Genomic DNA, 144,179 nt, shown 5'->3' on the forward strand with positions numbered 1-144,179 from the left:
TGGTGAGATAATAATCCACAGAAAAAAACGGAACACCTTCAACGACTATTGATAGGAGATTCATAATCACAAGAGACCTACATTAGTATGTTCTGCCGAAACGATTAGCATATCAGTCATCTCGGTTCAGCATGTGTCCTGTTGCCTAATAGGCATAGGCCTCCCTGGGCCTTGATAACTTGCTCCAAGCTTGAAGGCATCGACGTGTATAAGCCACGAGTGGCGCCCTGTGGTATAGCCACCCATACTGCATTCACCTGGTTCCGAAGTTCATCTGAATAGTTCGCTCTGACTCACAGCGCTGCACCCGTCGTTTCAGCAGATCCTAGATATTTTCGATTGGTGACATGTCTGCTGATCTGGCGGACCAGGGCAAAAGGCTTACATCCTGTGACACCAGAAAGGTCCGTGTTCGTGCAGCAATATGTGGTCATGCTCTGTCGTGCTGAAAAATGGCGTCTCGGGTGTTTTGCAGAAATGGTATTTCTACAAGTCTGGATGTCATTTACGTGTGATGTCTTTAGGTTAGTTAGGTTTAAGTAGTTCTAAGTTCTAGGGGACTGATGACCATAGATGTTAAGTACCATAGTGCTCAGAGCCATTTGAACCATTTGAATCATTCACGTACGTCACATTGGTCCTCACTGCTCACTGTTCCCTGGACAAGCGCCAACTGCGATTTGTGGCTGTACCCAATAGCACCCCACAATATAAGGCCTTGAACTGTCGCTGTGTGTCTTGTGCGAATGCAGTCACTGTGATGCCGCTACCTCTGTCTCTGGCGAACCAAAATGCGGCCATCATTTTCAAACAAACAGGACCAGGATTCGTCCGAAAACCATATCTGTTGCAATTCCTGTCTCCAGTGACATCGTACCATACACCGTTGCGGGTCTTGCGTGTTTATTCACATTCTTAATGGCGGAGAAGTGGACGACGCCTTAATAAAGGGCGACGGACAGTCACCCCTAATAGTGTACGATGTGTTATACTGTTCCACTGTTGGGCTAGACCCAAGGAAGCAGATCTGTCCTGCAGTGCCATACGGGTGTTGACCTTGTCATAAAGTAGTCTGTGTGGTGCGGCCTGTCCCATTTCGTCGCGTTCTACGGCCTTCCGTGGACCATTCTGCATACACCCGATGCACTGCCGAAACACTTAGTCCCATCGAGCAGCTGTTTCGGGGATGGACGCGTCATATTCCCTCATGCCAATAACGCGGCCGCTTTCAAACTTACTGGTTTGACGGTACGGTTCGTGCATACGTCTGCGAGGCATTCTGTACGTCTGCTCAAGGCACACTGATGCGTTACGTTCGGTGTACAGCGACAACGAGAGCGCCAAGCACATTTTACCTGTAGGTGGTGCTGCTCCGCGGTACTGTATTGACCTTGAACCTGCCGGATGACGTGATTCAAATGCTAATCTTTTGTGCAGAAAATACTGTAATGATGAGGACGAACGAGTAGTGGCCAGTGTTGACTGGTGGCCAATGCTAAATAGAACCATATAAATCAGAGCTGGTTTGTCAGGAACGTCGATTAGGTGCTGGCTGCATGGTCTGGATCTGCAACGACTAAAATATTTAGAAGTCGTTGGTAAAAAATAGTACATATTGTACTTAACTGGTTGTAAAGGATTCTTCATGGCTGCATACCTATAATTATAAACAGAAATCTATTGAGGCCTCACTTAGATCACACGTTACTAGGGGCCTTGTTAGAGGTTGCTGCCTATCAGCTGAAGGCCATGCTACTTTACTACTTGACGTCCCAAGCAAGAGTGGACGAGAGCTCGCTGGAAACTTGATACAAGCAGCGGAGCAGCGCTAGGGGCGCTGGTCGCAACTCGCGGGTCCTACGATACTATTACGGCCGGCGGTTCATAACTGCAACCCCTAATAAGTGCGGTATCGAACGTTGATACCACACATACTAATGTACATGACCTGCAAATATGAACTCCCTGGCTCAAGTGTTCAACGTCTTCTGTTTTTTTCTGAATATGGCTGTATGAATAGCATATTATGGTACACTGTGTGCTTATACGCTCGGTGTTCGTTAGTTCGTTAGCCGGAAAGATATGTGACTATTCTAGCACGTAATCGAAACAATTAACAAAAGTACACAAAGAAATATTCGAGTTGTTTAATAAAAGATCTGACCAATATCTCGGATCACAGAAGTAACAAAAGAAAGAAAAAAAGAAAGAAACGTACGAGCGAGGTGGTGCAGTGGTTAGCACCCTGGACTGGCACTCGGGTGGATTGTTCAAACCTGCGTCTGGGCATCTTGATTAAGGGCATGGCTGACTTCCTTCCCCACCCGTCGCTAATCCGATGGGACTGATGACCTCGCTGCTTCGTCCCCTCTTACCCCGCTACCGCTAAATTAAGAAGACAGAGGCGTGTAGAGCACATGAAGAACACTTTGGAGCTATCCGGTCTTTTCCCTTTTTCAATAAAGAGAGTTCAGTAGAATTACAACCATATTTCCAATCAATAGTTTCTATTACTTAGGTAGTCACGAATTCAGCGGTAGTAGGCATGGGCCCATAAACCAGTTAATTAAAAATGTAATGAAGTTAGTCTGCCTATTTGTGCACTGAAATCAACTTGCCCTGGCCAACTGAAATTACTGACATGGTGCCTGTGTAGAGGACTATCGAACGCTGGGGATGGAGTAGTTTTCAAGATCATCTAATAATTAATTAATAAAACACACAAGAACACGAAAATCGGCGGAATGTCCGGGATCGTGAAACTTCCTGGCAGATTAAAACTTGTGCCGGGCCGAGAATCGAATTCGGAACCAGAGTTCGAGTCTCGGTACGGAACAAGTTTTAATCTGCCAGGAAGTTTCATAACAGCGCACACTCCGCTGTAGAGTGAAAATTGCATTCTGGTCCGGGATCGTAATTATAAACTCCAAGTCTCAGCCATTCTGGCCTGTACAAAACTGGCACAGACACAGGTTCATCAACCTGAGCATTGGAAGGGTTAACTGCCCCTGGGCCGAAAGTAGCAAGAACGGTTTGCATCGCTACCCCGAGTCAAGTTGGCTACAGGGACTTTTCCCTGTCGGAAAAAGAACTCTCTTGTGCTGCGTCCGTGACTGATAAAGTACTGAGGGACGCTTTTTAAGTCCCATTTTGTTGCATTCATTAGTCGGCTTCACTTCGTGACTAGTAGACCTAGTATCATTTACGATTCGATATTGGAGTGCTTGCGTTATTCTGAATGACGATACAAAGTTCCTTTGGACATGCGTACACGTCCAACAATATTCGCAGCGTAATTGAGAATAACACAGGAACTTCAATATCGAATTTATCCGCCGACACTGGGTAAGCAACTTTCAAGTAAAATGTCTCACCTGTGCAGGAATGCCCATAGTGGATGTAGGAGTACAGGCTGTAGACGCATGGTTAGCGACATATGGAAGTTTGGGTCTGGCCGCGACTCGTGCACGGATAGCCGAGTGGTGAGGTGACCGCTAGCGTTAAGTGGGAAATTCGGGTTCGAGTCTCGGCCCTGCCAAAAATATTATTGCTGTCATTCCATTCCTTCGCTGATGGTTACCCATATTCGCAACTGCGAATACGTTTAATGTCAGTCTTCTTGAATCAAGATGTTTCACGGTGGAATGGAATGGTCGCGGCAACATTAAGATGCATATATGCGATTGGCACCATTAGCAGGCAGCATTACAGTCCCAGTTATATTTGAGGGTTAAGCTTCGTCGCGCTGCTCCTGTTAGGTGTGTGAGGTCATATTATTGGGTTGGTGCTTAAGTCCGTAGCGTTTTTCCTTAAGTTTAATAAACACGAAAAATACACATAACCGAGAATTTCGTCATAAATAATACATTCCCCTTAACTATTTATTACAACCTGCCAAGGCTGGGGTAGCTTTTCGATTCAGCGACTGTAGACATCACGTGGTTTTGAGAGGAAGAACTCGTCGAGCGATGTTCGGAGAGCATTTCCATCCACAAATAAAGTCCCTTAAAGGTTGTTCGATACAGAGCGGAAAAGGTGAAAATCTGAGGCCACATGATCAGCTGAATAAGGTGAGTGCGTAATGACGTACCAGCCCAAGTCCTGTATAGCGTTTTTTGTGATTCAAGCAGAATACGGGGGGGCGGGGGTCTTTATCGGAGAGTAGCTTCACTTCATGTAGTCTTCCTCGTCGTCGTTTTTGAATTCTGTCTGCAAGACGTCTCATTTGTTGACGATACATGTTAGCATTGACGGTTTCACCTGGAGGAGGTGTTTCTTAGCAAACCACGTCGTGGCAGTTTCACCAGAGGCGTAACATAATTTTTCGTGGATACTCGTAGTTTTTTGTGCCGAGAGTTGCTGCTTTATTTGGGCTCATCCATTCCATAAAAACACCGTTTCTCGTCACCAACGACGATAGACTGTAGGAGTGATTGGTGTTGTTCAAGAGCTAGTTGATAACGACCAAGCATATATGCATGGACTATATGGCCACCCGCCAATTGTTGGGGTTCCGGCTTAGTGCAGGCAGTACACATAACCACGATTTTCGAACCTTCCCCACTGCATACAAATGTCACGCGATGGTGGAATGAACACAGTATGTGCCATTTTTCAAGTACACTAACGTGTATCAATGTGGATTAATTAGTTTAAACGACCTTCATCAGATTAGGAAGGTACTCGCAAACGTGGAGAATCACTAATGCGAAAACGATACTCCTTAAAACGAGAAAAAGTTTTTCTTGACACCTCGCAAGTGTTTCTGGCTGCCTCTCCTACTGTCTATTGGACTCAAACAGATGAATTTGTTCGAAATGTTCCGATTCCTCCACTTCGCACTCCAGTTTTAGCGTCCATAGCTGCACTCACTATATCCAAACGACTAAATGACGACACTTAATCGCATATCAACGGTGAACTACGAACAAGAAATTACAATTGATAAATAAACCCTTAGTAACTGGAATACGAACATGCAAAATAAAAACGCCACGAGGTTAACGCACCCACCTAACACGTGACTCCTTGTGGCTAACTGTTTTTATTTATGTTTCTTAGGTTCATTTCTGTTTTTCTGATTATCACTTTAATCTCTTGACAGTTATCGCAGTTTCGCTTTTGGTTCTGTGTCTTTCTACGTACATATAGCTTGGCCGCTTGACCTACAGCAAGTAGATGGCTAGCTATATAGTCCATAATTGTAGGCTGGCTAAATTCCGTTTTCTCGCAATATGACTGCTTCGTAATTATTCCAGAATGAGATTTTCACTCTGCAGCGGAGTGTGCGCTGATATGAAACACCCTGGCAGATTAGAACTGAGTGCCGGACCGAGACTCGAACTCGGGACCTTTGCCTTTCGCTGGTAAATGCTCTACCAACTGAGCTACCCAAGCATGACTCACACCCAGTCCTCACAGCTCCACTTCTGCCAGTACCTCGTCTACTACCTTCCAGACTTTACAGAAGCACTCCTGCGAGCGTTGCAGAACTAGCACTCCTGAAAGAAACGATATTGTGAAGACATGGCTTAGCCACAACCTCAGGGATGTGTCCAGAATGAGATTTTCACCCTGCAGCGGAGTGTGAGCTGATATGAAACTTCCTGGCATAATAAAAATGTGTGTGCCGGACCGGGGCGTGAGTCGTTCTTGGGTAGCTCAGTTGGTAGAACATTTAGGCAAAGGTCCCGAGTTCGAGTCTCGGTCCGGCTCACAGTTTTAAACTGCCAGGAAGTTTCACATCGGCTTCGTAATTATTGTTTGTATGCTGAGTATATCTGCTTAAATTACAGATCTCTTTCTGTTACTGAGCTGTAGTTCTGACACTATTTCCTTACTCAATTCATCTATCTCGGAAAAACAGTTCCTTGCCGCATGTAGTCTAGATTGATGACTCAATGGTCCAGGGAGTAGCAGATTAGCACGTGGGTAGTTATTATCTGCTGTTAGAGGAGAAGATGATAGGCATAATCTGTCATTTACTCCCCGACTAGCATCTAAAAACCCACGAATCCGATCTACAGACTTGGCGAGCTTGACAGAACGGTTCGTCTTTAGCCCAACTTGGCCGAGCCTTTATCGGTGACGTGTTTCCTGCTAGCCACTTCAAATATTATGTGCGGAGAGCGTTTTTGTTTTATATCCTTTGAAGACGATGGGGAGGACATCAATTTTCGGTCCTTGCCTGCTGCAACAGAGTAGCCGTGAGGGAACGTTTACGAAGCCGGACGGGTGGCTTCCTGGATAGTAAGGGGGAGAGGACGGAACAGATACTCCGCACGACGCGCCTTCCTACCCCATCCCTTACGGACAAAGCGATGTCTTTGGTGAGTGAAGCGGCACAGCGGCTCAGCCGCAGCCAACCATCCCAGATGTCTGCAAGCCGAGGGCGCGCGATGTGCCGTTTCATTGGCTAGAACGAGCACACTCCCCAGCTGTGAGATCCACGCAGCCACTGCCACCGCCGACAGTAACAATATGCACCATAGCTGTCGTTGAGAAAACCAACGAACAGTCGTCGACAACACCGGATGCAGATGAAGAACAATAGGCGAGTACCATTTGCAATACTAGCGATGTGCGATCTGCACTTGGCCAATTAATGGCAGCGATACAAGTGCACAGTGTTAACTTCATAACCAAAAAGGGAGAGTTATCAGTAAGATTAGAAGCACAAGCATTTCAGACTGCAATTTCAATTACTGCTTTGGTTGGGGATGTGCAAATAAGTTAAATTAAGTTCTGAATTTATGTAAGAAAATTGAACCGTTCGGAATCCGTTTTCGGCGGCCCTTCAGCCCCACCTTAACGACGTTTTCAGCAAGTTAGAAGCTCAGGCAGGGAGAGGTATTATGAGAAGTTAGTTTCAGAGGCCCTGTTAACATTGGCGTTAAATTGGGTTAGTAGCCGAGTAAATGGTGACTATAGCAAGTTAGGTAGAATGACAGAATATCACAATAGAGTCAGTGAGTGAGGAAGTGGGTGAAACGAGAACTGTTATTTATGGGTACACTGAGTTGCGCGCTATAGAAACGAGGACTGACGTAACGGAAGGGCGGTTAGAAGAGCTTAAAGCAGGAGTCGCTCAAGGTGCGCTGTGCAGTATGTAAAATTGGAGAAGAAAGTAAGTAATAAGTTAATTTACATGGTTTTAAGTGTCACAGCCGACTGGCAAGCGAATCAACTCTGTGTGGTTCACATTACTCTTCGTTAGAGGCACAGGCCTCTTTCTGGGAAGTCAATTCAAGCCCTGTACAATTACATGTGTGGTGTCTCACATGTAACTGTATACAGATGCCTCGACGAGCATACGACTATTTCACTGCGGATGCATATTATCATGCATCATCTTATATGGTACAGCAAGGCTGTGAGCAGTGATGAAACTGGGTCACGTCATTGGCGAGCAGCACTTGGAAATTTGAGGCGGCTCGGAAGAGTGACCAGGTGGCCCAGGTGGTTAAGGCAACCATTTTACAGAAGCAGAGCATCCGGGTGCGCGTTCCGGTAAGGTCATGAACTTTTATGTGCAGCTGCTGAATTATTTCAGAAGCCAAAGGCACTACGTCACACAAATTTTCCTTTACTAACTCCCTGTGTTAGACGCTGTTCACTCACCAAACACTGCCACATTTGAACATAGTTTTCTCTTAGCTTATGGCCCCTGAAGCTGAAAGAGCAAACACAGTGGATTCGTTTATTCGTCATACAGGGTTGGGACGATTGCGGTTGGCATGAATTACAGCATTTGATCCGCGAGGAAACGTCCCATTTCCGCGTAGTATCCGACTACCATCCTTGACAGCCGACCGTAGCGTTTATTCCATCAAACAGCGAATGATTTAGTGCGATGTATTCTCAAATTATCCGGTTGTTCTTGACAAAATTTCAGCGATTGGTACAACACTGCCCACATTAGTCCCTGACAATCGGTGACATTGTTTGGTCACCGCCTGACCTCCGCTGCAAGTATCTGGTGACAGATAACAGGAAGGCACAGAGCGAACGTAGCACAGTTGAACTGAGACTTTCGCTCCCAGTTCCGGAGCAAGGTGAGTCAGCACAGAATCACAGACTCTTTAATGATTGGCCTGGCGTACAGTTCGAGTGGTGGGACTCAGGTAATTCGTCTGGTGTGAAGTATAGGCAGTTCGTCACCTGTACCCACCAAAAGAACCCGAGGAGATGATGCGTATGATTTACCAGAGGGTTCCTCAGTGGGGACTGTGGCAGTTGCTGACCATCGTCATTATTACCATAGAATAATCAATAGAAATCTTCACTATATCGACGATTTTCAGTAGGACAGGAACCGCCGTAATCTTTTGGGCCACACTGAAAATGCACATATCCGAAAGACGATCGTAAGTGATATATTCGACTAACAATGAAGTTCCAGTGCTAGAATTCATGCAGTAGGAACTGAAGTGGTGAGGCAGTATGCAATGTTGCGTACTTAAATGGTTCGTCTGCATTAGGCAGTACCACATGTCACTGACCTGATAAGCACTCGAAAGACTTCACACAAGTACACAAAAGAAATACTGGAACTACTTAATGAAAGGTATGACAGATATCTTGGACACAGAAGTAACAAGAAAACTTTGAGAGCACCAATTTTCAAAAACCAGAAATGGCACAAAGACACTTAGTACAGACAGCTAAGTTAAAAAGAGTACCGGCAAACTCGAGACTTCTAGGAGATGTATAGAGCCTATGGAGAAGCCTAGGTAGGTATCCAATACAACCCCATTACAAAGAATGAGATATGAATACAATAACAATCACGGTTCCTATCACTGATTTTTAATGCTTAAGTAATCCCTAGTTCATTGGTAGCAGGTACAGGCCGAAAGTCAATGAAGTTAATATGCCTACCTTTGCATGAAAATCGAACCACCAGCTGAAATCATCAACAGCTTGTCTGAGTAGAGGACTGTCGAATAGTTGGGGCGGTGCAATATTTTTGATCGCCAGTAACTTAATTCAAAAAATACACGAGATGGTAATAACCCGCAGAAGTTCTAAGACCGTTAGTTTCAAATTCAAAATAGAACATCGCCGGCGCCTTGTAGGACTGACCCCGCCTTTGTTTGGAGAAATGGCGCCGCCTTAGTGTGCCACTCGCATGGTGTCATCAAGACACTGTGTGACGTTTCCTCCTTTTTAACCCATCAGTTCCATATCTGCATGACAATCATAAGGTCACAGTCAACGTGAGCAGTAGTATTGCAGAATTCTTTTCCTTACTTGGTGGACCTGGCCGTGGTAGTTAGCGGAAAAGCAGCGTTAGAGGAACTGGGAGACAATCTTCAGAGTAGTTCTGAAAGTTGCCTCTCTGTCAGTCAAGTGTCGCTGACTGTGGCGTCAAAGTAAAAAAAAAAAATCGCTATGCACTAGTAATTACTCCATACACTCGATTGCAACGCGCATGTACTTATTCCAGATGGCTGTTAGCAGATTGTACTCACACTTACCTATCACACTCTAAGTATTCAAAATACATTGGTAGACAAGTACTAAAATGTTTTCCATGAGTAATGAAAAATATTTCAAACATTTAAGTGAGGTTGGGACGGTGATTACTATAATGACTTACTTAAAGTAAAGACTCATATATTAGCATCACTGAACATTTATTATTCAGTAGTAGTATATCTTTATAGGATTCACTTGTTGTTAAATAAATAAACCAAGGATACCATTCGTTTTTATTGAGAAAAGTTACGAATTGTTTACAAGCTGCAACTGAAAGGCTATTTTCGTTTTGAACTAATAAATATCTATTATTATTTTGTATAAACACCTTGAGTCTAGCATTGCACTCTGATCGTCTTTTTTTCTTTTTTGTCAGTTGAAAAGCTTTCATTTCAGCATAATCTGTCTGGATTACCAGATGCTCTCTGTAGACGATCTTTATGCCCCTAAACTTTGTTTCATACCATCGTTCGAAACGCGCCTTCTTCATCCTGTAGAACCATCTGACGACACTCCATGCACGTGCCATTACGTTTTGTACTAGAAACGTAGGTAAAGTTTAGTGTTCAGTACCTGTCGCGAAAATCGTTTCCGCCCGACCGCCGTGTCATCCTCTGCCTATGGCATCATTGGATGCGGTACAGAGGGACTTGTGGTCAGCACATTGCTCTCGGTCGTTATAGGTTTTGTTGCCCTTGGGGCCGCTACAAATCGGTGGAGCTACTTTTCATTTCGCGAAGGTGACAGAAACAATCCTCCCACCAAGAAAAGTTCCTTGGAGTAACAGCAGTCGAACCCGAATCTCCCGCATGGCAGTCGGACGTACTCACCTCTCACCGACGTCGGCCGATGTTGTTATACATTAGGGGGCGAGAAACTTTAAAAACTTACTTATTGTAACACTACGTACATTCGCTGCTTGTACTCACTGCGTCACTAATAAACAAAAATTTACGTCACTGTTATGACGTCAGTAAAAAGTACAACCTGACATCTGGTAAACGTTTCTCCGTTATCGAAACGTCAGACGATCTTCTTATGTACAGCCACCAATGAAATGAAACTTCCGAATAAGAAAACTGCAGCTGAACCTGTCTTTATCATAGAGAATAAAGATCAAGTGAATCCTACATGTTCTGTGCAGTTGCACTGAAAAACTAACAGTTTATATCCTGCGACTGACAAGATTTACTCTATAAAAAAGTAGCCGAAAATTCAGGAGATATACGACAGTGTCGCAGAGGAATGGACTGGCCAAGGTGGTGAAAAACTAGGGTGGCGAATCGGCTCGTAGCTTAAAACGGTCCGCCTCCAGTTCCGGCGGCGGAGGAGAGCTCGCTCTCGTTTCACGCTGTCGACGTCCGCCGGTGCGTTTCCCCCCGGAGGGCGCCAGGATGCAGTTTATCACCCCGTGGCAGCCACGCGGCGTTCCGGCCAGGCGCAGTACCGCAGTCCCGCAACGCAGCTCCGAACCGAGCCCAGCCACTCTGCGCTCGGTCAGCTGCGCCATTCTCAGGGAACCGTACTGCAAATACAGGGCTGTCAAGGACCTGGAACACTGTGTAAACAGCAACTACGTCTATACTCCGAAAGTAACGTATGTCTCGTATCACTCTCTCCTCACCCCTTTTTCATTTAAACATGCACAATCAAATGCACAAATTATTGCTACGCAGCAGAATAATTACTGAACACGTTCCAATTTTTCTACAACTTTCTGCCAGGCGACCATGGAGCAGGAATGTCTAGCCAGGCTTGCGTTCCAGTCGGAATGTTAGCAAGGCATACTACCAATGTCAGAAACGTCAGAGCATGACACCAGAATTTTCACACGACCTCAGAGCAAAGAAGGCAGGAACGCAAACATTTCAGTGCTATATAACAAGTCAGTGAAAAGCGCGCAGCCGGCCGGAGTGGCCGAGCGGCTCTAGGCGCTACAAATGGCTCTGAGCACCATGGGACTTAACATCTATGGTCATCAGTCCCCTAGAACTTAGAACTACTCAAACCTAACTAACCTAAGGACAGCACACAACACCCAGCCATCACGAGGCAGAGAAAATCCCTGACCCCGCCTGGAATCGAACCCGGGAACCCGGGCGTGGGAAGCGAGAACGCTACCGCACGACCACGAGATGCGGGCTAGGCGCTACAGTCTGGAACCGCTCGACCGCTACGGTCGCAAGTTCGAATCCTGCCTCGGGTATGGATGTGTGTGATGTCCATGGGTTAGTTAAGTTTAAGTAGTTCTAAGTTCTAGGGGACTAATGACCTCATATGTTAAATCCCATAGTGCTCAGAGCCATTTGAACCACTTGAAAAGCGCGGAGTTACTATTGGTATTGTCTAGAAGGCTATTCATATACAACATGAACAGCAATGGTCCCAACATGCTGGGGAACACCCAAAGTTACTTCTTCGTCTGCCGATGACTCTCCTTCCAAGAGAGCATATTCAGTCGAGTCACAAATTTCGCTTCAGACTCCATAAGATTGTACCTTCGATAAAACGTTTGGATGTGGTATTGAGCTATATGTTTTTGGAGTACTGCATCTGCCTAACTGCCTTGATCCACGACATTCAGTACGTCATCTGAGAAAAGTGCAAGTCGGGTTTCACATCTTCGAAGTTTTCGGAAGACACGTAGATTGCCATGCAGGAGTTCGTTCTGTTAGAGATACCTGATTACGTTTGTACTGAGAATACGTTCTAATATTCTACTGTAAGTGTGTGTCAATGATATTGGGTGATAGTTATGTGGATCCCTTCTGCTACCCTTCTTATAGAGGAGTATGACCAGTGCTTACTTCCATCTCATAGACACAGTTTCTCGAAGGATCTACAGTAGATTACAGTTAGAAATGTGGTTAATTCAGTCTTAAATTCGCTACTGAATCTGACAGAGATTCCAACGGACTCTCGAATTTTCAGTTTTAACGTATTCAGATGTTTCTCAAAATCTCTGATACTGCTCAATAGCTTTCAGAGTGAGTATTTAGTGCAGGCAACACACACGTACTTGCGTTACGCAATGTGTGTCTGGTTTCTGTGTATCACAAATGTCTGGACTTGACAGAGTTAGCGGAAACGCATTACACTGCTCTCCATGCATCCACCTACCACAGTTTGCTGTCATGTGCGATTACATATTCCGTGTACTTCGGAGATTTTTGAGTATCTTGCCAAAGTGGTGGCTCTGAGATATCAGTTTCCATAGTTCAGTTTAGGTGTTTCGGATACTTTTGAACGTGATGGCAATTTACGCATAATTTTGACACTGGCGACAAATTACACGTATTCAGATGTTTTGGATAATTTTGAACATAAAGTTACTTTAAGCAATTTTAGATCGTTCGGATGCTTTTGAACATGGCCCTAATTTATGTAAAATTTAGATTGTTCGGGTAGCTATGAACATGACGACAATTCAAGCGAAATACCGATCATGTGAATATATTTGAATATGACACCAAATTACACAAATTGAGATGGTTTGGATACTCTCGAACATGGCGCAAATTTCAGGCCATTCGGATAGTTTTGAACAAGGTACTAGTTCACAAAAAGTTCAGATCTCTCGGGCAGTTTTAACATGGCAATAATTTACACAAAATTCCAGTCGTTTGGATAACTTTTGAACAACGCACAAAATTTAGACCATCTGGATATTTTTCAACACAGTGTCAATTTACACAATGTTCATATCGTTTGGATACTTTTTAATATGATGCAAAATTCATATCATTCGGATACTTTTGAGCATGGCGTCAATATACGCAAAATTCGGATCGCTCAGTTTCTTTTCAACATGGCGCAAAATTAAAATTGTTTGAATAGTTTTGAACATGATCCAAGATTCATATCATGTGAATACTGTAAGTTAAACCTTTCACATAATTTTGATAAATTACTCGGATTCTTTTGAACTTCGAGCAGTGTGCTCCGCCTGTTTCGTTTTGATACGTGGAATAATTCTGGGTGTGATTAGTTGTTTTATTTTAGTGGCTGGTAAAGTTTTCAAATTTCCCACCAGCACAATCTTGCATTTTTGGTTTCCTGCCAACGTCATTTGCGTTCTGACATGTTGGATTGTGACGTATCCCCCTGACCCAGCATCTATGCAATTCGTAGATATTGGTAAAACTGCGTTGACTATGTTATGAGGCTGCGACGTATAGACCCTAACCCAGCGCTGACGGGCGTGCCGGGCAGTACTTTGCTGTACTCCTCTCACATATTGAAAAATATATTTTGGCATATTTTACATGAACCTTTCTCTAAATCGACAACCACTGCATTAATTATTGATTTCGTTATGATCGAAGGACACTTGATTTCTGTTAGTAATTTACAGAAGTGATATTTCAAACTGCTCATCAAAAAGTGCACATATTTGTCTGCTTTAGGTTCTTCCATAATTTAATGAAAATGCTTCTATTCCGATATATTTAGTAAACTAACACATGTCATATTTGTATACCTGTAACTTTCAGTGATCTTAGTAATTCTTGAAGTTATCTCATCGACTTCTTGTGACATATCTCACATGAAAAGAAGCTGTGCTTTGTTAAACCACTTTCCAGTATCGAATAAAATAACAAGTTTACTCTTATCACCTTTCTGTACGCAGCATTGAGTACAATATACTGTCACTCAGCAGTAATTTTACGGCACCGCCATTATTAAAACTGTCCGCTTGTATACGACGGGAGGAGAGAAAGAATTTATTGCTGTTTTGTTTTATACGTGCTCGGTCCAGTAAAGACCGCATAGCAGTACCGACTCATACATTGTTGGGCAATAAACACAAAGGCATGTTTTTGTGAATTTACTGTCAGAATAACTGTGTACAGAATGGCCTTTTTCTGCATGCGTAAATTAATTATATGCTTCATGAAATCCAAATAATACCTTTTGTAACAAAACCTGCAATAATGGGTACATCGAAAAATAAATTACATTTCAATTCACTTTCGTTTATTAAAATAGCGTTTCCAAACAGAATTAAAGCAAAGTAAGAAATGTAGAAAATTTACAGAGTTAACAAACGCAGGATCAGTTGAAACGTTCTCATGCTAATTCAGCTCTTACGTGTGGATTAGGTCTATAACTTCTATCTTGTAAATGCTTTGGTTATGCCACAACAAGTGTTGTAGATGGTAGTTCAGATAAGCTAACAAGTTTAAAAGAATGGAGTTGTGCTGAGAGACTGTTTTCGAACGAAATGATGAAACATTATTGCCCTAAAACTTTGGCTTTCCTATCCGTATTGATCTTACTGTCAGTGATGGGGTGTACTATGTCTGTAAGAGAAGAGAATTTACTTCTTCATTTTTCTCTGCCTATCTGACTGTCTTTCCTTCTTTAGCATTTTTATCCAGATGCATAAATGTACAGACATATCGTTTTAACTCTGTGGTACTGCATTTCAAGTAAATCAATTACTTCATTAATTAACGTCTCTTTTTTATAAGACAGTGGTGTCACTACTGCCATATGTCCTCCTACGCAAGAAAAAGCGGTGGAGTAGCTTCCACACATCTACACAATCCCATCCCACCATCACATCATTACCCTATTCACCGAAATGTCGCCCAACCGCTTTCTTTACGGCCAGCCCCACATACCTTGCCACAATCTTGCCATTCTCATCCCACTTCTGCTGACCAAGTAAACACTGTGAAGTATCTATTCTGTACACGTTGTGTTATGTAGTTCTGTTCCTAAAAAAATATAATTCTAACAATATTTTCTCTGACGCATCAGTACCTACAGTAGCTGTTCGCCGTACACAACTGTAGTCAGACAAATACCTTACTCTGAAAAGCGAATGCCTGTCTTGTCTCGCAAAGGCGAACGGGTAACCCAGCCGCAATGGAAACGGTCCTTTTCAAAGCAGCCAGTGTTATTACATCTCAATGTGAGCATAAAAGTGATCGCAGAAAATATTTTCGCGAGAAGCCACAACAGCTTGATGGTAATATTGTTAATTCTACTGACAATGACAGCAAGAAAGGTGTGATAGTGTCGAGAGAGAAGGCGACGGGAGGTGAAGCAAATGCTTACAAGCGGAAGTTAAGTAATTCAGTTGTGTGCCGATTATAGAGAGAGGTATGGTGCCCAGCAGAGAAGCATTAACATATCTACCCCAAAGGAGAATAATTAAAACGAACACACTAAATATGTCGTTGAACATACAGATAAATGTGTTATTAGAAAGCAATTTCTGCGATATTATTAACAATACGAGGAAACAGTATATTTACAGTTCTTCCAGGCTAGCAAAAAAACTCTGAGAAAAACTGTTCCTTCTCTGAGTCTGGATTTTAAAAAGTGGCCGAAAGAGAAAAAAATTACACGAGAGAATGCTTCCAGGAAGAGCACATATCATTAGAATTTTTACGAAAACGTGAAGCGTCAGAATCAATGTGGGCACTGGTTCACATAGTCAAACTACGGATTCAGTCCTGTATTGCGCAGATTTGGGAAGGTGACAGTGTGCGAGGGGTTTTGTCAGATAACAGTGGCAGCAAACGTTTCATTGTTGTGTATGCAGAGTTTCACTTCTTCTCTAAGACTACAACTGTAAAATCTCGTAGTATAATGTAGAAATGGGCAAACAAAGTAAATAAATAAATAATAAACTTATGTTGTGACAAGGAAAACTGAACTTTTGGCAATAATTAAGGAATATCCACCTCTGTTTTATATTGTTGACAGGATGTTCCAACAAAATAATTTCTGTCCTATTACCGACATCTGACATTAAGTCCTGCACAATTACTCTGCAGTTTTACAAAGAGTAAGCACAGTAGTCAAACATCTCATGCCCTAACCTGAAAAAATTCCAGGTGATGCTTTAAACGCTAACAAACAGAAATCTTGTGTCATCCGGCCATTTAGAAGCTTTTCGACATAACGCTAATTTGGCGACTTGCGCTCATTTTTCCTTCTATCACATATTCAGCATGCCTTACACGGCTGACCGAGCCCCTTTCCAGATATTTCCACCAGCGAAAAATCTGGGGCTGCCTTCAGATGTCCCACATGGAATTGTAACGTTGCTACTCCAACACGTTAACCATTGTTTTTATTTGAGCCTTCATACCACCTCTTCTAGTCCGACCTTTCGCTTTCCATTTATGCCTCCATTGGAGAGATTCTACACTGTAGTTTCCAACAAAAAGATCCCGAAATGTGCTATCAGTGCTGTTCCTTTGAATTATCTCATTTGCTTTTGAAATGACTCGAAGAAAGAAAAGGAGAGCGTAAATAATACCTTCTGAAGTGGAGAAAAATTGGAGGGAAAGAAAATGTATAATTAATGACCCATTAAAGAGTTGAGTGCTGCAAGTGTACTTGTTGATAGAAAGTTTAAAAGAGGAATTGCTTCAGACATAAAAGGAATGGGAACTATAAATGATAAGTGAGACGTCTAGCGCATGTACAACTCTCAAATATCACTTTTTGCGTTTTTTGGGTGTTAACCTGAAATACCATTTGTGGTGTGCGTAGTGTAAAACCTTCAGTACACACACCATCAGATTATTTGACTTGTCGCTCTAACGAAGTAGGCGAGTGTCAGCAATATTTCTCGTGGTCTTATCGTGGCGTGTTTATCTTCTGCTGTTAGGTCAGAAGATAGAAATGCCTCTTGCACGCTTAGAGTAGCAGATTGACGGTGACCAGCTTTAAACAGAACATGATTAATTTTCACACACATTTATTAAAATAATGAAAATCATAGATATTACGTAACTTGATTCTGGATGCTGTTTACAATTGATAATCTGAAGTTCCTTCGGTCTTGGTACGTTAATCTTATTCTCACATATCCCTGATACTTGACAAAGACCGAGCGAGGTGACGCAGTGGTTAGAGCACTGGACTCGCATTCGGGAGGACGCCGGTTCAATCCCGTCTCCAGCCATCCTGATTTAGGTTTTCCGTGATTTCCCTAAATCGTTTCAGGCAAATGCCGGGATGGTTCCTTTGAAAGGGCACGGCCGATTTCCTTCCCAATCCTTCCCTAAACCGAGCTTGCGCTTCGTCTCTAATGACCTCGTTGTCGGCGGGACGTTAAACACTAACCACCACCACCACCACCACCACCACCACTTGACAAAGTGTCTATTCATTTATCTTCATGGCTATGTACAGGAATATGATAATCTTACTAGGCGCAGACTGAAACTTGACTATAGACTACTGCAGACTGATGCAGACTGACTAATTGGAGGTTTTTACACTCGTTATAATACCTCTAACGTTCATGTATCACTGCACGAGAGTGATCCGCGAGAAGAAAAGGTTCTACGTTAGCAACAATCTCATTGGCTGCGTTACATATTAATACGAGGATAGCCGGAAGCAGAATTTGTTCCGTCTCTAAGACAGCGCCATCTCGTAGTGCGGAGACGGACGAGCGCTGCGCCTGTGCTGTTGCGCTTAGCGGGGCGCGCTCTAGTGGGAAAGTTGTGTACACGCTGACTACGCGGAACTACAGGGTGTTTCAAAAATGACCGGTATATTTGAAACGGCAATAAAAACTAAACGAGCAGCGATAGAAATACACCGTTTGTTGCAATATGCTTGGGACAACAGTACATTTTCAGGCAGACAAACTTTCGAAATTACAGTAGTTACAATTTTCAACAACAGATGGCGCTGCGGTCTGGGAAACTCTATAGTACGATATTTTTCACATATCCACCATGCGTAGCAATAATATGGCGTAGTCTCTGATTGAAATTACCCGACACCTTTGACAACGTGTCTGGCGGAATGGCTTCACATGCAGATGAGATGTACTGCTTCAGCTGTTCAATTGTTTCTGGATTCTGGCGGTACACCTGGTCTTTCAAGTGTCCCCACAGAAAGAAGTCACAGGGGTTCATGTCTGGCGAATAGGGAGGCCAATCCACGCCGCCTCCTGTATGTTTCGGATAGCCCAAAGCAATCACACGATCATCGAAATATTCATTCAGGAAATTAAAGACGTCGGCCGTGCTATGTGGCCGGGCACCATCTTGCATAAACCACGAGGTGTTCGCAGTGTCGTCTAAGGCAGTTTGTACCGCCACAAATTCACGAAGAATGTCCACATAGCGTGATGCAGTAATCGTTTCGGGTCTGAAAAATGGGCCAATGATTCCTTTGGAAGAAATGGCGGCCCAGACCAGTACTTTTTGAGGATGCAGGGACGATGGGACTGCAACATGGAGCTTTTCGGTTCCCCATATGCGCCAGTTCTGTTTATTGACGAAGCCGTCCAGGTAAAAATTAGCTTCGTCAGTAAACCAAATGCTGCCCACATGCATATCGCCGTCATCAATCCTGTGCACTATATCGTTAGCGAATGTCTCTCGTGCAGCAATGGTAGCGGCGCTGAGGGGTTGCCGCGTTTGAATTTTGTATGGATAGAGGTGTAAACTCTGGCGCATGAGACGATACGTGGACGTTGGCGTCATTTGGACCGCAGCTGCAACACGGCGAACGGAAACCCGAGGCCGCTGTTGGATCACCTGCTGCACTAGCTGCGCGTTGCCCTCTGTAGTTGCCGTACGCAGTCGCCCTACCTTTCCAGCACGTTCATCCGTCACGTTCCCAGTCCGTTGAAATTTTTCAAACAGATCCTTTATTGTATCGCTTTTCGGTCCTTTGGTTACATTAAACCTCCGTTGAAAACTTCGTCTTGTTGCAACAACACTGTGTTCTAGGCGGTGGAATTACTACACCAGAAAAATCATCTGTTCTAAGGAATAAACCATGTTGTCTACAGCACACTTGCACGTTGTGAACAGCACACGCTTACAGCAGAGAGACGACGTACAGAATGGCACACCCACAGACCGCATTGTCTTCTATATCTTTCACATCACTTGCAGCGCCATCTGTTGTTGAAAATTGTAACTACTGTAATTTCGAAAGTTTGTCCGCCTGAAAATGTACTGTTGTCCCAAGCATATTACAACAAACGGTGTATTTCTATCGCTGCTCGTTTAGATTTCATTGCCGTTTCAAATATACCGGTCATTTTTTAAACACCCTGTATGTACACAACACCATTCAAAGTTGAGTGACCATTATATATGTATTAAAAGTGAAACTCTATTTTAGAAATTATTTGAAGGAATGTTTCTTTATTATGATTACATTGGTATTTGTTTTGTCTTTGGTCCTATATGGCGGTGTACATGTATGGTTTATATTTTATTCCCAATTTCGGATTTGTCGGTATTTTACGTCTCCTTCATTAGGTGGCCCGAGACATCTCTGATTGTTATTTCATAATGTCTAAACTACATACGATATGTTGACACTAATTAACCGTATTAACGTTCTCACTTTCGCATCCGAAAAATCTTGAATGTCTAAGTAAATCAGCTTTTTGTTCGATATGTCTCGTGAGTCCTCAAGTAGTATGTCTGCACGTTTGCAACACGTCCATTTCCAAACATCCATCGTTTTCAAACATCCAAGCATTGTGTACATGGTAGCATATGTCATATGGCAATGTTGACAGTATGGTTTCTGTTCTAAGTGGATCCTGTGCCGTCGCTCCGCTGTGGGTAAAGGATCTTTGTGAAGACGTATACATGAGACTGTACATCTGAAGTTATGCAATGGTCAGAGAGAATCTTTCGTGTACTCTTTTAATGCGAATCCAGTATTTTAAATTGAAAGAGCTCTGTCACTCATTTATCTGACCGTAAAATTTAGTTAACACCGCATGTACAGCGATTGCTTCCAGTTTCCGTTATCTCCGTAATAATATAAACATATTTAATAGAGGAAATATCCCCTCGTATTTGCCTATGTGGCTTACTTTTTTCAGACATGCCCTATTATTCCTTGAAGAGTTTCTGTATAGCGACAGGATATGTTTCTCACAAGGAGTGGTTGATTTGTCTACCCTTCCTTCATTGAGAGCGTTAATTGTTCCCTGGAGAGACAAAGGAGCATCCATCTCCATTGAAATCATCCGACATAACATTTTATTCTGGCAATAAATTAAATTTTAAGTGGAAGTATCACGCCTTGGACATTGCGTAACTGTTCACATATTTAACATGTAATTTTGTGTCTTGTAAATTTTACTGGAGATGTATCATGGCTCCTACTATCCCCTGCACAATTTCTTTTGTGTTCTCGTACAGGAATTTATTAGACTGTTTTCTAAGCAGAATCCCAAGTGCTTTTACCTCGTCACATTCCTCGAAGTGATGAGTGCGTGCTGCCTAGGAAAATGTGACCAGTGTAGTTTGCTTTTCCTCATGTTAATAGCTTTTCCACGCACTAAAACGAAAGTATGCCAAACATGGTTTCTTCGTATGTCTACAGTGTTGTTTCTCACAATTATGTACTGGGATATTAGAGTGAAGCATCACTTCTTTCAAAATTTCATGGCTCACTTTGTTAAACACATTCTCGAAATCAGTACTGAGAAAGCTATTGCTTTATTGTTGACTAGATGGGTACCTGTCATTGAACGGATATATTTTCCAGTTTTCTGTCAGTCCCCTGTACATCTCCTTCTCCACTCACTCTCTTTCCATCTCCTTCTGCCCTGCTCCATGTCCATCTGCTCCTCCCCACTCTATCTGCCCAACTGTTCTGACGCGTTTTGCTCCGGTATTTGATTAAAGTAGTAGAATTTGTAAAAAAAAAAAAAGTCAACTTGTCAATTGAATTTAATTTCTCTCCCACTAACCAATGGAGCGACGATCATTGATGGTGGCTGCTCACATTCTTCCTACTGCACGTCATACTCACCTGAAAATAGTCCAATGATTTCAGAATAAAAGTTTTTACCATTTATGACCCCACTTCTGTTGGGCCTGTATGTGAAAGAAGCGAGAGCAGTGATTCGCAGTTCGGAGGCAACTGCCGAAACATACATAATTTGTGCTCGCTCAAAATAATCGCAAGCCACTGTTAAACGATACACAATTAATGTCAGGGACGTCCTTTGCTTACAGAAAAATAAAATCAGTGGTAGAACACGAATTGCATTCGGCACATTGTGTCTTTCTGCCATGACCTGCTGTGCTCTGGTTCCAGCTAACTTTCCTGAGACAAATATTACAAAATCGTGTTTCATGTACAACTCAATCATTCCGGGCAGAACTTTTAGTTATAAATTACAAAAAAATGCAATCCGTTTTCAACATATTTCATTATAAACCAAATCTATATGTACTACAGAGACACACAATATACGTCTGCTCAGTTGTATGAAGTCATGACAAATTAGAACGCTCAGTTCACTGAAGGGAGCCGTGCTCCTCGATATTTCGAAAACATATGAAAATACAACTCCTCCGATTCGTTTCAGCCACCGGCTGATTTTTGTGCTATCGTTGATCATAATTCACAATTCATTCACGGTTTATTACATTTTTCAAATACAACTCGAATTACTCGCGTAAGAAATTACTTTTATATATATATGTGAAAATGGATGACGTTCTTCGAGTAATGCCTCTACGCTCCCTAGCAGACTTGAAGCTATTGTGCTTTCAAACAGCCTTCTAGGCTTCGGTGAAACTTTAGGAAATGTTGATTAAACTGAGTTCAATTTAGAAAAATATCTTTTGATTGCAATGATGGATTATTTGTTTTGCCTGGTACGCATACTTTTCAATATTTGGTATTGCTTTTACACACAAATTAAATTACAAGTACTTTTATACATGTGAAAAGTGAAAACTGTAATTTACAAAGACGTAGATATAGTCTGATTTTATAGGTTGATACATATTGAATTATTGACAAATAAACAAATCTTCGTTGCTTAATTTATCTTAAGGAGTTCTTTCATTTGAAATTTTCAGTAGTTCCCTGAATTTTTTTTTTGCTTTATGGAAATTTACACTGTTGTGAATGATCTTTCCTTTATGCGATGCTATGAAAACTCATTGGAACAATACGGGAGACGGATTTACAATGACCTAGCGATATAAAGTTATTTCTTGCGGGTTTGTTATTGTTTTGACGCTCGGCTTCGATCGGTGTGGGCGTAGCGCGGTGGACTGGTCACGCCAGCACGTAATCGTATCAGCTCTCGTAGGGCACATTGACAACTGACTACCGTGGCTATTCACCCATGCTGCAGTAGTGTTGCGAACACCCTCCATCGACGTCCGAGTTCGATTATGGAAAGATCAAACAGCAGTATCAGTTGTATGACAATGGTGGTAAAGCATTCAACTGGCAACACAAGTATCGTTGTCGAATTGTTTATTGACCTAAAATGTGTTCACAGTTAGTTAATGTGATCATCTAGGTGTAAGATCTGGTGTACACAGATTCAAAGTTCGTTCATGTCCGTGGCTTCACAAACCATATCATTCAGAATAAATCAGTTCATTTTGATGTGACAGCAGTTCGTTCTATAATGTTTTCAGTTCAAAATAAACTAATATCTGCGTGCTCACAAGCGTTTTGTTCTATATGCATTGTCACCCGAGTACAGAAATCTGGTCTGAGTGCAAACAGGCACTTAACACTGCACTCTGACCATCAGTTCATGCAGCACAGTCGAGTGTTGTCGGCTGCAGTTTTCACCGGTGATATCTCACGGCTTTACTACGTGTGCGCTGGGCCGAGCACTGTAGAATCTGTGTACACTTTTACAGCATCCCGCCGAGTCACAGAATACTGTGTTTACGAGTTAATAACTTGTTTCTACCAGTCACAGCTGGGAGCAAATTTTACTGTACACAGTCACATTTTATGGTTTCGCTACTCTCATTTCTTTCGCTTCTGTGACACAGCTTCTCGTATTAAAACGTCTTTGGCTGTCCGTTCACTTTCTGAAAGTTACATTTTCGATTTACATTTTCTATGTATTTACACACTACAGTTTGACTTTTGTGAGGAACTGCTACTGTTTTTGTTATTGAACAATATCAGGGTACAGTTCAATTAAGAAGTATTTCTTGCTTCTAGGACAGTTGGGATATAATTTGTTTCTTTCAATGCGGATACTTAAATGGGCCTATTTATAGCTCTCCAAGTACGGATCATTTCAGTCACATAGTTTTATCTTATCCCGATACTCTACGCGCTAGAATTATTTTTATGGGCAAGGTTAGAAGACCAGTTTCTAAAGATCCGCCGAAAGCGTTATACAAGTGCTCCTAAGATTTCGAGACAGAAAAATCTAAATAATAAAATGGCGGCAAAACCGAATAATACGAACTGTAATGGATGGGTATGAAACACTCTGTCCATCGCGATCTTAACTTTGGCGTAAGTAACCCATATCTCTCCTTTATCTACTATACCATGGATACACATATGTACAGATAAAAGTGCAATGAAATCGTAGAAGAGGGACAAGCCAAATCTTTTGTCTAACAGATATTTGTGAAAATCGACAAAACTTCATATCATATTCTCTAAAGTAAATAATAATTTGCTTTTGCTAGTGTCTGAAACTAATGCAAAAGTTTAAGTACCACTCTTTGCACCATCATTTGAACATGTTTTATCTGCACTTGGCTGACGACTTCAGATTTTCTACAGTGCATAGCACTACATCCTTGTACACTAAAAAAATTTTCAACATCTAATATGTTACGGGTCTTTAACACTTTGTTTTCATTAAAGCTCGTTGCTTAGATCAGCTTGAGTATTTTCATTACTCGGGTAGGATTGTCTCTGGGCTTGAAATGTACATTTGTATCCATTTTTTAGCCGTATCATCCTTCATGCAGAACTTTAACAGCTTTGAATGGACTGTCCGTTGTATAATAATGGCTATTTCCTGTTCTTACGTTGATGCAGAGATCGTTTGGGATGACGTTTAACTAGAATAAAATCTTCTACAAAGTATTTTTCAGTTTGATACGGCAGTTTTTTATAAACATTCCTTCTTGTTTGCACGAATGCATTTAATGAACTGACTCCATGATGTAGCTTTTCAGGAGAAGATGTACTGTTGTTTTGGTTTTGAGGAAGCGGATCTGCCCATTTTTTTCTTCTTTCTGTGTCCAATATAAGCTTGTCTGGAATGCAGTCTATGGAAAGGTGTGGCAAACCATACATGTTCTGTTCAAAGAGAGTGACAAATTCCAACCATCGGTATTGTCGATTAGACGTATATGTCCGTATAAACGGATAAAGTATTCGAAAAATACATGGAATGTAATTTGTTTGCTGATGAAAGAGGCATATTAAAATTAACCCTGTGAGAAAGTACGGCACGTTTTTCCAGAAATTTTGAGGCATTGTCAGACAACCTTGGGCGTTCTGAATCGTGGAAAATAATCTTCTTTCAACGTTTTTACAACAGACAATGTTTTTGCTGATTTTTCAATATATATGTGTACATGTTTTGTGAATAAATAGAGTACAGCCACAAGGTACTTGATAGCACCCCTGCTTTGAGGATATGGGCAGACCACGTCAATAGCTGTTATTACCCCAGGTTTGGTTGTCAGAAAGAAATATAGTGGTATCTTAGTAAACGAGTTTATTGACTTCGCTCTTTATCAGATGTAGTAAAGTCTTCACTACATCTGTGCAGATTTGGTGGATACTGTTTTCTGTTTACATTTCTCTAACCCAAGTGCGTGTACCAGATGAGTTATTCTTCATGGGATTGTGGTATAAAAACAGGCCACGATTCGGATTGGGCATTAATACCATGGAACGAAACACTATTGTATTATCTGTAAAAGTTCTCTATTTTGTGTTTGGGCAGATGCTGAATGGTCTGAATTACTCAAATATGCAGGGTGATACACATTATGATTATTTTTGTTCCTATGTGCAATCCCAGAACCACTTTGGTGACGATTTTGCACGTTGTCATTACTGTGGCCTGCAGGAGGCGTGGTACCTCCGCTGTTACCGGCATGCTTCAGTCAATTGTTGTGTTGACTTGCAGAATGCTGCCTGCCCCAACCACCGTTGTCATTCAGATGTTTTACATCTTCTTGAAATAAATCTAGAGACTGACACAAAATTTTCCACTGTCTCTTCTGGTGCATGGATGAGCTTATCTCGAATTCTAGTCGACAATTTGCTTTTTAGTATTCCAATTACATCTTTACGCTCTGTGGGATTAACCCAGTAGCTTGTTTTTACTATATTTTTGAAGTAATTTCAGAGACTCCATTGTTTTCGATTATAAGCCCCAGGATTTAATACTTCCCTCCTCAACGGGACGGAATATGAGATGACCAGTATCTGTTCAAGAAGGCCTGTTCAAATTATTCAAATCTTGGACTTTTATGTAGCTGCCCACACTGCGGATTGGCCTTGAATGATGGGTCTGCGTACTGAATCTTTTGTCTTTCATTCCCTTTGATGTAGCTGCCCACATTGCGGATTGGGCTTGAATGATAGGTCTGCGAACTGTATCTTTTTTCTTTCGCACCATGTCATAGGCAATATTCCTTTAAGACTGCGAATGAAATTTCCTGCTTTGGAAATTATTCTTATGTATATACTCGTATACTAGAAATTGCTGATGCTTCAGAAAACTCTCTTCTAGAAGTATGGCTGTCAGTTAGGGTGTAGCTGCTACACAATCATATCTGCATCCACCACATGCTCTACTGGCTCCTAAATCGTTCGAGATATGCTGGTTGTACGGTGGAACGTTTCCATACGTTTGCGTCATATGTGTGGACGTGAATGTTGTTACACGTGGCGTGCTTCTTATTTACTCAACATTTTGTTATAAGTCCTTTACATGGTTGTCAACCTCTTTGCGCCACTCAGGTAATTCTTCTGACAAAATTCGTCTTATTTGACCGATTTCTGCGTGAACACGGACACGGACGTTCCTGCGTCACGGCGGTATGAGTATACCAATACCGAAATCAGCAAGGAGTGTCAGCGCCCATAAACTTCGACCGGTCACGATGCTCAGTACTGACTACAAGATTTTTGCGCGAATGTTGGCGACAAGGCTTGAGACTAATATCCAGGTTATTACCACCAGAAGAAGGTTGTCTAGGGGTTCGGACCAACATCCATTCCATCCTAGGTGAACACCATGATGGCGTCCATATCAGTGGATTCTGATCGTGTCTTTGACGGGGTCAACCACGATTTCCTTGACTCGACCATACGACGCATGATACCCCAGGGTATCACTGCCGTCCTCATCCGCCTCCTATGCGGCGTTCCTTCGAAGGTGGGAGTCAAAGGCAGAGCTGTAGGGATGATACCTGTTGGGCTGGGTGTTTGTGTTGTCCTTATCATTTCATCATCATTCGTGAACGCGACGAGATTGGACCGAGTAAAGATTGGGACTTTGTGGGGGCGTTGATAACCCCCCTGTTAAGCGCCCCACAAACCAAACATCATCATCTCGATTCCTGTTTATAGCTCAGTTAGGCAAGGATGTCTTTTGTGGATAGTTCTGTTTGCAGTAGTGCTCAAACCATTGATGCAGAATCTTCAGCTGAGTCTTACAGCCGTCCGACTACGCGATTACCCTCACGTGTCGCGCATATGCCGACGACTTGATGGTACTCGTCCGATCGGGGAACCAAGTGCATAAGATGGTCACTGTTCTTACTACATACGGCGTGGCGGCGGGCAGCAGAGTCAACATGAATAAAAGGAAGATTATGTACATAGGACGGGGACTGAACGCTCTGCACAGTCCATCTACGGAGGTGGACATGATGTGATGCTTAGGAGTATTTTACACACGATCCCTACGGCAATCAGCTGCGGCTAGTTACCGGGACTGCTCCAGGACGGCCGACAGCACACACGCAACAATTCACTCCAAACCCACGACCTGCTCCAAAGGGTGGGATATACGAATGATCATCTTGCCTCCCGACTGGCACAAGTACTGCCAATGCCAGACAGTATTGTTGACAGGTAAATGGCGGCGTTTAGATACTATGTCAGCTAAGGGATATTGTTTAAGGTCTAATACGATACTTTACATTTCCCATACCATTCTGGAAGATTTATTCTCTCGAACGTGCGGAACAAGGTTCTTGCTCTATACCTGCATGCGACGTTACGGACCTGCAACCGACGGCAAGACGCCATCACATGGGCGATCCTTGATGTTCATCTTACATTGTCCATGTCCTAGCAGGTACAATATCGCCTTCAATTTCTCAAGTCGCACGATCCTTTGTTGATTTTAGTTAAGTTCAGTTGCAAATAACTTCTACGTGGAATCTCACAACTTGTGAGATATAACGATACTTGAGGTGTCATCGTGGCAGCAATGTTGTGGAGCTTAAACACCCAACGAGAGATTAGCGAGCTGTCCATACGACTTTCCTTACCGCAGCAGCGGTATACATGTACGAGGGCTATTCGGAAAGTAAGGAACGATAGGTTGCGAAATGGAAACCACAGTAAAAATCAAAACTGTTTTGTTTACAGCAGTTAGCTACAAATTATCTCCATAGTCGTCGATCCGAATTAGACGTTTGTCGTAGCGTTATACCAACTTTCCAACACCCTCGTTATAGAAGGCAGCCGCCAGTGCTTTCCACCAATTCTCTACGCTGGCCCACAGCTCGCTGTCTGTGCCAAAATGTTATCTTCATAGCCAGCGGTTCATGTTAGCAGAGATGAAACTCAGAGGGAGACAATTACGCGCTGCATTGTGGGTAATCAACCATTTCCAACTGATAACCACGCAGGAAAATCATCATTGTCCCTGCAGAGTGCGGCTGAGAATTTTCTTGAAGAAGAAACCGCACGACAGTTACGTAATGTCGGTTGCATAACTTCAGGCGAAATTTCTCGTAAGACCCTCGTACTTGGCGGGAGACACTATTGTTCTAGGTATCTTTATGAGCTCCCCGTGTGTTCAGAACTAAAAAGAACGACGTAACATGATCGACGGGCATACTAGAGACACTGCCCAACACACTTGAGCAAAACTTCATCGGATTTTCACTTTGGTTTCCATTTCGCGATCGATCGTTCCTTACTTTCCGAATAACCCTCGTATCAACCGCAAGGCAGTCACCCGCCGACGATTGCACGACATTCACATTGTAGATTTCCCACTCTGCCCTACACGCGGCATGCAGAACAACGACGAACAGTGTCTGCAGTGCGGTGATGCGAAGGATGTTCGGTGGTTGACACAAAGCGTCATGGCACTCCTCCGACGCACCGACGAATCCGCGATCACGACGGACGCTTTATTTCTCCCGGACGCGGTCTTTTTTCCCCTCACAAAGAACATCGGTAAACTGCTGGATTAGAGAACATGCATCGCACTAAGTACTCTCGCGGACCGTGATATCAGGCATGGACTATTGGCTGTATCCACTAGAACAACACATCTGACGTCACTACATACAAAACTCACTTTGCGAACTTTCTAAGCAGGATGTTTTATGACCCCCGTGGAGCGGTGAGGAGTCCCAGGTTTACATAGTTTACTGGACTACGATATTCCTCATAGTGAACTGACGAGGATGGCACTTCTGCCAGACACTTCTTTTTTTCCATTTTCATACGTAATTGTTTTCTTCTGGGGTATTAAAATGAAAATAAAAAAAGAATTTAAATAAGGATACAATTTTTTTTTCCGCTGCCTCTCCCCTATCCTGTCGGGGGTCGAGCACATTGCGGCCAGGCCTCCAAGCACGACCGCTGCTTCCTATGCCCCCCTTCTTACACCTGAAAAAAAATCACAGTAGTAATAAAAGAAAAAAAATGTAGGTGGCATGGCGGTCAGATGATGTGCCTAGTAAGTAGGAGACATGGGTTCCAATTCCGGTCCGCCACAAATTTTCAACTTTCTCCATTGATTTACATCAATGGTCACTCGCTGCCATTGTCTGATATTCCTTTGTGTTTTCTTTCTTCTCTCGCTCAATGGTAGAGACTTAATTTTTCATCGGAGTAAAATGTGTAGTCACTGGACCTAACAAAATTCTATTTCAGTGTGCCTGCTTGTAACTGAAACATTTTCGTTTTGAATATCCTCATTTCCTCCACTCTGCCATTGTTGTGACTGTGCCCTCTTGTAATGTTTTGTGGTTCCTGGCTGGATGAGAGTGGTATGATAGGTGAGTGACCGGTTTCCTCTCACTACAACACAAAATGCACACGTGGTTAAACCACCTGAACCAATTGAATACTTAACTTCAATGATGTCGAGTCTGAAGTTCTGTGGTTAACAGCAGTCAAATAACATGTACTAATTATTGAGTCTTATCCGTGTCCATATCATAACTGTATGCAAACGTGGCCTTATAGGTAGCCGCGCGCGGTAGCCGCGCGGGACTCAGGCGCCTTACCACGGTTCGCACGGCTCCCACATTCGGAGGTTCGAGTCCTTCCTCGGGCATGGGTATGCGTGTTGTCCTTAGCATACGTTTGTTTAAGTCAGATTAAGTAGTGTGAAAGTCTAGGGACCGATTACCTCAGCAGTTTGTCATATAAGAGCTTACCATCATCACCACCAACGCTCACAGGTAGTTATGGTGCTAGGCGAGGACTATCACTGTAGAAGACTAGAGCACAGTGCGACGTACTGTGGTGTAATGCGGACTGGGTCTTAATGCGACGTACTGCAATACTGAGATTGAGAGACAGACAGCTCGGTCGGCGGACGAGGCCTATATGCAAGCTGCCCCGGGGGTGGTATCGGAGTGCAGCCTGGGGGCATGTGTTGCTCTTCTCTCGTCACAGGAGCGGCTAGTTCAGCACCTGCTGCTATTCATTGTTTACTAGTGCTGGCCGGTGTGCTGGCGGAGGTGTACACCAGCACATTCGTCACTCCCCCCCCTACCCCTAAACGCCCCACCGTTGTTGTGTACTGGAGACCGGACGACCACGTGGGATAGGGGAGGGGACAGTTGGACCCAGAGATGAGCCGGGAGCCGTATCTATGGAGGGCGCAGTATTCCCGGCCGTACCCCACCATCTGGCTTGCAAGATCCTAGGAATTCCTCCAGAAAACACTACTGAGGATACACGTCGTGTCGTAATGGCGTCTCCTGGGACGATATCGGTGACGGAGACGGTAACGGTGACGGTAGAGGCGGGGGAGCGACGTCCATTGGCTCCTCCAGGGCCGCCATGGTGGCACAAGCGGGTGGTTGTGAAGGCCGCGTGGTCCCATGAGGCTGTCAATGTGGGGGAAGAAAAGCAGCACAGTCAAGGGGCAAACAACAAATGCGAATTTGATTCTGGTGACAGTGCTGCAAACCATCGGGACCTGCAATTGTATATGTATATGTGCCAATGTGTTTCTCGGTCTCATCTCGTTCCCAGCGCCGATGTCGGCCAAAAATCCTATAAAGAACAAAATCACGCGGTGCAAAGCGATACTTGCGGATCATCGGCGGCGCCCGGATGCTGCAGTGTGTGGAGCAATTGGAGTAGCGTGCGATGGCGGCAGCAATGCAGAAGTTCCGCCGCTGTTGCTCCGTCGCGTGGGTTCAAGCGATATGAGACGACAAAGAGTTGCAGCGCCTGATCCCGTATGTAGGAGATGCGAAACTTGACCATTTGTTGTTTGAAGGTGCGAACAATGCGTTCCGATTCTCCGTTGGACTGCGGGTGAAACGGAGCACTTGTTAGATGACGAATTCCATATTTTTCACAACTTAGTTCGAAGTCATGTGACGTGAATTGAGGTCCGTTGCCCGTAACAATGACTTCATCCTTCAATTGAAAAAACTAAGGACAACACTTGAATGGTGCTACGTGACGTGGTAGAGTTCATAGGCACCACAACTGGGAATTTCCTATAAGAGTCGGCTTGTGGCAGAGCGGAATGGTTTTCTGCGCATGCGCGGCACTATGAGGTCATCTACTCAATGTGAGCGTCCATGCCCTACCAAGTATAGTGTCGGCGCGCTAACGGTTTAGTGAGAACAGTTCCCCAGTATTCTTTGTGAAACAGCTGTAACACATCCTTTTGAATCTCTGTGGGAACGAGCATACGCGATTGTCCACTGTCACGTTGTACTAAGATCACACCGTGCTGAACTGAAAGGCTATACCGACGAGCAAAGTATCGGCGCACAACTGAGTTCTAAATACATTTCAATGAGCGAGGTCAAGACGTGCGAGTATAATCGAATAATATCTTCAGAACAGTGTCCGATTCCGTGGCCTATGCAATTTTTCTGTAATCAGTGGAAAAGATTGCATCAATTCAGAGTCCTACCTATCATTCTGGCCACACGGTGCGTCAGAGGAATCAAAATTTGAGTCGGGGCCGATCAGAAGCCGAGATAGGGTATCAGCATTGCCATGTTTTGCTGTAGATCTGTACACAATTACGTACTGTTAATGGAATAGAAGCAAAGCCCAACGTTGCAATTTTTTAGCAGTACTTGTAGCAAACTTCTTTGATGGATGAAAGAAAGACTGCAAAGGCTTATGATCGTCACTAAATAGAATTTGCGACCAAACAGATAGTGGTGGAATTTTGTCACACCATACACAATAGCTAGAGTTTCTTTTTCAATGTTGAATAATTGCACTGAGTGTAAGTTAATAACTTTGAGGCAAAAATAATTGTTCTGTCTTATGCACCAATCCTGTGCTAATGCACACCACTGATTCCGTAAGAGGACGCGTCGAATTGTAAAATCACTGTTTTCTCAGGATCAAAATGTACTAAACAGTTTTCATTGAGCAAGGGATTGTTTAGTTTCAGAATTGCGTCGTGACAATCTTTGGTCCACACGACAGGCACATTTTTCAGACACAAGCAATTCAATGGAGCCGCGATCTGTGAGGCATTCGGAACGAAACGAATGTTTATGTCAACTTGCCTAGCACTGAATGCAGTTCGTATACACTACGTTAACAAAATAATCCAGACACCCTCAGAAACATAGTTTTTTCTATTAGCTGCATTGTGCTGACACTTGCTGTCATGTACTCCATATCAGCGGCCTCAGTAGTCACTAGACATCATGAGAGAGCAGAATTGAGCGCTCTGCGGAACTCAGGGACTTCGAACGTGGTCCGGTGATTGGATGTCAGTTGTGTGATACGTCTATACGCGAGATTTCCACACTCCTGAACATCCCTAGTTCCACTGTTTCCGATGTGACAGTGAAGTGGAAACGTGAAGGGACACTTACAGCACAAATGCGTACAAACCGATAGAGGCCGCCGACAACTGAAGTCGGCCCTAATGTGTAATAAGCAGACCATCACGCAGAAATTCCAAGCATCAGGATCCACTGCAAGTGCTATGACAGTTGGGTGGGAGGTGAGAAAACTAGGATTTCACGGTCGAACGGCTGCTAATAAGCCAAACATCTCACCGGTAAATGCCAAACGACTCCTCGCTTGGTGTAAGGAGAGTAAATATTGGACGATTGAACAGTGGAAAAACATTGTGTGGACTGACGAATCACGGTACACAATGTGGCGAGCCGATGGCAGGCGGTGAACTTCGTCTGCCAGCGTGTGTAGTGCTAACACTATAATTCAGAGGCGGTGGTGTTACGGTTTGGTCTTGTTTCTCATGGAGGGGGCTTGCACACCTTGTTGTTTAGTGTGGTGCTATGACAACACAGGTCTTCATTTATGTTTTAAGCACCTTCTTGCTTCCCACTGTTGAAGAGCAATTCGAGGATGGCGATTGAATCGTTCAACACGTTCGAGCACCTGCTCATAATGCACGGCCTGTGGCGGAGTGATTACATAACATCTCTGTAATGGACTGGCCTGCACAGAGTGCTGACATGAATCCTATAGAACAACTTTAGGATGTTTTGGAAATCCGACTTAGTGCGAGGCCTCCCCGACCGACGTCGATACCTCTCCTCAGCGCAGCACTCCGTGAAGAAAGGGCTGCCATTCCCCAAGAAACCGTCCAGTACCTGATTGAACGTATGCCTACGAGAGTGGAAGCTGTCATCAAGGCTAAGGGTGTGCCCACACCATACTGATTTCCAGCATTACCGACGGTGGGTGCCACAAACTTGTCATTTGAAGCCAGGTGTCCAGATACTTTTATAAGGAACAGGTAGGTTATTGATTGCAAGCAAATGAGATTTGGGCAGGGGCGGGGGGGGGGGGGGGTTGCACACTCTGACTGTTTATTACATGACTTAAGTACTGTAGTTCTGTCTGAAAGATGTCCCGCTTTTGAGACGTCACTTGAATCCTGCATCAGACAAGATTCGTAAAATAGTATGCAAAACGGTTAATGTGTTCCTCTAGCGTACAACCTGAGATGACAATATCGTCAAGGTAGTTCGAACAGAACGGTGCTTGAGCAGTCAGCAGTTCCAAATAACGTTGTATGAGGAGGCACTGCCGAAGGGCGAACCCAAATACTTCAACAGGTCTGAGTGTGTATTAACAACATACGCTTTCTGTGATTCTTCCTCTAGTTGTATTTGCAAATAAGCATCCCGCAAATTAATCTCAGAAAAGTAACGACGTGCACCTAACCTGTCCATAAGTTCGTCAGGGCTGGGCAATGGTTGTCATTTACTGTCTGTAGATTGACTGTAATTTTGATGTTAACAGAAATGCGAATCCGACATACAGGCTTGGACATCAAAACCAATGGACTTGTCCACTGACTGGCTAGTATTGGAGCAATCACGCCACTGTCTTGAAATTCCTTTAATTCACTGACTGCTTGGTCTCGCAAAGCAATGGGAACGGGCCGAGCTCAGAAAAACTTAGGCTGTGCATTGTTTTTCAGGGTAATGTGCGCTACAAAATTATTACCTTTGCCAAGTCCACCAGGAAAGATATCAGTAAATATCTTCAGCAACACTGTCTTTTGGATTAGAGGTAGTCACTGAAAGTACGTTATCTTGGATGCTAAGCCCAAACAGGCCCAACAAACCTAAGCCAAAAATATTTTTGCTGTTTCTTGATTGCAACGCAATAAACTTCAATGTCCTAGTTCAGATTTGCAAGTGGCAGGCAAACTGCACTGGCCTAGTACTGAGATTTCCTATCCGTTGTATGTAGTGAGGTGCGTGCCACATTTTGACAGGTGTGGTGACCCTAACCTTTCATACGTGGCACCATTAAGCAAAGATACAGAAGCACCTGTGTGTAATTGAAAGTCAACACGACAGCCAGCTAATTTTAGTGTTACAAAATGTTTGTTGGAATTGCGGCGCACTGCACTGCGGTGAGATGAGGGCACAACCTTACTCCAATGACTGCTGGAACCTGTAGTTGGTTTGGAAAACACTGCATTGACAGAATGTGCATAAGGTCTGTTGCAGCGTGAGCGGGCAAAATTGGCGATCTTTTGCCGTTGCAATCAAACTGCCTGGACATGGCCTTTCTTTCCACATGAGTAACATTTCACGTTGCGCGACGGCCAGTCTTGCCGCTTATGGCGAGCGAAACAGCTATCGCCAGCCTCACTAGTTTTACAGATCTGGCTACTTGCTTACTATGCTGTCTCCGCGTCAGTGTGCGCGCTCGTTGTGGCAGCTGAGTGGAGAGGTCGCTGGCGTTCGGTGACTCAACCCGACAATTCAGGACCTGACCAAATTTATCGGCAACTATGGCGCAGGGATGGAATTGTTAAATTTCCAACACTTGATGAAGCAAGAATCTGAGTACTAGAGAATCTGTTCTCTAATTCTACTATTATCGACATTTCATGTGATCGTATCACGGAGCATGATGTCACTATAAACGTTGCCACAACTACACTTGAATTTACACTTGCTAGTGAGACCCTAACGGTACGTCTGTTCCTTCTTTTTCGTAAGGCCAAAGAATTGAAATCTATCTGCCGCGACCTGAATCTGCTATTAGCAATACTGTTTTAAGGCACCTTCCACTGCATCGTAGGAGAATGTATCAGAAGGAAATTTGGAAATTTGTGGTAAGGTCATATGGGCCCAAACTACTGAGGTCATCGGTGCCTAAGCTCACACACTATTTAATCTAACTGAAACCAACTTACTGTAAGGGAAACACACACACCCATGCCCGAGGAATGACTCGAACCTCCGACTGGGTGAGCCGCTCGAAGCGAACCGTTACAAGCCGCCCGAGATCGCTCGGCTACCCCGTGCGGCGCCAGGAGATGAGGTAGGGAAGTGTTTTTGAATATAGCGAAACACAGGGATTCTCGCGACGGATATGAAATAATGAGATTTCACAGTACCTGGAAATCCATGGATTAGGCAGTGTGCCGGAACTGTGTGAGATGTTTGAGCCATTCCTCTTCTTTTTCATCGAAGAGCTGAAACGGTGCAATTTTGTGTGGTGGCACTACCTGGATCGGTTGGCTGCTCTGTTGGGCAACTGACGCAGCTTGAGCGGCAAGCAATTGCTGTACAGCAGACAGCAACGTGGCCATTTTCTGGTTCCGAAACTGAAAAATCTGATTTATATCCACAGTAGAAGCAGTCTGTGGCTGAGGCGCAGGGGCAGGGGCTGGTGGGGGTGAGATAGGCATTCCAACGCAACATATGAAAGGCAAATATAAAAGCAACATGCAAAGCCTCTGGAAAGAGAAATAGATTAGTTCTGCAGCTCTAATACATGCAACAGCAAGACCAAATTAGCAAATGGAAGCACTGTAACGGCAGCTCCCCTGCAACAACCTAGACCACATGAAAAGCATACAAAGCTTGTTGATCAGACTGGATGACGAGAGGGTGGTATGATAGGGTGGGTGGCCGGTTTCCTTTCACTCCTACGCAAAGTGCACACGTGGTTAAAATATCGTTTATGAATACTTAACTTCAGTGATGTCCAATCTGAACTTCTGTGGTCAGCAGCAGTCAAGTGATATGAACGAGGGTGGTTTCAAAGGTTCCCGGAAAGCAAAACAAAAAAAGTACTTACATCACTGAAACTTTTTTTAGTTTTCAATGTAGTCTGCTTGAAGATTAATGCACTTGGTCCAACGATAATCCAGTGCCTTGATACCATCTTGAAATTGAGTTTCCTACAATCCTGCTAAATAGTTGTCAACTCTAGCTATCAGTTATTCATTTGAAGTGAATCTTCGTCCACTAAGAAAAAATTCAATTTTTGGGAGGAGATGGAAGCTAGACGGAGTCACATCAGGTGAATAACGCGGGTGTGGCAACTTTTCCATGGCGACACCACATGTGTGCGCAGCGCATTGTCTTGGTGGAATATGACTTTCTTCCTAAATAAACTTTGCCTTTCTTCACGTATATTTAGTTTCAGTTTGTCCCGACGGTTGGCATTGTATTCTCCAGTAATTGTTGGCCCAGTAGGGAGATAATGTACAAATACAATCGCCTTCGTATCCTAGAACACTGATGACTTTCCCACCGAAGGAATTGCCTTTGCTTTCTTTGGTGGCTGAAAATCAGCATTTTTCTACTACTTTGACAGTTGTTTTGTCTATGGGGTATAGTAGCGCACGCAAGTTTAATCTGTGGTCACAAACCGGCGCAAAAAATCATATTCGTATGTCATAAAACCGGTCAAACATTGTTCCGATATGTCCCTTCTGATGCGTTTTTGATCCAGCGTCGAGTCGCGGCACCCATCATGCGGATAATCTTTTCATTTCTAATTCTTCTAATTCTTCAGCTGAAATCTGATATACCCCTTCAGATGACATCTGGCAAGCTTGAGCAGTTTCACGCACTTTTAGTCGGCGATCCTCCACGACCATTTTGTGCACTTTTGCAAAGATTCATGGAGCAGTCACACTTCTTGGTCGATCATTGCGCGGATCATCATCTAAGCTCTCCCAACCAAATTTAAATTCATTTGTCCACTTGGCAACAGTTGAATATGAAGGAGCAGAGTTCCCCAGTGTATTCTGGAAATCAGCATGAATGTCCTATGCTTTCACAGCTTTCTTTACGAAGTACTTAATCACTGCTCGACTCACGATTTTTTCCATCTTCGCAAGTCACTAAGCGGGAACAACGACAGAGCCAATTCACCGGCACAGCTCTCTTCCAGGAGCACTGAGGCGGCACGTATTTACAGGCAACAATCGAATGAATATCACGTGAATAACTCATTGCGCTGCCGCTGACCTATCGTGCTGATTCCGAGAACTTTTCGAATCACCCCCGTATTATTTCTTCAATCTTTCCGTGGTCACATCATAACTATACACAATGGCTAACGTTAACTCACAGCTAGCTAAGGTGCGAGGCGATGACTATCACTACGGAAGACTAGAGCACAGTGAGATGTATGGATGGGCAATGCTATCTGGGTTCCGATGAGATGTTATGTGTTACTGAGATTGGGGATTTGAGACAGCTCGGTCGGTGGTGGCGACCTACATGCACTCTGCCCAGGGAGTGTTCGGCGTGTGGCCTGGGGGCGTGTGTTCATCTTCTTTTGTCATAGCCCCTGCTATACACTGTCTCCTAATGCCGACCGGCGTGGTGGCGAAGACCTACGCCAGCACACTTTCTATTCGTGTAAGGCACTGTAATAAAATTCGGCCATATCTTATCGCTATCTATGGATTTGATACGATACATTTGTGCAAAAAGTGTAATACCTTCTGGCACTAGCTATTCCCACTATTAACTGTGATAGTTCGATCGTTTCTAGGTAACTGACGGAACGACCAGTCTCCTTCGCAAAAAAGAATGGTCTGATATGTCGCAACAACATCTTAAAGCTCGCTTAGTCTCCAACACCTTCGAAAATTTGGTATACCATACGCCACAATTTGCGCGTTGTGAGGAAGTAATGGTAATTTTCACTTGACCACCAAGGAGCACTGAGCGCTCTGTGTACAATGTGTTTCTCACATGTGTTTTGCGCATGGAATTACGCGCTACTGGCTTGCCTCCCGGAGCATGGTCACTCATTGTTGACTCCCATCATTTTCATGTACACTACAAAAAAATGCAACTATATAAAATATATATGATACATATGATACATAAATATAACTTTTCTGACATCCCAAACGGATCCCTTGTATATAAACAGCTTACTCTTTGTCGTAGAGACAGATTAGAATGCTGGAAACGTAGTAACAAATAAGGAAGTGTAAGACATATAAGTAATTACTGTGAAATGGTACTTTACAATATATTACAATTGTTAGAAATTAGCATTAAATTGTAAAAATAATCGCTACTGAAATGGTAGATAGCTTGGCTGTAGGAACGGCAGGTTGCTGAGCATTAAGAGTGTAATTATTTTCAACATATTTACTAGCGCCAGAGGCCACACTGAACGTATACAATGACGGACAACATCTGTTTGCCACAGAGCCATAATTTATCATAAACAATGACTAACAATTAAGTCCAGTTAACAGCTTGTTAAGTCAGGAATGCTACGAAGTACTGCCCTTTGAATATTTCAGATAATTCCCTTTCTTGATTTATTACATAGCAAAAGTTTTGAACTTCATAAACATAAAAGAAAGTCACCCCTTAAGCAATCAATATGTTTTAACAATTACTATGCCTACATGAAATTCAGTATTACAATAGGAACAGTATGAAAAATATATTCAGCTTACAAAAAAATCTTTCAAGACAGCAAAATACGTGACTTCTACGCACCTCTTAAAATAAATAAGGGAGAACTGGCAAATCAACAAGCATAAAAAATTATTCCAAGTAACTCCCAATGACATAATCAGAGCAAATAAAGGTGCTAAAACAAATAACTTATGCAACGCACAATAATAGGGTCGAGCTTGGGCCATGCCCCGAACGGTGGCTCCATTCAGTGCAGATTTTGTAACATACACATAGAATATACATCAAATTTACATACCAAATAAGTGGCAAAGGTATACGGACCTCCAACCACGACGGAGAAAATCAGAGCAGGCTACTGCGTCCGTTTGACCTTCGAGTTCTTAAGGTCAGCAGAACAAAATTTGCGTAACAGAACAAATAGCAGCATGCATGTGAGCCTTTTAATCCTGACTGAGATAATCAATGCCACTAACTGAGCACAACTGGTGTGAAAATACTTAACTTAACTGAGAATGAAAAACATTAAAGGTACCTAAACCCAGAAAATACATTCACCAATAGTGTGGATGAAAGCAAGTCATTATACATCACTGACGCAAGAAAAAGGATCCAAACCCTCTTAAAATTTAATTATTTTTGAAATTGGGCGCGTTCTTTCTACCAGAATGTTGATCCAAGTTAAGCAACTCGGCCAAAATAGTAGCACTAGTATAAGAAAGACCAGCTTTCGATAAGAATGACACACAAAACTGAGTAGCAATGGCACAGGGATTTTCACGAACAGCTGCCGACACTTTACCACACACAGGACTTGGTGCTTACCCTTTATTCCCGCATTGGGGCTGGGAAAGTTAGGGACGGTCTAAGTGGTCATGTCGACCTACCAGAGCTGTAAGAAACAGGCCTAGTCGCACTCCAAAGTACAATCCGCTACGGCAGTGGCAGAGAGAAGCGGCGACTCCTCAGTAAGCGTAGGAATGCTTTCCAAAGTAAACATCCATCATCTAAACGCGGCAAGTGGACTTTCACAGTTAGCGGGTTCAGGCCATTGTCCAGACAGACTCCTTCCCTGACGTGCTGTGTGTGTGCTGGAATCCCACCTGAGGTGCCACCTACTAAGACAACAGAGAAGCTGCAACTAGGTAAAGAAACCCAAAGAAATGAAAGAGTCGATATGAACACACATGTACGGCTTCTTGCATAGGGCTACAAAATAGCATCACAGAAAACTTTATTCACATCTGCATAAAATAGATTCATGGAAAAAGAACACGACATTTAATTTCTAAAGCAAAAAGATCAATAAATTAATTGAACGTGCAACGTCCCCGTAGAAAAATTATAAATAACTGTGCTGATAAACTTCTACGTTATTTGACAAAGAAACAGCTGAGTAAAACTAAACTTACTCAGACATTTCTCTCTTTACTTATTCTGATCATCAATAAACTGACACACAATAGTTTTAGCGCAACGCAGTCTGACATTCAATAATCACTACAAAGATTCTAACTACGGAAGGCACTAACTACTGATAGGCACAGTTAGCAAATGAAAGATTTTGATACAGAACAAACATTGTATTTACCTTAATAACGTTCAAAACTCATCATATATATATCATTTCATTATATACTGTCTTACAAATTTCCTCTTTCTGACGTACACAAATCCATAGCTTCCGCTCCCAAAACTTTGGAATCTCTGTCCCCACAGCCACCACTGCTGGCGGCTCACCTCCAACTGCCCAACACTACACGCTGATCACATCCACCTGCTCAACACTACAACAGTGAATATTCCAACAATGCCAACCAGCCACAGACTACACACAGCACAGTCAGTGTTTTTCATATAGAGCGCTACGTGGCGTTACCAGCATAAAAACCTAAACAGCCTACTTACAAACGGAATAATTATTTTTTAAGTACGAACTTAAGTTCATATTACCTCTCCACATATAAAACGCATATATATTGTTATTAATTTTTTATGATAATATACTCGATATTTTATTTGAAAAATTACTGTTAGTTTGTAATTGTCTATATTTCATTTTGCTCTGAAACTGTAGTGACACAAATGACGTAACAGAAAACTGTTACGGATGCATTGCGGACCTACGTGCAGTGTCATTACCTTCAGCTTGGAGAAAGTATGCTTAATTTCCCTTCAGAGACGTCAGGATGTCTGGGCATTGGACATGGTTCCCAACTACCGTTAAACTGAATTTCATTAGTAACATCTATGCCAACGAGCCAGTCAGGTTTGTTATTTCCAATTATGATGAAGTTATGAATAGCAGCTGCGCTGGAAATATCGTGATAAAAAATTAACTTGTGCCACGGTATATACAACGTGCTTCACTTCCTAAGTTTTCTATAGAGGCGGTGGATATGAATGAGTGCTGTATTCATCTGTACGTGTCTAGAACTCCCTTGAATTCGATCATTCATTTGCATATAACGGTTGATAATCATGAGATAAAGAAGTGTTTTTTCAAGTTCAGTGAATTTGATACTATACATGATGAGCCGTAACATTATGACTACCTGCTTAATAGCTTGTTTGTCCGTCTATGGAACGAAATACATTACTGATTCTGCGTATGACGGATCCGATACTTTATTGGTAGGTTTGTGGAGGTACGTGGGGTTAGATGTCTACGCACAGGTCATGTAATTGGCGTAAATAACGGGCAGCTGATTTGTGTACGCGGTGATTTCAACCCACAGAGACACAGATGGATTCCACCGGACATACGTCAGGCGAATATAGTCGTCAAGATATCAAGGTGAGTTCACTATAACGCTCGTCAAACCACTGCAGCACGTTTCTGGCTCCGAAACACTGGTGATTATGTTGCTGAAAGATGACATCACCATGGGGGGAGGCATCAAACTTGAAAGGATGATGGTGGTTTGCAGCTGTCCTCATGTCTTCGATTACTACCACAAGTCCAGTGAGAGAGCAGCATAATGCCTCCTGTAGCATATATTGCTCCCACCAGCCCACGTCCGGGACGCACAGCACATTTCGAGCTGCAGTTCACCTCGATGATGGTGTTTGTGGTAGACGACCATCGATCTAGTGTAGCAAAAATGTGATTCGCTACAAGAGCCGACACGTTTCCATTGATCGACGGTCGAGTCCCGATGGTTTGTGCCCTCTGAAATCGTAATTGTCGATGTCGTTGGGTCAACATGTGAAGACGTTTCAGTGTTCTGCTGTGGGGCTCCGTGTTCAACATGTACGCTGAACGGTGTCCTCCGAAACACATGTCCGTGCACCAGAATAATGCGCTTTCGGCACGACCTAACCTGCTTTATACAGCAGACAAGCCACCGAACCCCACGTTCTGTGAAGAGTCGTGGACGTCAAACCATTTAGCGCCTGGGGTTGGTTGAAATGTCCTTCGACCTCGTTCCGTAGATGCTCGCGACCGTTGCACATGAACATTCGACAATCTTCGCAGTTTTCGGGATAGTCTACTGGTTCAAATCCTTTTTGTAATAATAATCTGTCAGTTGATGAAGTCCCTTATTTCACTGGCTTTTCCGAATTTGCAACCCACACCTTAGCTAGGATGATCACTCATCCGTCTGTGCTGTCCTTACATACTTTTCATAGCGCGTCACGTATCTGCAACGTCACCAGGCAGTGGGCACTGAACAGTGATCATAATTATTTTGGCTTATCAGTGTATACTGGATACAGGAGCACGACACAAGTGGAAGTAATATTCTGTGTGCTGCAAAATTTCATTCTTACCGCATAATCATGTGTGACACTCAGTCGTAATTCTATTTCTCCTGTTTCACACTGCAATGACATAATATAAGTTCTTGGGTATAGTTTAGCAGAAAAAAATGGCTCTGAGCACTATGCGACTTAACATCTGAGGTCATCAGTCGCCTAGAACTTAGAACTAATTAAACCGAACTAACCTAAGGACATCACACACATCCATGCCCGAGGCACGATTCGAACCTGCGACCGTAGCGGTTGCTCGGTTCCAGAATGTAGCGCCCAGAACCGCACGGCCACTCCGGCCGGCTTTAGCAGAAAGCTATGCAAACATTTCGTTATGCTAAATTTCACCATGTTACATTTTCTTTGTTATTAGCCATTCTCCTTTGCAGAGTGTTTACATCTCATGTAAATATTTATAATGCCAACAATGAATCTAATGTTTAAGTAAAAGTGGCCCACGTGGGTGATAACCGTAAAATATCGAAAGTCTTTCGAGAGTATGCACAGCAATACAGAATGTTGTCTCACAAGGGGAGTGCCAGGGTTGGGAAATGAAGTTCGGAGTGGGACGGCGCATGTTTGCAGCACTACCCGGAAGTGTTACAATTCTCCAGCCATACAGCCAGATGGCCAGCCATTCACGAGAAAAACGCTCCGAAACTTTCAGTCCTACGGTATATAATACCCATGCGTCCGCTCACTGAACCGTATGGCGCGGTGGCCGATGCAATATTGGTAACAAATTGTGTTTCGTATTTTCAAAGTATCTACACTCCTGGAAATTGAAATAAGAACACCGTGAATTCATTGTCCCAGGAAGGGGAAACTTTATTGACACATTCCTGGGGTCAGATACATCACATGATCACACTGACAGAACCACAGGCACATAGACACAGGCAACAGAGCATGCACAATGTCGGCACTAGTACAGTGTATATCCACCTTTCGCAGCAATGCAGGCTGCTATTCTCCCATGGAGACGATCGTAGAGATGCTGGATGTAGTCCTGTGGAACGGCTTGCCATGCCATTTCCACCTGGCGCCTCAGTTGGACCAGTGTTCGTGCTGGACGTGCAGACCGCGTGAGACGACGCTTCATCCAGTCCCAAACATGCTCAATGGGGGACAGATCCGGAGATCTTGCTGGCCAGGGTAGTTGACTTACACCTTCTAGAGCACGTTGGGTGGCACGGGATACATGCGGACGTGCATTGTCCTGTTGGAACAGCAAGTTCCCTTGCCGGTCTAGGAATGGTAGAACGATGGGTTCGATGACGGTTTGGATGTACCGTGCACTATTCAGTGTCCCCTCGACGATCACCAGTGGTGTACGGCCAGTGTAGGAGATCGCTCCCCACACCATGATGCCGGGTGTTGGCCCTGTGTGCCTCGGTAGTATGCAGTCCTGATTGTGGCGCTCACCTGCACGGCGCCAAACACGCATACGACCATCATTGGCACCAAGGCAGAAGCGACTCTCATCGCTGAAGACGACACCTCTCCATTCGTCCCTCCATTCACGCCTGTCGCGACACCACTGGAGGCGGGCTGCACGATGTTGGGGCGTGAGCGGAAGACGGCCTAAAGGTGTGCGGGACCGTAGCCCAGCTTCATGGAGACGGTTGCGAATGGTCCTCGCCGATACCCCAGGAGCAACAGTGTCCCTAATTTGCTGGGAAGTGGCGGTGCGGTCCCCTACGGCACTGCGTAGGATCCTACGGTCTGGGCGTGCATCCGTGCGTCACTGCGGTCCGGTCCCAGGTCGACGGGCACGTGCACCTTCCGCCGACCACTGGCGACAACATCGATGTACTGTGGAGACCTCACGTCCCACGTGTTGAGAAATTCGGCGGTACGTCCACCCGGCCTCCCGCATGCCCACTATACGCCCTCGCTCAAAGTCCGTCAACTGCACATACGGTTCACGTCCACGCTGTCGCGGCATGCTACCAGTGTTAAAGACTGCGATGGAGCTCCGTATGCCACGGCAAACTGGCTGACACTGACGGCGGCGGTGCTCAAATGCTGCGCAGCTAGCGCCATTCGACGGCCAACACCGCGGTTCCTGGTGTGTCCGCTGTGCTGTGCGTGTGATCATTGCTTGTACAGCCCTCTCGCAGTGTCCGGAGCAAGTATGGTGGGTCTGACACACCGGTGTCAATGTGTTCTTTTTTCCATTTCCAGGAGTGTATTTGATTTTCCTTATTAAAAAAATACAATGACGTTCAAATTGAAAACTTTTGTTCTTTCAACGTTTTCTACGTTTCCAACCAAATTACTTTCTTCAAATATTCCTTCGTATTGTATATTGAAAACTGTGCGCATGGGAGAATAATATTCATATTGTGAAGACTATGAATAATGATATATTTATTCGCTGGATTCCGAAATTACACAAGAGCCAGAATGATATTTGTCGAAAGAAACACTCGAAACAAAAGATATTTGAACAATTTGCACATCGAATAAATGAAGATTTTTTTACACGAGCAGCGAGGTTTGAGGATATCTGTCGAAAAGCTGACCTCGTTAACATTTCTAAACATGTGTCTTTCTGCGAATAGTATTGACGCGAACCATGCGTATTGAATCATATCGTGAAAAAACGGGAGATGATAACTGATTGTGAACGATCGAGTGAATTTTAAGACAATCTTCTCTTTAATTAATCTCTCGTTCCTGTTCAATTAACGTGGCGCAGTTTTGCAGGCATTTAATGGAATTTTTCACCTGTCTGTAAAAATAACCATCACAGGGCTGCACTAGTGGTGTACACTTCGGTGGAATAACTTTGAGGCTACAGGTGGGACATTGTGCGTCGCCCTGGAAAATCTCGTCATACAGTTCTGGTTGTGTTTGCCCTCTCCAGGAGTCGACGATTAGGAGAAACCTTTTGTTCCCAATATAAGGCTTCAAAGATGTTTTAAGAAACACGTTGTACGTGTTTGTAGTCAGCTTTGCAGATTTTGATGACGTCACAATGACGTCCTAGTATGCTTTGGCGTATTCATCGATCGTCTTCTGGACTCGGGATCCCAATGCATCTGTTGTCTCCTGCAGGCATACGAAAATACTGGTCAGGACACGCCCAGAAAAAGCAATAGCATATTGTGCTGTATATGAATGCGTAACTTTCTTCATGTCCACTCTCTTCACAAGTGCGGTCTTGCTTCCTTTGTGGGTGAGAGTCCGGTTGAAAGTAAACTGGTACTAACATCCTGGAAGCAAGTGAAACAGCGCCGGCCGAAGTGGCCGAGCAGTTCTAGGTGCTTTAGTCTGGGATCGCGCGACCGCTACGGTCACAGGTTCGAATCCTGCATCGGGCATGGATATATGTGATGTCCTTAGGTTTGTCAGGTTTAAGTAGTTCTAAGTTCTAGGGGACTGATGACCTAAGATGTTAAGTCCCATAGTGCTCGGATCCATTTGAACCATTTGAACCAAATGAAACAGCACGATATTTAATGACCGAAACGATTGTACAATAACATGATTATATAAGAAAATTTTGAAATGGGTATTCGTTGTTTGGAATACCAATTATAGAATGTAATTTAATTTTGTGTCACATACGTCTTTGATCCGTGTTGATAATATAGTCCTTGTCAAAAGTGGGTATTAAATCTCGAGTTTGTAGCCGGAAAGTTTCTGCAACAGCCAAGGTTTATTTCAATGTCACTGTTTCCTTTCCTGGTACGAATTTTGTTACTTTCTGTTGAAGAATCATGTACCGTTGTTTAAGTCTTGCCACCCATCGACTAGAAGCATTAAATTCAAAGTTTTCATATTGTGCGGCCGCTGCCAAAGCCCATTGTTGCAGATTTCGAGTGGTAACTTGCTGGTAATTGTGCCTAGTGTCGACAAAACGATCGTAAGTCCACGAATCTATCGCTGTGTATTTGTCAAATGCAGGTCTACCCTTTTTAATTTCGTTTTTCCATCGTGATAAATATTCCTTTTTTTAAAACGATGACATCCTTTACTTCTCAGCGCCTGCAGACTCCACCGAGGATGTGCTTTCGGAATGTTGACGCATTGTATTCTGTATTCTAGCGGAATATACGTGGCTCTTTGAATTTTTATCCTGTGGGTTCATACTAGTCCGAAGAATCGTCTATTGTAACCTCTTAGAATTCTACATCTTCACCACCTTCATTCTCTCTTCATCAACCGCGATAGTGTTTTCACTCATGAAATCTATCACAGTGTTGTACAACTTCTGCGCCATCAGCATAGCTTCGTGTGCAATTAACGGCGAACCTTCTGACGCTAGTAAATCATTTTCAACCAGCAGTGCAATGAAATGGGTAACTGCATTTTTAATCAGGAACTTCGATTTCTCGCTGTGTAGAGAATAGTCGGTAATATCTTCTACAAGTCCCTCATAACTCGCGAGGTGTTCACGTCGAAGCATTGTAACCAAAAAACGTAAGCAACAGGAAAACGTTTCGCACACGTGTACTCGTTCCAAGCGCGCAAAAGCAACTGCTAGGTTCTTCTTCCGTTTGTAGTGCAGGGAGCGCGGATGCGCGGCTATCCCTTCGCTCTCAAAGTTTGTCAAATGCCCCATCGTGGGGACCCTCGTTTATATCGGTCTCATGACATTGAAGTCGATCGTCTAACATCTACATACATGCTCCGCAATCCACCATACAGTACGTGGCGGAGGGTACCTCGTACCACAACTAGCATCTTCTCTCCCTGTTCCACTCCGAAACAGAACAAGGGAAAAATGACTGCCTATATGCCTCTGTACGAGCCGTAATCTCTCTTATCTTTGTGGTCTTTCCGCGAAATATAAGTTGGCGGCAGTAAAATTGTACTGCAGTCAGTCTCAAATGCTGGATCTCTAAATCTCCTCAGTAGCGATTCACGAAAAGAACGCCTCCTTTCGTACAGAGACTCCCACCCGAGTTCTTCAAGCATTTCCATAACACTCGCGTGATGATCAAACCTACCAGTAACAGATCTAACAGCCCGCCTCGGAATTGCTTTTATGTCCTCCCTCAATCCCACCTGATAGGGATTCCAAACGCTCGAGCAGTACTCAAGAATAGATGGTATTAGTGTTCTATAAGCGCTCTCCTTTACAGATGAACCACATCTTCCCACAATTCTACCAATGAACCGAAGACGACTATCCGCTTTCCCAAAACTACCACTACATGCTTGTCCCACTTCATATCGCACTGCAATGTTACACCCAAATATTTAATCGACGCGACTGTGTCAAGCGCAACACTACTAATGGAGTATTCAAACATTACGGGATTCTTTTTCCTATTCATCTGCATTAATTTACACTTATCTATATTTAGAGTTAGCTGCCATTCTTTACACCAGTCACAAATCCTGTCCAAGTCATCTTGTATCCTCCTACAGTCACTCAACGACGACACCTTCCCGTACACCACAGCATCATCGGCAAGCAGCCATACATTCCTATCCGCCCTATCCACCCTCCTTAGTTAGGAGTCTGCAGTGGGCACCGAGTCAAACGCTTTCCGGAAGTCAAGGAATATGGCACCCGTCTGATACCCTTCATCCATGGTTCGCAAGATATCATGTGAAAAAAGGGCGAGTTGCGTTTCGCGGGAGCGGTGCTTTCTAAAGCCGTGCCGATGCATTGACACCAACTTCTCTCTCTCAAGGAAATTCATTATATTCGAAATGAGAATATGTTTGAGAATCCTGCAACAAACCGATGTTAAGGATATTGGTCTGTAATTTTGAGGATCCGTCCTTCTACCCTTCTTATATACAGGCGTCACCTGCGCTTTTTTCCAGTCGCTCGGGACTTTACGTTGGGCAAGAGATTAGCCATAAATGCAAGCTAAGTAAGGAGCCAATGCAGTAGAGTACTCTGTGTAAAACAGAATTGGGATGCAATCAGGACCTGGCGATTTATTTATTTTCAACCCATTCAGCTGATCCACAACCCCAGGGATGTCTATCGCTATGTCCTCCATTCGGGAATCTGTACGAGACTCCAACGTCGGTATGTTTGTACGATCCTCCTGCGTGAAAGATTTCTCAAATGCTGAAATTAAAATTTCAGCTTTCGTTTTGCTGTCTTCCTTTGCCAGGCCAGACTGATCAGTAAGTGACTGGATGGAAGCCTTCGACCTGCTTACCGATTTTACGTAAGACCTGAATTTCCTTGGGTTTTCAGCAAGATCTTCTGCTAAGGAATAATGTTGGTAGTGGTTGTATGCTTCGCGCATCGCTCTTTTTACAGCAGCACGAATCTCTACTAACTTTTGCCTGTCCTCATTCTCCTGATTTTTCTTGTACCGCGAGTGCAACTGTCTTTGCTTCCTGAGCATTCTCCGAATTGCGCTGTTAAACCAAGGTGGGTCTTTTCCGTCCGTAACCAACTTTTTCAAAAAAAAAATTGTTCAAATGGCTCTGAGCACTATGGGACTTAACGTCTACGGTCATCAGTCCCTTAGAACTTAGAACTACTTAAACTTAACTAACCTAAGGACATCACACAACACCCAGTCATCACGAGGCAGAGAAAAACCCGACCCCGCCGGGAATCGAACCCGGAGACCCGGGCGCGGGTAGCGAGAACGATACCGCACGACCACGAGCTGCGGACCCAACTTTTTCGGCACATACTTCTCCAATGCGTGATTTACAATGTGTTTAAAATTTGCCCATAGTTCTTCCACGTCCATCGTACCGGAAGTAAATGAAGTCGATTCATTTAGTAAGTGGGGTGCTAACAACTACTTATCTGCTCTTGCTAGTAAGAATACTGAACTAGTCGGATAGAAGACGTACGCTCCTGTCCGACGGATATTATGTATAGTATACAAGATAGAAATGAAATATTGTCAGTATACAATACGAACGAATATTTGAAGAAAACAATTTAGTTTGAAAAGTTGAATATGTTGAAAGAACAAATGTTTTCAATTTGAACGTCATTGTATTTTTTTTAAATAAGGAAAAGCAAATAGATACTTTGAAAATACGAAGCACGAATTGTTACCAATATAGCATCGGCCACTGCGCCATTCGGTTCAGTGAGCGGACGCATGGGTTTAGTATACTGTAGGACTGAAAGTTTCGGAGTGTTTTTCTCGTGAATGTCAGGCCATCTGGCCGTATGGTTGGGGCACTGTAACACTTTGGGGTAGTGCTGAAAATACGTGCCGTCCCACTCCGAACTTCATTTCCCAAACCTCGCACTCCCCTTGTCAGACTGTTGATGCCAGCCTTACTTTGTTGGTATGACTCATGCGAAATATACATCTAGTGACTTCCACATAGTATTCCACATATTCAATAAGTAAATTGTTCCAACTTCCCAGTGAAACTAAGAAAAGTGCACTCCTTCCTCTGCAGCAGCTGGATACAAAGGGAGTCCTTTTCCTGCCATTTTTTCCGCAGACCAACATCTTTGATTACATCATGGGAGGGACGACAGTGCCCTCTGGTAGCGGTACTGTGTACTTGGTCAGTTGGATTCTGGACCTCATGGTGAACACTCTGGGTGGAGCTACTGCCTATGACAACTCAATTTGTTTCAATAAGCAATTCATCCAATATACAGACTTACATCCATCCTATGCAGCAGCCCAGCACAGACTGAGTAATTTTCCCACCAATTACAGGGAAGATGTGATGGTTGGATAGTTTAGGCTAGTGGCGGTAGAGCAATTGACCTATTTTCCCACCAAAATTTGGACTTCCCACCATGACGTCATTGCGATGTTGTCACATCTACCGCCACCATCCTGAATCTGCCATCTTCAGTAGATTTGGCAACAATGCAAAGTGGCGTGACGTTGGCCTACTTCTGCACACAGCAATCACAGGTCCTATTCATACTAAAGACCATGGTAAGCTACGCAATACGGACAAACGAACTTCAATCGACACACGTTATGGAACTCTTCTGTAGACACAGAGGGAAACGCAAGAACTGTGCCTAATAATTCAGATTAATACGCAGTGATTCAAAATCTCAACTAATATTGCTTGTAAAGAATTATTAGTGTCTATTCACACTGAAATTAATGGACTTTGATCGCTCGTGAAGAAAGGAACTACAAATTACTTTTCTACTTTTTTGGCATTTCTTTCGATCATTTAAATGTATAATAGTAGCGTATCTCACCTAATGTATGTATACCAAAGAAATTCTCCACGGAAGTCGAGGTACTGAAGTACAGGATATGAAATGCACTAACAGACATTGGTTGTGGTTATTCCAGCATGAAAAAATGTACATCACTGTTGGTCTAGATCAAGTTCCCCCAACAGCACTTGAAAATTAAGTTACTTTTACAGCAATTTTCTCCTCTGGAACGGCTGAAACTGGTCACACTGACTTTTTGTTTTGCGGATGGGACACACACGTCTGTGTGTGTGTGTGTGTGTGTGTGTGTGTGTTTGTCTAACGCTCTCCAAAGTGGGGACGCCTCACAGAGTCGCCGGCGAACGAAGATACACACACACACAAACTCTCTCTCTTTCTCTCGCTGGACAATGACCCGGTGATTGTAGTGACTTTGTTCCTCTTTCCCGCTAATTAAGAAGCACTATCCTGATGTGCTGTAAGAGGCGCTGTTAATCAGGGGAGGTAGCTGCGTTATTACTTTAAAGGCCCCGAATTGCCAACGGTTTTACACCATTTTATTACGATTCACTGCACCGCACAAACCCGGTCTTGAGAGACCAGATGTGCAGAATCCAATTAATTTCGGCAGAAGTTGGATGTGTGTGGTTCCTTACGCGGCAGTTAATGGAGGTTACAGCCAGCCGATTCCGATGTTTGAAGCGCAGCAAACGAAATTGGAGGATTGCTCTAATGAACTCATTTGATAGGTATATCCCTTTAACGAGGGTCTGTGTGTATCGCTCTCCAAAGTAGGGACATCTCACAAAGTCGCCGACGAAGACACACACACAAGCGCGCTCTCTCTCTCTCTCTCTCTCTCTCTCTCTCTCTCTTTCTCTCCCTGACACACACACACACACACACACACACACACACACACACACACACACACACACACGCGCACGCACGCACACACAGACACACTCGAGTGCACACGACTCAGCACATTCACCCTTCTATGCTCAAAATTAAAATAGTTTGGAAAATAGATATAGAAGCATAAAAGCCTGATGAAATGCAAAGACGAAAACTGTATAACTGATACTGAAGCAAAATGGTTAATACAGATGAGACTGGTGAATATCTTACAGCACAGTGGAAACTGATGTCATGTCTGATATCTGGCGTCTGATTAACACATTAGCCATATTCATTTCTTTTTTAATTTTAACATGTGCTCAATGTGGATGTGTACAAGCCAGATTCTCGTGGTTTAGCACATTAGTTTAAGAATGAGAATCACAGAGTGGAAAGAAACTCACTGCAAGAACATCAAAATAAATATCAAACAGCTTAATATGTGAAGAGTACATGAATATTGACCATACTGTAAAAGAACCCGGAGGATTGTCTGTCGAGAATAATCATGATTTAAAGAACGAAGTGTCACACTTCAGAATCGGAGTGACAAGGAACCAGTAGTCTGAAACAAGCCAAACAGTAAGACACCCCATGCGTTTGTAATACTGAATTATGTAGGACACTGAAACAATCGTACATGGAATGCTGCAAGCTGCTTTTTTCATGTGCTGATAGCCTACAGAGGCTATTCATTTAGGAAAAGTTACACACTTCTGACAACAGGTGATGATCATTCTTTTAAATAAACACTCCACTGTTACTTTTTGTGGGAAAATTGATATTGCCAGTAGTTCGACGAATGACACTGGCTTACCTGAAACAAGGAGAAATAAAAAGTAATATGAGAAAATTGAACAAATATAATCACGCAGTAGAACAATGTCACAGTTCAAATAAAACTTCGACACACTGTTTCAATAATAGATTGTAGTTCTGGACTTTTAAGATTATTTAGTGAAGAGCAAACGATGTCCGTACTGATACTGAATACATTAATTATTTCCCATTTTTTCAAATGTCGTTATTATGATACCTGACCTACAGCGTAAAAGCCACAAGAAGTTATTATTATCATTATTATTATTATTATTACTTTTTTATATGTGTATATATCCAGAATATCTTAGGAATTCTCTTTTTTCTGTATTTTATGGCTATTTAACTGTAGAGTCCTGAAGTTTGAAATAGTACTGTGACACTCAATTATCAAGAAAGTACATATGAAACGATTGTGATCTACAAAAGCAGGAGAAAGAGCGAAGAAGAAGCAAATAAGATTGAATCTAGAGAAACATATTAATTAGAAAGCGTAATAAATGGAAAAAGAATGTAGCAATAATTTTAAAAAATACAGAAATGAATATGATAAACTGCACGTGATGTAGGGAATTCCACAAAATACTGTTCTTGACTGTACTTAGAATGCTGCAGCATGCCCGTTAGTGTCAGACATTGAAAACGTAGCTTGCTTCATTCATGCTGATTGTATGACACATTAACAAAAAGAATTCATAACTAATACTGTACACGGAAGGAATCTCTGAGAGATGTGCAAGGCTTATTCTAAGAAAAAACTACACATGTTCCTTGTAAATCAGTGACGTATATGGATCAATATGCTCATATTATGCTGATGACGTGGAAAAACTTTATTAATGTTTGCAGTAACTGATAAGTGGTAGCGAAACTCATTACCTAGATGATATTGAAAATTTTAATGCGAAAGTGCTATAGCTTTGAACAACAGTTGTTCATTTGGAAACTCTGAGACAGATAACAGAACTGACAGATTTTATTAATTAATTGAAAACTCCGAGAAGAAATATAACTATGACATTAACATATTAAAAGGAGGCATGTTGAGGGACAGAAAGATTTTAGTACACAGAAAAAATTTACGAGATTGGATGGTCAGACGCTGCAGCAAAGGTTCTATTTAGTATATACTAATAAGATACTGCGTAAAAATATATATAAATTCACAGAGAATCGGAAATGTATATTACCACAGCTTTTTATTCTTTTATGACCAGGTAGATGTATCTGATTAAATCAAGCGACTAGTTGAAAGTATTTACCTAAACGTCGCCGAAAGATCTTGCAGTGTGGAAATGACAAATTGAAAGATAATCTGATGTGGAATAATTTAGTTACTACTCATAAGGAGAGACGTTCGCGAAAACGATTGTAGAAACGTAAAAAAATTTTTGAGAATGACATAAAAATGTCTTAGAGAGGATGTAATGAAACCTAATGATAATCTGATAAGAGAAATGATGTGCAACAATAAGAGTGCTAAGAACACAAAACCTGAATTTGTCTTCAGTATTTACCACATCTGATCAGTTCCGATACCGTTGTTGTTACGGTCTTCAGTCCGAAGTCTAGTTTGATGCAGCTCTCCATACTACTCTATCCTTTGCAAGCCTCTTCATGTCCAGGTAACTACTGCAGCTTCTATCTTCCCGAATCCTCTTACTGAGTTCATCGCTTGTTCTCCGTCTACGATTTTTACCCCCCAGTGCCTCCCTATAGACCTAATTAACGATCCCTTGATGTCTCAGAATGTGTCCTACGAACCGATCCCTTCTTATAGTCAGGTTGTGCCACAAATTTCTTTTCTCCTCAATTTTATTCAGAATCTCCTCATTAGTTACATCTGCTATCCATCCTTTTTTTTTTTAGATACCAGGCAGAAAGTACCTGCGATGATACAAGTACCTGAAGGGGCATTCAGCGATTTATACCCTTCGGTTAATGAGAAATATCGATACTTAAGAAAGATGACAATAGCTTCACTTAACGGAAGTCCAGCAAGAAGTGTTTTGTAGCACTTTTCGGTGGGGATAGGATGATGTTCGGAAGAAAGAGATCGTATGTGGACCAGAATCAATACAAAACTTGATACTTACTCATACAATAACTGTGAAGAAAGACATCTCATCAAAACAGAAAACTAATTTAGTTGCTCTGTTTCACAAGAAGGACAGGCAACAAGTAGGAAAACTGCCCATTTTTACTTGGCCGCTCTGTTAGGAATAAGATATTCGTTGAATTGGTCACCAATAATTCACTGACAGATATTATTCGTCTTCTTTTTCATCTTCGTCCTAAAGAAGGGAGCTCTTGATGAATTGCGGTTTCTTCCAACGTATTTCTCGGTCATCTGACAGTTATTCTTCCCTGCGGTTTGACCGATTCCGCCACCTTTGCTGCTTAGTTTGCTGTTTCCAGTTTTCACGGTATGTAATGGTGCGCTGTGCTCATTCCTCTTACTGAGTTACCTTTTACTTCCTTCAGCTCATCTTAAATCTTTGTTTTCTGTTATTCGTTTTTTTTCCTTTTCTGATACTGAAGCTCATCCTCTCTAATGTGGTTAATGTACACGGGGCTATCAATAAGTAATGCAAATCATTTTTGTTGGCCAATTCCGGTTTCGAAAAAAATGCGAATTTGGTTGTGGGACATCGTTGAATACTACCGCTTCAGCTCCTATAGTTTCATGAAACTGGCTATGGGTGACGGCGTTCTACGTAGCGTTCAAAATGACGTCTGTAGCGGAGGTGCGTTCCCAGCGGATAGGTGACATTGAGTTTCTTTTTGCGGAAAAATGGAGCATCGCAGAAACCCAGAGGCGCCTGCAGAACGTCTGCTTGAAGAAACGAATAGTGTACTCGAAAAAATGCTTCAAATGGCTCTGAGCACTATGGGACTTAAAATCTGAGGTCAGCACTGCCCTAGAAGTTAGAACTCCTTAATCCTAATGAACCAAAGGGCTGCACACGCATCCATGCCCGAGGCAGGATTCGAACCCGCGACCTTAACGGTTGCTTGGTCTAGTGTCTTCATCACCACAAAACGGAATCGAACTTTTCCATGACAACGTAAGGTCTCACTCATGTCTACGCACGTGAGTGGAGCTCACAAAACTTGAATGGACTGTTTTCCCTCATGATCCTACAGCCCACATCTCGCTCTTACCGAATTCCACCTGTTTGGCCTAATGAAGGATGCACTCCGCTTGAGCAGTACGTGAATGATGGGGACGTTATTGATGCAACAAGACGTTTGCTCCGACGTCGACCAGTAGAGTGATAGTATGAGGGCATAAAGACCTTCCCATTAAGGTGACGTAAGGCAGTGACACAGATTGGAAGTTACGTTGAAAAATAAGAGTTTCTTATCAAAAGAGTGGGGAATAATACAGTGTATTGAAATCTTGAGTAAAACCGACCTCCTTTAAAAAAAAAAAAAATCTCAGTTTTGCATTACTTGTTGAACTCTTCTCGTAGTTAATGTCTCGTACTGCTTCAAAGACATTCCCCTTCAGAGTTAATTTATCATGTTTTTTAATTGTTTCACTATGTAATTGATATTAATATAGTTTATTCTTAGTGCTGATAAAACTTTTAATTCCAAAATTAATTTTAATGCACAAAGAATCGAGATACCTGTACCACACTGCATCATTTGAAAGTAACGAACGAAATTTCGGAACGCAGACATGGGTGTGACTTTTAAGTCAGTCCTGATTCCTAGTTTCAGTTTTTAACTAAAATTCAACAATAATATGTTCCAACATCGTTGATAAACTAGTCATTGTTAAGCGTATCTTAATTTTGTTAAAAAAAATACATCCTCTCCATGGAGATTAAGTTAATTATGTTAATTTTTACCACAAAGATGTAGTGGCATTTGAGAATGCTGCAATCCCTTTCAATCCCATTCGGTAGCCGAGTGGTCATCATGAGTGACTGCTGCGCTGAGGACCCAGAATCGATTCTCGGTACCGTCAGGGATTGTTCCATGCACATGGAATGGGGTGCACAGAAATTCGTGGTGCCAGTTGAGGAGGTAATGGAGTGAGCGAAGAGGCCGCTTCAAGATCACAAATGGCGACAACGACGGGAAGAGCTAGGCGCTCACACCATGTACCTACATGCGACGTCCAGTGACACGATTGGCAGAGGATGACACGGCTGTCGGTCGGCCGCGATTCGCCGGTCAAGGCCAGAAAAAGGAGCTTCGAATTCGGTTGTAATCGTTTTCAACAATTCAGTGTTGATCATCAGAACCAAGGTACACACAAAAAACGGTGACATATTGTTTACGTTGTCTTGGAAACAATATATCGCAATGGGAACTTCACGTGAACATTTGTAGCGTACGGTTTCTGTCTGGTGCTGAATACAGGATGGTCGAATCTCTTTAGACCATTGTGAAATGCTTTTATCCTTGTCTTGCTGAAAAAAAGAGAACATTGTGTTTATGTATTGAAGAATATACAAATTAATGCTACAACGTCGGGCAAATGTTTTGAGAATAATGGGAAAATAAGAATTGACACAGTAGTCAGACTGCGAGATTTGAGACCACCAACACATCTCCCGACATTTATGAGATGCTTAAGATGAGAAAGCGAGGAAGAAATACTTATTCATGGAATACAGTTGAACCTCATCCGTTTCTTCTGTTGGGTCCTACCGTTTACAATTTGCACGCATAAGCTTCCACTACGAATGGTACCATGTAGTAGAGCATATTTAGAAATATGTCTGGAAATCAACTACAATAAGATACTAAAACTGTGCAATGAACACGCCGAAAGGAATATAACATAAACTGTCACTTTATGACCTTTTACATTTAGAATGAGCATAAGTGTATTCTACTTTAGTACTGTGTTATTTTTCAAGATTACGCAGTAATATGGTTTTATTGTTGAAACTATTTGAAACCGGGAGTTATTGTTGGTACGAAACAGAACTTACCTGTCGATTACATTCGAGTGTGCGTTGATGTCTGTGCGGCAGGTCCCGGTGGAGGTTCGAGTCCTCCCTCGGTCATGGGTGTGTGTGTTTGTCCTTAGGATAATTTAGGTTAAGTAGTGTGTAAGCTTAGGGACTGATGACCTTACCAGTAAAGTCCCATAAGATTTCACACACATTTGAACATTTTTTTGCGTTGATGTTTTTGCTGCGACAATGAATTAATGTAGTGGAAGTCCATTAACATACAATCCAAGCAAAAGAGTACCAACGCACCACGCAGCAATTATCCGGATGAGACGGAGATCGGTAGATGCGTCGTACATGTATAGACAAAGCGAGGCGGACTCATCACTGAAAACAATTCTACTCCAGTCAGTTAGATTTCAGACACCAGTGACCCTCGAAGACGCCCCGGTCGGCGATGGGATATCAACATCGCAGTCACCCACCGTATGGCCCGACAACCAAGAGTGATCGTCTGTGGTGCCACTTCGTTTCATTGCAAGACACCTTTGGTGTTCGCCCGCAGTATCCTCGCAGCACACAGCAGCGTCGATAATATTCCACGCTCCATTTTGTAGTCCTTCATAACAAGGTATCCCGGGTCTAAATTTCAGCAAGGTAATGTCCACCAGCATACTACGATACTTTCTACAGCTTGTCTCCATGCCTTCCAATCGCTACTTTTACCCCCCAAGGTCGTCGGGTCTCTCCCTAGTTGAGAATGTTTGGGTCCTCTAACATGTTAGGGGTTTTTCACGATCTAAAGCGTCAGTTGGACTGTATTATGTACATGTGCTTCAGTAGGAAATCAAACAACTCTATCAGTCAGTGCCAAGGTTAAAAACTGCGAAAGGTGGAAGCAACACGTTATTGACCTTCTCAGTTTATGAAGCTGTTTCTCTTGAATAAATCACCCTGTTTTTGAGAAACTGTAATGATTTGGTTTTCTGTACAGGTACGTGACATTTACTGATTTCCATACCATTCGGATAATTCCTTCATGGTGCGTTGTTTTCTCTCTCTGTCTCTTTTTCTTTTTTGTCTTGTTGTGTTGGCGGTTGCGCAGAAAATGCAGGAATATATTGAAAATATTGTGGGTTTTAAAACTTAATAAGTTCAATGCAATTTTGTCCTATGATGACACGATGGAGACCGTGGCCGTTGTTTGAAGACAAATGTTGATGGTGTTAGGACATTAGTTCATGTCAGATGCAGAGATGCGTGACGGAAATAACTGGCAGCGACACGAGAACAAACACGTCTGTCAAGGAAGAGACTGTAAAGCGAGACAAAATATGAATCTGATAAAAAAATTGGCCAGTCCTGTAACGCGGCGAGTGGTAGAATGACCAAGGAAGCTCTTCAATGGGTAGCAGGACCTAAGGAAGTATTAAGAGAGCCGCTAATCGCAAGTAAGGGTGTCATTTTACATGACATGCTGTAGCAATTTCGGTATGTCTTTGTAACGAATGTAACACATAGAAAAGTCTAGAGGAGCCCCTCATCCAGCAACGGACAGATAATGCTGATGGTGATGCCGTTGATGATGATGATGATCACAGTGGTGATGTTTACTTTGATGGTTGTGTATACATCGTTTCTTCGATCACAATTCTTTTTATTGTTTCGTATGTTTTTTCAAGCAACCTTGGAATTGTCAAAGAACTCTGCTACTGTAATATTCTTTAACATCTCTAATAAACTCTACTAACAAATAACTCATCCAGAAATTATTTCGAGTTTGAATTTAATGCGTATGCCGAAGAAAGTTTCCTCATGTAATCAGTTTTTACGTATAAGTTTAAAATTTACGGCCAGTGTGTTACTTTCTGCTACAGTTGTTGTTGTTGTTGTGGTCTTCAGTCCTGAGACCTGTTTGATGCAGCTCTCCATGCTACTCGTCTTGTGCAAGCTTCTTCCTCCCACAGTACCTACTGCAGTCTACATCCTTCTGAATCTGCTTAGTGTATTCATCTCTTGGTCTCCCTCTACGATTTTTACCCACCACGCCGCCCTCCAATACTAAATTGGTGATCCCTGGATGCCTCAGAACATGTCCTACCAACCGATCCCTTCTTCTAGTCAAGTTGTGCACAAGCTCCTCTTCTCCCCAATCCTATTCAATAACTCCTCATTAGTTACGTGATCTACCCATCTAATCTTCAGCATTCTTCTGTAGCACCACATTTCGAAAGCTTCTATTCTCTTCTTGTCTAAATTATTTATCGTCCACGTTTCACTTCCATACATGGCTACATTCCATACAAATACTTTCAGAAACGACTTCCTATCATTTAAATCTATACTCGATGTTAACAAATATTTCTTCTTCAGAAACGCTTTCCTTGCCATTGCCAGTATACATTTTATATCCTCTCTACTTCGACCATCGTCAGTTATTTTGCTCCCCAAATAGCAAAACTCCTTTACTACTTTAAGTGTCTCATTTCCTCATCTAATTCCCTCAGCATCACCTTACGTAATTGGACTACAGTCCATTATCCTCGTTTTGCTTTTGTTGATGTTCATCTTGTACCCTCCTTTCAAGATACTGTCCATTCCATTCAGCTGCTCTTCCAAGTCCTTTGCTGTCTCTGACAGAATTAAAATGTCATCGGCGAACCTCAAAGTTTTTATTTCTTCTCCATGGATTTTAATACCTACTCCGAACTTCTCTTTTGTTTCTTTAATTTTCCTGCTCAATATATAGATTGAATAACATCGGGGATAGGCTACAACCCTGTCTCACTCCCTTCCCAACCACTGCTTCCCTTTCATACCCCTCTACTCATAACTGCCATCTGCTTTCTGTACAAACTGTAAATAGCCTTTCGCTTCCTGTATTTTACCCCTGCCATCTTCAGAATTTGAAAGAGAGTATTCCAATCAACATTGTCAAAAGCTTTCTCTAAGTCTACAAATGCTAGAAACGTAGGTTTGCCTTTCCTTAATCTTTCTTCTAAGATAAGTCGTAGGGTCAGTATTACCTCACGTGTCCCAACATTTCTACGCAATCCAAACTGATCTTCCCCGAGGTCGGCTTCTATCAGTTTTTCCGTTCGTCTGTAAGGAATTCGCGTTAGTATTTTGCAGCTGTGACTTATTAAACTGATAGTTCGGTAATGTTCACATCTGTCATCACCTGCTTTCTTTGGGATTGGAATAATTATATTCTTCTTGAAGTCTGAGGTTATTTCGCCTGTCTCATACATCTTGCTCACCAGATGGTAAAGTTTTGTCAGGACTAGCTCTCCCAAGGCTGTCAGTAGTTGTAATGGAATGTTGTCTACTCCTGGGGCCTAGTTTCAACTCAGGTCTTTCAGTGCTCTGTCAAACTCTTTACGCAGTATCATATCTCTCATTTTATCTTCATCTACCTCCTTTTCCATAATATCGTCCTCAAGTACGTCGCCCGTGTATAGACCCTCTATATACTCCTTCCACCTTTCTGCTTTCCCTTCCTTGTTTAGAACTGGGTTTCTCTCAAAACTCTTGATATTCATGCAAGCGATTCTTCTTTCTCCAAAGGTCTCTTTAGTTTTCCTGTAAGCAGTATCTATCTTACCGCTTGTGAGATAAGCCTCTACATCCTTACATTTGTCCTCTAGCCATCCCTGCTTAGCCATTTTGCACTTCCTGTCGATCTCACTTTTGAGACGTTTGTATTCCTTTTTGCCTGCTTCATTTACTGCATTTTTATATTTTCTCCTTTCATCAATTAATTTCAATATTTCTTTTGTTATCCAAGGATTTCTACTAGCCCTCGTCTTTTTACCTGTTTAATCCTCTGCTGCCTTTACTATTTCATCCCTCAAAGCTACCCATTCTTCTTCTACTGTATTCCTTTCCCCCATTGCTGTTAATTGTTGCCTTATGCTCTCCCTGAAACTCTGTACAACCTCTGGTTTAGTCAGTTTATCCAGGTCCCAACTCCTTAAACTTCCACCTTTTTGCAGTTTCTTCAGTTTTAGTCTACAGTTCATAACCAATAGATTGTGGTCAGAGTCCACATCTGCCCCTGGAAATGTCTTACAATTTAAAACCTCGTTCCTAAACCTCTGTATTACCATTATATAATGTATCTGATACCCTTTAGTATCTCCAGGGTTCTTCAATGTATACAACCTTCTTTCATGATTCTTGACCCAAGTGTTAGCTATGATTAAGTTATGCTTTGCGCAAAATTCTAAAAGGTTCAGCTACTATTAGTGCAAATTCAACGAACAATATTGTCTTAAATGATTAATAAGGTATGAAACTATTAACCTCACATGTTCGCACAGTAATTGAGTTTCTTGTAGTTCTATGACTTTAATAGTTCTAAAAATGGATATAGTACGTTAGTAAAGAACAGCACAGTTACTGCTATAAAACAGGTTGTTCACCTTCCATGATTGATTCTCAGCTGATGGCGTGTAAATAATGGCCATTAGCGCCGGAAAAAATTATACATGGGATAGAAGGAGAACTCCACGAAGATAAATGACTCTGTGGCGCATAGGACGGAATCGTTTATCGACTAACGCAGACAAGTGTGTGACACTGTTCTAGACAAATGATGTGTTCAGGCGATAGATGGCGAAGGACAGTGTCGTACTTTTAAACGCTTTCTTTGTCACAGAAACAGAGGGGTTGAACTGCGTCCCCAGCAGATGTTGCGCCAAATCTCTCTTGAGTTATTCGACCTGATATCATGAAGTACTGTGTAAGACGTTCATATCACGGGTACAGGCGTTTACATATTGAAATATCACAACTATTCTCCCTTTTCTACTCACCCTGACCATTGCACACCCGTGAACGTTCGGCAAGGTGGACGTTAGACTCATATTTTGTGAGAGCAAGACTTAAACTGTAGAGTCGTATGAGGAGCATCGTGCAGATAATGGTTTAGCCGACCACATACCGGCACCAACCTCCCGTCAGCGCCCGCGAGCTGCACGTGCGTAGAGCCCTTATGGCTACTGGCAAGGTACGTAACAGGAAGTCCTACCAACTAACAACTGCGAGTAGATGTATTGTCCTTCATTTCAGAAGCTTAGCAAGGAGCCCTGTGTATAAACTTTCCCGAATGCTTGGCCTTTGTAACATCGGTTAATGCAGTACGGCAGCGTAAACAAAGAGGAACTATACTGTTCAATTTATTTTCAGTTCAAGAGTGAGAATATCGTAAAAATGAAAAAATATCACGGAAAGGTAGAGCAATATCGAACTTTAAGGGAATTGGAAACTGTGATACTTCTCACTGACTCAGATATATTCTCATTCCTTGATTGATTTGGGGGAGGGGACCAAACAGCGAGGTAATTGGTCCCATCGGATTAGGGAATGAAATCTGCCTTGTCCTTTCAAAGGAAACATGCCGAAATTTGCCTGAAGCGATTTAAGGAAGTCGCGGGAAACGTAAATCACGATGAGAGGAAGCGCGTTTGAACCGTCGTCCTCCCGAACGCGAGTCCACTATGTTAACCACTGCGCCACTTCGGTCGATGATATATAATGACTTCAAGATACAGTACTTCTGGTAAACGAATAAGCGCAGAACATGGACCTAGACTTTATACAGATCTTATTGTGATGAGTATTTTCATATAATAAATAAAGCAACATAAAGATATTTGGTTCCATGTATCATTATCACCTTATGTCTCCTTGAGCCGGCCGTTGTGGCCGAGCGGTTCTAGGCGCTTCAGTCTGGAACGGCGTGACCACTACAGTCGCTGGTTCGAATCCTGCGTCGGGCATTAGTTAGGTTTAAGTATTTCTAAGTTCTAGGGGACTGATGACCTCAGATGTTAAGTCCCATAGTGCTCAGAGCCATTTGAACCAATTTTGTCTCCTTGAACCCTACAATAGTTGTTAGTTTAGAGGAAAATTTTATGTTTTTATAATAATTTAGTAACAGGTTGAATTGGAGAGTCGTTTCATACAGCTCATGCCACTATACTGTAGTTGAAGCACTTGCTACATGGGAAGATGAAGTCATCAGCACAGTGTTTTAAGCTCTATTTCCTTGTGAGGAAATAGTGGTGGAGATGAACTATCTCATGAACTTTGACCTAACCTGTAGCAGAAGTATATTACATCTAATGAGAACAAATGAAGCAGAGGTCTTTGAAGAGGTTCACACTGAAATCGTTATAAGTGATCATGAGGCAGTTGTAGGAACAATAACTGCTAAAATAAAACGGACAACAGAAAAAATGTGAAAATTTCCATAGTTAGTAAGATAGTTAGGAAGTAGTTGCTTCATACCTCAAAGATAAAACTTGAAACGTTTAAATCAGGTCATAAGCATTTTGAGAAAATGTGAATTAAATTTAAAAGAGTAGTTCATAGAGTAGTGGGTAGACGTGTACCAAGTAAAACAAAAGATGGAAGGGACCTTCCATGGTAAACGGCCACCGTAAACAAACCTCTAGAAAAAGCGATCACTACACAATAGGTATAAACAAAGCATAGAAATTAAGATAGAGAGATGATAGGTAAAATGTTTTTGGATGTCAATGGGTTACGCTGAAGCCTTCAATGACCACCGTAGCAAATTGTTGTCGAATAGTCTCCACAAACGCGAAGGAAAACATCTTGCACGTGAAGTCTGTAATTTGCACGTAAGATAGTGTCGAGAGCCCATGGTTGAGACAGGGGCCGTAACGGACAGTACGAAAGCGAAAGCAGAAATGCGAACGCAATTTTCCCAAATTCCGTTTCAAAATAAGATCCAGAAACACTTTCCCGGTTTACTTTTCACACGACTCTGCAGGTAGATGATGTAAATGTTAATGTGAGAGTCGTTGCGTTGATAATCAGCTAAAATCACTTAATTTAAACATGACTCCAGGGCCATACAGAATTAACCATACAGAGAGTTTAGTTGAGATAGCTCCGGTATCAAACTTATTATACCGTATATTCATCGAACGAAAATCTGTGCGCAGTAAGTGGAAGCAAGTAGAGGTGATACCAATCTATACGACGAGTAGCCTATGTGATGCACAAGAGAGCCGTCCAGTTTCACTGAAGTCCACGTGTTGTACAGTGTTAGACCTTAGTACGAGCACAGGCATATTGAGTTACTGCTAACGGAACGGCTGCCTTGATGCCAAACAATACGATTTTCGAAAACATAGGTCACGAGAATCTCAACTTGCGGCTTTCTCACATGAAATCACGAAAAATATGTATCCAGGCAATTAGGTTGATTTAGTGAAATACTTGACCCATTACCACAGCAACAAGGGTTCATTAAACTACGGTAATACGGCTATTCAAACCAAATTTGTGGGTACACTGAGGATATGTTGGTAGGGAGAAAGTATTGTGTTGTTTGTAATGGAGAGTCATTGAAAGATGTAGAATTAGCGCCAAAGAAGATTCAGAGAATTGTGCACTGTGTAGTGACAGTAAGTTCGAGGACTTAACACACAATTTAATTTTTCTTTCTTTTAGTTCTCAGTTTACTAAATAACTTACTTCCAAAATTTTTCAGTTTTCAAGGTGAGTCAGGAGGAAAGTTACAGGGATAATAGTTTCTCTGAGGAAGAAAACTTCTTATTGACATATGCCAAATGCCGAATGGTTTTCTAGGAAGAGCACATTTAATGTAAATGTTACTTATTTTCTGCATCATACATTGTCATTGTTTACAACCAACCACGGTAGTACAGACGAAGCTGACGCGAACAATTTGATACGGGACACTTGTGCTCCATCATGTCGGTGAACTACCTCAAATTGACCTATAAAAACTATCTAAGTTACAGAGCAGGACGCGTCGCGCTGTATTTTCAGTAGTCTGGTGTCCTCTTATTACAGACTATTGCTCATTGAGGAAAGAAATGAATATGACCTTTCTTTGTAGGAAATTTGATGTAGTTTAATTTCGAGCTGCGGCACATTTCGCAGGAGGTTACGCTTTTCGAGATGTCCAGGAAAACCGTACAAAAGTGATAGTAAACGTGTTCTATCTCGAAGACTATTCGGAATAGGGCACATGTCCACATAGAGATTTCTGTTTATAATCACTAACGGTATCACCATCCAAAGAACTTACCTTTCTGCTGACTCATCCTGTATGCGCCAGTGTTCTATGAAAGTGCCATTTAGTCGTGTGTGAAATTATTCCAATCTTCGTACTGTCTGTGCAAAGTTATTGTTTTTTGTCACTCCTCAGTCATAGATTTTCGATTATTTTACCAAAGAGTCAAACGACACAAAAAGCAGAGTGTGCAGTGCAGCAAACAGTATCATATATAAGTGTTTATTAACATCAGAAACAAAGAGGGGTACTTCACGTAGATGAAACGTATTGTTTTGTTGTCGAACAAGGAGGCGAATAGTCACTCGATTAGTGACAGTGGTTGGTGGAAAACACGTGGTGTAGTGCATTCTGGATTGCGGTATTGCGTGGTGATAGAGGCTGGCGTCGTATTCATGGAGGAAAACACTTCGGTATTACAAGTACCAATATTTCATTTCGCGGTTCTGGGCGCTACAGTATGGAAGCGAGCGACCGCTACGGTCGCAGGTTCGAATCCTGCCTCGGGCATGGATGTGTGTGATGTCCGTAGGTTAGTTAGGTTTAATTAGTAGTAAGTTCTAGGCAACTGATGACTTTAGAAGTTAAATCCCCTAGTGCTCAGAGCCATTTGAACCATTTGAAAATCAACTCTTCGTCATTTCAGAGATTTTTGCCCCGCAGTGGTTTGGCTGGCCCTGAGCACTATGGGACTTAACATCTGTGGTCATCAGTCCCCTAGAACTTAGAACTACTTAAACCTAAGGACACCACACAACACCCAGTCATCACGAGGCAGAGAAAATCCCTGACCCCGCCGGGAATCGAACCGCAGTGGTTTGATCATCCATGGAAAGAGAAGGAGGAAGAGGGAAGGATGGAGAAGGAAATCGGTTGTGCCCTTTCAAAGGAAACCTCTCGGCATTTGCCTGATACAATTTAGGGAAACCACCGAAAATCTAAATCAGGATGGCCAGGGACGTGTTTGAACCGTCGTCCGAAAGAGGAATAAGTCATCGTGTGCCGTTTCAGTAGAATACAAGGTGGGGTGAAAGAGGGTAGGAGGAGCAACAAAGAATACTGCGATTGCCCAAAGAACTGGCATATGTAAGCGACCTATGGAGAATGAACTGGGGCATTTTCGTGGAGACAGCATTCCACGACACTTCTAGAGAGCCTCTCATTACCTCATCAAGATATTTCGGTAATATAATCCTGTGACTGTATGCTCCTTACGAGCGTAGTCTGTTAGTAAGTCACATTTTTTCACAAACGACTAAGCTGTGGTACACCGGTCTTTGAGCACTAGGGCACCACTTCGCTACATGTTTCAGACTTTTCACAGGGAAATAGTCTATACTTTCGTTCTTCATCATCCAGATTTGTTTGTTAAAACAGCAAACCTCAGCGGTACGTGAACAGCTTGCCATACGATCGTGCACTACAGTGTTACGCTTCCACCACGTTCGTCTTGTTCTCCTTCAAAGGCAGAAAGCAAATTACCAGAGGATATTGCATTTTATCTATGGGCTGTGTTATTTTGTTTCAACTCCTGTGTTGAAGAACTGTGTGCCAAGGTTGTTGTCACACTGATTACATTTTCTCCAGTGAGACCATCGAAGTTCAGCACTTTCGGGCTTGACTAGCACTTGGGTGAGTGGCTGCCCCGGTCTACCGAGCGCTGTTGGAAAGTGGGGTGCACTCAGCTCATGTGAGGCCAATTGAGGAGGTGCTTGAATGAGAAATGGCGGCTCCATCAGCTGCTGCGACGTAGTCGCGAGTACAAACAGTGATTCAGGTACTACCAAATGTCTTTTTATTCCAGTCTTTGATCACAATATAAATTCCTTTGACGATGACCGGCTTCAGTCAGTAACGACCATTTTCAGATCTGTTCCACATGTCCTAATGTGATAAAGTCGTAGTGGCTCCTATTACCAACTCTGATAACAGCCGGAAGAGCGGTGTGCTGACCACATAACCCTCCTAGTCCATCCGGTAGCCCCTATCGGCTGTGCATAACACTGCGGTCGGTCGGAACCGCAGCGCATTGCGAGGCCTGTTTGGATGGAGTGCCGGGCTCTGCTGGTGTAGTGCGCAGAATACACTATGTACCAATGCTGAAGACATACAGATGAAAGAAATATTATTTACGTAACTTTCCCCTACTATACGGTTAAAAGATGATGGCGCCTTTATGGATAAAATATAAAGGAGGTGAAATAGTCCCTTATTTGAACCTCGAAGCGAGGAAAATTCAGGAGGATGTCGTCATCAGGATAAACAAAAGTGGCTTTCAACTGGTTGAAGCTTGGAATGTTAGATCCCTTAATTGGGCAGGTAGGCTAGAAAATTTAAAAATGTGAATGCACAGTTTAAAGTTATATATAGTGGAAATTAGTGAAGTTCGGTGGCAGGAGGAACAAGACTTCTGGTCAGGTGAATACAGGGCTATAAACACAAAATCAGATGAGGGTACTGAAGTAGTAGGTTTGAATGAGAAAAAAAGGAATGCGAATAAGCTACTATGAACAGCGTAGTGAACATGTTACTGCAGCCAGAATAGACACGAAGCCCACACCCACCAGAGCAGTACAAGTTGATATGCCAACTAGAATCACAGATTATGAAAATATTGAAGGAGTTTAAGATGATATAAAATAAATTATTCAGATAGTTAAGACAATGAAAACTGTGGGTGAATAAGGACTGGGAGAAAGGAATAAAACAGGAAGCCTCTGGTAGAATTTTACGTGGAGCATAATTTAATAGTCACTAACACTTGTTTTATCAAACATGAAAGAAGATCGTGTACGTGGAAGAGACCTGGAAAGACCGGGAGGTTAAGATTGATTATGTAGTAGTGAAATAGAGAACCAAATTTTAATCTATAAGACATTTCAAGGGGCGTTTGTGGAGTCTTACAACAGTTTATTGGTTATGAACTGTAGAATAAAACTGAATAAATTGTCAAAAGCTAAAACATAAGGAGATCAGATATTGGTAAGTAGAAATAAACAGAGACTGTTGAGAGTTCAGAGTAAGTATTAGCCAACGATTAACTATAACAGATGAAACGAATATAGTGGGAGACAAATGGTTAGCCTTGAGGGGTGAAACACTGAAGGCCACAGAGGATCAAATAGGTAAAGAGATAAGTCCTAATAGAAATCCTTGAATAACCAAAGATACTGAATTCAGCAGATGAAAGGACAAAATATACAGATTCAAAAACTGAAGCAGGCGAAATGTAAGGCAGACATCTAAAAAATGTGATTGACATGAAGTGGAAATTGGCTAAGCAGGAATGGTTAGAGGGAAAAATGTGAGGATTTACAAGCTTTAGAATCCCATATGACTAGGGGAAAGATAGATAATGCCTACAGGACAACTGAAGAGCACTTTGGAGAAAAGAGAAGGAGCTGTATGACTAAAAAGAGTTCAGATGGAGCTCATAAGCAAGGAAGGGAAAACTGAAATGTGAAAGCATTATATAGACGGGCCATACAAGGAAGATGAACTTGAAGGCAGTATTATAGAAATAGAAGAGGACGTAGATGAAGATGACATGGGAGATATGATACTGCAAGAATAATTTGAGAGAGTATTGAAAGACCTAAGTCAAAGCAAGACCTCAGTAGTAGTTCCATCAGATCTACTGTCAGCCTTGGGGGGAACCAACCACGACAGAACTTATCTGTGTGGTGTGCAACATGTATAAGACAAGTAAAATACTCTAGGACTTTAAAAATTACGGAATGATTCCCATTCCAAAGAAAGCAGGTGTCGACTGGTGTGAATATTAGTGAATTTTTAGTTTAATAAGTTATGGATGCAAAATCCAAACGTGAATTCTTCACAGAAGAATGGAAAAAACTGGTAGAAGCCAACCACGGGGAAGACCAGTTTGGATTCCAGAGAATTGTAGGAACACGAGAGGCAATACTGACCCTACAATTTTCTTAAAAGATAGGATCAGGAAAGGCATTTGTAGACTTAGAGAAAGCTTTTGTGAAAATTGAGTGGAATACTGTCTTTGAAATCCAGGAGGTATCAAAGATAAAGTACGTGGAGAGAAATGGTATTTACAAGTTTCGTAGAAACTAGGCGACAGTTACAATGGTCGATGGATTTGAAAGGGAAGCAGTGCCTGAGAGTGAGTGAGGCATGGTTGTAGCCTGTTAAAGATGCTGCACTGATTGAGTGGAATACTCTCTTTGAAATTCCAATAAGTGGAGTACTCTCTTTGAAATTCCAAAGTGTGTAATACTCTCTTTGAAATTCAGAAGGTATCAAGGATAAAATCCGTGGGGAAAAGGGTATTTACAAGTTTCGTAGAAACCAGGTGACAGTTAACAAGGGTCGATGGATTTGAAAGGGAAGCAGTGGCTGAGAAGCGAGTGAGGCATGGTTGTAGCCTGTTTAAGATGATTCATTGAACGAGCAGTAATGGAAATCAAAGAAATTTTGGGGTAGGAATTGAAGTTCAGGAACATGAGATAATATCTTTGAGGTTTCACGATGACATTGCAATTCTGTCAGAGACAGCAAAGGACTTGGAAGAGCATTTGAAAGTAATGGACCGTGTCTCGAAAGGCGGATATAAGATGAACATCAAGTGGAAAGTAAAACAATGATCACGGAATGTAATCGGATAAAACTGGGTGATGCTGAGGTTAGAAATGAGACGCTGTTGTTTCGGCAGAAAAATAACAGACAATTACCGAAGGAGAGAGAATATAAAGAGTTCATTGGCAATGGCAAGAAACGCCTTTCTGAAGAAGAGAAATCTGTTAACACTGATTTTAGATACTGGTGTTAGGAAGTCTTTTCTGAAGGTATTTGTCGGAAGTGTAGCCATGTACGGAAGTGTAATATGGACGATAAAGAGTTTACACAAGTAGAGAGTTGAGGGTTTTGAAATGTGGTCGAACAGAAGAATGCTGAAGATTATATGGGTACATCACGTAACTATGAGAGGTAATGAACCGAATAGAGGAGACAAGAAACTTGTGGCGCAACTTGACTGAAAAAAAAATCAATTGATGGGCACATTCTGAGACATTAAGAGATCATCAGTTTAGTGTGAGAGGTAAAATTCGTAGAGGGAGACCAACAGATGAAAACAGTAATCAAGTTGAAAAGGAAGTAGGCTGCAGTAGTTATTCGGAGATGAAGAGGCTTGTACGGGATAGAGTAGCACGGAGAGGTGCATCAGAGCAATCTTTGAACTGAAGACCACAACAACCACAACATTTCTTTGAGGTGACAAATAAAACTGAACATCGAGTGGCCGTTGAGAAAATCACTTGATAGTATGTCAGAGTGAGCATATACTTGGTAGCCGCAGTCGTCGCCGGTTTGGATCTTGAAGAGTGTGCAACTGGGCAAAAGTATCGGCAGAGATGTCGCGGCCGGTTAGCGCAGCGCTCAGCACGTGTCGTCGTCGGCATGGTGTCAGGTTGTCGCGGAGCAGACGACGGGCAGGGCGGAGCAGAACGGAGCAGCTAATGGAGAAGGGCCATTAGTCACGGCGAGGGAGCGCGGAGGCGGCGGAGGCGGAGGCAGCGGAGCTCTCAGCCGCCCCACAGCGCGCCGGGCCACAGTTCAGTTCCCACACCGCGGCCACAATCACTTTCCGACACTCTGCGCGACGCTTTTCCCCGACTGGGACGTCTCACTCCTCGGGGGGCGACAGTCCGCTGACCTTCGCTTCAACAAGCTCTGAGTGGAGTGGGATCTAAGAGGCGTGATAAAAGCCCACGGCGAGTGAATTTTCTCAGCAGCAGCTGCTGACGCTACTATCATTTGATGTAATTTGTCCGATAGCCTGATCCATTGAGATAGGCAGCGTCAAGATGGGACACAGACTGGCTTGTCTGTTAGAGTCCAGAGCCGATAGATCAGTGGTTCCCAACCTGGGGGTAAATACTCCCTGAGGGGTAAAATGAGAAGTAAAAACGAAACGATTCGATTCTGTATTAGCCACGAAACTAAATTATTTTCAAAAGGTGATTATTGTTATGACAGTTTTATATGTTATCAATAATTACTTTCTCAGCTACTAGAATTAGTGAGATGGAGGTTGCACGTTCCTCACATAATCAACCCACCACACACATATGTTGTGCTCTGAAACTTCCTGGCAGATTAAAACTGAGTGCCGGACCGAGACTCGAACTCGAGACCTTTGCCTTTCGCGGGAAAATGCTCTACCAACTCAGTTACCCAAGTACGACTCAAGCCCCGTCCTCACAGCTTTAATTCCGCTGGTACCTCGTCTCCTACCTTCACTCTATGTTGTGCTTTGCTCCTTACATCGCTGGAGATAAAAGTGAGGCATATACGTGACAAATACTAAATATGTCAACTAAATGTCTTTTCCAGGTTGTGGATAGTACCTGCAGTATGTCTTTTCCAAGTTGAGGATAGTACCTGCAGTAGACCACAATTTGCTTCATTACTCGCTTTGAAATAGATAAATGAATTAATTGATGGCATGACACTGTAGTAATTACGTAAGAATTGCTATAGTGCTGTACATAGTTCTATTATTGGTATTATTATTACTACGAGGGTGAGTCAAATGAAAACCTTAAATACTTCTTAAAATACTATTTGCTGTGCAGAAGTAGTACTAAGCTATATCACGTTTCAACATTATCCCCCCCATGCTCAATGAAAGTTCTCCAGCGCTTACGAGGTGCATAAATTTCTTTGGAAAAAAAATCTTTTGGTAGTCCAAGCAAGCACTCATGTACCGCGTGGCGTACCTCTTCATCAGAACGGAACCTCTGTCCTCCCATTGCATCTTTGAGTGGTCCAAACATATGGTAATAATTTGGGGCAAGGTCTGGTGAGTATGGTGGATGAGGAAGACACTCAAAATGCAGGTCTGTGATTCTTGCAACTGTTGTACGGGCAGTGTGGGGCCTTGAATTCTCATATTGCAAAAGAACACCTGCTGACAGCAATCCACGTCGCTCTGATTAGATTTCAGGCTGCAGATGATTTTTTAGGAGACCTGTGTATGATCCACTGATGACAGTGGTCCCTCTAGGCGTATAATGCTGCAAAATGGCGCCATTTTCGTCACAAAAGAGAGTCAGTATAACCTTCCCTGCTGATGGATCTGTTCGAAACTTCTTTGGTTTTGGTGATGAGGAATGGCGCCATTCCTTGCTCGCTCTTTTCGTTTCCGGTTGGTGGAAGTGAAACCCAGGTTTCGTCCCCAGTAATGATTCTTGCAAGGAAGCCATCACCTTCTCGTTCAAAGTGTGGAAGAAGTTCTTCACAAGCATCAACACGTCGCACCCTCATTTCAGGAGTCAGTTGCCATGGCACCCATCTTGCAGACACTTTGTGAAACTGGAGCATATCATGCACAGTGTGGTGTGCTGATCCATGACTAATCTGTAAACGTAATTCAATGTCATTCAGTGTCACTCGGCGGTTTTCCTTCACTATGGCCTCGACTGCTGCAATCTTCTGTGGAGTCACAACTCGTTGTTCCTGACCTGGACGAGGAGCATCTTCCACTGAAGTCACACGATTTGCGAACTTACTACTCCATTCATAGACTTTCTGCTGTCACAAACATGCACACCGTACTAAACCTTCATTCGTCGATGAATTTCAATAGGTTTCACACCTTCACTATGCAAAAACAGTATAAGAGAACGCTGTTCTTCCCTGGTGAAAGTCACAATTGTGGCAGCCATCTTTATATTGGTACTGCGACGGTATGTGTGCATCTGCAATATGCTGCCACCTATAGGTCATTCTGCACGCTGTTTGTAGCACGCTTGCCAACTTACAGGACAACGGCGCAAAATTTCGATTTGTTATTACAAATTTAATGTTTTCATTTGACTCACCCTCGTATTACTAGAGTGGTTAAACACAAAGCATTAACAACGTGAAGTCATCAAACTTCAGCAACTTCAGGAGTGCAGCAATAAAGTGATGCACGAATAGTAAGTATAGCACCCTCATCAGGACTGGTTTGATTTTAAGTGGGGTTGCGGTGTGCAGGCCAAGCCAGTGCCGTAATGGAAAGGAGGAATGCAGGGGATGCATGTTTGGTAGCAATTGTGTACCCTCACTGTGGACAGATAGCTTTCTTTTCTGAGCGCGAGTTGTGGGTGGCACCTGGTATGCGCCACGAATTCCTTCGTCATTCATTCTAAAACACACACACACAAAATAACTATCTTTCATCATTTTATCAATAAAAGTGTTCCGAGAAAAGTCTTTCATTCTTCTGTTTAGTTAGGTGCTAAATTTGATTATTTTATGGTAATGTATGGGGTGGGGGTGGGGGGGGGGGCAAAAGAGGTGGAGAGTGGGGGCGGGAGTACCTGCTAATGTCTAATTGCACTCGGGGTAAATGTCCAAGAAAGGTTGGGAATCACTGCGTTAGAGTGATATTGTGCTCACTGCGTCTGTGGCGCTTCATGGACATCGAAAAAAGAGTGAATACTAAGTTTCATTTCAAATTGCACAAAAGGCGGTGAAGAAACTCATACAATGTTGAAATTGCTGTTGGAGGTAATACCGTAACTCTGAAGGCCGTTTCCAAATGATACGAGCGATTTAAAAGCGAAAGTGAGTTGGAAGAAGACAGGGGAATTTTGGGACGTCCAGCAACCTCAGAATCGGAAGAAAACGTGCCACATGTAGCAAAAATTGTGCGTTGAAATATGCGAATAACTATTCGAGAGCTTACCGAAGGTCTTAGCATCTCGTATGGGTCCGTGTAAAGCATTTAACTGATAATTTGCAAATGAGATGTGTGATAGCAAAATTTTTTCCCAGTTTAATGAATGATCAAAGAATAATTCCGTATGTTGGTTTGCACGGTGTTGAAGAATCGTCTTCATTCGGATCCGGACTTCACGTCGTGAACTGTAACTGGAGATGAAACTTGGGTTGCGCGACTGCTACGGTCGCAGGTTCGAATCCTGCCACGGGCATGGATGTGTGTGATGTCCTTAGGTTAGTTAGGTTTAAGTAGTTCTAAGTTCTAGGGGACTGATGACCTCAGATGTTAAGTCCCATAGTGCTCAGAGCCATTTGAACCATTTGACCCAAACTTGGGTCGAAGTATATGGACCCGGAGCCAAAAATGCAGATTTCCCAATGGATATCGAGTGAACGTCTTTGCCCTGAAACAATACGTCAGTCAAAGGTAAGCTCTTTGTTTTTTACGATACGGAGGGAAAAGTGCGATCAGGCCTCGTTCCAAGGGGAAATTCTGTAAACGCCTAATTTTACAATGGCGTACTGCGGCGTTGGCAAAAGACGTACGAAGAGACCAGAAAAATGGGTCAATGGCTTCCCTCATCATCATGACAACGCGCCGTGTCACACCTCGCTTTTAATTCTCAAGTGTTTTGCCGGAAAAAGTGTCATGTCTCTCCACATCCTCATTATGCTCCAGATTCAGCACCCAAAAATGAAAACCATGCTTAAAGGAAAAAGTTTTGACATCATTCCTGACTCTGGGAGAGCCACGGTGCAGCAGCTAGACGTCCTTCCAAAAGAAGACTTCCAGAAATGCATCTAGTAATCGATTCTGGTAGCAATAAGTGCATTGTCATCAGAGGACGGCACTCTGAAGGACATTAAATCAAAGTCATTATCAGCTTATTATTTTGTTTCTAATAAAATTATTCACTTTATTTTTGGTCGCACTTCTTACATCAGAGGATACGCACTGGAATTTTGAGAAATTCTTCCACTCTGTGTCATTCATAATTTTCAATCGGTTATTGGTACAGTTTTGCATCTATTATGACGTGAAAACGTGTATTCACTCGTCGGTCGAAGTTTCTTTTGTGACAAAATACCGTCAGATATCAATCGATGCTAACTGCGAGACTAATAATGAGTAAAAAACGGATAGATCATGTCTGTACGCATTTGTTGCTCACTATTTGTATTGCCTGTGACATGGCACCGATGTTGGCGTCACCGCAAGATGGTTGCGAATTAGCTTAATGTAAAGTTATAAATTAGTGTGGTATGGAAATACGTTTAGCAAGGATATAGATTCGTTTGTCCTTGTCAAGAGCTTGCGGAGTACAACGAAGGCCCAAATTGGGACGAAAAAAGTATTCGCCAGAATATAAGCGATAAACGGTACTGAGATGAAAATTACGAAACAATGAAAGTTTTCGTTCCATATTATTCGTAAATGAGCTCGATATTATAGAAAATGAAAACCAGATGAAAGCTGGCGTTGAAAGCAAACCAAAAAGCATAAAAAGTCCCGTTCAGAGAGAATGGGACTGCTATGGTAGCACTTAATACGAAATGGCCCATAACACGCAGCGGATAGCCAAAGTCGAAACTTTTGGTTTAACCACTATACTACTCTGTGAAACCACTCTATTAAAGATATTGATAATTAAATACATGTTAATACTAAAGCCTTGTTATGACTTTATCCAGAGGTTTTCACGAAAAATCTACGGATCGGACCCGAACGACCATAGAGAATTTCTATTAATATGATTTCTGTCACTGATTATGATTATTTTTAATTTTGTACTAAATGTATACCGTATCTATAAATTTGAACTGTGTGCTAGCCTTTTCATTTTGAAGCAGCAATTACCCTGAACTTCCTCAATTATTTGTAGGAAATATTCCAACCTCGGTCGTCCCCTACAGTCTTACCCCATGAAAGTAATTCCCTGATGAGTTAACACATGTGCTATCATTGCATATCTTCTTCTTGTCTGTGTTGTCTACACATTGCATTTCTCACAGTCTGTGAGATGAATCTCATTTCTTACATCAGCAATGCACTTCATTTTCAACATCGTTCTCTAATACCAAATCTCGGTATTTCTCTTTTCAGGTTATCAGTAGTTCACGATTCAAGTCCATACAATGCTGTGCTCCAAACGTATGCCCTCAGAATAGTGTTCCTGAAACTATGGCCTCTGTTCGGTACCATAAGAATTCGTTTAGCAAGGAATGCCATCATTTTCTAACCTGGTTTCCTTCTTACATCCTCCTTGCTTAGTCCGTCATGCGTTATTTTTCTTGCAATGGAACAGAATTTCGTCACTTTACCTACTGCGTTGTCCCAAAATTAGCACTTAATGTTGAACTCATCTCTGATATTCCTTATTACTTTCGCTTTTCCTAGGGTTATTCGCAATGTATACTTTGTGCAAATTGGACTGTTAGAATCATTCAACAGATATTTTAAAATCTTCTTCACTTTCATCGAAAAGAACATTGTCATTAGCGAATATTATTGGTATCATTTCATCATGAATGTTAATCTCCGTCGCAAATACTTCTTTAGCGTTCATCGTTACCTCTACAATGCACGGGCTGAGCGAATGAGGAGAAATACTGCATCCCGTCCTTATTCCCATTTGGGCTGAACGCGTCTTTCTTTCTCTTCCAGCTTATTACTTCCTCTTGACTTTTATAAATGCTGTACATGACACTTCTTTCCCAGAGGCTTGTATTAATTTTTCTGAGCATGTCTAATTCATTATGCCACACTATGTTCTCAAACATGTGTTCTCTAACTTTACAAATCCTATCAAAATTAATCGATGTACTTGAAGTACTGCTTACACTGTCAAGTGCAAAATCAGAACTGCTTCTTCTTTCGAACTAATTGCCAGCTAACTAACTGTATTAGCAGTAAATAATGTAGATAGAAGAGTGACGTCGCCCACATCGACTTACCAGTGCGCTCTCTTCTATGACTGGAGAGGTCACTGTTGTACCTCAGTTAAAAGCCCCCTCCCATTTGCAATCTGTCTAATACGAAGCTCTTTGCCTTTCCGATCTACTATTGGTTCCCAGTGAAACACCACAATACGAATTATAAGTAGAGCTGGTCAGCTGGTGCTGTTAGCGGACGATTCAGATTTTCAGACTAGTGCAGTCTCTCCATTTAACTATGCGGTACTATCACAAGAGACAATAATGAAAGCGAACCTATTGCTCTACGACACAGCCAGACGAAGAAAGTGAACCACACAGAGGCGAGGAGGAAATGGAAGGGAAATTTCATGGGATTTGCAGCTATGTGATGTTATGTCTGTAATGACAAAAGGCGGTCAGATTTATGAAGAACTTGGCAGTAATGAGTCCATTTAACAGTATGACGTTGCACCCCATCAGGTCTGATGTATGCACTGATTCGTTTGGGAAATGTGTCAACACGCTGTCAAATCCTCTTCTGAGGCCAGCTGTGTAACAACTGTTATAGCTAGCTCTCAATGTTTTCCATACTGGACGGGGCTCAGGAAGGAAGTGGTCCCACAAGTGTTCTACTGTTAACGGAGCAGGACACCTTGGCAGGCCACGGAGGTACCTCAACGTCACGCAGACGGTTGATGAAGACAGGCGTCACGTATGGACGAAATTTTCCAGTTGAGAAATGGGACAAAGATACTGTAACACAGGAGGACGCTGGATGTTCGTGACTTACCGTTGTACCGTCAGAGTTCTTCAGTCATTACGAGCGGTGACCTGAAGTCATATCCAATGGTTCCCGATATCATGACACCAAGAATATCAATGCTGTGACTCCCCAAAACGTTGGAAGACTGAGACGTCTCCAAAAGTCGCCGCCATTATTGCCAGCGACGGTCATCCTCTGTAGTGTAGAACAAATATTCATCGCTGAACACACTGGACCCCATTCGTCAGCAGTCTGCGCCTCCCAGTCACAGCATAGTGTCAAGAAAATGTGCTTGTGTTGCTGTTTTAACGGCAGCCTACGCATTGGGTGCTTATTTCCTACAGTGGCTACTGCTGTCTCCGAACAGTGGTTCCTCTAGAAATTCATGATGGATCAAGTGGTTGCTGTCGAAAAAGGCGATCTACATCGTCTTGCTTTGGTTGGATTTTTTCAGCACACTTGTTTTTTTATTTATTTTTTATTTTTATTTTTCTTTTTAGGAGCGAAAGCTATGAACATCATATCATCCTGTCGCTGGATCCTATTGGTGGCACGAGGTGTCACCTGCTGTAGCGCAGGTCGTGACCACGGTTCTACGATCGATTCTTCAAGAAACCGTTTCCAACAGTTTTACAACCGATGTCAGAAGTGTGTTGTAGCTAACGGTGATTGTTTTAAATTCCAGTAAAGGTAGTTTGTTTGTAACACTTGTTTCCATTGTTTCCTTTGTTTCCTGAGGCTATTCACATAACTCTCCACACGCACCTTTATCTACATCCACATCTGTATTTAGCGAGAAGAAGCATACTTCGGGTACCGCTATCCGAGCCGCGCGGAGTGGCCACGAGGTTAGAGGCGCCATGTCACGGATTGCGAGACACCTCCGGCGGGAGAATCGAGTCTTCCCTCGGATATGGGTGTGTGTTTTGTTCTTAGCATAAGTTATTTTAAGTAGTGTGTTAGTCTGGGGACCGATGTCCTCGGTAGTTTGGTCCCTTAGGAATTCACACATACACATTCACACCCATAAACACACACACACACACACACACACACACACACACACACACACACCACTATCCCATTGACCCCTTTCGTGTTACCTCTGTATTAGCTATAATTTCTGGTATTTCCTTGCTGTCATTTCGCGAGACATCTGTGGAAGCAAATCGTATGTTAGCCGCTTCTTCTCGGAATGCTCTCCTTTGAAATTTCAGTAGAAAACCTCTATGTGCTGCATACACGACACCGTGGCCAAACACACGGCTCCTCGTCAGATCCGGTCTATTTGTTCTATAAATACAACCTGGTAAGGATCACAATCGATGAGCAGTACTCAAGCATCAGTCCTACGCTACGTCTTTCCAGAATGAATTAGGTTTCCTTAAAATTCTTCTTTTGAATCGCAGCCTAATTTTGCTACTAGACTATATGTTTCTTACAATGGCCACTAAGAGTAATAGGAAACAAAGTGACAGCCACATGAAATGACATTAAAAGCGAGTAATAATCGTTCACTGTGCTTGAGACCCAAACCACACTGCCGAAAAAATGAATTAGTACACGTCGAAAGACGACGTCGACTTTGATCCGATGACTGCATATGCCACGTGGGGGACAGTGGATGTCCTGTTAATGGCTTCAAAGTCGTACGCCAACAGACAGCGTAGTAGAATAGCTACCTGTGTGTATCTAGCCTTCAATAGGGAGAGCTCCCAGCCTAAAGCCTCAGTGTGCTGCTAATACGAGGGCAGTTCAATAAGTAATGCAACACATTTTTTTTCTCGGCCAATTTTGGTTGAAAAGACTGGAAATTTCTTGTGGAATATTTTCAAACATTCCCGCTTCGTCTCGTATAGTTTCATTGACTTCCGACAGGTGGCAGCGCTGTACGGAGCTGTTAAAATGTCGTCTGTAACGGATGTCCGTTGCAAACAACGGGCAGTGATCGAGTTTCTTTTGGCGGAAAACCAGGGCATCTCAGATATTCATAGGCACTTGCAGAATGTCCACGGTGATCTGGCAGTGGACAAAAGCACGGTGAGTCGTTGGGCAAAGCGTGTGACATCATCGCCGCAAGGTCAAGCAAGACTGTCTGATCTCCCGCGTGCGGGTCGGCCGTGCACAGCTGTGACTCCTGCGATGGCGGAGCGTGCGAACACACTCGTTCGAGATGATCGACGGATCACCATCAAACAACTCAGTGCTCAACTTGACATCTCTGTTGGTAGTGCTGTCACAATTGTTCACCAGTTGGGATATTCAAAGGTTTGTTCCCGCTGGGTTCCTCGTTGTCTAACCGAACACCATAAAGAGCAAAGGAGAACCATCTGTGCGGAATTGCTTGCTCGTCATGTGGCTGAGGGTGACAATTTCTTGTCAAAGATTGTTACTGGCGATGAAACATGGGTTCATCACTTCGAACCTGAAACAAAACGGCAATCAATGGAGTGGCGCCACACCCACTCCCCTACCAAGAAAAAGTTTAAAGCCATACCCTCAGCCGGTAAAGTCATGGTTACAGTCTTCTGGGACGCTGAAGGGGTTATTCTGTTCGATGTCCTTCCCCATGGTCAAACGATCAACTCTGAAGTGTATTGTGCTACTCTTCAGAAATTGAAGAAACGACTTCAGCGTGTTCGTAGGCACAAAAATCTGAACGAACGTCTCCTTCTTCATGACAACGCAAGACCTCACACAAGTCTTCGCACCCGAGAGGAGCTCACAGAACATCAGTGGACTGTTCTTCCTCATGCACCCTACAGCCCCGATCTCGCACCGTCGGATTTCCATATGTTTGGCCCAATGAAGGACGCAATCCGTGGGAGGCACTACGCGGATGATGAAGAAGTTATTGATGCAGTACGACGTTGGCTCCGACATCGACCAGTGGAATGGTACCGTGCAGGCATACAGGCCCTCATTTCAAGGTGGCGTAAGGCCGTAGCATTGAATGGAGATTACGTTGAAAAATAGTGTTGTGTAGCTAAAAGATTGGGGAATAACCTGGTGTATTTCAATGCTGAATAAAACAACCCCTGTTTCAGAAAAAAAATGTGTTGCATTACTTATTGAACTGCCCTCGTATATGAAGGAAACAGGCAACCATACCACGGAGACGCACTCGTGCTTCCTACAGCCAACAGAGAGTTTGAAAGGGGTCACATTGGGGCCATCCGAGTGGCAGAATGGTCCTTTCGGAGAAATACCACACATGTTGGATGTGCCGCTTTAGTTGTGCAACGACGCTGGTGTCAGTGAACACGTGAACATTCTCACTATCGTAGACGAGGTTCTGGACGTCCACGCAGCACAGACACCAGCCATGATCGTCATATTGTAAGGGCAGCAGTCGAAGATCGTGCAGCTACCATAGCACAGATAAGAGGCCTTGTTTCCGGCCTTGTTTCCCCGGACGAGTCAACACGAGCTGTTGAGAAATGTCCTTAGCTGTGGGACTACGGAAAACACACCTCTACCCCGTCTTCCATTCACGCCACAGCATCGACGTGCACGGCTCGTATGGTGTCATCAAATAATCACGTGGAAGGTGGAATCGCGTGCCGTGGTCTTTAGTGACGAAAGCAGATTCTGCCCGCACGCCAGTGATGGACGTCAGCGAATACGAAGTGGATCTGGTGAGTACTGTCTCGTAGAGTGCATTCATCCTAGACACACTGGCCCCACTCGGGCCTTATGGTCTGTGGTGCGATATGCTACAACTCTCGTTCAACTTTGGTGTTTTTGGAGGTGGCGCTAATCAGCGATCGGTAGGTGCAGAATCTTCTAGACCGGTTCGTTTACCGCTCTTGCAACACGAAGGTTGTTCCAACACGATAACTTTCGACCGCACACTGACCTTGAAAGTCAACGTGCTCTGCAAGACGTGCACCAACTTCCCTTACCAGCATGACATCAGTATTTCTCCACCATCGAATAAGTGTGGGATATGATGGGACGAGAAGTGAATCGAGCGACTCGTCAGCCAATAACTCTTAAGTGAACAAGTAGGGTAGGTATGGATTAACGTATCCCAGGGCAGTATAGGCCATCTGTAAGATCGACTGGATGCCAGAATCAATCAGAACTCTTGTGTTATCGATCTGTAAATGTAGTAGTTACATGTACTCCATATGCACTGTTGCAACCATAAATCTTGAGTGAACTGGAATCCTCTAAAAGGGTGTACTAATATTTTCCGGCAGCGTATTACTACTTCCCTCCCGAGTAATAGAACGTAGTGGAAAACAGCCTCCAGAAATAAAAGACGTCAATAATAAGAAACAAATGTCTTGTTTGCGTCATTGGAACTACAGCGGATGGATGTTTCCAATCCAATGGCCAAACAGTACGTGCAATAAACAGAGCGAGGAAATAACAGCAGGTCAGTGCTACATAAGTTTGACACAATATTTACTAAGTGCGTCAATTAAGAAATAGATGGATTTTAGCATAGCAGACTAGTAAATGCAAATATTGAGTGTTCTGCGTGCTACGGTGACTTTCGGAAGACTAATTTTAATTTTAAAGCAACCATGGAAACAGCACCTGCTTTGCATTACTGTTCACTGGCAGCTAAACCAAACATTAAGTCCTACTGGTGACCCCACATTTACACAGAGGCAATGCAAACTTGACATTGGACGGTTGCACATTCATTTTCCTGAAAAGAAAACGGAAAAGCTAAACCTATATGCTGTGTATTTCCCGATACAAAACAGCTCATCAACATTTTAAGTACTCCCAAACAGATTTGAAAAATTACTTTGTTGTTGAAGCAGGTTTCCAAAATTTTGTTATTGCGAAAAAAAGTAAAATGGCTAAATACTTTTCTTGGAAGCTTATAAATGAACTACTGTTTTTGAATTTTACATTTTATATCTACCTCAACTACAGTTAAGATAATATCATGAAACAGAACTGAGGCAGAAAACGGAAATATGCCTTAGAGCAGGAAATATCGTCCTGTCATAACCATGTATTTCAGTTCAAGAAAAAATAACCCTATGCAACAATTTCGCTTTATAGACCAAATGTGACACAGCTTAAACAGATTCCACATGTAAATAGTTCCAAACTAATGTAGAAGTAATTTCATTCATCAACATGTATACTCAAAAGGAAGCATAGATGCTGCTTTACAGATCCAGATAGGCGAGTTTTCTGCAAATTATTTTGGTTAAAAGTTTCAATGTCTTCGCGAAGTTGTACAGATATCTATCGGTTTTGAGTTCTAATCTATGAGAGGCACTTTGGATTTTACAAGAATTGGAAATTTGTGGTAAGGTCTTATGGGACCAAACTGCTGAGGTCGTCGGTCCCTAACCTTACACACTACTTAATCTAACTTAAACTAACTTACGCTAAGGACGATACACACACCCACGGCCTAGGGAGGACTGGAACCTTCTATGGGGGGAGTTGCGCAGACCGTGACAAGACGCCCAAGACCACGCGGCTACCCCGCGCTGCTTACAAGAATTCTTAGCAGTTTACCGGCAATGCCACACGCCCTGTTCCACTTCCTCTTTTATCTGTATCAACATTTATATACAACCGTGCTGCAGTCTAAGAGAACACAATAAATACGTAAGGCTTATGAGTCTAATACTCATTAAGATTTTCATGTGTATTAACTGAGAAACGACACTAGCTCAGCTTCCTATTCTCAACCGGCAAACATTCACGCTATGAACATTTTGCTCACAGAAATCTGAAAACACTCGGCATCAGTATATGTGTGCTGTGTTCTGATGAAATGACAAATAAATGAAGAAATTCGAAAAAAGTTAAATGCACTTACACTCCGCCACCATAGCAAGAACCAAACTAAATGGCTTCGTAGTTAAACAATCAGATTAATATTAGGAACCAGTGTAGTTCACATTTCCTTACGATCGTCGAAACGTACATTTCGCAATGTCATGCACAGTGAATGCTACGATCTTTTCTACTAACGAATACATAACCGATGTACGGGTAATCAAAAAGTCAGTATAAATTTGAAAACTTAGTACACCACGGATTAATTTAGATAGAGAGGTAAAAATTTACACACATCCTTGGAATGACATGGGGTTTTATTACAACAACAAAAAAACAGAGTTCACAAAATGTACGCCAGATGGCGCTGGACAGCAAAACGTCAGTGACGGCGCATGACAATCGTGTATAAAAGGAGCTGTAATGAGAGAGAGAATCAGATGCGCCAGCAGTCGCAGCATGTTGACGTTACCTGAAAAGGCGCTTTTAGTGAAGCTGTATTATCAGACACGTGAAAGAACTCTTGCGCGCATCGTTTGGTGATGATAGTGTGCTCAGCCGCCACTTTCGTCATGCTTGGCCTCCCAGGTCCCCAGACCTCAGTCCGTGCGATTATTGGCTTTGGGGTTACCTGAAGTCGCAAGTGTATCGTGATCGACCGACATCTCTAGGGATGCTGAAAGACAACATCCGACGCCATTGCCTCACCATAACTCCGGACATGCTTTACAGTGCTGTTCGCAACATTATTCCTCGACTACAGCTATTCTTGACGAATGATGGTGGACATATTGAGCATTTCCTTTAAAGAACATCATCTGTGCCTTGTCTTACTTTGTTAAGCTAATTATTGCTATTCTGATCAGATGAAGCGCCATCTGTTGGACATATTTGGTTCTAATAAAACCCCATGTTATTCCAAGCATGTATGTCGATTTGTATCTCTCTATCTACATTATTCCGTGATTTATTCAGTTTTCAAATTTATACTGACTTTTTGATCACCCGGTATTTCTACTAACGCGGTGCTCTTTCTCTGGTAATGAAGATGTCTGTGATGGGTTAAAAGTTAAATTTTTATCTTCTTCTAAGGTAAGTACGTCTGTATCTTGAAGATATGCAATGTCTCGGGACATAATGGAGAAACATTTTTCTCTTCACTGTACCATTCTTTCCTGATTGATGAGGACGCTTTCACTTAGGAGCTCCTCGTCCAAGACGTAAAGGCCCAAGGGATGCCTACCGGCCACCGTGTCATCCTATGCCTGACGGAGTTTTGGAGGGTCATGTTATCGGCACAACGCTCTCTCGGCCGTTTTGCAAACTTTCCAGACTGTGGAGCAGCTGCTATTCGCTCAAGTAGTCCTTCATTTAGCATCACGAGGCTGACTGCACACCGCAACAGTCCTATCAAGGAAATATCCTTGGCAGTAAAGAAGTAGAGCCCTGTTTCTCAACATGGCATCCATCTATGATAAACACTGAACTACGGACGAGGACACCTTCCATACACAAATTTCATTATATCTCATGGAGTAATTATCACGGTACTCGGGATTGGGAGTTTTGTTAAATTCTATATATGCAGTGATTAATCAAAAAAAAACTGAACACTACAATATTATTTACTCTGTTAAATACTGTGGGCAAGCATGAGACTCTGAAATAAACCAATACCAGGGTAACATGCGTACGGACATCGGCTATTCCGAAGTACGCACGAAATAATATTTTATACACAGCACTCGACTCACCGCCTTCTAACAGATAGTTCGCGTGAGCGCTGCTATTATGTAGAGAAAACATGCGTGCTTTTACGCAATCTACAATGAATAACTTGGTTCTCAGGGGTTACTGGTCATTTATGTACCAACATTCACAAAGAAACTGATATATTTGTTATGTTTATTAAACAGAATATTTACCTGTATTTACTATTCGTTATCTGTAGGACAAAAACTGAATTCTCATCTGCCGTTAAGAGGCCAATCTGAAACGTATTGAACTCATTCAGTACGCAAACATTAATGAATGGAATCTGTCCTTGCTTTACTAGGTTTTAAGCTATTAAAAGATCAAAATAGCGAAGTCTCCTGCATTTACATTTAATATGACAGACTGAATTTCTAACTAAAAAATATTGTCAGTGTAATTGCCGACCAATTGCTTCTTGGGAAAGAGAGCTCCCTGCAACCCGAAGTTCTGAAATGGAGTTATTAATTACAATAAATGGTGGCTATTATGGGAGGTGCTCACTACTTCAATAACCAACACTTTCTAATAACAGTTGGACATATATTCTGATAACTTACAGACAGACTTACGTTAAATATGAGACTGTGATACAATGGCGGCCTTCCGCTACACGGAGCAAGCTACGAAAAAAAAGTATAACCAAAATAAAATCTCTGTTCGCCTTCATCTACACTCATGCTCATTAATTAAGGATAATTGCAGAATGTGGTGCCAGACAACGTGGTGGCACTACACACAACTGGCGCTAATAGCATAGGCACATAGGGAACATACACGACACAGATCTGTAAGTCACAATATACATTAATGACCTTGTCACTGATATCGGAAGTTCATTGAGGCTTTTTGCAGATGATGCTGTGGTGTATCGAGAGGTTGTAGCAATGGATAACTATACTGAAATGCAGGAGGATCTGCAGCGAATTGAGGCATGGTGCAGGCAATGGCAATTGAATCTCAATGTAGACAAGTGTAATGTGCTGCGAATACATAGAAAGATACATCCCTTATCATTTAGCTACAAAATAGCATGTCAACAACTGGAAGCCGTTAATTCCATAAATTATCTGGGAGTAGGCATTAGGATTGATTGAAAATGGAATGATCATATAAAGTTGATCGTCGTTAAAGCAGATGCCAGACTGAGATTCATTGGAAGAATCCTAAGGAAATGCAATCCGAAAACATAGGAAGTGAGTTACAGTACGCTTGTTCGCCCACTGCTTGAATACTGTTCAGCAGTGTGGGATCCGTATCAGATAGGGTTGATAGAAGGGATAGAGAAGATCCAACGGAGAGCAGCGCGCTTCGTTACAGGATCATTTAGTAATCGCGAAAGCGTTACGGAGATGATAAACTCCAGTGGAAGACTCTGCGGGAGAGACCCTCAGTAGCTCGGTACGGGCTTTTGTTAAAGTTTCGAGAACATACCTTCACCGAGGAGTCAAGCAGTATATTGGCCCTCCTACGTATATCTCGCGAAGAGACCATGAGGATAAAATCAGAGAGATTAGAGCCCACACAGAAGCATACCGACAATCCTTCTTTCCACGAACAATACGAGACTGGAATAGAAGGGAGAACCGATAAAGGTACTCAAGGTACCCTCCGCCACACTCCGTCAGTTGGCTTGCGGAGTATGGATGTAGATGTAGATGTATTGCTGGTAAGTTGAGAAAACCGTCCCGAAGTACACGTTCTACAAAACGCCACTGTTTCGTGCGTATATGCCCCGACATAAATATGGGGTATGATCACCATCTACACGTACACAGACCGCACAACTTGTTGGCAAACTCTGGATCAGGTGGTCAAGCAGCTGCTGGTGGTGTGAGTAGGGCCTCCCGTCGGGTAGACCGTTTGCCGGATGCAAATCTTTCGATTTGACGCCACTTTGGTGACTTGCGCGTCGATGGGGATGAAATGATGATGATTAGGACAACACAACACCTAGTCCCTGAGCGGAGAAAATCTCCGGCCCAGCCAGGAATCGAACCCGGGCCCTTAGGAATGACATTCCGTCGCGCTGACCACTCAGCCACCGGGGCGGACAGCTGCTGGTGTATAGGCTCCAATTCTTGCACAAGTGCCTGTAAGAGCTCCTGAAGTGTTCTAGGGGTTAGAAGAAGTGTAGCAATACGTCGACCGAGAGCATCCCAGACGTGCTCGATGGGGTTTAGGTCTGGAGAATAGCCAGGCCACTCCATTCGCCTGATATCTTCAATTTCAAGGTACTCCTCCACGACGGCAGCTCGGTGAGGCCGTGCGTTATCATCCATCAGGAAGAATGCGGGACCCACTGCACCCCCGAAAAGGCGGACACACTGTTGTAAAATGACGTCCCGATACACCTGACCTGTTACAGTTCCTCTGTCAAAGACACGCAGGGGTGTACGTGCACCAGTCATAATCCCACCCCACACCTCAAACCACGACCTTCATACAGGTAACTTTCAAGGACATTAAGGGGTTGGTATCTGGTTCCTGGTTCACGTCGGATGAAAACCAGGCGAGAATCACTGTTTAGAGTATACCTGGACTCGTCCGTGAAGATAACCTGGGACCACTGTTCCAATGACAACGTACTGTGTTTTTGACACCAAGCTTTACGGGCTCTCCTGTGACCAGGGTTCAGTGGAATGCACCTCGCAGGGTTCCGGACGAATAAACCATGTCTGTTCAGTCCTCTGTAGACAGTGTGTCTGGAGACAACTGTTCCAGTTACCGCGGGAAGGTCCCGAGCAAGGCTACCTGCAGTTCTCCGTGGCCGTCTGCGGGTACTGATGGTGAGATATCGGTCTTCTTGTGCTGTTGTACTCTGTGGACGTCCCATTTTGTAGCGCCTGGTCGCGTTTTCTGTCTGCTGGAATCGTTGCCATGATCTTGAGATCACACTTTGTGGCACACGGAAGGCCCGTACTACGACCTGCTGTGTTTGACCATCCTCCAGTCGGTCTAGTATTCTACCCCTCATAACGTCATCAATATCTGTTCTTTGAGCCATTTTGAACAAACAGTCACCAATTGCACGTCTGGAAACGTCTGCACACTTACACACTGCACTGTACTTTCACATGCACCAACACATCTCTGAGTATATGGACCGCTGCCAGCGCTACCGTGCGACGGTCGCAGGTCAAATGCACCGCATGGTCATACCCCGAGGTGATTTAAACACGCAAACCGTCCACCAGAGCGTCGTTTCATCATGTATCAGCATTATCGTTAATTTATTAGCACGGGTGTACATTACACAGATACTATAAACAATAGGCTATTTGTTAAACGCATCACTGTTTGCGAACTTTACAGATAATAAACTGCACTTTTTAAAATTTGATATTAATCGCGCACACTGACGCAGTCTTTCAGTAATTTATAGTTAACACGTCACTATTTTTAACACACAAAAAACTCTTTTAATTTTTCTCTAAATGTCAATTTAGTTAGATTATGCTCGTTACTGTTACGTACGTGTTCAATCTTTACCACAATACATACGGAATGATACTATTGCCAGATAACTACCGTCCCGCACGCCCAATCGGTCGAAGGCTACGCTTCAGCGATTTATTTGTGAAACACTGAAACATCTTCCGTACAGCCCGATACCTTTACTGTGTGATATTCACTTCTTTGGCGACCTGAGGAGAGGAATTGGACTGGACGTCGGTTTCGGTCGGACGAGGAACTAGAAGTGCGGGTGCGGTTTTGGATTCGTCGGAGGCTGACCGCGTTCTACGAAATAGGAGTTGATCGTTTCGTCTGCCAGTGTTAACGCGTGGGATGATTACTATGACTACTTTCGAATGGTACCATTCCATGTTCCCACTTCAGCGGGTGTTTGGTTTTCATGTAACTGCGCATTATAGTAGTAACATATTGATGAAAAGCTAGTATCGCCTACATCAATTATACTGTAATGACAGTTACATTACAATGAATTACGAGCGACGTGATGAGTTACTTGAGTACAATAACACATGTAATCCCTGTCACAGTACTCTTTAAGGCCTGTGCTATGTTAAGTGAGCGGGATTCACCTTACGAGAAAGGATTTTCGCTTAGATATCGACCGCGTGTACCTGAATGGTGGCAAATCACACTTACATCCACTCTGTACTAACAATGATCCGTCAAGTAAGTTCGAAATGCAATTACACGTCAGGATGGATCAAAAGCTAACCAGAAGATGCTACCAAAGTGACAATAATACGGTCGCCAGCCCAATTAGGCATTAACTGAGTTTCTTCCCTGTACAAGTTGGTATATATTCATGCAAAACAACAAGTTGTAACACTGCATACTATAGTAGAATTTTAGAACCAGAAAATCTATTGAACTGATAGTTTCACATTCTGTGCTGATATGGGAAATCATGAATACATAACATTACACTATAATGTTTACTACAGAACTTTATACTGTCTACAAATCTGACTAAAATCGGGCATAGGTTATCCTAGAAATTGTACTTTCGTGCCACACACAAAATGTCAATTTTGATAAAGATAAAACATTGATAAATTTTGACTTTTATATTGACTTTAACTTTTGCTGGTCAAACTAATTTAGAACACTTCAGAATACAAATGAATGAGGGGGGAATGGGGACCCTGAAACTGTTATGATTGCTGCATTTAAAAAAATGATTACTGAATTCATTATTCATTCAAGACTTCCAGTATATAAGTTACTACTCCTTTCATCTTATTTACTGCTCATTTAAATGCCTTTAAATCTGTCTCGAAATAATAAACTTCATTACTATCTCAATACTAAAGTTATCTTTCGAATTCGTTAGACCTTCGCTATTCATTTACTGGTTCATTAACAAAACATTTCTTTAGATACCATTCTAATATAGCTAGTTCTTCAAGTAATTATTATTAACACAATTTTTAATTTTCTTTTCGGGACACTCGGATTACACAACGTTTGGAAAGGACCCTGCCTAGGTTAGTTGTGAGGATAATTAAATGATGGGAAAGTTCTGGTAAAATTTAGGTTATTATTGCACCAAACAAACACAGTTCACTCTCTGATCCATACGAATACAGTACAAAAAATTTCAACCTGCTAGTATCGATGCGGCGGTTGGCTGGTGGCAAGATGGCGAGGCACAGAGCACACATACAACCACAGCTATTGCTCTTGACGTATGGGCACTTTAATTCTTCTTAGCGTCGCAATACTTTTCCATTTAGTGCCTATGGAATTTTGCCATGCTATGTGGGCATTGGAACGGCATACCCGAGGCTCAGTGAAGCTATGTCTTCCACGAGAGCCTCCTCGCTCCAGAAGATGTAGCTCAAACCAGTGCCAAACTCCAACAACAATAGTGCCCGTTGTGCCGTGCAGCGCCCTTGCGCGCTTTTTCCGCGCTCGCCTGCCATCCACCTTTTACCGCTACCTCAGAGACCTGGTATTCACCCGAGGTTTTGCATTCTACACATCCTAACACATTGCCTACGTATGGACCAGACGCACAGTTACAAATTTAAATTTCTTACAACAGTTTCAACATTTGTTACATTTCAATTCTAATACAATATTACTTGACATTTGACATAAACATTAATATTCACATTGAAACTTATTTACAGTTTTCTTAACATAATGGCATGAAACAAAAAAGAAATGAAATCAGAACATCAATTACACAAGTTCATCGTAAAATCAAATGAAAAGAATTGCTTATATGTACAATTGTACAGAGTCGTTGTTGTATTCTCTGTAGTCTGGTTATGTTTTGCTTGTTTCAATTACACAAGAAATTGAGAAAGAGAAGAGAAGAACTGCTGCCTTTCATTAGGACTGCACTGATTTAATGAGGACGTGCCGTTCCGGAAGTATTGCATTTCCACAAGTACCAGTGTGAATAGCATACAGGCTTCTGTATAGAGGAGCTGAGGCAATGAATTATGTCGGTCACCCTACTCTAGTAGCTGAATGTAAGATTTTTGTGTATAAATTAATAAAGGAACCCAGATCCACCTACACCAGCCACGTTAAATTTAACGAACTTGTTCTCTTACAATACATGCGTCATAAACATTATTCCTTGAAGTAGCAGGATTAGTATGTTTGAAATCTTTTGTCAAAGTGATTTCATTGGTAACTATTTTTCAGATAACATTTCTTTGGAGTTATTTAAAGAACAATGTACGACAGATTTAAATATGGATTTCCGCCAGTTTCACTCATTCACCCTATGCTTTCATCAATAGTGTCTGTCTAAAAACACGATTTCTAACTTCTGAATTTCGTGAATCGTTGATGGTAGGAACTGTGTATTGTGACTACCTTTGAAACATTATATACCCACGTGGAAAATTAAAGATTTACAAGAAGGCCCATAATGCCCCATCTGCCATTTTAGCTCCTCCACACCTGCTCGACGATTAATTGATAGAATTGGTTTATTTACGACGAACGCTACTAGGGTAACCCATCCTTAGCTATTATATGTTTGTGCGGTACCCAAATAAAATAGTAATAAGTAAAAAAAAAACTAAGAACGTGCAACTAATAGCACTGGATTTTAAACTTTCGCGAGTAATCTTTTCACACTAGAGCATCGCAGGCCCGATCTGTAAACTAAAACACAGGGAAAACAGAAGCGTACTTCATCAAGGGTTACTGTTAAAATACGTAGAAACGTGTCTTTAAATATGATTCTTGATATACAATGTTCCTCCCTACGCACGTGTTGTCCAGATTTCATATTGGTAAACTGGATGAAAGAGGGGAGGCTTCATTTTGGCCATGTGCGTATATTAGTGAATACGTATCATTACTGGTGAGACCCACCCTATCACTGAACTGTTCACCGTAGCTACTGTTGTCCGTGTTAGTTTGTTGTCGATTCTGATGAGAACAACCTTATCACTGAACTTCTCACAGTAACTCGCTCCTACGATGCCTTCCTATTCACAACGAATACTATTCCCGCTATACAGCAGAAGAAAATGGTATAACGAGATTAGAATTCTTCCTGAATAGGAAGGTAGGGCAGAGAGTGAGTTACTGTAAACATTTCAATGATAGGGAAGCAGAAGCTGGAGAGATAGGGAATTTGATCGTATGGTATTGTGGGCCGGGAGTCCCTACGTGTAGAATTTCGGCCGGCGAGTTGCAAGTCTTTTTAGTTGACAGCACAGTGAGCGGGATTGAAGAATAAAGTAGATGAGCTCCTGGTTTGTATAGATGACATTGAATCTAATAATGTAATACATATATTATGCCTGTCTGGGCATCACATTGAGTCTGATAGGGAAAAGGTATATATCAGTGTTTATAAACTAGCTGCACATATGAGTAGAGAGAATAAGGTGCGAGGAGGAGTTGCTACATATGTCAAAGTTATCATTGGGTAGAAAGCTTAGATACAAAAAAGTTTTGTCCAGTGCAACGTACAGAAGAATGTGCCTGTCAACTTAAACTGAAGGAGGGCTCTTTTATAATTGTAAGAGTGTATAGGTCCCCTTCAGGAAACTTTCCTTTAATCCTGGAAAACTGGGATGCCTTGTTGTGCTATCTGTGAGATAGGGGAAAGCAAATTATTATTTGTGGGGACTTCAGTGTTGATTCATTGAAAGAGTGTAATAGGAAGAATGACCTGGAAGTCTTGCTCGGTTCTTTCAATTTGACATCAATCATTAATTTTCCTACTTGGGTACTAAAGGACAGCAGCAAATTGATAGATAACGCTTTTATAGACCAAGATAGGTTTAAAAGCATAAATTCTTGTCCTGTTGAGAATGGGCTTTCTGATCATGATGCTCAGCTAGTTACAGTATATGACATAGCTCCATTCAGTAATTCAAGACTACCCTCCTAAGTTGTGCATTCAATTAATGACTAAACAATTAGAAACTTCGGAGTAAATCTTCAGCAGTTAGACTGGGATGAGGTGTACAAGGAACCCAACGCTAATTTAAAATATAACTTATTTCATGATACACTTGTAAGAGAATTTGAAAACTGTTTCCCCAAGAAAGTTGTTGTTGTTGTGGTCTTCAGTCCTGAGACTGGTTTGATGCAGCTCTCCATGCTACTCTATCCTGTGCAAGCTTTTTCATCTCCCAGTACCTACTGCAACCTACATCCTTCTGAATCTGCTTAGTGTATTCATCTCTTGGTCTCCCTCTACGATTTTTACCCTCCACGCTGCCCTCCAATACTAAATTGGTGATCCCTTGATGCCTCAGAACATGTCCTACCAACCGATCCCTTCTTCTGGTCAAGTTGTGCCACAAACTTCTCTTCTCCCCAATCCTATTCAATACTTCCTCATTAGTTATGTGATCTACCCATCTAATCTTTAGCATTCTTCTGTAGCACCACATTTCGAAAGCTTCTATTCTCTTCCTGTCCAAACTGGTTATCGCCCATGTTTCACTTCCATACATGGCTACACTCCATACGAATACTTTCAGAAATGACTTCCTGACACTTAAATCAATACTGGATGTTAACAAATTTCTCTTCTTCAGAAACGCTTTCCTTGCCATTGCCAGCCTACATTTTATATCCTCTCTACTTCGACCATCATCAGTTATTTTGCTCCCCAAATAGCAAAACTCCTTTACTACTTTAAGTGCCTCATTTCCTAATCTAATTCCCTCAGCATCACCCGACTTAATTAGACTACATTCCATTATCCTTGTTTTGCTTTTGTTGATGTTCATCTTATATCCTCCTTTCAAGACACTGTCCATTCCATTCAACTGCTCTTCCAAGTCCTTTGCTGTCTCTGACAGAATTACAATATCATCAGCGAACCTCAAAGTTTTTATTTCTTCTCCATGAATTTTAATACCTACTCCGAATTTTTCTTTTGTTTCCTTTACTGCTTGCTCAATATACAGATTGAACAACATCGGGGAGAGGCTACAACCCTGTCTTACTCCCTTCCCAACCACTGCTTCCCTTTCATGCCCCTCGACTCTTATAACTGCCATCTGGTTTCTGTACAAATTGTAAATAGCCTTTCGCTCCCTGTATTTTACCCCTGTCACCTTTAGAATTTGAAAGAGAGTATTCCAGTCAACATTGTCAAAAGCCTTCTCTAAGTCTACAAATGCTAGAAACGTAGGTTTGCCTTTCCTTAATCTTTCTTCTAAGATAAGTCGTAAGGTCAGTATTGCCTCACGTGTTCCAGTGTTTCTACGGAATCCAAACTGATCTTCCCCGAGGTTGGCTTCTACTAGTTTTTCCATTCGTCTGTAAAGAATTCGTGTTAGTATTTTGCAGCTGTGACTTATTAAGCTGATAGTTCGGTAATTTTCACATCTGTCAACACCTGCTTTCTTTGGGATTGGAATTATTATATTCTTCTTGAAGTCTGAGGGTATTTCGCCTGTTTCATACATCTTGCTCACCAGATGGTAGAGTTTTGTCAGGACTGGCTCTCCCACGGCCGTCAGTAGTTCCAATGGAATATTGTCTACTCCGGGGGCCTTGTTTCGACTCAGGTCTTTCATTGCTCTGTCAAACTCTTCACGCAGTATCATATCTCCCATTTCATCTTCATCTACATCCTCTTCCATTTCCATAATATTGTCCTCAAGTACATCGCCCTTGTATAGACCCTCTATATACTCCTTCCACCTTTCTGCTTTCCCTTCTTTGCTCAGAACTGGGTTTCCATCTGAGCTCTTGATATTCATACAAGTCGTTCTCTTATCTCCAAAGGTCTCTTTAATTTTCCTGTAGGCGGTATCTATCTTACCCCTAGTGATATAGGCCTCTACATCCTTACATTTGTCCTCTAGCCATCCCTGCTTAGCCATTTTGCACTTCCTGTCGATCTCATTTTTGAGACGTTTGTATTCCTTTTTGCCTGTTTCACTTACTGCATTTTTATATTTTCTCCTTTCATCAATTAAATTCAATATTTCTTCTGTTACCCAAGGATTTCTACTAGCCCTTGTCTTTTTACCTACTTGATCCTCTGCTGCTGTCACTACTTCATCCCTCAAAGCTACCCATTCTTCTTCTACTGTATTTAATTCCCCCATTCCTGTCAATTGCTCCCTTATGCTCTCCCTGAATCTCTGTACAACCTCTGGTTCTTTTAGTTTATCCAGGTCCCATCTCCTTAAATTCCCACCTTTTTGCAGTTTCTTCAGTTTTAATCTACAGGTCATAACCAATAGATTGTGGTCAGAGTCCACATCTGCCCCTGGAAATGTCTTACAATTTAAAACCTGGTTCCTAAATCTCTGTCTTACCATTATATAATCTATCTGATACCTTTTAGTATCTCCAGGGTTCTTCCATGTATACAACCTTCTTTCATGATTCTTAAACCAAGTGTTAGCTATGATTATGTTGTGCTCTGTGAAAATTCTACCAGGCGGCTTCCTCTTTCATTTCTGTCCCCCAATCCATATTCACCTACTATGTTTCCTTCTCTCCCTTTTCCTACACTCGAGTTCCAGTCACCCATGACTATTAAATTTTCGTCTCCCTTCACAATCTGAATAATTTCTTTTATTTCATCATACATTTCTTCAATTTCTTCGTCATCTGCAGAGCTAGTTGGCATATAAACTTGTACTACTGTAGTAGGTGTGGGCTTCGTATCTATCTTGGCCACAATAATGCGTTCACTATGCTGTTTGTAGTAGCTTACCCGCATTCCTATTTTCCTATTCATTATTAAACCTACTCCTGCATTACCCCTATTTGATTTTGTGTTTATAACCCTGTAGTCACCTGACCAGAAGTCTTGTTCCTCCTGCCACCGAACTTCACTAATTCCCACTATATCTAACTTCAACCTATCCATTTCCCTTTTTAAATTTTCTAACCTACCTGCCCGATTAAGGGATCTGACATTCCACGCTCCGATCCGTAGAACGCCAGTTTTCTTTCTCCTGATAACGACATCCTCTTGAGTAGTCCCCGCCCGGAGATCCAAATGGGGGACTATTTTACCTCCGGAATATTTTACCCAAGAGGACGCCATCATCATGTAATCATACAGTAAAGCTGCATGCCCTCGGGAAAAATTACGGCTGTAGTTTCCCCTTGCTTTCAGCCGTTCGCAGTACCAGCACAGCATGGCCGTTTTGGTTATTGTTACAAGGCCAGATCAGTCAATCATCCAGACTGTTGCCCTTGCAACTACTGAAAAGGCTGCTGCCCCTCTTCAGGAACCACACGTTTGTCTGGCCTCTCAACAGATACCCCTCCATTGTGGTTGCACCTACGGTACGGCTATCTGTATCGCTGAGGCACGCAAGCCTCCCCACCAACGGCAAGGTCCATGGTTCATGGGGGGGCCCAAGAAAGTAGATGAATCTAATTATAAGAAACTATGCAAAAACCTTGGCTTACTGAAGGAATAAAATGTAACCACAAAAGGGAACTGTATCTAACAACAAGAAAGAGCAATGACCCAGAAACAGCTAAATATTATAAAAACTACTGTGCTACATTAAGAAAGGTTATTAAAAAGTCCAGAGGCATGTGCATCATGTCTGAGATTAATACCTCTGATAACAAAATCAAAACAATTTAGAACATTATTACAAGGGAGACAGGACAACCAAGAGTACAGGATGACGGCATCACCATCAAAGCGAATGGAAACTTGATAAACAACAAGCTGGAAGTCGAAAACATTTTGAATAATCATTTTTTAAACCTTGTAGAGAAAATAGGATCTAAATGTTCATTAGAAGAAGTAAGGCAGTTAATGGAAGAGCTCTTACCCACACCATTTGATACAATTGAAGTTCCACCCACCTCTCCATCTGAAATTAGGAAGATAATAAACTCTTTCACATGGGATTGATGGCATTTCCAGCAGGATAATAAAAGCTTGTTCCCAAGAAATAAATGGGATTTTTAGCCACAAATGTAATAGCTCTCTGAAGCAGGTCATTTTCCTAGATAGACTGAAGTATGTCATTGTTACACCACTGTATAGAAAAGGGGGCACGTCTGATGTCAACAACTACCGCCCAATCTCTCTTCTGACTGCCAAAATTCTTGAAAAAGTAATGTATTGTATTGTAGAGTAGCTTCACACCTTTGTAAAAATAAAGTTTTAACTAAATGTCAGTTTGGTTTCCAAAAGGGTTATTCAACGGGAAATGCTATATATACTTTCACTATTGAAATATTAAATGCTCTGTGTAACCAGAAGTCACCCGTTGGGACTTTTTGTGATCTATCAAAGGCTTTTGATTGTGTAAATCATGGAATACTTCTAGATAAGCTCAAGTATTGTGGTATGAATGGGACAGTGCTCAAATGGTTTAAATCATACCTAACTGGAAGAGTGCAGCAATTTGAAATAAACAGTTCACATAATATGCAAAAAACTGGTGATTTCTCAGACTGGGGAACAATCAAGAATGGGGTGCCACAAGGTTCGGTCTTGGGTCCCTTGCTGTTCTTAATATATATTAATGACTTGCCATTCTACATTCACGAAGATGTAAAGCTAGTACTTTTTGCCGATGATACAAGTATAGCTACTATGCCTGACAGACAAGAATTAACTGGTGAAATTGTAAATGATGTTTTTCAGAAAATCATTAAGTGGTTCTCTGCAAATGGGCTCTCATGAACTTTGACAAAACACAGTATATACAGTTCCACACAGTAAATGGAATGACCTCATTAATAAATATAGACTTCGATCAGAAATCGGTAGCTAAGGTAGAATATTCAAAATTTCTAGGTGTATGCATTGATGAGGGGTAGAACTGGAAAAACACACTGAGGATCTGCTGAAACGTTTGAGTTCAGCTACTTATGCTATTAGGGTCATTGCAAATTTTGGCGATATGCATCTGAGTAAATTAGCTTACCACACCTATTTTCATTCTCTGCTTTCGTATGGCATCATATTCTGGGGTAACACATTATTGAGTAAAAGAGTGTCCATTGCACAAAAGCGTGTAATCAGAATAGTTGCTGGAGCTCATCCAAGATCATCCTGCAGACACTTATTTAAAGAGCTAGAAATCTTCACTGTAGCCTCACAATATATATATTCCCTTATGAAATTTGTTATTAACAATCCGAACGAATTCAAAAGTAATAGCAGTGTACATGGCTACAACACTAGGAGAGAGGATGATCTACACTACTCAAGGTTAAAACTAACTTGGGCTCAGAAGAGGGTAAATTATACTGCCACAAAAGTCTTTGGTCACTTACCTAATAGCATCAAAAGTCTGACAGATTGCCATATAGCATTTGAAAGGAATTTAAAAGAATTTCTTAATGGCAACTCCTTCTACTCATTAGATGACTATTTGGATATAGTAAGGGGGTAATTTCCCCACCTCAAAAAAAAAAAAGTACTGAGTGTCATGTAATATTATGTCTAATGTAATATCTTGTATAGACACCTTTTATTAACCTGACACGTTGCACGTCATTATGAATTGTCGTATCCATTATCCAAGGAACAAGTACTAATCTAATGTAATCTAATCTACTTGGCTGTTGATGATGATGTAATGACGATAGGAACAACACAACACGCAGTCCCCGACCCAGTCGGGAACCGAACCTGGGTCTGCTGCATGGCAGTCATACGTGCTAATTACTCAGGTAAGGGGGCGGACCAAATTAGGGAAAGTATATGAGGTTATTGAACGGGTAAATTAGTGTGTAATGGGAGATGAAAATCTAATAGACATGAGAGACGGGAATGCGGTTGCAAGGGAAGCATTAAAAGAATGGTTACGGGAGAATAGGGGCTTGGTACTAGGAATGAGAGTGGAGGAGAACTAATTGAGATATACAATAAATTTCACTTAGTAATAGCGAAGAATAACAGGAGGGAGAGATATACCTGGAAAAGGACGGGAGATATTGGAAGATTCCAGTTAGGTTGAAACATTGACAAAGATCACGAAATCTGATACTGGACTGTAAGGAGTACCCAGGAGCAGATGTAGACTCGACCACAATTTAGTGATGGTGAAGAGTACGCAAAAGTTTAAGAGAATAGTCAGGAAGATCAATGTGCAAGGAACTGGGATACGGAAGTATTAAGTTATCTGAGGCTATAGATACTGCAATAATGAATAGCTTGTCAAGCATATCACTAAAGAGGACAGTCATAGAAATTATAAAGAAAATTGTCGGTACAAGAACCGTAATTACAAAAGAACTATGGGTAACAGAGGAAATACTTCAGTTGGTCGACGAAAGAAGGAAGTACAAAAATGTTGAGGGACATTCAGGAAAACAGAATACAAGTCACTTAGGAACAAAATAGATAGGAAATGCTGGGAAATTAAAAAAAATTCATGAATGAAAATTTTGAAGAATACTAAAATAAATGATCGTCGGAAGTACGGACTCATAGAAAACTCAAAACAGCCTCGAGTCAAATTAAAAGCAAGAGCAGTAACATTAAGAGTGCTGTGGGCATTCATCTATTAAAGGCAGAGGAGAGAACGAATATGTGAAAAGTGAACGCTGAATGCCTCTACGGGGACGAAGATTGATGATTGAAGAGGAAAGGGGAGTCCATAGAGAAGAGGTAGGGGATCCAATATTAGAATCGAAATTTAAAAAAGCCTTGAACGACTTAAGATCACACCAGGCTGAAAGGTTCGACAACATTCCATTGAAATTGCTTAAACCATTGGGGAAAGTAGCAACAAAATGAATATTCGTACTGGTGTGTAGAATGTATGGGACTGGCGACATACCATCAGACTTTCAGCAAAAAGGTCATCCACACAGTTCCGAAGATAGCAACAGCTGACAAGTGCGAGAACTACAATCAGCTTGATAGCTCATGCATCCAAGTTGCGAAAAAGAATAATATACATATGAATGGAAGAGAAAATTGAGGGTGTTTTAGATGGCACTCGGTTTGGCTTTATGGAAGGTAATGACACCCGAGAGGCAGTTGTCACATTTCCGTTGACAATAGATGAAAGACTGAAGAGAAATTAAGACACGTTCACTGGTTTTGTCCCACTGGTAAAAGTGTTGGACAATGTAAAAAATGGGCAAGATGTTCGAAATTCTGAGAAAAATAGCGGTAAGCTATAGGGAAAGACGGGTAATATACAATATGTATAGGAACCAAGAGGGACAATGGGACTAGAATACCAAGAACAAAGTGGTTGAATTATAAAGTGTGTACAACGGGGGTATAGTCTTTCGCCTTTACTATTCACTCTATACATCGAAGAAGCAATGACGGAAATAAAAGCAAGCTTCAGGAGTGGAATTGAGAGTCAAGGTGAAGGGACATCAATAACAAGATTCACTGAAGAGATAGCTACCCGCAGTGAATGTGAAGAAGAATTACAGGACTTATTGAATGGATGAACCGTCTAATGAGTGCAGAATATGGACTGGTAGTAAACCGAAGAAAGACGAAAATAATGAGTAATAGCAGAAATGACAACACTGAGAAACATTACATCTGAACTGGGGATCACGAAGTAGACGAAGTTAAGGTCTTCTGCTGCCTAGGCAGAAAAATAACCCATGACGCTCGTAAGGAGGACATAAAAAGCACACTAGTACTGTCGAAATAGACATTCCTGGCCAAGAGAAGTGTGCTAATATGAAACACAGATCGAAAAGTGAGGAATAAATTTCTGAGAATGTACTTTTGGATCAAAGCATTGTATGAAACTTCCTGGCAGATTAAAACTGTGTGCCGGACCGAGACTCGAATTCGGGACCTTTGCCTTTCGCGTGCAAGTGCTCTACCAATTGAGCTACCCAAGCACGACTCACGCCCCGTCCTCGCAGCTTTACTTCTGCCAGTACCTCGTTTCCTACCTTCCAAACTTTTCAGAAGCTCTCCTGCGAATCTTGCAGAACTACCACTCCAGAAAGAAAGGATGTTGCGGAGACATGGCTTAACCACAGCCTGGGGGATGTTTCCAGACTGAGATTTTCACTCACTTTACTTCAGCCAGTACCTCGTCTCCTACCTTCCTAACTTTTCATAAGCTCTACTGCGAACCTTGCAGAACTAGCACTCCTGAATGAAAGGATATTGCGGAGACATGGCTTATCCACAGCCTGGGGGATGTTTCCAGAAGCTGCGAGGACGGGGCGTGAGTCGTGCTTGGGTAGCTCACTTGGTAGAGCACTTGCCCGCGAAAGGCAAAGGTCCCGAGTTCGAGTCTCGGTCCCGCACACAGTTTTAATCTGTCAGGAGGTTTCATATCAGCGCACACTCCGCTGCAGAGTATAAATTTCATTCTGAAAGTATTGTATGGTAGTGGGGCATGGACTATGGGATATCCGGAACATAGAAGAATCGATGCATTTGAGATGTGGTGCTGCAGAAGAAAGTTGACAGTTTCGTGGACTGATAAGGTAAGGACTGAGAATCGGGGAGAAAGAGAGTATATGGAAAACACTGGCCAGGAGAAGGGACAGTACGGTAGGCCATCTATTAAAACATCAGGAATAGCTTCCATGATACTAGAGGGAGCTGTAGAGCGTAAAAACTGTGAAGGAAGACAGAGACTGGAATACATCCAACAAATAATTGTGGACGTAGATTGCAATTTCTACTTTGAGATGAAATGGTTGGCAGGAGAGAGGAATTCGTGGCAGGCTAGACCAAATTAGTAAGAAGACTGATGACTCAAAAAATGCTTCTACGGAGGTAGCATGAATGAATCGATAGATCGAGTAGGTGAAGGACAGCCCGGAGTACAAATAGTTATATAGAATGCTCTTAAAACGCAGATGTTTTTCAATGTTTCTCCTTACCTGTGGTATATGACAAAATGTTGTGTACATGCAACGTATTGACACTTATGAAAATGAATAATGTCAAGCGCTAGTTAGTCGAGTGCTGAGGCCTGCTAGACCGTGCTCAGTGAGCTGTTCTCTGTGTTCGGAGATAAAATCCCTGTGAGGGACAGCCAAAGGGCTGTGGTATTCACTGATTGTTTTTTAATAAAATCATGGTTGAGCTATGTTTGAAATACTATTATCGACAGAAGAGCCGTTTCTGTGTTCGAATCGTCGGGAAATATGATAATGTTTCAGAGATGGAGGCCGGGCATGGTAGGCACCGAATGTGATGTAAACCAGTGTCTTTGCGGAACACGTTCTGGAAGCCTTGGGTCGTTTCGTGGATGATGATATATAAACATCTCTTGATTTGGCGTGGGGCAGGACTGACATCACGCGAATCACCTTGTAATTCCCGGGCTTGTCATCCGAGAGTTAGTGGTATGTTAAGTCCAGAGACTGGTGTCTATGATGTAGGATGTCGTCATGTGAAAATTGTGGAGCCAAGGGTAACAGATTGGTGAGTAGAGTGTATGGAGTGATTATTTAAGTGTCTAGTTGAGAGGTTGTGTATATGTCTAGGTAAGAGCATAGCTGTACTGCCCGTCTAAGTATTACCTCAGTATATTAGAACCCTAGGGAATGTAGACATCTGCTAATTTGAGTCTTAACTTTGTTTCACTTGTGGGTCGTCTGAATGAAATTGTATTCTCACAGCGTTTTAGTTTTTAACTTAAGTCATGTGTCGTCAAAGTGAACTCAAGTGTAATCATAGTTTGGTGTATTAAAACCTGTTACATGAAACTTAGTTCTCGTCTTCACGCACGTTCAGAATCTTTTAAGTTTCCACCTGAGCTCTTATTAACTCTAAATTCTAACTTTAGCTCTGTTCTCTGTAGCTTCTGATAGATGATCCCGCATCCGTTTACTGACATCTTTTAAACCACTTGCAGGACGCAGTCAGCTGTAAGCGCTACGATGTTTGGTTAAAGTTGGTTCCCAGACGATACAAAAAAATCTATGGTGTCAAAGTTGGTGTGAAATTTAGTGACTGAACACTACAGTTTGGTGGGAATCGGCCCCGCTCATAAGATACTTCAGCGAATGGTCTCACACAAACGAGTTCTGGCTTTGAGATTCCATTTCATTTGAAGAAACTAATTAGCCGATTCGTAGGCATAAAGGCAAACGTAAGGTACAGGGAGAGAAAAATTACGAATAGTATAATGTCAGAGGGACAGAACCAAGATGTCCCGCCGGTAACAACAATCCCATCTACACAGGTCCAAGTGGCATGAACGAGAAGTTGGCCAGCCAGCCGATAACAGTCACTGGAAATCAACTGATGCTATCAGCACGCAAAACCATAAACAGTTCTTGGCAGGCCCGCACGTACTCCATCTGCATTGGCTCCGTCACAGCAGTCACCACATCAACATTCAAGCACGATACCCAGGAAGATGGCATCCATCAATATAAATTCCAAAAATGAAGTACAATTCTCCAGTCAGTATCGCAGTTTAAACAGGGCACTCAGGCTCATTCCACAAATCTTCAATGGGAATAAAGTGCAATGAAATGAATTTTTAGATAACGGAAATGCTGCCTGTGCATTTCTCAATAAAGATTAAAACGTGTTTATTGTTGTTGTTGTTGTTGTGGTCCTCAGTCCAGAGACTGGTTTGACGCAGCTCTCCATGCTACTCTGTCCTGTGCAAGGTTCTTCATCTCCAAGTAACCACTGCACCCCACATCCTTCTGAATCTGCTTAGCGTATTCATCTCTTGGTCTCTCTCAACTGTTTTTACCCTCCACGCTGCCCTCCAATACTAAATTGGTGATTCCTTGATGCCTCAGAAGATGTCCTACCAACCGGTTCCTTCTTCTAGTCAAGTTGTGCCACAAATTCCTCTTCTCCCCAATTCCATTCAGTACCTCATCAATTTGTGATCTACCCATCTTATCTTCAGCCATCTTCTGTAGCACCACATTACGAAAGCTTGTATTCTCTTGTTGTCTAATTTATTTATCGTCCACGTTTCACATCCATACATGGCTACACACCATACAAATACTTTTAGAAAAGACTTCGTGACACTTAAATCTGTACTCGATGTTAACAAATTTCTCTTCTTCAGAAACGCTTTTCTTGCCATTGCCAGTCTCCATTTATATCCTCTCTACTTCGACCATCATCACATGTTTTGCTCCCTAAATAGCAAACCTCATGTACTACACTATGTTTTACATTTCCTACTGTAATTAGCTCAGCATCATCTGATTTAATTAGGCTACATTGCATTATCCTCGTTTTGCTTTTCTGTTTCTATTCCTCCTTCTTATTCATATTCGATTTCTTAATTTTCGGATCACCCATTGCGCCACGTGCCATGCGCTTTGACAAACTACTATGGTTCTCAGAAAGAGATTTTCACTCTGCAGCAGAGTGTGCGCTGATATTACAACGTTTTTTATTAATAGCGGGGAAAATGTTGCTATATCCCAGTTCCACTATTTGTACTGTCGTGTGATGTCTTTATGATATATTACTTATTTGATCCAATGAATCATTGGAAAAGTGCACTCAAAACCAGTATTAAGACTTCAGTACGATTTTCCAGTGAACTGATTTTATGAAATACTAGTTATTCATTTCTCAATCTGCGCTCTTCGCGTCCTTTATTTATTGTAAAATAAAGGAAATATAGGAAAATGGCGAGAAGTACATGGGGGAGGACCGAGGATCGAATTAATTTTCATGAATCAATCATTCATTAGGTAGGTAGATCATCCCTCTCGACTCACTCATCATATGCTAAGCACTATCTTATTAATATGATATGTTAAGGGAGGGATGTGATTTGTCTTAAACATTTATCGCATTTAATATCAGCAAGGAATCTTTGGAGAAAGATGATAGTGCATGGACAGCATTGGGAAAACAGTAAGTTTGTTTATGGCAGTACGGAACATTAACACGGAACTAAAGTGCACAGGATTTTCGTACCAGCAAGCACTATCAATACAGATGGATCTCAAATGAACCAAGAAGCTAAGTCCACAATAGTGACTAAAGGTCTAATAATTGTAATGAATCTCGAAATCTTTTCTCGGTTGTGAGTATTAATTCCTAACAGGAAATGTAGCAGAACACTACTATACCATCCGGTTGCGGGTGTACGTTAACTTGTCAAAAATAGATTAAGACTGTCAAATTCGGCGCACGCAAATTTCTATTTGTATCCAGGTATTCGTTACATTTACCAAAAAATGCAAAAATTGTTTATTAGGATAACAATTTGATGCAGCAATCATAATCACAGTTAGCAAGAAAGTAACAATAAGACTAAGCAAGTGCGCGCTTCATATGACACCAAAGACCATTTGTTATCTTGGTTGTTAGTTTAAATGAACGCGATGATTACCTACATCGAAAAGCGCGAAGTTTAACGGTTCACATCCAGAACTGTAGCTTACGATGGAAACTAGCCACGTGATTGCTGTCATCAAAGGACCCTCATCTGATATGGAAATTAGGGAGCAGAATCAGGATATTATACAAATCACATGCAAATGGGTTTTGTATAGAACCTGCACAACGTGTGTAACACGATCTTATAATGGCCCTGATATAAATCCTATGTTAGGTGGCTAACCTCTCATATAATTCATTCATTAAATTAATTAACCTATAAAAACGAAATTAGGATGGATTCTACTGAGTATGACTCTTTACCAGATAACTGAAAGCCTAAAAACTTACAAATACATTTATTTTCTTAAAACCGAACACAAAATTGATAGTGAATTTGTACAAGGAGCGATCATGTATATTAATGTGAACAAAACATGTAAATAGTTGTGTCTAAGAACGCTGCATACTCAGTTCGATAGACAATCAAACAATTCGTATTAATGAGTTTTATTACAAAAAACAATTACAATTAGTTAACTTTGATATGTGCCATAAGCAAAGGGTGGTATGCAAAATAATCAGTCTTATCCAGACTAGACAATCACAAGTCTCTGATACGTAGAGATTCCTAACGCAGTGGCTAACATTGACGTTGCTATCGAAGTGGCCTGCCATCTGTCGGGTGCGGCGCTTATGTTCTCTTTACATAGGGGCCGCTGCTATTGCGTTGTTGTTCTGGAGGGAGGTCGGTCAGGGAGCGATTGGCTGACTTCTTCTCACAGTCATCTCTGTTCTATCCTTCCTGACTGGCGTGCCAGGGCGGACTTCATGCCGTAACATTCCTGCATCCCCCCTCCCCCTCAAAGCGACTTACCTTCGATGTATATGGTGCATGACCACTGAGGGGGGGGGGGGGGGAGGGGGAGGGGGCGAAGAGCCAGGAGCGTGGACATTCTGATGGACCGGAAGCTGTCGAAGCAGGGACCTTCAGACTTCCGGTCGTACCCCGCCATTCGGCCTGCACTCTGCTGAAAACGTCCGCTGGTAAACGCCCAGAAGGGTTCCCATCCACCTGCTGAGGCCCATAAACAGTCGTGGAAAGCGTCGGCCACTGCGGCTTGGGCGGGTCCAGTTCCATTGCTAGGACGAGACGAGCAGAGGAAGCGGAGGCTCGGTCTCCATGAGGTCGTCCCACGGTGTCGTGACGACACCCTCTGGCGGCTGCTGTGGCCGCGCTGTCCTCTGGAGCTGTGAATCTGGGGGAAGAGATACAGAAGAATCACGGCGCACATGACAGCGGTGAATATGACTTCACTGTGATGTCGGCACTCCCGAAAAACCCAGTATCATGAGGCGGGGAGCGATACTGGCGGCCTTCCTTCGGCGCCGGTGGCTGAGGTGAGGGGAGCTATTGGAACAGTGTCCGATGGCGGCGCCCGTGAAGCAATCCCGCCGGCAATGGTCCATCTCGTGAATGCGAACGATACAAGCGAGAAATAGCTGGAACGCGTAATTCCCGTTGTGTGCGGTGCGAAGTTTGACAATGTGCTGCTTGATGGTTCTGACAAAACGATCCGCCTCGTCATTTGACTGTGGATGGAAAGGTGCACGAGTGAGGTGTTGTATGCCATTACGTTCACAAACGTTTAAAATTCATTTGACGTCAGCTGAGGTCCGTTTTCCATCACTATGATTTCAGGCAAACCTTCGAGGCAAAAAATAGAGGACAAGACCGGAACTGTGCTACGTGACGTTGTCTAGTTCAATTGAACAGCGAAAGGAAACTTGCTGTAACTCTAGCACAGTCCACCAACGAGTATTCCATGAAGATCCCGCAAAGTCTATGAGGACACGTTGTCACGGTAATTGCGACTTAGGCCAAGCAGAGAATTTTTGTGGCGAAGCGGACTGATTTTCAGCACATGCCTGACAGTGTGACGTCATATGTTCTGCCAGGAAGTTTCATAGCAGCGCACACTCCGCTGCAGAGTGAAAATCTCATTCTGGAAACATCCCCCAGGCTGTGGCTAAGCCATGTCTCCGCAATATCCTTTCTTTCAGGAGTGCTAGTTCTGCAAGGTTCGCAGGAGAGCTTCTGTAAAGTTTGGAAAGTAGGAGACGAGGTACTGGCAGAAGTAAAGCTGTGAGTACCGGGCGTGAGTCGTGCTTCGGTAGCTCAGATGGTAGAGCACTTGCCCGCGAAAGGCAAAGATCCCGAGTTAGAGTCTCGGTCGGGCACACAGTTTTAATGTGCCAGGAAGTTTCATATCAGCGCACACTCCGCTGCAGAGTGAAAATCTCATTCTGTCATATGTTCTATTTGGGAGTCCATACCCTGCCAAGCACAGTGTCAATGCGCTAACTGATTCGTACAGACAATCCGCCTGTGGGCTTGGTGGAGTAACTGCAACACTTATTTTTGCAAAGCTTTGGAGTTCAGCACACGTGACTGTCCATTGTCATTTTGAACAGGAATCACACCTTGCTGTATAGCGAGGCTATGCCGGCATGTAAAATTATCGGTGCACTACATAGTTCTTTATGCTATGCAGTGGGCGAGGACAAGATGTACGAATGTATTTTATCAAAATGTTCTTATCTGAATCAGCTTGCGTGGCCTGTGCAATTTTTCTACACTCCAAAGGAAAGGATTCAAGCAATTCAAAATCCTGAGCATCGGTGTGACAAGAAGATGCAGCAGAAGCGTCAGAGTCTCTCTGGGCCATTCGGAAGACGTTAAAGTTCGTCCACATTGCCATGTTGAGTTGTTTGACGATACAAAATCTCATACTGGTATTGAGACACCAACATACACCATGGTTGCAATTTCTGGGTAGCTTGGACGGGAACCGGTTTCATCGGGTAAAACAAGGACTGCAATGGCTTGTGATCCGTTACTAAATAGATTTTCCTGCCATACAAATAGTGATGGAATTTGGTGATGACATACACAACAGCCAGTGTCTCTTTCTCTATTTGTGAATAGTTACACTGAGCTTTGGTCAACACTTTTGATTGCGAAAGTAATAGGCGTGTCTTTATCACCAGATCAGTGCGAAAGCACTGTACCGATTCCGTAAGGGGAAGTGTCAACTTGCAACACAAATGGTTTGTCAAGATCAAATTGAACTAAGTATCGATCACTGAGCATTGTATCTTTAAGTTTTTGAAAAGCTTCTTGGCACTCATCTGTCCAAACAGAGGGGACGTTCTTGCGACGCAAGCGATGGAATATAGCTGCTATTTTTGCAGCATTCGGTACGAACCGAATATAATAGTTCATTTTCCCAAAGACGCACTAGAATTCTGTGGCATTGCAAGGAACTGGCAGATCACGTATGGCTGACAGATGTGACTGTATATGATGTACGTCTTGACTGTTTAGGACAAGAACAAGATACTGCAACTCAGGATTTAAAAAAGCACTCTTGTCCTGTCTACACTTTAATCCTACATCAGATAGCACATGAAACAAAGCACCCAAATTTGCAATTTTTTCTTCAGATGTACGACCTGCTACGACAATATCGTCCAAATAGTTTGGTACTTGAGTAGTCAGCTGGTCCATATATCACTGGCAAGTGGCGGGTGCGGAAGCACTGCAAAAAGGCAAACACAAATATTTAAACAAACCAAAATGAGTGTTCACAACACACACGTTTTGAGATTCTTCCTCTAGAGGTATTTGAAGATATGCGTCGCCCATATAAATTTTTGAAAAGTAGCGTTCAGCGCCTAATCTGTCCATGAGATCCTCTGGGAATGGCAATGGATAAGAATCAATCACGGTTTGTGGATTGAGTGTAGACTTAAAGTCAACACAGAGGCGAATGGGACCTGAAGAATTTGGGAGCAAACCCAGTGGACGTGCCCCTTCACTAGCTTCTATGGGCGCAATAGCTCCGCTACCTTGCAATTCATCGAGTTCAGCACCCACTTGGTCCCGTAATGCAATGGGAACAATTCTGCCACGGCACAAATTTTGGCTGAGCGTTGTCTTTCATAGTAAAATGGGCAACAACATTGTTAGCCTTGCCTAAACCTTCAGGAAAAGAGTTCAGGGAATTCTTTCAGCAAGCTAGCTACACTGTCTTTGGCAATGAATGCAGTCACTGACAACACATTGTCTTGAATTTGAAAGCCAAAAATATAAAATGAATGAAGCCAAGTATGTTCTTACAGTCGCGTGATTGTAGTAGAGTGAAAGTCACAGTTCGCGTATGCGAGAAATAGATGGGAGGCATAGTACATTTTATTAGAACGGGTATGTCTTGTCCACTACAGGCCGTCAGGTGCGTGTTACTTTTAGAGCGGGTTGGGGAGCCTAACAGTTCATGTTTGTTTTGATTCAGCAATGTAAAAGAGGCACCCATGTCCAACTGAAATTTTGCGCGTTTTCCACTAAGATGCGAATGACCAAAAAGTTAGTTGGACAAGCGTAGCACTGAAGAAACTGTTTTCTTGCTAGCTTTGCTAACGCCTGCAGCAGGCTTTCAATACACTTCATTGACTACATGGGCCAAGTGAATAGATTTTTGTGAGTGGGTGGAATGCTTACGTCTGTTCCGCTGCAAACATCCAGATTGTACTTGAGCTCTCTTGCCACAAGCTTAACACTGTGCTAGTCTGGACAGGCAGTCTTAGCGTTTGTGCCATGAACAGCACTGAGGGCATGACTTAATTCTATTCACTGATGTAGCCGCCTGTTGAGAGAACTGTTTACGCGGCTTGGCATGCACGTGCGTCTGAAACTGAAGCATCTGTGTTTGCTGTGTTGCATCTATCGCTTGCAGCTGAGGCGCCTGAGAAGCGAATGAGAGAGGTGGGTTGTTCATTTTGGAATGGGTAAAGGCAACAAATAGACAATGCATGCAATTAAAAATAAGGACATAAGCAAAGAAAATTTCGGCAACGCCCACCTGAAACCACTGAATAGAGAAAAAGCTACAGGAGACACTGTTAACACATTTAAACACACCCCTGCAAAGAAAACACGTGGTAAAATTAAGGCGCCAGCAATACATAAAAGCCCATGACAAAAAGCCAGCACAATCCGTAGCAGCTGACGGCTCGTGGTTCAAACGTTAACAGGTTGTCGATATGTTATTCGTTCACCTCGTCGTCAATGTTCTTACATCTCGTCGTCAATGTTGTTGCGTCTAAGAATCCTGCATAATCGGTTTGTTAGACAAACCACTAAACAACTCGTATTAATGAGTTTTATTACAAAAGACGTATACAATTTCTTGACTTTGATAATAGTCGCAAGCAAAGGGCGACGTGCAAAATAATGTCTCCTTCAGAATAGACAATCACAGGTCTGTGTTACGTAGAGGTTCCTAACGAAGTGGCTAACGTTGACGCTGACACCAGTCGGGCAATGCGCTTATGTCCTCTTCACCTAGAGGCCGCTGTGTCGCATTGTTGTCCTGGAGGGAGGTCGGTCAGTGTGCGATTGGCTGACATCTTCTCACAGCCATCTTTTCTCTGTCGTTTCCGACTGCCGTGCCGGCGCCGACTTTATGCCGTAACATACATAGTTCTCAGTTGAGAGAGGGTTTGCTAGAACCTAGTACAAACGACGCTCCATTGAATCTAATGTACTTTTCTACTAAGAGAAGGTGGAGCAAAGAGAACAGGTGAAATACATGATATCAATAAACAAATGTGTTATCGGATGCAGTACCACAATATCATCAAAGGAGGCAAAGTGGTTCTATCGATGCCACCACTGTGAGAGCCGAATTAGAATTTTTGGCAGTTGAAAAATGAACTGAAACCCTACCGTCCGTAGCTGCGTCCATTACCTACAATACGGCGCAAGGCGGCGTGCTGATGACCGCTGCTATTCATGTCGTCCGCTGCATGGATATGGACTGCAGCTTGGAGACCAATCGGATCGCAGGTGGTGGACTGTTGGACTGGTAATGGTGTGGGCTGTGTTTACATGGAATGGACTGGGTTCTCTGGTAGAAAACAATCAACTGAGACCACTTGCAACCATTCATGGACGTCATGTTCCCAAACAACATTGGAATTTTTACGAACTATAACGTGCCGTGTCGTCAGGCCACAATTGTTCGAGACTGGCTTGAAGAACTTTCTGATCAGTTCGAGCGACTGATTTGGTCACTCAGATTGCCCGACAAGAATCCCAACGGACGTTAAAGGAAATAATCGATAGGTCAGATTGCATAAAAGAGCCTCCAGGGGCAACAGCGTCGCAGTTATGGACGGCTGTGGAGGAAGCATATCTGCAGGGGGCTTCCAGTAACTAGTTGAGTCCACACCACCTCGAGTTGCAGTACTACGCTGGGCAAAGTGTATGGACATGTGAATCTGTGAATGCTATTACTCTGCAGCAAAGGCGGCAAAATATGCGATCTTCTCCTGTGTCGGCCAGGTACCTACCTCCACAAACTCTCTTCTGCATACCCGCAGAGAGCGGTCTACCTGGTTATGCAAGATCTCGGCCATTATCACCGATGAACATAGCTTTCGCTAGTTATGGCCTTCCAACACATTCGTCTAGACCTCCATTACCTTGACGCCAATACCATTCCTTCCCTCCATTTACCTATGGTGGCTGCAAACGAGTGCTGACGTAACAGTTGAGTTGCCTATCACAGTCTACGGCGGGGCTCTGCACGGGAAGCTGACACGACAGGCGCCAACGGAATATGATAATTGGGGTGTCGCGTTTGGTGCCGCCCTGTTGGCTATCCCGTGCAGCTAGGCGAGCATTCTTCCAAAGAAAAGTTGATGGCACTAAATATTAGATTCATAAAGATGAAAATTCAGTTTGATGTAAAAACATTAACTATGTGACTACATTAAGCTATCTCTATTAGCTTTCAAGATCCTTACTAAAAACCAAATTTTTGACAGAAACCTCCTTATTCATACTGGATTAAGAATCATATACATTTATGATAGGAAGTTCTAATTACATCACCTGATTAAAATAATTAAATAATAGATCTGTATATAGTTTCAAGACATTAGTGTAAATAACAATCATTACAAGGACTACTAAAATGGGCAGTTCAGAGGTAATGTTCTACTGTCGGCTGTATTCTAGAAGCCGGAAAAGTTTAAATACAGTTGAGCTAAGAATTTTTCAGTATCTAAAGCAAACTTAAATTTATTTATATAAAAATTATGAAGATTGTAAATTTTAAACTACCGTACACTGGGACCAATTTTTCAGTCAGGGTACGTTGCCAATTTTTGAATAAGATTATATTTGAAGCCTCATTTTTTTTTTTTTTGTAAGTGCGTAATCGTCCAATAGTGGCACTAATGCTTTTATTGGATAGGGAAAAGCGTGAATCACAGATAATACTCTATTATAGGTTTATTCGCTGTTTGTTGGTTTCTGTCGGTCTTTTTTTTTCTTCTTTTCAACTTGTGGAACACGCTATTTCTAGTAGTCTACAAAAGTGTCTCGCTCTGCCCACTCATGATAACGTAAATGAAAACTATTTCTTTTTGTTGAATGCAGTAGTTAATTGCGTTCCAGAGTTACTCTTAGAACTAAAATTGTGTGGTGCACTAAATATAATAATATAACTTGACAATGTTGTACCAGGAACTTCGATAGAAATGGGACGTATTTGCCACTCTATAATTTCACTCTTTTCTTACTTCATTCAGGTTCTTTTTTAATCGCACCTATGTGGGTCCCTGGCAGGAGCTGGCAACTAGTGCGGGAAATGACCTGTGCTTTGTATATTCAGAGGTAATAACCCAAAAAGGTGCCGCCAAAGCCCAGTGGACACTCACTGAATATCCAAGAAGAACTCATGGCTGAGCTACATTTCAGTTACTTTCAAGGGCAGAACCGCCTCTGTGTTTGCAGACTCAGAAAAGAAGATAATGTGTCAAAAGAAGAGGGTGGGGTTGGCACAGGCAGTACATACCTAAAATCCATTGATATTGACTTTCGGAAAATATTGTAGGTGCCACGATTTATTTTGTGGAATATGGAGTATGTGCACTACCCTGGAATGTCTGCTACACTGAAACACAGAGAAGGCGTATGAGTTGACGAGACAACAGGTGTCGACCACCAAAATAATAATACAGTTAGACATACACCACTGGTAATTAACAACGCCAGCCGGAGTCGATCAGAGCTTAAAACAGCGCGTTTTCCCTCGGGTCTGTGAAAGGTTCCACACAAAACTTGCGTCCAGGATACTCTACTTAATATTGTTGTGAGTGGAATACGTGAAGTGTAATCATTGTGAGGTATATTAATGGTTCAAATGGCTCTGAGCACTATGGGACTTAACATCTGAGGTCATTAGTCCCCTAGAGTTAGAACTACTTAAATCTAACTAACCTAAGGACATCACACACAACCATGTCCGAGGCAGGATTCGAACCTGCGACCGTAGCAGCAGCGCGATTCCGGACTGAAGCGCCTAGAACCGCTCGGACACAGAGTCCGGCTGGTATATTATAATCTGTTATGCACTGAGGTGACAAAAGCCATTGGATATCGATATGCTCATATACAGATGGCGGTATCATCGCGTACTAAAACTATAAAGGGGTAGCGCCTTGGTGGAGCTTTAATTTGTACTCAGGTGGTTCATTGGAAAGGTTCTCGACGTGGTTATGGCCGCACAACTGGAATTAATAGACTTTGAACACGGAGCGGTAGTTAGATCTAGACGTATGGGACATTCCATTTCAGAAATCGTTGGGGAATTCAGCTTTCCGAAATCCACAGAGTCAAGAGTGTGCCGAGAATGCCCAATTTCAGGCGTCTCACCGCAGTCAAAGCAGTGACCGACGAACTTCACTTCACGACCCAGAGCAGCGGCTTTGGCTTAGAGTTCTCACTGCTAACAGACAAGCAACACTGCATGAAATAACCGTAGAAATCGATGCGAGACGTACAAAGAACGTATCCGTTAGGACAGTGGCGCAAAATGTGGCGTTCTTACGCTATGGAATCAGAGGACCGACTCTAGTCCCTATGCTAACAACATGACGTCGCCTGCAGAGCCTTTTCTGGGCACGTTACCATATCGGTTTGACCGTAGACGTCTGGAAAACCGCGGCCTGGTCAGATGAGTCCCAGTTTCAGTTGGCAAGAGCTGATGGTAGGGTCGAGCTGGTGGTGGACTGGTAATGGTGTGGGCCGTATTTACGTGGAATGGACTGGGTTCTCTGGTAGAAAACAATCAACTGAGACCACTTGCAACCATTCATGGACGTCATGTTCCCAAACAACATTGGAATTTTTGCGAACTATAATGTGCCATGTCGTCAGGCCACAATTGTTCGAGACTGGCTTGAAGAACTTTCTGATCAGTTTGAGCGACTGATTTGGTCACCCAGGTTGCCCGACATGAATCCCAACGGACGTTTAAGGACATAATCGATAGGTCAGATTGCATAAAAGAAACTCCAGGGGCAACAGCTTCGCAGTTATGGACGGCTGTGGAGGAAGCATATCTGCAGGGGGCTTCCAGTAACTTGTTGAGTCCACGCCACCTCGAGTTGCAGTACTACGCCGGGAAAAGGGAAGTCCGACACGATATTAGAAGGTACCTCACGATTTCTCCCTGAATGCATCAAACTTCACTGTTCTCGTCAAGCAACTTCAGAAACTTCTAAGTTTACGAATCAGTTTTAATCATGTCTAAATTCTACCTTTAGCCTTGTGTAATTTAGTTTATGGTAAATGACCTAGCCTCTGTTTGCTGAAATCTTGAAACCAGTCACAAATTGCTACCAGACGTTAAGTGTTCTGCTTTTTGGCTAAGGTGTTCAGGGATAGGGCAGATGTACTGGGTGATCAAAAAGTCAGTATAAATTTGAAAACTGAATAAATCACGGAATAATGCAGATAGAGAGGTACAAATTGACACACATGCTTGGAATGACAAGGGGTATTTTTAGAACAAAAAAATACAGAAGTTCAAAAATGTCCGACACATGGCACTTTATCTGATCAGCATAGCAGTAATTAGCATAACAAAAGTAAGACAAAGCAAAGATGATGTTCTTTACAGGAAATCCTCATTATGTCCACCATCATTCCTCAATAATAGCTGTAGTCGAGGAATAATGTTGTGAACAGCACTGTAAAGCATGTCCGGAGTTATGGTGAGGCATTTGCGTCGGATGTTGTCTTTCAGCATCGCTAGAGTTGTCGGTCGATCACGATACACTTGTGACTTCAGGTAACCCCAAAGCCAATAATCGCACGGACTGAGGTCTGGGGACCTGGGAGGCCAAGCATGACGAAAGAGGTGGCTGAGCACACTATCATCACCAAACGACGCGAGCAAGAGATCTTTCACGCGTCTAGCATATGGGGTGGAGCGGCATGCTGGATTTTCCTTCTAATAAAACCCCATGTCATTCCAAGCATGTGTGTCAATTTTTACGTCTCTATCTACATTATTCCGTGGCTTATTAAGTTTTCAAATTTATACTGACTTTTTGATCACCCGGTATTTCACTAAGTTAATTGATCTGAATTTGTCATTATATATCTACTAGCATGTTTAACCTGCTCAAAATTAGTTATGTATTACTGTGAATGGTGCTAAATGACCAGGTACATGGGTATCTAAATAGACGATCGATGGCAGGAAACTAATATCACGTCAAACAACTTTTGTAAGTAGGCTGTGTAGGATTTTTTATTGGTAACGCCACGTAGCGCTCTGTATGAAAATCACTGGCTGTGCTGTGTGCAGTCTGTGGGTGGTTTCCATTGTTGTTGGCTATTGTAGTGTTGGGCAGCTGGATGTGAAGAGCGCGCAGCGTTGCGCAGTTGGAGGTGAGCCGCCAGCAGTGGTGGATGTGGGGAGAGAAATGGCGGAGTTTTGAAATTTGTAACACTGGATGTCATGAACTGCTATGTATATTATGATTTTTCAGCACTATTAAGGTAAATACATTGTTTGTTCTCTATCAAAATCTTTCATTTGCTAACTATGCCTATTAGTAGTTAGTGCCTTCAGTAGTTTGAATCTTTTATTTAGCTGGCAGTAGTGGCGCTCGCTGTATTGCAATAGTTCGAGTAACGAAGATTTTTGGTGAGGTAAGTGATTTGTGAAAGGTATAGGTTAATGTTAGTCAGGGCCATTCTTTTGTAGGGAGTTTTGAAAGTCAGATTGCATTGCGCTAAAAAAAATAAAATATTGTGTGTCAGTTTAAGCACAGTCTTGTATAATATTTCAAAGGGGACGTTTCACATTAATATCCCTTTTCTAGAAACTGTCAACGCGCGAATAAGCAAACTAAGTAGTTACTTACCCAGGTATTGGTCTGTGTATTTTATAAATGTGTCATAGATATCAAAAAAATAAATGATACATTGTCGATGGCCAAATGACTTGAATACTGTTTTACACAAGACTATTGGCTTACAACTTTCCAATGTGGTTTGAGGTGCTAGAAAACAGTACTCTGGCAAATGTACCTTACGTAGGACTTCCTCCATGAAAGCGATTGCTACAAATCATATCTTTCCTTTTCGTTTTTTTTTAAGATCGGCTTCCTGTACAGGAACGCAGCCAACGCCACCATCCACGTCACTTGCCACTTTGTATCTGCTTGCATGGATATATCGAAAACGGAGAGCAGGCAACATGTCTCCGAAGAAGAGCTTCCTGCAGGCGTGGTTTGCGTAGCCTGGCGCTACTGCAAGCACACCTGTTGAGTTCTGCCACTTCGTCCGCGTCGGCGATGCGGCGGCCTATCAACAACTCCCCTGCCTAACTTGCCTTGTACAAGTTCTGAAGTTGCGCCCAGCTGGTGGTACAAGCACAGGCTTTGAATGAAGTGCTCGGACTGGAAAGGAGTTAGTTGCCCAGAAAGTAGGTGCCCGACTCGTCTGGTAAAAGTAGGCTAGGTTGTTGAGATCGTGGTCATCCAGTGAAGGTCGTGCACATCCTTATGAGTTTCGAATCCGAGAGAAATGGAAATCGCAACAGGTTTGAAGTAGTCTTCAGGAAAACTACTGATTCCAAGCAACCGACGAACAACACATTTTTGACGAACTAGCAACCCCACTGCGGTATCGCAAAATTGGCAGACACACGTGACTTCATACGTGATGCACCAGAATAGATGTGACACTGTTTTCGACATTTGCCAAAATTATTCTCGCTGACCAATAAATTTCCACCCTGAACAGTGACCAGATGACCATTTGCTAGTCTTCTACAATGATGAACCTATACACAGTAAAATAATAAGTGTAGCAGCAGTTACCATTACCAGTGTGTGGCGTGATGCAATAGCGTGGTGTAAGCTTTGTTCAGCTGACGTAACCAAGTCTAATTCCGCAGTTATCGTTAGAGTTTAAAATACAACTCTTGTGTAAAACATAGTTATACTTCGCAAACAGCGGATGAACAAACAATAAACCTTGTTGCACTACTGAGATTGAGCTGCCACCAACTACGTGGTCTGACCTCAGCATTGCGAAGTGCCCATAACAAGGGTATACTACCCCTACATCTAAGATTTTCCCAGCTTGTCACTCGAAACACGTCACTTTTCCTGACATTGATGATTAAGTTACTTTCGTATTTATTATGACTCGGGACTTTTCTTGTGATAACTTTTTGATATACCTGTCTGATGCAAAAAAGTATTTTCCCAGAAGGACTACTTCTGTTGTCCCTTTGTGCTGTTGATTTTCTCTCAAACTGTGTCTTACTTTTTAGTTTCGACGGATGTATTCCTACGCTCAGCTTCTGGAATATTAGAGACGTCTCTATCTCCCTTCTCTGGGACCTGCCTTTCAACAACCTTAAGCGATCGTCCATCTCCCATGGCCGCACCTCGTCATCTTGCGTGACCATGGGTGGATATGGCTCCTACTCGTCTTCTAGAATTCTGATGCTCTGCTCGACTAAAAATCAAATAACACTGAAATCAAACGTCAGATTCTAACGAGGGTTGGATCAATAAATTTCAAAATTCCAGCGACATATTTTACGATTTGCTTTACCCAACTTAAACTTTATTTAAACTGAAAGAATTTCATAATAACATTTTCGGACATGAGTTGCGCAGTGAAATAATGTGTCACTGCCACGTCTTAATGTGGCCTACAGAAATGATAAAAGTATTGTCTTTTTATTCGTTTACTTAACGTAGTTGTAAATCCTGGCTGTTCTTTATTAACAAAGTACTCCATTGTTCAGTTTTCTCGACCTCTAGTTTACTCTTCTTAAACTTTTGTGTGCCCTACACTTCTAGCCGTCACTTGCACCTTGAGACTATCACAAATTTCTTCTGTCACCATCAGTAAAGTTTATTATGTAACTGTACGTTACATGTCAGTAAAAGGATGCCATTTACAAATATAGGATGATAAAAAGATCAATAAACTAAAACAAAATATATCAAACCTCATGGGACAAACAATTAACTACCGACACTCTCTTAAAAGATTCCAATGGCCGCTTTGAACCACTGGTGTGAATGATCTGTAACTGTACCAGATTGTTATAAGATACCTTGCCCCAGCGAGGCTAACGTAAGTCGTTGCAGTGATGAGGTGTGTATGTACCAGGCATTCGTTTTACTAATCAATGCACTAAAATACGGTGACGTGGAGACGTAACAGAACGACGTGACAGGAAGGTAGAAAGGAGAAGAACACACCATAAATGCTGCCCTGTTTGTTGGGGTATATACGTGGAAAAGGATCTATAAAGTATGGCGTGCCGCTAGCCGACACGTAACAAGGTGTCAGAACTCTGGTTGTAAAATGATCTTAACCGACAGTAAATGCAGGTGCCATTTAGCGTGTTTCATAGCGAATACTGCGAAGGCAGCTCGGTGTAATGGCGATTGAAGGTGAGTACCTGTCAGAAGTCCATTTCTTGCAGCGGAACCTGAAGATACAAGTCTTTAATGCGCTAAACAAAAACATGCATTGCGATGACTACAGCTGTGGTAAAACGCTTGAGGTGTACTCGCAGTTGCGAATACGAACGATCATCATCAGTTGAAGGGAATGACGACAGTGAAAATTCGTGCCGGACCGGTACTCGAAACTTGATATCCCACATTACGCGAGCGGTCGCCTTACGCGCTTCGGCTATCCGTGAACTACTTAAGGCCAGACTCATTTTTCCATTAGTATGCGTGTCTGAAGGAACAATGCGTCGTTCTTCTTAACAACGCAGGCAAAGCCGTATCGTATTTATACGCCAATACCAGGAAACAACTTTCGACTAAAATGTCCTTCCCTGTACAGAAATTACATAATGTTTGCACCAGTATACATTGACGTAGTAGCGGCGACATATTGAAGTTTTCGGTCGGATCGCGAGTCGTGCATGGATAGCCATAGCCGTTAACGGCACCGTTCGCGTAAAGTGGTATAACCATGTTCGAGTCCAGAACCGGTACGAATTTTCCTTGTTGTCATTCCCTTATAAAGCTGATGGTTCTTCATATTAGCAACTTCGAATACACTTCTTGTGCAGTAGCTGAATAGAAGAGCCTTGTGTGGTCCTACGAGTTGCAATTGTATGTCTTTTAATATTGTGTAACGACCTGTGCACAGAAACATCTCAGCAAGTGGAGCATGTATTCAGACTGAAAGCTGTTCTACGATGTTTTAGGCTTGTGTTTTGGTTCACAAATTTCGAGTACCGTGAACATGTACCTGGATGTTTTTTCTATGCTTCCGGTGACCATAGGTTGCTCTTTTCTGCGACTTCATCATGTCTATGGCGTGGACACTCTCTTCTTCCATGAAGATGCATTTACTATGAACACTCATGCTCTCTGCAACACATCGAGCGAGGTGGCGCAGTGATTAGCACACTGGACTCGCATTCTGGAGGACGACGGTCCAGTACCGCGACCGGCCATCCTGATTTAGGTTTTCCGTGATTTCCCTAAATCACTTCAGGCAAATGCCGGGATGGTTTCTTTGAAAGGGGACGGCCGACTTCCTTCCCCATCCTTCCCTAATCCGATGAGACCGATGACCTCGCAGTTTGGTCTCTGCCCCCAAACAACCCAACCCAACCCATCTCTGCAACACCTCAATCATGCGAATGCCATAGAGATTATCTTGATTTGTTCGGAACAGTGAGTGAAATGGGGCAATCGACATTCCGTAATCTGCTAGAGCTGTAGACGCTAACCATCAATGGGTCACTTCTCCGGCACGAAGTAAGTTACGGACTCTCTTCATTCCCGTACTGATACCATTAACAAGGTGATATGGAATTATCGTTAAATGCCCTGGGAGTGGCAGTTTTGTTGTCCGGTGCTCTTCAACAACTATGAAAATATAAACAATCATATCCAGTAAACATAAGGTAGAAAGTGGATACCCTAAGAGCTGCGAGAATTTCTTCATTTTGGCTGCTGTGAAACACATATCTTCTACTGAACAGGAGCTCTTGAAGTGAGCCCAAGTTTACTTGACAATTTTGTCTTGTTTTGGTCCATACTACATACTCCCAGTGTATCAAATGCTAAGAGCTTGCTGTAGGAAGAGTTGTTTCACGGTATTGGAAGTACTCACAGCTCTTAAGGTATAAATCTTAGAGCCCATGTTGAGTGGACATTTTTGATTCGAATGATCGCTCTTGTCATATCCTACAATAGAAAGTATTAAACAATCTTCGTGTATAGTACTGAATAAAATAAAAATTTGTAATTGTGTCAATTTCAAAATTCTGCTGTAACATCTGAAAGTTATAACATGAAGATATACGGTTTTCAAGATATACCATTGCTAAAATGCTGAGAGAGGAGACAGTGGTATGTTTAATACAGACGGCGCCCTGCACTCTACGAGGCGGTGCTATCCTATAGACTTAGTCCAACTTACGTTCAATCCATCACACGTCCAAGCGGCGTAACATTACTGATGATAAGTACGAGTTGACCACTAAAAGTGAGTTACACAGTGTTACTGATGTCCAAGTAAGTTTTATAGAATGCTGCACTACACTTCATGCTGACACAGGTACAAGACACCACCTTTTCAAAATAGCCAACAACCCTCTGAAAACAGCGATCGTAACACTGTACAAATCATTCAGTTCCGCTACGATAAAAATCTTCTCCATGGCCACGGAGACATTGAGACTCGAAGAACGGCCTCATCACTGTAAAACCACTTTTCCCAGATGCTCCTTCAACTTTCCGGAAAGATGGAAACCTCATGAGCAAGATCATTATTTCATAGTTGGTGTTTCCAAACCTTCAGTGTAAAACTTTGTCACAAAGCGCATGCTGTAGGCGCCATGTTGACTTTTGTCTTGTCGTTTGGTTTCCAGAAAGGTTTTTCAACAGAAAATGCCATATATGCTTTCACCAGTCAAATTTTGAATGATCTGAATAACCGAACACCACCCATTGGGATTTTTTGTGATCTCTCAAAGGCTTTTGATTGTGTAAATCATGAAATTCTGCTAGAGAAGCTCAAGTATTGTGGCATGAGTGGGACAGTGCACAAATGGTTTAATTCGTACCTAACTGGAAGAGTGCAGAAAGTTGAAATAAGTAGTTTTCGTAACATGCAAAGATCAGCACATTCCTCAAACTGGGGAACTATCAAGAATGGGGTTCCACAAGGGTCAGTCTTGGGTCCTTTGTTGTTCTTATTATATATTAATGACTTGCCATTCTATATTCATTAAGAGGCAAAGTTAGTTCTCTTCGCTGGTGATACAAGTATAGTAATCACACCTGAGAAACAAGAATTAACTGATGAAATTGTCAATACTGTCTTTCAGAAAATTACTAAGTGGTTCCTTGTAAACGGACTCTCACTGAATTTTGATAAGACACAGTACATACAGTTCCGTACAGTGAATGGTATGACGCCATTAATAAATATAGACCTTAATCAGAAGCATATAACTAAGGTAGAATATTCCAAATTTTTAGGTATGTCCATTGATGAGAGATTAAATTGGAAGAAACACATTGATGATCTGCTGAAACGTTTGAGTTCAGCTACTTATGCAATAAGGGTCATTGCAAATTTTGGTGATAAACATCTTAGTAAATTAGCTTACTACGCCTATTTTCACTCATTGCTTTCATATGGCATCATATTTTGGGGTAATTCATCACTGAGGAATAAAGTATTTATTGCACAAAAGCGTGTAATCAGAATAATAGCTGGAGTCCACCCAAGATCATCCTGCAGACATTTATTTAAGGATCTAGGGATATTCACAGTAGCTTCTCAGTATATATACTCTCTTATGAAATTTGTTATTAACGACCAAACCCAATTCAAAAGTAATAGCAGTGTGCATAACTACAATACTAGGAGAAAGGATGATCTTCACTATTCAAGATTAAATCTAACTTTGGCACAGAAAGGGGTGAATTATACTGGCACTAAAGTCTTTGGTCACTTACCAAATAGTATCAAAAGTCTGACAGATAACCAACAAGTATTTAAGAAGAAATTAAAAGAATTTCTGAATGACAACTCCTTCTACTCCATAGAGGAATTTTTAGATATAAATTAAGAAAAAAAGAAAAAAAACAAAAATATTAAAAAAAAATAAAATAAAAAATAAAAATAAAATAAAATAAAAAATAAAGAAAAACAAAAAACACAAAAAAATAAAGTTGTTATATTAACTTAAGTATGTTTTTAAATTAACCTAATTATGTCATGTATTGGAAAATTCGACTCGTTCCACATCATTACGAAATATCGTATTCATGATCCATGGAACTAGTATTAATCTAATCTAATTTAATCCAATCTAATCGTGCAGAAAAACAAGCGCTATGCTTAATTTTCCACACCTTTCTTTCTCTACATTTTGCCCATAAAAATCGTACTAGGCCACGTATGTCACCATTGGAGTCTCAGGTTGTGTAGTACCTGCTATTCGTAGCGCAGCAGAATTATGTCTTCAGAAAACACAAAACATGTAAACATATACTCTATTCCGACAAGGGCCCACTCATGTCGAGCAATGATCTTACCGTTAAACGGTATGTTTAAAAAAATGTTCAAAATGTTTGTGAAATCTTATGGGACTTAACTGCTAAGGTCATCAGTCCCTAAGCTTACACACTACGTAGCCTAAATTATCCTAAGGACAAACACAGACACCCATGCCCGAGGGAGGACTCGAACCTCCGCCGGGAGCAGCCGCACAGTCCATGACTGCAGCGCCCAAGACCGCTCGGCTAATCCCGCCGGCGGGTATGTATAACTCAGTTTCTGAAGTTAATACGTGCTTTTACCAGAGTGCACTGTCCCAATTGCAGGTTGTGGATAGCAAATTGTACCGAAGGTGGTGTCATCGAGAGCCTACACGAAGTCCTTTCTCATCACCAAATAGAAACGAGACAAAAGCGGCAACGTAAATTCCACATCTTTTATGTTACGAAATGTGTTCGTCACTACGGACTTGGGTTTCCAAAACTTTTTCTCTGACGAAACACTTTGAGAATCCAGGTACTTCGATGAAAGAGCCTGTTTAAACGTGGCCCTGTTGGCCGAAAGCTTAATTTCTGACAGTCATTATGTTGCCCCTGTCTGCGACTCAGCATCTCCGTTACAAGGTGAGTAGCAACATCGGCAAAATCGGATTAAGGAAGGAAGGGGAAGCAATCATCCTGGCATCTGCCTCCAGCAATTTAGAGAAATCACGGGAAACCTAAATCAGGATGGCCGGACACGAATTTGAACCGTCGTCCTCCCGAATGCGAGTCCAGTATACCAACTAGTGCACCATCTCCCTCTGAACATTGAAGGTTAGTAAAAGTTTAAAAGAACGAGGAAAACTTGTACTGTTCAGTGATTACTTCTTTTTTAAAGCGTAACTAATAGCAGAGAAATCATAATAAAATTCTGAAAATGAATTAATATCGTCAAAACGTCGAAAAAGGAAAAAGTAACATTTTTGTGGAGCACTTATTAACTTTCAGTGTTCCGTAAAACACAATCCTATCAGATGTGTGGTTTTCTATCAAAATGTTTGCGAAATGAAAGCAGTCCCCTCGTAGTGGACGACGAATGTTCATTGGAAACAACAGAAACATCCATTATACCAACGTTCAAACTTGACAGGATCGTTTCGTTTTCTTCACGCTGCAGGGTCCACTGATTTTCGTTAGACGCTGTTTAACTACCTTACATTCATATCCATATTAATTCGTCCGACTGATACTTTACGAGTCGGCACGGAGGAGAGGTAAATTCGCTTTAACCATTAGCTTTTGAATCGCGTTAAATACCTTCTCTGAGGTTTCGTTGCACTGTCCCTGTTTATCAGGCAGAGATAGGGACATAGCTCCCCGCTGATACTCTGACGGTACGTTGTAGGAGATCTTTTACGACAGATCCGATGATAGGGATATCCTGAAACGTTTAGAGGTAAAGTGTTAAATATATTGTACTGACTACCAAGACTGATGTATTTCCTTAAAGTGACGGACGTTGCTGTATTCTTGCCATTCTCAGATTTTTCTACCTCCTTCTTTCGTCGATTTATTAAAGTATTTCTTCTGTTACCCAAGGATTCTCCGCAGTACTGTCCTTGTATCTATATGTGCTGTCCAAGCACTGTATTGCAATGTTTAGAGACTTCCATTCCGATTGAGCTGAGCAGCCTACTGTGATATTCACTATCACCGTATCTACCGCCATAGATAATTTCAAATGCATCTAATCATTTCTCATTACCTCAGTAATCCATCTCTTTCCACTCTGATTCTTCTGGACGATTTTACTCTTTATTATTATTAAATTGTGATCCGAGTCTACATCTGCTCCTAGGTACCATTTACTATCCATATCTGATTTCCGAATCTCTGGCTGGCCATTGTATAATCCAAGCGGAGTTGTCCCGTGTCTTTAGGCAATCTCCATGTGTACTTCCACCTACTGTGAAATTTATTATAGAATTCAATTAGTCTTTCTCCTCTCTCATTTATACTATCAAGGCCATATTCATGTGTAACACTGCACCGATGAGCCAGAACATTACGACCACTTGTTAATAGCGTGTTGTTCCAGTTTTCAATCACAGTGCAAGAGAGATTCAGATTTACATGGATTATATAAGTCCTTGATAAGATTCCAAAGGTATGCGGCACCACATGACTACGCACGAAGTCAAGTACTAATTTCCGTAAACTACGGGATTATGGTTTACGGGCACACAACTGGCGCCCGAAATGTGTTCCAAATGACTTAGATTACGCACATTTTCTGGCCAAGACATTTATATGAGTTAACTATAATGCCCCTCAAACCACTGTAGGACGATTCTGACTTTGCTATAAGATATCATCGCCGCATGAGGAGGCTTCAAGCATGAAGCGATGCAGGAGGTCCGCAATAATGTTCAAGTGGTTCACTGATGTCCTAATGCCTTCGATTACCACTACAGATTCCATGGAAGCCCAACTCAATGTACACCATAGCACAATTCTGCCCTCACCGGCCTGCGGTTGAAGTCCAGTGCATGTTTCGTGCAGCCATTCGTCTGGATGACGGCGTGTAAGGACCCAAACATAGATCTGGCGTAACAAGAAATGTGATTCAATCGACAGGCGACACGTTTCTATTGATCTACGATGAAAACTCAGTCATGCAGTGCCAACTGCAATCATAGCAGACGACGTTGTTGGGTCAACACAGAAACAGGTAGGGTAGTACGAAGTGGAGCTCCATGTTCAAGAATGGCATTTGAACGGTGTTCTCCCAAACACTTGTGCCTGCATCTGCATTGTCCTCTGTCGTCAGATCTGCCATAGATCGCTGCCTATCCTGGATTACACAGAGGGGGATCATACGATCTCTACGTTTTGCCATGAAACGTGGACTTCCAGTAACGTACTGCCTGCTCGTTATTTCGCCATCCTCCAACCACTTTCCGTAGGAGCTCAAGCGAGCTAACAGGCAACCAGCACTGCCGTTTCAGAGCGTATCGTTTCCAGCCACAGCGCCACAACTATGTGCTCTTTGTGAAAACCGTTTATGAGTGATGATTTCCGCATTCGCGGTCCGTATCTTCGCTATTATGAATGCCCATTCGTCTCTCTTCCGCTTAAATTCTTTCCTTACTGTATTGCGTCCCCGCAAGCCCACCAGGAGGTTCAAATGGTTCAAATGGCTCTGAGCACTATGGTACTTAACATCTGAGGTCATCAGTCCCCTAGAACTTAGAACTACTTAAACCTAACTAACCTAAGGACATCACACACATCCATGCCCGAGGCAGGATTCGAACCTGCGACCGTAGCGGTCACGCGGTTCCAAACTGAAGCGCCCAGAACCACACGGCCATTCCGGCCGGCCCACCAGGAGGCATTCAACCTCGCGATGAGTAGTGGTCATAAGGTTTTGCCTCATCAGTGGTCTATTCATTACCATACAAGAGCATTCCAGTGCTCAATGGCTGTTAGATTTTCGTATCCATTTATATGCTGAATTATCCTCATATACTTTCTCTTCGTCTTCATCTTCTATTTGTGACATCGGCACGTATACCAAAACTGTAGTTGTTGGCGTCGGTTTCCTGTCGATTCTGATGAGATTAACTTAATTCTTTCACTTTTCACAATAACACCCTCTCAGCCTATCGTCCTATTCATAACAAATCCTACTCTCGTTATAATATTCTTACTCCTGTTGATAATACCCTATATTCGTCTCACTAGAAATCCTTAGCATTTTTCCACTTCACTTGACTGATCATCACTATACAGACTATACGTCACATGTCCCGTGGATACTAATTACGTTTCTTAATTTTTCTCTGTTGCTTACTTCAGCTTCAAGTCGTTGAACTACGGTGATTACAGTGTATTTTAGGGGCAATTTCCTAGCCTTGGACAAGATGATGCCCCGAACCTCTGTACGCTTTTCTACCCACTTTTACCAGGAAAATGGCAGAACGAGGGCAATTATTTATATCGGAAGTCTTCGGTCGCCGTAGCTGACGAATTTTACTGAACTTTTAAGCTGTGACTGAGTTCGGACTGTGAATGACTCGATTACTAATTAGAGACGCTACCTCAAGATCACGGGTGCTAGTACTGAAATATATAGCAATACATAGCCCAATCATGAGCAATATGCGTTCTGCTACTGAGGATACTAACGAGAAGTTTGTGTTTTGGAGGGAAATGGACAGAAATATAGATCCAATGAGAACTAAAACGCTGACGAGGAACTTCTGCAGCGAATCACTTTGGTTTCTAGAGGGAAAAAAAACATTAAAGCTAGTTGGCCTCAACCACATACAGATGTCCATAAGATAGAGTCTGAGTTTCAAGCGTATATTAAAACAGATTAATTTATACCGTTTCATTAGATTTAATGCAAAATAGCCTAGTTTTTGTTGCAAATTTTCCATATGTGCACCTTTAGTTCTGAGGTACACATACAATCTAAAGTCTAATTCTTCACACACTTTGGTTATCAAGTCCGGAGTAACGGAAACAATAGTCTCTTAAAATTTGTGTCTCACCTCTGACAAATCACTTGGTAGTGTCAGGAAATAGACACGATCTTTTGTATAGAGTCCCAAAGGAAACAAATGTATAATGCGAGTTTAGATGAACGTGAAGGGTAGAGGGAAAAGGCTCCGTCGTATTAACCATTACGATCGATCCAACGGTAAGGGACTTCGACGTTCAACCACTCTAGTACAGGCAACTGCCAATGAGGAGCGGCTCGAACTTACTGCCAAATAAAGTTTTAAGATCAATTGTCAAATTGAAGAAAGTGCCATTCTTGCAACTTACGCATACAAGCTACATCTCTAACGGTAGCTTAAAAAATTTGAGTTTAAAACATATACCAACTTTAACCGATATGGATTCGTGTTTAGCGGTTCTTAAAATCCTGCACACTGTTCTCTTTACGAATGGAAGCTCTAGACTTTGTTTCTGAACAGACTTTGTAGGACTCTTACATCGTCGACATCCTCCTCAGGCACTATTCGTCGTCCTGCGATGTTTTCTTTACGCACACATCCGGTCGTTTCCAACTGACTGTACCATCTACAGATGGTTTTGATACATGGAGGATCACAATTGGACTTTAAATGAAATGAACTTTCATTTGAGTTACTCTTATATTGTGACCTCGAAACAACACCATACAAAGGTTGTAGTTGGTACTACAAAAATTTATAAATGAGACGTTCTTTTGGGGACAACCTGTACAATTATTTAATACCAGAGTGCCGAGGTGTTCATCCATGCTGTTTCACTTCAGATCCGATTATTGGAGGAGCATACCTTTTATTCTCTCTTTTTTAGATTAATGCTTGTCACAGAGAATCATGTACACCTAATACTGTGTATCACAATCAATATCTAGACCACGCAATAATTGTTAGTGCCGCAGAAGGCGGAGTGCCGCTCAGGACACATTGCTACGTAGAACTGAGCAGTAAGCGAGTCGGGCAAATAGTGCACTACGACAGCTCCCAACATGTCATCCTGTGAGCCACGCATTGCGGAGTAGCCACATGTAACATCCAAGCTCAGCTATTCTATGGCGTCGTGGCACTGTTCGAACTTGCGAAGGCCTGTAGAGCTTGACTATAAGTGAGATATCACAGTCGGGACAAGTGAGCTCACAAGTCCGGATATCGAATGTTGTAGCATCGTCATCCACGAAGACGTTATGCCGGTTTAAATACTCCCTTTTCTGAAATCATGGTCCTAGTGTCATCCCGTGGACATGTCTAATTCTAACCGAATGACAGTCTAGCCAGTTACAAAATGGTTCAAATGGCTCTCAGCACTATGGGACTTTACTTCTTTGGTCATTAGTCCCCTAGAACTTAGAACTACTTAAACCTAACTAACCTAAGGACACCACACACATTCATGCCCGAGGCAGGATTCGAACCTGCGACAGTAGCGGTCGCGCGGTTCCAGACTGTAGCGCCTAGAACCGCATGGTCACTGCGGCCTAGCCAGTTACAGGATAATTTGGTTGACGAGTCGTGTTGTGCTGACTGCTGCCTGAAAAAGACTTGCTCTCCAATACTTCAGCCAGCCAGCTCTAGTAGAACTTAGCTGCTGGATGCTGTTGTTTCTGGTTGGCACCATCCGTGACAGCAAGAAAATGTGGATCAGCCAGGGACCTTCCTTCCTGAAGGGCCGTAACAAATGACATCAAACCGCCGCTTCTAACTCGTCGGATGAGGCAACCGTGGTCTATGTTGCTGATTTGGGTTTTGTACATTCACCTACGCGACTCGCGCCATCTGTCATATGCCACTGAAAAACGCCTAAATGCACGTCTCTCATTACGAGCGCTGAGGAAGGCCATACTAGCTGATGGTGAGTCACTGTAAGACTGCGCCTGCAGGTCCCACAGCCGGCTTACTGCACGACATGACCAATGCGCCCTCACCTGCTCAACGCCGCAACCTTCAGAATGCTGCATGCGCATTCTCCATCACACTTGGATGTGGGATTCTGCACGTATTTCACCGCGCCACAGACGACAGTGACATATAATAACGATCTTTCTAGGCAAATCTCCAGGCGCATGGCAGCCATCCTCACCAGCCCTCCGATCTCGGCGTCCTGCACTTGTAGAGCCACCTGCCCACCCTCTCAACCCAAGGAATGACTGCTACAAAGCTCAAACTTCGTTAGGTCAGCTCTTCGTGAGACTCAGAAAACTCTTCTGATGCCATTAATAAAAACTAGTCATAACCCAACAGAACTCAAGCTGTCCTCTAACAGGCAATACCGGTCGGATCCATGAAGAACCACGAAAGTAATTCAAGCGTTACAACAACCAAACACTTATGACGCATCACTATTGCCCATAAATCGCTGGTATTGCATAAAAAATTTCTCTTTGGATGATCAAATGCATATTTCATCTTGTAGACACAGGGTGCAGTTGAACAATCCTTCACGGAAGAATTGACCATGTCAGCGTATATTTGAAGGCATCTGTAGTACATAGCTCGATACTTCTATCTCTGTCATTCAATATGTTACGTTAAATGTTGGTCAGGCTCATTTGAACTATAACGTTCGCAACCAAATACAAAGTATACGTTAACTTCACCTTACACACAATGACTCGGAGATTTTCTTACTGCACCCGCAGTATCACCCCACAACAGGTTTTAATTCGTGACCGTCGATTCAGTTTTTTGTGAATCAGTGTCGGTGGGGTGAAATAGATACATTTGTTCTACGTAGTTACCATTCAAAGGTTGTGTCAATGTCACCGAAACACCCTACAGAACTCATATTAAATTACGTTTCGTTGGCAGTTGGAGCCACCTCAGCAAGTGACAAGCAGTAGGGCTCAACCAGTCGGTATAATTCATTCATCTGTATCCAAATATTTCAAAAATTAAATGCCTTAGTGAAAAGAAGAGTGGTAAAATTCTCATTAAATTTTTTCTTGCGTTTGGTTTTTCCTTAAAAATTTTTATAACTATCATTGTTCGTAGTGATATACGTAGATTATGGTTTCGTAAAACATAAATACCCCTGTAGCCTCTATGTTGTTCATAAACAGATCCTCTACGGAAGCTATTTTATCGGATTAGCACTGTGTGGAATGATAAATCAAGGAGTACTTCTCTAGCCGTAGACAAACAAACTGTCTTCCGCCAGCTAGTGAAAAATCAACAAACTCTATCTATACGTAATAACCCTGCAAGTAGTGGAAACAATGTCAGTGTTTGTTTAAGTCTGAGCTGAATGCGTAGAATGCTAGTATTTCATGGATGTTTGCACTCACTTTCAAAGTGGCGAGTAGTGGTCGGAGATCAAACACGAATTTCATTTATGGTTATTTCTCAATCAAAAGCAACAGATATTTCAGCAATTTATTTCTACGTTTCCGTGCATCTAAACATTGTGTCGCTGGTGCAGCGAAGATATTTCCACACTGTTTTTGGGATTTAATCTGCTGTACAAATATTATGTAAAAAAACTGAAACTAACTTGGCACAAAATAACGACCTCATTTTATGTAACGTGCAGATGATACAAACACCTGCACTATTTTCTGCAGTAAATGTGTCCTAACAAAACTGAGTAAACCACACACGACGGATGCAGATACGAAAACGCGTGAATCCTGTGACCGAATCATATTACGTCCCCTTCTTCAACTTCCTCAGAAATATTTCGATTAACAGTGGTTTAAAGTTCAAGCCACGCGTAGGACTGCGTAACAAAAGGTAAGGTAGAGGCAATGCTGTAATCTACCCATAGGGTTTGTTCCAACCAAACTGTGCTTTGATAGGCACGCTGGTGTGGCGCCTGTATTCTTCCGATCTTTGAACTCGCTATCCAAGTTAGTGACGGGGTGACCTAAAATTTAATACGGATTCACAACTACGGTGTAACATACTATTTTTCACATTAACACATATCGTTAGAATTATATATGGCATGGCTGATAATCATTGAATTTAAGTTTTTGGTTTTGAAGTTGTAGTGTTCGGTTCACAACGATTTCAATCAAAAATATGGATATAGCTACAAAAACATTATTAAAAAGTGCACAGACTGGATCAAGAAAAGTAAATTCGCAGAAATTACTGCCTGACGATTACGTATATTTCGCTGTTCGCAGCATCCGTTCCAAGAAGAACATTTCTTTTTATCGCTACAGCTCTCTCTTTGCAGCTAAATTTTCTGGTTACTGGTGAGCTACAGCAACTTGTGGCCACACAATGGAATTCAGAGGAGTGAAATAATTGCTCCAGAAACCTAACATTCTAAGTAAAGCTCGTCTGTTTTCACCCGAAGAGCTTGAAAAAAGTTGAAAGAGGGAAACTGAACTCGAGATCTCAAACTGTTTCAAAATTCGCAGTTTTCACTTTGATTGGTGGCGCGAGATGCAGTTGGTCAGCGAAGCGTTTGACTTGACTTCGACCGACTGTGGTTGTACGTATGAAGCAACTCTTGAAATTTTTAATGAATGAGCGAGGTGCGATAGAGATTCCGAAAGTAAAACTGCAGTAAGGTCACAATATAATGCAGCAACAGGCGTTAAGTCGTACCTTCATACCCTTCAGATTCCATAATAGAAGATCGTTGCCAAGTTCGGCATCCCATTTCACAAAGATAAAGCACTAATGTGCGGAATTTGACTGCACAAAAGTAAAAAATTACTTTGTGCTCAAGATTGTGCATAGGAGAAGAGCTGTGGTGTTCTTGAGGGATGAGTTAGTCATCATACGTTCATAGAATTGCAGTATATATTCTTCCGCCATGCACAATAACTGACACGCTAATTTCAAAATCTTGAAGACTTATGTTTTATTTATGAGTCCAAGATTAACAAATGTCTCTATATGTAAATATCGTAAGGGAAATAATTTGGAGTGCACAGATGAGAGCCACTTGTATGAATATCAAGAGCTCAGATGGAAACCCAGTTCTAAGCAAAGAGGGGAAAGCAGAAAGGTGGAAGGAGTATATAGAGGGTCTATACAAGAGCGATGTACTTGGGGACAATATTATGGAAATGGAAGAGGATGTAGATGAAGATAAAATGGGAGATATGATACTACGTGAAGAATTTGACAGAGCACTGGAAGACCTGCGTCGAAACGAGGCCCCGGGAGTAGATAACATTCCATTAGAACTACTGACGGCCTTGGGAGAGCCAGTCCAGACTGAATTCTACCATTTGGTGAGCAAGATGTACGAGACAGGCGAAATACCCTCAGACTTCAAGAAGAATATAATAATTTCAATCCCAAAGAAAGCAGGTGTTGACAGATGTGAAAATTACCGAACTATCAGTTTAATAAGTCACAGCTGCAAAATACTAACACGAATTATTTACAGACGAATGGAAAAACTGGTAGAACCCGACCTCGTGGAAGATCAGTTTGGATTCCGTAGAAATGTTGGAACACGTGAGGCAATCCTGACCTTACGACTTACCTTAGAAGAAAGATTAAGGAAAGGCAAACCTACGTTTCTAGTATTTGTAGACTCAGAGAAAGCTTTTGACAATGTTGACTGGAATACTCTCTTTCAAGTACAGGGAGCGAAAGGCTATTTACAATTTGTACAGAAAGCAGATGGCAGTTATAAGAGTCGAGGGACACTAAAGTTAAGCAGTCGTTCGGAAGGGAGTGAGACAGGGTTGTAGCCTCTCCCCGATTTTATTCAATCTTTATATTGAGCAAGCAGTAAAGGAACAAAGAAAGAAATATTCGGAGTAGGTATTAAAATCCATGGAGAAGAAATAAAAACTTTGAGGTTCGCCGATGACATTGTAATTCTGTCCGAGACAGTAAAGGACTTGGAAGAGCAGTTGAACGGAATGGACAGTGTCTTGAAAGGAGGATATAAGATAAACATCAACAAAAGCAAAACGAGGACAATGGAATGTCGTCGCATTAAATCAAGTGATGCTGAGGGAATTAGATTAGTAAATGAGACACGTAAAGTACTAAGTGAGTTTTGCTATTTGGGGAGCAAAATAACAGAATATGGTCGAAGTAGAGAATATATAAAATGTAGACTGTCAATGGCAAGGAAAGCGTTTCTGAAGAAGGGGAACTTGTTAACATTGAGTATAGATTTAAGTGTCAGGAAGACGTTTGTGAAAGTATTTGTATGGAGTGTAGCCATGTATGGAAATGAAACATGGACAATAAATAGTTTGGACAAGAAGAGAATAGAAGCTTTCGAAATGTGGTGCTACTGAAGAATGTTGAAGATTAGGTGGGTAGATCACGTAACTAATGAGGAGGTATTGAATAGGATTGGAGAGAAGAGAAGTTTGTGGCACAACTTGACTAGAAGAAGGGACCGGTTGGTAGGACATGTCCTGAGGCATCAACGGGTCACAAATTTAGCATTGGAGGGCAGCGTGGAGGGTAAAAATCGTAGAGGGAGACCAAGAGATGAATACACTAAGCAGATTCAGAAGGATGTAGGTTGCAGTAGGTACTGGGAGATGAAGGAGCTTGCACAGGATAGATTAGTATGGAGAGCTGCATCAAACCAGTCTCAGGACTGAAGACCACAACAGCAACCCAGATGTAAGAAAGTAGATTTTCAGTGAAGCATCCAGTGAACTCTGTAAAGTAATAAGGTCCTATGTAAGGTGCTCGAAAATGAGGTCATAAACACCCTGAAAATAAAGGGATACAGGTGCTACAAGAAGATTTCAGGAAGCAGTATAAGGAAATGTGATTCTTCCACGAAGGAGGTTGCTCCTGAAACCATCTGTACATCGATTATTAATTAGTTCTCTTCCATGCACAGAGGCGGTCTTGCGAATCAAAAGATAGACGCTAAAGAAAGACGCTGTACATCACGATGGGGCTCATTTTAAAAATTACTTATTCGAGTTTGTCCATGTATGAAGACCGCTTCTTCACAGCTGTGTAGTGAATTCATGAATAAGAGCTCCACTTGCTAAAGAGTTCTTTATTTTACTACACCATCGATTCTGACTTTTATATTAAAGTAATTTTCTAGAATTTGAAGCTGACATTGTACGAGTAATTACAAGCAATCATTGTACATAAGAAAATAATAAATGCCATACGTATTATTTCCCAATTTAACATCGCTTTTTCCCAAGACATGCTAATAGCAGAGGGATGAATGAGGTACCGTTCGATACGTTTCATAACTGGCTTCTGACACTGTATATACATATTTTGCGTTAAAATTTACTATTTGTGGGAAATTTTAACATAAAAGAGACTTTTAACTATCACAGGCAAAAGGGCGTCATAGGCTTCCAGTTTCATATCCATATTTTTCGGATATAACTTAATAATCACGAATAAGACTCACTTTTCATATTATCTTATTACAAATACCATTTAATTTGTTTTAAAGTACATATTAACTGGATAATTTGCATACGGTATTCTTATAGATAATAACCATGACAGCTGTGGTAGTCCATTATCTTTGCCGGTTGTACACGTTGACTTTTTTAAATGCATGTACTTTACGAAACGACAAACATATTTGCCGCCGTCTCCTTAAATTCTGATTTACCTATTACCACTCCGGCCTAACGTGTTTACTGTACTGAAAATGATTGACGAGTTAAAGTTGTAGGTTATGTGGCTCAACTGACATCCCTGATATGTGCTTGTCGTACAGGACGGAACAAACATTCCGAATGCACAACACGTTTTTCGACACAAGAAAATATACATACAAGGATGAATCACAGATTCATGATTATTATTTCACGCCGTTCGGTTGATTTTTAATATGTTTTTTACTCATTGCCACAACTACCATTATCCAAACAACTATGCCCATTCCCAATATTGTCATTATTTAAAACTAACATAGAGAGAATCTTTCGCACGGGTCCACTGGTTCAAATAATTTACGTAAAGGGAATGTAGAAGTTTCGACATTAAAGAACAGTTTACGAATTTGCAGTTTAACTACAAACAAAAGAAAAATATGTCGTTTCTTGTGTTGTGGAAGAGCTAAGTTTAATAATTACTGAAGTCAAAATCTATAAGAAGTAAAAGTGATATGCCCAATAATATCATAGGAAAACTGAGTACGTCCTTGCTACACTGAAGCGCGAAAGAAACTGGTATAGGCTAGTGTATTCGAATACAGAGATATGTAAGCCGGCCGCGGTGGTCTAGCGGTTCTAGGCGCTCAGTCCGTAGCCGCGCGACTGCTACGGTCGCAGGTTCGAATCCTGCCTCGGGCATGGATGTGTGTGATGTCCTTAGGTTAGTTAGGTTTAAGTCGTTCTAAGTTCTAGGGGACTGATGACCACAGATGTTAAGTCCCATAGTGCTCAGAGCCATTTGAACAGAGATATGTAAACAGTCACAATGCTGCGCTGCGGTCGGCAACACCTATATAAGACAACAAGTGTCTCGCGTATTTGTTAGATCGGTTACTGCTGCTACAATGGAAGATTATCAATATTTAAGTGAGTTTCAATGTGATGTTATAGTCGGCGCATGAGCGATGGTACACAGTATCTCAGAAGTAGCGATGATGTGGGGATTTTCCCGTACGACCATTTCACAAGTGTACCGTGAATATTACGAATCCGGTAAAAAATCAAATCAGCTTGCGAACCATTCAACGACACATTATCGATTCGAGCTTTCGGAGCCGAAGGCCCACTCGTGTGCCCTTGATGACTGCACGACACAAAGCTTTGCGCCTCGCCAGGGCCCGTCGACACCGACATTGGACTGTTGATGACTGGAAACATGTTGCCTGGTCGGATAACTCTCGTTTCAAATTGTATCGAGCGGATGGACGTATACTGGTATGGAGACAACCTCATGAATCAATGGACAGTGGAGGTCAGCAGGGGACCGTTCCAGTTGGTGGAGGCTCTGTGATGGTGTCGGGCGTGTACACTTGGAGTGATATGGTACCCCTGATACGTCTAGATACGACTCTGACAGGTTACAAGTAAGTAAGCATACAGTCCGATCACCTTCATCCATTCTTGTCCATTGTGCATTCCGACGGACTTCGGCAATTCCAGCAGAACAATGCGACACCCTACACGCCCAAAATCTATAGAATGGCACCAGGAACACTCCTCTGAGTTTAAACACTTCCACTGGCCACCAAACAACCCAGACATGAACATTATTGAGTATATGTGCGATGCCTTTCAACGAGGTGTTCAGGAGAGGTCTCCACCCCTTGTAACTCTTACGGATCTATGGACAGCGCATCAGGTTTCATGGTGTCAATTCCCTCCAGCACCAATTTAGACATTAGTCGAGTCATATCATAACGTGTTGCGGCGCTTCTGAGTGCTCGCGGGGGCCCTACGCGATATTAGGAAGGTATAGCAGTTTATTTGGCTGTTTAGTGTGTAAGAAACTGAAGATTTTGATAAATTAAACGTACTGACTGGCTTTAGTGTTTGGGCTGTGAATTTGTAATCCGTGTCACGTCTTGCTCTCTGTGCAAACAGTTGGTTGCTATGGCATTATTATCGCGCTATAGCTAGGAGAGGGGGCATGGCCGGCGGCGTTTGAAGATCTGCTGGTGCCTGTCGGAGCCTGCATTGAGCTGCGCGACTCAGGAATTAAGTCTTAGTCCGACCAACACCCAAGCTGGATGGTTTAGCACGGACCAGCGAGTGAGTCTTAAACGGAGACCGGTGGCACCACTGGACTTCATTCCGATGACATCAAGAGGTAGCCTCCCGGAGTTGTTCGCTGACAGCAGGAGCTGTTCGTGACGTCGTTCAGGTCTTAAGCACCCCGTCTATGCAGTTCGATGTTGCCTCTGCAGCAATTGTAGACATACGCAAGAGTTAGCGAAAAACTATATCAGGGAGCCTTGTGCAAGCTGGTACACCCAGGGCCTTCCTGTGAGACGTCATTGACGGTCAGCGCAGGGTGACGCCACTGTGTAGACCCAAATAACGGGTAGGTACTTGGCCCTGGGAGAACGGTGAATCCTGTGAAGTCGAAAACTGTTGTATATTACAAAATGGTTCTAATGGCTCTGAGCACTATGGGACTTAACATCTGAGGTCATCAGTCCCCTAGAACATAGAACTACTTAAACCCAACTAACCTAAGGACATCACACTCACCGTAGTGGTCACGTGGTTCCAGACTGAAGCGCCTAGAACCTCTCGGCTACAGCGGCCGGCTATGTATTACAAGTGGAGCACTAACTTCAGTGCTTCAACGGCCGACAACAGAATTTCGGTCGATCGAGCTATGCATCATAGCGTAAAGACAATTTTATTTGTTGGGACTTCAGATTTACTTCACTGAAAGATAAACAGGACTTGGGGAACACACACAGACGAAAACAAAAACGCAGCATCAAGGTAGAGGAACGACTCCTCGAGAATACATTTATCTAGGTAATGTATTTAAGGGATTAACATTGGAAGATCACATGTTAATGTAAGCGTGAGATACGCAATTGAAAATGTGATATGTTGCAGGATTAATAATTTGGTTTCCGCCAGAATACTGAATGCAAGCAGACAAACGTGCACACATTGCATTGAACAGGTGGCGGATATCCATTTGTGGTATGAAGTTCCATTCCTGTTGCGTTTGGTTGGTCAGTACAGGGTCGGTTAACACTGGTTGTGGGAGACGCTAGAGTTGTCATCCGATGATATCCAGTATATGCTAGATTAGAGGTAATTCTGGTGAACGAACAGGCCAAGGAAACATGTCGGCATTCTGTAGAGCGTATTGGGTTACAACAGCGCTATGTGGGAAAATGTTTTCCTGTCGTAAAACACCCCTTGGAGTGCTGTACATGAAGGTAGATCTACAAATCTAATCACTACACTGGCGTAGAAATTTACAGTCAGGATGCATGGGATAACCACGGGAGTGCTATCACTGTTACACAAAATGTCACCATCCCTTTAAGTGTAGGTCCACTGTACGTAGTGCACCAACAGGTTGGCTGCAGTCCCTCACCTGACCTCCTTCTTCAGCACACGGCTATCACTGGCATCGACGCAGATCCAGCTTTCATCAAGAAAGACAACAGACCCTCACCCTGTCCTCCAATGAGCTCTCGCTTTACACCATTGAACCATTTGGGATCAGTGGAATGCGCCCCTCAGGGCGTCTAACTCGGAGTTGTCTTTGAGGCCATCAATGTGTAACAGTTCGTTGTGTCACTATGGCGTCAACTGTTGCTCAAATTTCTGCAGCTTATGCCGTATTATGCGCCATAGACATACGCCGCACATGGTGGTCTTCCCTCTAGGTAGTGCAGCGTGACCTTCTGGAGTCCGGTCATAGTACAATCATGCATTCTCGTGACCACCGCTACCAGCATGTACGGTCGCTACATTCGTTTCAAGTCTTTCTGCGATATCTCAGAAGTATCAGCCAGATAGTTGTAGCCCTATTACAAGACCATGTTCAAATTCAGTGATAATAGCGTCTTCGTCGCCTTAAAAGCAGTCTTGATAAACATCAACTTGCCCCGTCCAGTCTCAAATGCAACTAACGCTCACGATCGATACAGCGTGTATTTAAAGCAAACTTGATTTGCATCCTCATAATGGTGCTACTAGCGCCTCTCTTTGCGACTGGTGCGAATTATGAATAGACATCATCTTTCACGAGACGTACCAGCTTTTGTTTACGTCACACAGCTCCATCTTCATGTTGGGAATTTTTTCCGTCACTGTGTACGAAGTATGAGGATTTATTTTTCATTTTTCACATTTCATTTAATATAACTCAGCACTGTGCAATATACGGCTATACCCGATACCTTGGGGTAAAAGTACTTACTCTGTGGGGCACCAATGGCCAAGGTCTCAGGCATAGGTCACATCGATACTCATGCAAGTCATCTTCAATTCACTGTGTGCAATCCTCATAGGCCCGCTTCTCACACTTTAAACACTTTACCTAATCCAAGAGCTGTTTGCCACACATGCCATCAGATTCTTTCTTCTTTACCATCTAGACTGCTGTATGATGGACGTAAAGTTGATTGCTTACGAAAGGAGAACGTGTATACTAAAATCTGAGCACGGCTACGAAATTGTGGAGTGCCTATAAATTATTTATTTATTTATTTAACCCGATCAAATTAGGGCCCTCAGGCCCTCTCTTACATCGGACCAGTGTTTCATACATGCAGCATTTCACACATCAGAGTTACAGCATGACAATAGTTTAAATAAGAAAATTAGATTACTCTAGTGACAATATGAATAAAGAGTAATGACTAAGACCTAATAAAGTAAATCCTGGCATTATTTTTACAACAGGGGCCATACATACAAATTATGATAAATGCAATAATAATAACAGTAAAAAATCAATTAATAATGATAAACACAAGAAAAATTGGCAATAGTAAGGAAGATTTGTTCAGATGTACATTAATATCTTGCTGTGCAAGGTAGATGTTTACTAGTATAGCGAATTTTGGGGAAGGGAGATTTAAGGAGGGGGAAAGAGGGAGTCAATGAGGTTAAGTGCATTCATGTACAGAGGAAGGCATTACTGTTGCTTAAGTAGATACGTCATTGACTGTTTTTTGAAGCCGGGCATGTTTTTAAGTTCTCTAACATAACGAGGGGGGTTATTCCAGAGTCGGGTTCCCGATACTGTAAAGGACTTGCAGAAGGTGACTGAGCGATGCAGTGAAACAGAGAGGATTTTATTATGATGGGAACGTGTCTTTCTGTCATGCTGTTCCGACATAAGCGTTATGGTCGAGGAGAGATATGAGAGACAGTGTACTTTTATAAGGCAGTAGATGAGACTGAGTGTATGGAAATCTCTGCCTTTGTCTGCACGCTGCCAGGACAATTTTGCATATGCTGGTGAAATGTGATCAAAAAGTTGAACGTCACAGATATATCGGACGCAGGCATTCATGACCAGTTCCAGAAGTCGCGAATTTTCCTGAGAGAGGCCTTGTAGGATTATATCGCTGTAGTCAATGATTGGGAGTATAAGCGTGTGTACCAATTTCTTTTTCAGATCGGAAGGGGAAGAATTTTTTACATTTTTGTAGGACATGAAGTGACGCTGATGCTTTTTTGCACACTGCAGTTACGGGCTCTGTCCAGTTTAGATTTTCATCTATTATTACTCCCAAACTCTTTGCTGAGGGAGAGAAGTTAATATTTGTTCTTTTTAGGATAAGAGATAGTACGGATTGCCGATGTTTTGGGCTAATGAGATTTGAGTGACCAACAAGTACCGCTTGGGTTTTAGATGGGTTTAGTTTTAGTCCTATGTCATGTGCCCATTCTGATGGTGCATCGAGGTCAGTATTGAAATTTTCAATATCTTTCTTAAGATTGCTTGGTTTCGCACTTAGATACAACTGAAGGTCATCAGCATACATATGACATTTGCAGTAGGTCAGAACCGATGACACATCATTCATATACAGCGAGAAGAGTATGGGACCTAATACTCAGCCTTGGGGAACGCCTGACACTACCTGGTGCCATTGTGATTTTATATTCCCGGACAGGACGCGTTGCTGCCGAGACCTCATGTATGAGCGAAACAATTGCACTTCACTTGGTGAGAAATTTAGACCGCTAAGTTTGGCTAGTAAGATGTCGAAGTCGACAGTATCAAATACTTTGCCGAAATCTAAGAAGCAAATGATAGTCGCTTCTTGTCTGTGCATGGCAAGTTTCAGGTCATCTGTCACCTTTATCAACACGTATGTTGTGCTTCGATGTTTACGGAAACTGAAAGGTGGCTACACTGAGCCACATCGCCAGAGATTGCGCCAAAGAGTATTATTCAGCCGCCTCCACAGGCAGTGCTTGGGGAGAACTCGTAGTAGTCAGTGCTTGTTGAGATGTGCTAGTGAAAAGTGCTGGTCGAAAACTCGTAGTAGGCAGTGCTTGCTGAGATGTGATACTGAAGAGTTCTTGTTGAGATGTGGTAGTAGAGAGTCGATGTGGAGATATATTGTAATGACTAGAGTGCTTTTCGTCAATATATGAAGGTAAAAGAGAAAAAATTTTTCCTTTTCTTTTTATTATCTCAATGTCTTAAATAATGCAGCATTACAGGTTCAGTCAACAAAGCATCTGGCTTGTGTTCTTATATTAGAGTGTAATTCTGCTTTCCTTACGCAATTATAGTATTTCTATTTTTTAATTACGTCAGTATAAATGGTGTTTGAAATTTCTTGTCTTATTGAAGAAGAACCGTGCCAGATGTGTACGTTGAGTCATACTTCCACACACAGAACAGTTACACTTGTGTTTTGGTTTCGTAGGTTTTATAGTTGCTGGGGACTTAATTAATTAATTCTGTTAACGAAAATTTTCATTTCATTCTTTGTTGTTGTTCTATGCAGTCAGATAGCGTACTAAAAGTAGTCAGGGCCAACCGTTTACGAAACAGCGTAATCGGACAAACAGCTACTAAAAATTTAAAAAGAATTTGCATTTCATATTTATTTAATTAAGCCCCCATGCACGTGGCGACCGCTGCTTCGGATCGTCCCTTGGAATCTTCTGATTGCAAAAATAGTAGACAGTAGTATTGTTATAGTAATTTGTAGTTTAGTAATTGTAGTCTATTTTGCATGTGTAGATTTGGTAATTGTCATTCTTCTAATGCTATTTCAGAATTTAATTTTGCTGCCTTGTATACGCGTTTGACAATTTAGTGCAATTATTTCAATTGTTCGTTAATCGTGTTTGAAGGAAACATTTCGTGTGAATGGTATTGTTGGAGATAAAGAGTCATTACGTGTAATTTTCGTACAGTGACGAGTTTTGTATGTTTTGTAAATGATTACGCTATCGATGATAAAGGCAAAAATGATGAATAGTGAGAATGACGAAATTGTTAACATGGCGAACTCGCCAACAGAGGAAAACAGTATGATGGATAATGAAGGGGAAAACAATGTAGTAAGTCGGGAAAATAGTCCGGAACCATTTCAAAATTTTTCTCAATCAGAAAATTCACAGAATACGAGATTAACGATAGAAGATTCTGGAATAGTATCGAAGACAGATAGCTTTACAGCTATGACGAAGGAAACTGGTTTTGCGGGAAATGTTAGGGGCGAAAAGAATTTCGAACAAGTTAATATGGAGCAGCTGATGAGTGCAATATTAAATTTGGAATCACAGTTACGATCTGAATTAAAAACAGATAGGGGAATAATGGAGCAGTTTCGATCTGAATTTAAAACAGAGATAGGAACGATTAAAACACGGTTAGACTCACGAATGGGGACGTGTTTCAAAAACATGAAAGATGAATCAAAGAAAGAAAGTAGAGAAGAAGTACAACCGATTTTGAATGCTCACAATAATAGTTTAATTTCAATAGAAATTAGACATGAGGAACAGGACAGAGAACAGGAAGAAAGAGATCGCGTGATAGTACAGAAATTTTCAGAGTTAAATTTACAACGTGCAAAAGATAAGGAAGAAATATTTGAGAGAATCGAGGAATCCGTACCAAATGACAGATTAAATAACCTAACACAACAGTATGAACAGTTAACTACTAAACGTGTTAATACGGAAATCCGAGTCGCGACACTTAGGGAAGACGTAAATAAACAGAACGAACAAATAGGTGATTTATCGGAAAGAGTTGAGGAGATTTCGGACAAATTGACAAATCTTAGTTTAAATGGGGACAGAGATTCAGATGATACAGCACCATTGCCATTTGCAGAAACCGAAGAGTACCAGAACATAAATAAGCATGTTGAAAATCAGGGAAAATTTAATGAACGCGTTAAAAGGGTAGTTGAGGCATTACGAAAACAAGTCAAGCAAATTGAAGGCGAAATCGTAGGAAAAGATAGCAGAAGAAATTTAGAATCACAGATACCAGAGGGCTTTGAAGAAAATAATTTGTTTCATTTACGTGATGCAACAAGAGAGCGCCAGGCGCGTGAATTTAACAATAATCGTCATTGTGACAGGGACAGACGCGGTAGGTCTTTGTCGCCACGAGGCGAAAACTTTGACTATTAACACTTTTTGACTGTTCGGAAATTTAAGATCTTCCGCAATTCTAAGAATGACATACATCCATGTGCATGGATAGATCAATTTACGTACGCACTTCCGCTAAGTTAGCCACTAAGTCTTAAACTGGAAATTATGTGCGGCTATTAAAGTCCTCAGGGGATTCACTACACTAAGTGAATATGTGCCGTAGCGTGCATAGGGCCCCGAGC

This window comes from Schistocerca americana, chromosome 3 (genome assembly GCF_021461395.2).
Source record: "Schistocerca americana isolate TAMUIC-IGC-003095 chromosome 3, iqSchAmer2.1, whole genome shotgun sequence".
Lineage (NCBI taxonomy): Eukaryota > Metazoa > Arthropoda > Insecta > Orthoptera > Acrididae > Schistocerca > Schistocerca americana.